Source organism: Cyprinus carpio, chromosome B11, assembly GCF_018340385.1.
Source record: "Cyprinus carpio isolate SPL01 chromosome B11, ASM1834038v1, whole genome shotgun sequence".
In the NCBI taxonomy this organism is placed as follows: domain Eukaryota; kingdom Metazoa; phylum Chordata; class Actinopteri; order Cypriniformes; family Cyprinidae; genus Cyprinus; species Cyprinus carpio.
In genome coordinates this window covers 21854940-21967397 of record NC_056607.1, presented here as the reverse complement: position 1 = coordinate 21967397, position 112458 = coordinate 21854940, and the positions used below count along the sequence as shown (strand labels likewise).

General features: G+C 35.5%; 10 protein-coding genes across 15 annotated transcripts; 5 read left to right on the top strand and 5 right to left on the bottom strand.

Annotated features, from left to right (window-relative positions):
- Positions 1–5250: 5250 nt before the first annotated feature.
- LOC109102470 (plasmalemma vesicle-associated protein-like) lies at positions 5251–9513 on the bottom strand. The gene is made up of 5 exons (XM_019115811.2): positions 8978–9513; positions 7686–7770; positions 6953–7611; positions 6755–6773; positions 5251–5772 (listed from the first exon to the last, which is right to left on the bottom strand). Exons 1-3 carry the CDS (start codon positions 9365–9367, stop codon positions 6962–6964), a joined length of 1125 nt encoding a protein of 374 aa, XP_018971356.2. The 5' UTR covers positions 9368–9513; the 3' UTR covers positions 5251–5772; positions 6755–6773; positions 6953–6961.
- Positions 9514–12335: 2822 nt separating this feature from the next.
- On the bottom strand, positions 12336–18374 carry babam1 (BRISC and BRCA1 A complex member 1). The gene is made up of 9 exons (XM_019115810.2): positions 18221–18374; positions 17059–17453; positions 16900–16958; positions 15632–15752; positions 14469–14547; positions 14336–14360; positions 14117–14246; positions 12928–13014; positions 12336–12839 (listed from the first exon to the last, which is right to left on the bottom strand). Exons 1-9 carry the CDS (start codon positions 18225–18227, stop codon positions 12639–12641), a joined length of 1104 nt encoding a protein of 367 aa, XP_018971355.1. The 5' UTR covers positions 18228–18374; the 3' UTR covers positions 12336–12638.
- Positions 18375–19377: 1003 nt separating this feature from the next.
- LOC109102467 (Usher syndrome type-1C protein-binding protein 1-like) lies at positions 19378–33160 on the top strand. Of its 2 annotated transcripts, none has more exons than XM_042734592.1 (14): positions 19378–19549; positions 21934–22055; positions 22134–22222; positions 23292–23458; positions 23549–23758; positions 24520–24740; positions 26112–26252; positions 26472–26539; positions 26633–26723; positions 28882–29110; positions 30215–30373; positions 30895–30992; positions 31071–31193; positions 32391–33160. In XM_042734592.1, the coding sequence occupies exons 1-14, from the start codon at positions 19544–19546 to the stop codon at positions 32554–32556; spliced, it is 1890 nt and encodes a 629-aa protein (XP_042590526.1). In that variant the 5' UTR covers positions 19378–19543; the 3' UTR covers positions 32557–33160. The 2 variants fall into 2 exon arrangements, with proteins under 2 accessions (XP_042590526.1, XP_042590527.1); XM_042734593.1 differs by having other exon boundaries at positions 19379–19549; positions 21937–22055.
- Positions 33161–40767: 7607 nt separating this feature from the next.
- Positions 40768–52571, top strand: LOC109054768 (nuclear receptor subfamily 2 group F member 6-like). 4 transcript variants are annotated; one of them, XM_042734589.1, is made up of 6 exons: positions 40768–41034; positions 42482–42615; positions 42695–43045; positions 46089–46210; positions 47615–48190; positions 51334–52571. In XM_042734589.1, exons 3-6 carry the CDS (start codon positions 42777–42779, stop codon positions 51606–51608), a joined length of 1242 nt encoding a protein of 413 aa, XP_042590523.1. In that variant the 5' UTR covers positions 40768–41034; positions 42482–42615; positions 42695–42776; the 3' UTR covers positions 51609–52571. The 4 variants fall into 4 exon arrangements, with proteins under 4 accessions (XP_042590523.1, XP_042590522.1, XP_042590525.1 ...); XM_042734588.1 differs by lacking the exon at positions 42482–42615 and having other exon boundaries at positions 40769–41034; XM_042734591.1 differs by lacking the exon at positions 42482–42615 and having other exon boundaries at positions 40770–41034; positions 46089–46183; positions 47618–48190.
- A 1410-nt stretch (positions 52572–53981) lies between these two features.
- LOC109054769 (tax1-binding protein 3-like) lies at positions 53982–57908 on the top strand. The gene is made up of 4 exons (XM_019072001.2): positions 53982–54160; positions 54951–55070; positions 55171–55248; positions 57097–57908. Exons 1-4 carry the CDS (start codon positions 54122–54124, stop codon positions 57235–57237), a joined length of 378 nt encoding a protein of 125 aa, XP_018927546.1. The 5' UTR covers positions 53982–54121; the 3' UTR covers positions 57238–57908.
- Positions 57909–60124: 2216 nt separating this feature from the next.
- LOC109054777 (excitatory amino acid transporter 1-like) lies at positions 60125–73889 on the top strand. Of its 2 annotated transcripts, none has more exons than XM_042734587.1 (10): positions 60125–60576; positions 64857–65114; positions 65224–65361; positions 66664–66871; positions 66956–66998; positions 67493–67806; positions 68940–69173; positions 70393–70587; positions 70713–70847; positions 73135–73889. In XM_042734587.1, exons 2-10 carry the CDS (start codon positions 64898–64900, stop codon positions 73331–73333), a joined length of 1683 nt encoding a protein of 560 aa, XP_042590521.1. In that variant the 5' UTR covers positions 60125–60576; positions 64857–64897; the 3' UTR covers positions 73334–73889. The 2 variants fall into 2 exon arrangements, with proteins under 2 accessions (XP_042590521.1, XP_042590520.1); XM_042734586.1 differs by lacking the exon at positions 60125–60576 and adding an exon at positions 61033–61181.
- Positions 73890–77026: 3137 nt separating this feature from the next.
- Positions 77027–80753, bottom strand: LOC109054778 (C-C motif chemokine 21b-like). The gene is made up of 5 exons (XM_019072007.2): positions 79288–80753; positions 78807–78936; positions 78343–78490; positions 78221–78253; positions 77027–77414 (listed from the first exon to the last, which is right to left on the bottom strand). The coding sequence occupies exons 1-5, from the start codon at positions 79346–79348 to the stop codon at positions 77406–77408; spliced, it is 381 nt and encodes a 126-aa protein (XP_018927552.1). The 5' UTR covers positions 79349–80753; the 3' UTR covers positions 77027–77405.
- A 3308-nt stretch (positions 80754–84061) lies between these two features.
- Positions 84062–87757, bottom strand: LOC109054770 (DNA polymerase epsilon subunit 4-like). The gene is made up of 4 exons (XM_019072002.2): positions 87367–87757; positions 85078–85162; positions 84944–84985; positions 84062–84323 (listed from the first exon to the last, which is right to left on the bottom strand). The coding sequence occupies exons 1-4, from the start codon at positions 87607–87609 to the stop codon at positions 84310–84312; spliced, it is 384 nt and encodes a 127-aa protein (XP_018927547.1). The 5' UTR covers positions 87610–87757; the 3' UTR covers positions 84062–84309.
- A 2604-nt stretch (positions 87758–90361) lies between these two features.
- LOC109054779 (serine/threonine-protein kinase NIM1-like) lies at positions 90362–96376 on the top strand. The gene is made up of 4 exons (XM_042733454.1): positions 90362–90370; positions 91337–91652; positions 92840–93108; positions 94589–96376. The coding sequence occupies exons 1-4, from the start codon at positions 90362–90364 to the stop codon at positions 95339–95341; spliced, it is 1347 nt and encodes a 448-aa protein (XP_042589388.1). The 3' UTR covers positions 95342–96376.
- A 9246-nt stretch (positions 96377–105622) lies between these two features.
- Positions 105623–107298, bottom strand: ccl25b (chemokine (C-C motif) ligand 25b). The gene is made up of 4 exons (XM_019072003.2): positions 107075–107298; positions 106871–106960; positions 106234–106348; positions 105623–106083 (listed from the first exon to the last, which is right to left on the bottom strand). The coding sequence occupies exons 2-4, from the start codon at positions 106953–106955 to the stop codon at positions 105981–105983; spliced, it is 303 nt and encodes a 100-aa protein (XP_018927548.1). The 5' UTR covers positions 106956–106960; positions 107075–107298; the 3' UTR covers positions 105623–105980.
- Between the last annotated feature and the right edge of the window lie 5160 nt (positions 107299–112458).

Below are 112458 nucleotides of genomic sequence, written 5' to 3'. Positions count from 1 at the left end.
GTCTCAATCAGTTATTTAGAATGGTGCAGACCTAAAAATGTAAGACTGCCTTTCCTACAAAGCACACAGTTAATATTAAATATAATCAGTTGTTAAATACTGAGAGAATCTGAATCTGTGAAACCTCCACGTGTGTTGTGATGTATATAATATTTTTTAAACATTAATTGTGTGGCAGTGATTGTTCGAACCAGTTTTAATGTCCTTTTAACTGTTTTTGTTTTCTAAATATATTTTTTTTTAGGTTGATCAGTCTGTTTTGAATAAATAAATAGTCATAAAAATCAACTCCTGTTTTCTTTTTTTTTAATCATTAAACCTGTATTTAAAGTTAAAACAAAATAAAGTTAAAATGAAGAAATATTTTAGATTTATAGCTCAAATCTAACCAAATATGCTGATCTCCTATTATATATATATATATGTATATACACACACACACACAAACACACTTACACACACTTTTGGATGAATGTCATTATGAATATACAGGAATACCCTGTACAATATGTTAATAGCCAACTAATTGTTACTAATAACATCTAAATGTAAAATATTTAAATTATTAAACATGCACTCTGATGATACAGTACATACTACTATATTTAAAGATTCTGTTTTTGGGTGTGGTGTGTTTAATATAAAGAGGAATTAAAAGACAGAAAAGTTGTCGATGCTGAATGTGTTCTGTACCGAGATTGGTAAATAATTTTCTTTATGCAATCTCTATTAAATTTATAACACCATTCTGAAAGAATCTATGTGTTCTAAGGCAGTTCCTTTTGAACATTTTGGCCTCTCACTCAACCACATAAGGCAAAGCAAAGGCCAGTGAGATTTATGGGAGCTTTTTATCCCCACTAATCAGCAGAAACAACAGCACAATAGTGTCATGAATGAGAGGAAGTCAGAAGGTACAGCGTGCTGCGCACAGCTCCTGGCACCCTGATGCCGTCAAACGGGTGAAGATCAGATCGCCGCCAGTGGCTTTGAGCTCAATGCGGCCAGAACAAATAAGAAATCCTACGACCAAGGCTAGTGTGAAGTCATTTTTTGCAAAACAGCCATTGTAGGCAAGATAAGAGGGTTTAACATCTGCCTCCTCTTCCCCTTCCTTATTCCCCTGTAACCACCATCTCTCCACCTGACCGAGGTTAGGTTTCTTCAGGTCGTTTCTTGAACGGGGCTTCTGCGTGGGAACCATGGTGGGTGAGTATGATCCAGTTTATATATATACTGTATATATGTGCTGGTGGTTGTGTGATTCCATCTGCGAGCTTTCTTTGCAGTGTTTTTCTGGGACCTGTGTGTTTCTGTCCTTTTTCTTGGGTGCAGATGGATGCAGCAACCAGGCACTCAACTTGCAGTGTTTACCTCACTCGTCGATGTTGTATCCTGCTGGTATGATAGCCCTGATTCTGGCTTCATGCTTCCTGGATCATGTGGCCAGGTCACAGGCTTCTGCGGGAGCCTTTTTGATCATCAGGCCCCCGGCACGACACTGCAAAACTTCCTGGATGTCCGGGCTGGGCTTATGCTTTCAGGCTGCCCTGTCTGGTACACCGTATCTAGGTCGCCCTGAGGGGCATCCTGGTCACCAGGATATCCCATCTTGCTGAGGCATCAAGCGGGAAGTATAGGTGGCATTTGCGAGAACCTTCTTGTGTAATACTGTCTCAGGCAGTGCTCCCCTTGCCTCAGAGGGTTGTATTTGAGCTTGCCTCTTCCGTTTGGCTCAGTACTTCCAGGCATTTGTGAACAGATGCTTGGGAAGCTCTTAAATACATGCTTGGTAAGTGCACATGCTAAGTGCACTTTGTGCACTTTTTGAAATCCACATGGTGGTAAGTGTGCACGCTGAGCACTTTGCGCACTTTCTAAAATCCACATAGTGTTAAGTGTGCATGCTAGACTTTTCTGAAATCCTGTATGGTAAGGGTTATGTGTTAGTAGCCTTGTTCCCTTTCTCTGAGTTGGTTTAGACTCCGGTACCTTGGGTTCCACTCAGCCAGTGTGACACACTTTTGAAGCATCGCTTCCCGCACCATTGATGGTTATTGTGAGCATGGTGCTTCCTTTGGAGCGCTCGAGTTCTCTCTCCTTCTGAGGAGTTGGATACCTCGCTCCGTGACTGTTCTCGTGGTAGTATTAGCAGTGATCCCCTTTATCAAAGGGTTGCTTATGAGCATGCTACTCCTTTTTTGAATTCGGAGTTCTCCTCTCACGTGAGAGTTCTCTGTTTTCCCAGAGCACCTGGAACTGGCAGCATCAGGCGAACTAGGCCCTTCCTCCGCCTCCCTGATGTGCTGAATTTTTGGCTAGCTTGCAGTACACTTACCCTTCTGATTTCTAATGATCATGCTGTAGGTCGAGCCCCCCTCTCGGCTGACAGCTGGGTGTTATGCTCCCTCAGCTGGGTAACTTACTGCTAGCCGTGTCAGCAACGTTTCGTTTGTGGGATGCACTATTTACATCTATGGGCTGCTCTTTCAGAGTTCCACAAGGGCCCCCTAGAATGGTTTTTAAATCCATGTTATGGTAAGTGTGCACGTGAAGGCTTTGTGCACTTTCTAAAATCCACACTGTGGTAAGTTTGCATGCTAGTTCTTTGCATTCTTTTCTAAAATCCTGTTATGGTAAGGGTTACACGCAGTAGCTTCGTTCCCTTTCTTGAGTTGGTTACAGCCTTGGGCACCTTGGGCACAACTCCAGTTGACAAATCAGTCATCTTCTGGATACCTATTATTAACAGGGTGTTGCTACCAGGGTTCTGTTGAGACAGTTCCCTCAGCAAGCTCATGCAGAGCAAGTGGTAGCCCCTGTGTGACAGGCCAAGACTTAGTATGATGCTAGGCTCTTGGTCATATCCCCTTGAAGGAATCTATTCCTGATTACAAGCCTTGAGCTCTACGCCGGGCCCAGGAGTTCTGGCCCTAACAGGTAAGTTTTGGGCTATGTAGCCTAGACCTTTGACCGTAGGAGATAATGTCACTGACAGCCGTCTATACGTCCCATAGCTATGGTAGAGTTGGTACTTAGTGCTCGCCATGGTTCTGGCATGCACTCCCTTCAGCATGGTGGCATGGGTATACCGTTCCCCATAGCGACCCCTAGAGGACGCAGTTCGAAGTTCCCTTGAAAGGGAACGTCTCAGGTTACTTATGTAACCTTATGTAACTTGTGTGACCTCTAGGTTTCTTGCCATGCTTCGGACACAAGCTTCAGGTGAAGAAGTGGATGACTTGTTCTCCCGGCACCTATTTATACTAAAGTCGCAACAGTAGTGATGTCATGAGCTGTCGCCGGCCAACATGTTGTTGGTGTTTTTGTATGTATGCTTCAGACACGGGTCACGATGAGGCGTTTCCCCATAGCGACCCCTAGAGGACACAGTGTCTTGTTCCCTACTCAGGGAACCATGGTTAAATAAATAACCTGAGACGTTTTATTGTTTTTGTCTTGTCATGCCGGGACACACGTCATCACAGTATGGTGAGGGGTGTAACATTTCCATCACACGCTTGAGGAATTCGTCCAATCAGAGCACACCTTGCTTTTCAGACCGATGAGCTTTGTAAAAAACGACGCATTTCAAAAGGTGGGGCATAGAGGGGAAACAATAATGTATAGTATGTGGAAAATAATGTGTATTTTGAACCTTAAACCGCATAAACACATTTCATTACACCAAATACACAAATAATGTTCTTTTTAGCAACATCATACGACCCCTTTAATTTAAGGTACATTTAGAACATAAAAATGTGTGATTAAGTTGCAATTAATCACGAGTTAACTCATGACAATTATGCGATTAAATATTTTAATTAATTGACAGCCCTAAAAAAAAAATATATATATATATATACACACACACACACACACACACACACACACACACACACACACACACACACACACACACACACACACACACGTACGTATATAATGTTGATTTCCAGTTTTTCACACTTACAACAGAGGGACTTATACACAGTTATTGCAAAAGGTGTAAAGATTTTAAACAGAGCTTCTAGAGGGCAGTACTGAAAAAAGATAACAGATTTACCTGATAGAATGTTTAAAATCTTTACAAAAAAATGTAGTTGAAAAATCTAAAAACCTGACTTGATCAATCCAAACAGTCAACAGAAGAGCGCACTGTAACCAGAAAAATCAGTCATTTTTTTATTGCATATAGTAGGCAGAGTTTCAAATCTCGGCTTCCCCAAAAACAATTAAATTTCCTCCCAATGGCTGTTTTGCAACGGATGACTTCACACTAGCCTTGGCAGGAGGATTTCTTATTTGTTCTGGCCGCATTGAGCTCAAAGCCGCTGGCGGCGATCTGATGCAGCTGAGCATTCTCTGTGTTCAACTGTACCGCTGTTGAGGAAGGAGGTGTTCAGAAATGGTCCCCACGGCCCTTTGTTCTCCTGTCAATCTGACATTCATTTAAATATTAATGTGTGCTTGCTGAACTCTTCACCCGTTTGACGGCATCAGGGTGCCAGGAGCTGTGCGCAGCACGCTGTACCTCCTGCCTTCCTCTCATTCATGACACTATTGTGCTGTTGTTTCTGCTGATTAGTGGGGTTAAAAAGCTCCCATAAATCTCACTGGCCTTTGCTCTGCTTTATGAGGTTGAGTGAGAGGCCAAAATGTTCAGAAGGAACTGCCTTAGAACACATAGATTCTTTCAGAATGGTGTTATAAATTTAATAGAGATTGCATAAAGAAAATTATTTACCAATCTCGGTACAGAACACATTCAGCATCAACAAATTTTCTGTCTTTTGTTAATTCCTCTTTATATTAAACACACCACACCCAAAAACTGAATCTTTAAATATAGTAGTATGTACTGTATCATCAGAGTGCATGTTTAATAATTTAAATATTTTACATTTTGTTGTTATTAGTAACAATTAGTTGGCTATTAACATATTGTACAGGGTATTCCTGTATATTCATAATGACATTCATCCAAAAGTGTGTGTGTGTGTGTGTGTAAGGAATAACTGACTCCGGGCCGTTGAATTATTAGAAAAATAATGCACACCCGAGGTGATGATGTGGCCACGATGCGAAGCGCATTATTTTTCTAATAACAACGGCCCAATTATATATATATATAATATGAGATCAACATATTTGGTTAGTGAGCTAGAAATCGTAAAAAAATCCTTCATTTTAACTTTTGTTTTAACTTTAAATACAGGTTTAATAAAAAAGAAAAGAAAACAGGAGTTGATTTTTATGACTATTTATTTATTCAAATCAGACTGATCAACATATTAAAAAGAACAAAATATTTAGAAAACAAAAACAGTAAAAAGGACATTAAAACTGGTTCGAACAATCACTGCAGCACAATTAATGTTTAAAGAATATTATATACATCACAACACACGTGGAGGTTTCACAGAATCAGATTCTCTCAGTATTTAACAGCTGATTATATTTAATATTAACTGTGTGCTTTGTAGGAAAGGCAGTCTTACATTTTTAGGTCTGCACCACTCTAAATAACTGATTGAGACCTCAGAAGTAGGCTACATCATGTCACGCAAGCTCACAGCCCATGATGCTTAAATACAACTATACAAAGAACTAAACATTAGAGTGCACGTACATTTACAGGATCCACAGTGACAACATTATTTACAAAAGAGATCACAGACTCAAAATCAGGAAACTCCCGCGCACAAGACACTTAGAAACTCAGAGTCTGGCCTTGAGATTCAGATCATTCCCTTCTCCACACTCAGCCTGCGGAAAAGAGTGAAAACAATAAAAAAGACATTCTGGATCACTCTGATACTCCTGATATGGGTAATTAAGACAAGTCCTCCAAACAAAGGATAAGGTCTTCAAAATTGGCTACCGTCGAGGTTTTTTAAAATTACATTTGCGTCATGTTTAATATTTTGTGTGACTTGTAATCTAGCACTTTTCACAAAGTATTGTATGTTTTGTTTCAGATGTTATCAATGATCAATCTCATGTCCATCTGTTCTAGGCAAATTTAAAAAAAAAAAATAATAATTTTGTGAGAATGTTGTTCCAAACTAAATTGAGGGAGTGAAGTATACATACAGTGGTCAGTTGCCAGAAATAATTTTGCCATTTATCATCACATGCACTCAATTGTACCGGAGGCAGTACCTTTCCAAACTAATATTTTACACTTTAGGTAATAATATGCGCCCTTAGGGTACAACACTTTAGGGGAAAATAAGGTACAAAGGTGTACCACCATAGTGACAGCTTTTGCTTCTGGAGGGCCACCTTCCAGCACTAATTAAACACACCTGCACCTGCTAAACGAGCTCTTCAGAATTTCTAGAAACTTCCCGGCAGGTGTGTTACAGCTAAAATTTGCAGGAAGGTGGCCCTTCAGAATCAGGACTGGACGTAACATTCCGATGCAAAATTAAAGTGACAATAACGTTTGTCTTTGTGATGGACCAATCTGTGGAAGTCAATGGGGTCCATCACCTGCTTGTTGAACCATATTTTTCAAAATGTCTTCTTGCACGTTAACAGAATAAAGAAATTTGCATAGGTTCGGAACAAATGAGGGTGAGCGAATGATGACAAATGTCTTTAGGATTAGTAGATATCTCCAGACAGATTGGTGATAAACTCTGCGGGACACAGGAGCAGAATTGGACACCCCTGGTGTAGCATGTAACAAATGAAGAGTAATGCCAAGTGAATACTGACTTTCAAATGAATAAAGACCACTTACCTTTAGTGATTATGGGTTCCTACCAGGTGTGGCCATACCAGGGGGTTAGACACCAGCAGGTTTGGACACAAACAGTGAAGATTGATTTGAGTTCATTACGATACACTCTACAGCTTTCAAACATGCAATTAGGCTAAAAATGGCCACCATGGAAGATTTTTACAGATGTGTAAAGCGTCATCATTTATCAACTCCCACCTGTTGTGTTTAACCATTTCGCAGACGGGCTTCTAGTTGGTCTTTGTCGTTTCTCAGTCTGCTTTTCTCCTCGAGAAGCTGCTTCAGCTCATTGTCATACTTCTGTTGGGCATCCTGCAGTTTTTTGTTGCTCTCCGCAGCCTCTTTCTCCCGGTCCGCTTTGCACTTGTCCAGTTCTGAAGTCAGTCCCGCGTTCTGAACTTCCAACCGGCTGCTCTGTTTCTGAATGCTGGCGACCTTCGCTCCCACGTTGTCCAGGTAGCTCTGGAACTTGTCCTCCACCTGTCGAGAGAGGCTGGAGCAGTTGGAGCGAATCCTTCCCATCTGCTCTTCCTGTTTCGGGCAGGTGAGGTGAAACGTGACCGAGTTGGTGAAGAAGTTGTCGATTTTGGTCAGAAAGGCACTTGTGACCGTCTGGATGCCTTTGAGGGACTCTGCAAAGTCTTCTTTGCATTTCTTGGTGTACACTTCAAACTGGGATTTCAAGTTCGTGTTTTCTTGACTCAGTTGTATCACCTGGCTGTGATATTCATTTTTATCCTTCACTGCATTGTCCAAGTCCATTTTAAGATACTGAACCCTTTGGCTGAAGTTACTCTTAAGGATTTCATATAGACCTTTCTGCTGTTCCAGAAGATTATTTAGAGATTTTATTTCACCTGAGAAGAGAAAAGAGAGCCATGTCAACAGGACAGTCTCTTTGTGAAATTGGTGATTCATTGATTGCACTCACTATTCTGATTGTTGTTGATTGGAGGACATGGGGGTGAAGGAAATCGAGTGCTTGGAACCTTTGGTTTACTGGCCTCACAAAGAGCCTGTAAAACAGCCAGTCAAAATCAAGCTTGTAATTATTGGTAGGGTTTCAAGATTAATCACTTTATAATATCAAGACAAAAATGAAACTTTAGTCCACTTTCGCACACTCTCATGTCATTGCACACCTGTAAGACTTACTTTCTGCTGTCAAACCATAGATATTTTAAAAAATGTCTCCAGTTTTTCATTTATCCATACAATGAATATTTTGAGCCCCATTGACCAAAACAATGGCAACATCCTTCAAAGTATCTTTTTGTTTGTTCCACAGAAGAAAGTCAGTCATACAGGTTTGGAACGATGACACACTGCTGTTTAAATGTTTGGGATCAATAAGATTTTGAATGTTGTTGTTGTTTTTTTAATGAAGTATCTTATGCTCATCAAGGCTGTATTTATTTGATAAAAAATACAGAAATATTATGAAATATTATTGCAATTTCTAATATTGGTTTCCTATTTTAATATACTTTAAAATAGAATTTATTTCTGTGACAAAGTGCTGAATTTATCAGCCAACACTCCAGTCTTCAGTGTCACATGATCCTCCAGAAATCATTCTGATATGAAAACTGTGTGCTGAAACTGTTGTGCTGCTTAATATTTTTTTTGTAATGTGATACTTCTTTTTTTGATACTTTGATGAATAAAACATTTAAAAGAACAGCATTTATTCAAAAAAGAAATCTTTTTTTTAACAGTATGTCTTTACTGACACTTTTTTTTTATAACATCCTTGCTGAATAAATGTATTAATTTCTTTAAAAAAAAGAAGAAAAATTTACTGACCACAAATTTTTTTTTTTATATTGTAACACAAAAACTCTATTTTGAATAAACACTATTCTTTTTAACTTTTTATTTATCAAAGAATCCTGAAAAACGTATCACAGGTCCCAAAAGAATGAACCGTTTCCAACTATTATTAATTATAAATCAGCATATTAGAATGATTACAGTGAAGACACTGAAGACTGGAGTAATGATGCTGAAAAATCACCTTTGATCACAGGAATATATTATATTTTATAAGTAAATTAAAATAGAAAACTGTTATTTTAAACTGCAAAATTCAACTTTTTTTCTGTATTTTTGTTCAAATAAATGCAGCCTGGATGAGCACAAGAATCTTATTTAAAAAAAAAAAAAAAATGTACTGATCCCCAAACTTTTGAACGGCACTGTACAAGCAAATAAAAGACTTACAAGTGACTTCTGCAAGTTACTGCTCTTGATCGTTGTTAAGTTCAAGTCATTTTTCAGCTTTGCTATCTCTTTATCCGCCGCTTCCTTCTCTCCAGTCTTTGCTTTGAGGGCACCAGTGAGGTCAGCTTTGTCTTTTCTGAGTTGGGTGTTGTCTGTAGAGAGCTTGTTGAAGGCCAGCTCCAGATCTTCCACTCTCTTCTCCTCGGCCGTCTTCTCTGGCTGGCCGTACACAAGGAAGAGCACCAAACTGGCGATGATGAGGGACTGGATCAGAGACGAGAAGAAGAAGACGATTCTCATGTAGTAGCCGCAGCCTTTCCCCTTCTTCGCCTTGTGGATCTTTTTGGTCTCCAGTCCCAGAGTGGCCCGGGAGTAGCTGCTGTTATGCATGTCTGAGCTCCAGTTGTGGGAATGAGACAGACCTTAGGACGGTTGTGATACTAAAGGTTTGTTATGAAAGACAATGGTCAGAGGTTACACTTGTGGGTGGTGACATGTAAACACTTCTGCCAGGACTCGGGGCGGGAGCTGTGTTTATAAGACACACTTCCAATGCCGTGACTCTTTCCGGACCCTCCCCAGTAAAGCTCCAGAGGTTAACGGTACATCACGCTGAACCTGCGGAGATCTCCAGAGACAGCCAGTGCTCCTCCTTCCCTCATAAATCACACCAAATACTGTCAGGGAATGCATACCACCGTCAAACATCTCGATTGGCCTTATTTCATGATCTCATTGAGAGATTTGTCAGTGGCTGTTCTTGGCATCCATACTGGTAGGTATTTAATGAACTTAATATCAGCTGTCCTTTTGGAATCAGCCACTTTGGCCAAGAAAAACAATGTTCCTGCAAAGGACAAAAGCTGGTTTTTCCATCTCTTCCTGGATCAGACCAGATACAATAACACATCTGCTCAAAACAACCCACCTGAAACCGTTTCCTGCAGAGCCGCATCGGTGGAGTCGGAGGGACAACAATAGTGACCCGAGGAATGAATAACAAACTCTCCCAGAAGTCCAGGAGGCGGCAGCACGTTTGATCCCGGGCTGGCGATGACGCTCGCAGCTGACAGTTGTGTCTGGGAGAGTGTGAAGAGGGGACGTAAAGTAAGTCAGGGGTCTTCCTGCAGGCCACTGTCTCCTTGCCAATCCATTCTCAGCGGAAAGTCATTTACAGAGGGTTTTTGAAACTAACTGAAAGCTCTCACAAAATTCCCTTACGGAACGCAAATGAGATTTAAGACAACAACAGGAAGCTGATTCTGCAAAAGACAGCCGAACACGAGACTAATGAGCTGTGGTTATTATAGGGCATCTAGTCATTACTCCAAGAATTTTTAGATCTCTCAAATATTCAAGGGACAGTTGCCCCGAAAATGAAAACTGCCATCATTTTTTCACCCTCAAGTTGTTCCAAACCTGTGCAAGTTTCTTTCTTCTGCTGAACACGAAAGAAGATATTTTACAGATTGTTTTTAACCAAACAGTTGCTGGTTCCCATTGACTTCCATGGTGTTTTCCCCCAATACTATCAGCTGTCTGGGTACCATCATTCTTGAAAATATTTTCTTTTGTGTTCAGCAGAAGAAAGAAACTCTTAGAGGTTTGGAACGACTTGAGGGTGAGTAAATGATGACAGTATTTTAATTTCCCTTTGAGCTTCATTTTAAAGATCATTTCAAGCATAATTGTATTATTTACTCACTGTCATCATGTCAGTTGTCTCTGGAAAGCAAAAGTTGAGCATCACAGCCAAACATTAAATCACACACACACACACACACACACACACACACACACACACACACACACACACACACACACACACACACACACACACACACACACACACACACACAAACAAACTACATTACATTACATTTACATTTGGTCATTTAGCAGACACTTTTATCCAAAGCGACTTACAAATGAGAACAATGGAAGCAATCAAAAACAACAAAAGAGCAATGATATATAAGTGCTATAACAAGTCTCAGTTAGCCTAAACACAGTATACGTAGAAAGGGCTTTTAAATAATATAATAAATAAAAAGAAAACAGATAGAATAGAAAAAGAATAGAGCAAGCTAGTGTTAGAGGTATTTTTTTATAATTGTATAATAAATGAAAAGAAAATAGATAGAATACAAAAAGATTAAAAAGGTAGTTACATTTTTTTTTTTTTTGTTAAATAGAATTAGAATAGTGAGTGAAAAAGTTAGAGGGTCAAATAAAGATGGAAGAGATGTGTATGATATATATTTGTTATTTATGGTTCCAAGAATGTTTAACATTCACGGAGACTTTCCATTTCACAGAATGTTTTTTAGATTATTCAAATGTTAGTCACACTAAGAAATTATTATTATTATTATTTTAAGAACTGTGCACATTGGGGATACTTTAGGGAACCAAAAACTTTACTTATATTTAACCACATAAAAAAAAAAAAAAAAAAAAAAAAAATAACAAAAACCAAATATTTTTAAAAGGCCATTCCGAATAATATATATTAACACAATAAATAATAAAAAAAAAAAAAAATCATAAAGCTCTTCCGACTATTATCTGTGAACCTTTGTGCTGCTGAACAGCAGGATACAGGATAACCGAATTATACGAGCTTGTGTGTTCATGGAATCAAAACAAAGCAAATTCTTCTTTAAAAAACAAACAATTCCAGTTAATAATCCCAAAAGTAAATCAAATCCCCAATGTAATCAACGTTATTCACAATGAAGACTAATGACTGTTTTTGTTGTTGTTCAGTTGTACTCCTGCGACCTCTTGTGGACACAATTGCATTGCTGCTTTAATTTTCCCATTAAGCATTTTGTTTTGCATATTTAATTTAAAAGTAAACAGTATCTTTAATGGATATGTCACATATTCTTCACCACAACAACAACAAAATTCCCCTAGTTCTAAATGCTTGTCATTGGCATGTACACATTATTATCATCAGTATAATGTGCTTTTTTTTAAACCCTTTCTCCAAATGTAAAATTCACTGGCACTCTCCAGTACTTTATTAACTGGATGGACATTTAGTTCAGTATATAACAATGCAGTGTAGCATACGTCCACACAAAATCTGGTGGAATAACCTGAAATATCATGTGATTTGGTGGAATATAGTAACCAATAATATCATAGATTGCTTTTCACCATCCAGTCAAATTATGATGGACGGCATCAAGCCCTGCCCATTAATAGTTTCAACTCTTCCTTCTATAGTTTCATCTTCCTGTTTAAATACCTTTTTTAACATGGTTGTCTTCTAAAACAATCTGGCCACAGCTACACACTTACTATACCATAATATTTTTTGGTTTGTATGTAGAAAATGAGTCCCACAGAGCCTTTACATTTCATTTATTTGACAGGAACGAGCAAACAGTAAGCAAACTGCAAACAGCAGTCAATGGATCTCTATGGCCATTATTCACATGTAAATCTCCACCAGACGTTCGAGAGGTGTATCATGACGCTGTTAGCTGACATTCTCAAGAACTAACTGGTTTGTCTTGAGCTAGACACTGAAGTTTTCTAGAAGTAATAAAAGAGGCATTTCCAGTCCAGAAAGAGCGGACAAGGCCGTATCTACTCCTTCATTTTGGAGTGGATCAGTCTGTGGTTATGCATCCAGGAGATGTGAGTCTCACACCGTGGCTTCGTTCTCCGGCGCGTCCTCGTCCTCCAGCAGACTGTAGGACGCGTGGCTCTGGAAGGGTCTCTGCAGCGGGTGGCACAGCAGTTTGGCCATGCAGTTGTGCAGCTCAATAGCAGGACCACACAGTGACACCTCGAAGCGATAACACATCCCCTTAGAGTCCAGCTCACTGAAGGAGGCGTACACGTCCTGACAACACACACACACACACACACATTCAGTATCCTCTTTATAAAACTGAAACGTATGACTCAAGGGAATCATAGGACGCTCAAACCTTCCAGCTGGTGTCTTCTGTTTGTTCTTCAGTGCCGTTATGAAGATAAACAACATCAAAGAAGAAATAGGGAGACTGCAGCATTTTCTGAAAAAAAGAAAAGAAAGAATATTAGGAACATGCTGGGTTACTCATTTAATGAAGATACTGCTATTTTAAGTATCACTGAGATACTTTACTATCTAAGATTTTATTTTTTATATTTTATGATTATATGTTCCTTTTAGTTTAAATTTTACTTTTTAGTTTAAGTTTAATTTTGTGGTTTTTTGTATCTATTTGGTTTTTATAAAAAAATTTTTAGTCATTTTAGTACATCAAATTATACTTGAAAATGGGAAATGCCTTGGAAACTAGCTGATATAAAATAAGTTTCATTTTTTTGTATTTTATTTATTTTATTCTATTTAATTTTATTAATTTTATTTTCAGTTAACATTTATTTTATTTCAAGCAATAAGCATATATATATATAGAAGATTATATATATATAATTTTAGTTTTAGTTAACTTTTATTACCCTGTTACAGACTAAATTTCTAAAGGATTAATTTTCTTTAAAGCTGAATGAATTTTTGTGTTCATGATTTCATTTGGCTTTGAAAAACATTATACTGTTATAAATAAAAACTGTCTAAATTCAGTGACTTCCTAAATTTACTTCCTAAACCATAAATTAAATATTAATTAACTTGAATATAAGTGAGTAAACATCTTAATATTTATTTCAAAAAACATTTTTTTTTTTTTTTTTTTTTTTTTTACAAATTACACAAATTATTAATTTATAAATATCTTTATTTTATTTATTTATTTTTTGTGAAGGAGAATCTTACACCCTGAAACTGGCTTAAAAGACAATCATGAAGGTTTTGAGGGGTCCTCTTTCACTTCATGTTTTGTTTTATTTTCTGTTATTTCTGCATATTTTTGCACATTGTTGGCTGCACCACATTGATTTGATGGACAAAAGGTAAGGTCACATTTACTGTTGTTCTGCAAACTTTCATAGATACAATTCAGTAATTTCAACAGGAATCCAAGGAAAGGGTAATTTTGCATGAACGACTTCCCACATATTTTGAAATCACTGAAAGTATAAAGTTGCAATCATTCACATAAGCCAAAAAAAAAAAAGTGTTGTTGTCATAGACCCATAATTGTGTAGTCACGTGTTAAACAAGCTCACTTTGGCAGCATCAGAGGGGTTGAACTGAAGCATGCCAGCATGCCGGCTGAAGATGAGAAGAGTCCGGACTACGAAAGGAGGCGGGATGGTCTGAATGTTCTCCATTTGAGGAAGTTCAATTTTCTGCATACTACAAGAGAAGGAAATCATACAACTGAATGGAGGAACTGTGATTTATAGCAGTCCAATTATCAAACACAGAAGACAAAATCTGCTCACATGACATTGAGGAGATCTTCCAGATCTACAGATAAAAGTTAAGGAAATGATCAGAGTGATGATGATCCCTTTATCAATGTTTATCTGACTCCACAAGCACATAAAATGAGGCTAACTCTGTAGATAAGGATACTGAAGGACTCGCAGACGTTGGTCTCCAGGTCGTACAGACAGCTGCACAGCTCTCGCGGGTCAGACGTGAATCCTGATAACTGCGTAAAAGAGATTCAAAGTAAACATGAATGTCACGCAGTGTAACAATCAAAACCACTGAGTCCTAGATATGTTATTATGTATGTAATAAATGACAGAAAACGGTGTCCTCAATAAAGAAAATTAAAATTAATTAAAAAATGTGCCAGGTTCTTAAAATATACTCTTCATATTCATGTTGGTTTCATGTGGTTTTGAAATACATTTATACATTTTCAACAGACTGTTAAATTGAAATAAAAGATAAATATTAAATGGAAAAAAAAAGTTAAGTTTTAAAAACTAATGAATATCAGAAATGTTGCCTAGGTATATAAATGAAATAAAGTTTAAGTGCTAAAATGACAATCTAAAACTGAAATAAAAATAAAAAGAAATATTAACAACAAAACAAAAGCGCATGACAAAATTACTAAAACTTTAACAAAATTCAATTGAAAAATGCATATATAAAAATTAAAGATAATTTAAAATACAGGTAAATATTGTAATAGTATATAGAAATATTAAGTACATGCAAGCGTCTTAATTACTGAAGTTTTAAAATACATTTTTCAGGGTAAACATGATAATTATTGCTGTTTTGGGGAAGTTGCACCACATGACATTTTACAACCTGATCTAACCGTGCCTCATAAAAATGATCGGATATTTTAAAAGACTTTGAGTGTCCTCATGTTTTGCAAATATTCGTAAGCAATGAACGATGTTATTGTTATCGTTCATTAAACTGAACCTAAAATTATTCATAAGTTTGTTTTCAGTACTTGAAATAATGCTGAAATATATGAAAACTATATATAAATAAAACATGAACATCAAAAACATTGCCTTGGCATCTAACTGAAATAAGTTAAAGTATTAAAATTTTTCAAAATGAATTAATCTATCCATGAACACAAACATGAGAAAAGCACATAAAATTAATAAACAAACTGAATTATAAAATATAAATTTAAAAGCAAATGTAAAAAATAAAAAAAATTTATGAAAATGAATAATTTGGAATAGTTCTGATCCTTGACCCATTTGTCAGCTCGTCAAAGACAGAGTAATTAAATGATAGTGAGACTGTCCACTCACCCACATGGCGTCATCATTCACCACCACCAGAGCAAACTCATGCCTTTTGTCAATCTTGTGCTTGGTTCTCACAAACATCTCGATCATCTTCTGTGAAATATTCAAGGCGTTCGTCTTGGATCTGAAAATGCAAATCATTTACAAAAAATGTATTCAAAATGCCTTTTCCTTTATTTTCTAAAAGAACATGACTAACCAAGGAAAACAATTTACTGCAACAACAGTATAATACTAAAATAACCCAGGGGTGTGCGATATTGACAAAAAATATCATCTCGATATTTTCTGGGATTTTATCGATAAAGATAATTAGATGATATTTTGCTGAGTGTGTTATTGTGCTGGTAGCTTATGGACTGCAGTGGACAGCTGACTCATAAAGTTTTTGATATTCTTCATGATCTGTGGAGTGGTCAGTTCACACTGAGAGAAATGAATCTTTTCCAATAAGTTTTAACTGATTTTTCCTTTTATAGTAGGGATTTTGATCTTTATAAAGCATTTTTTTCTTCTAAAAGTGTCCATTATCTTTTAAATATATTAATATTTGAAATTATTTAAATAATAAAACATACTGCGAATGCGATATTAAATCCCCCAGTAGGTGGCAGGGAGTCACAATTAATAAGTGATTCAATTCGATTGAACTGAATCATTTAAACAGTTGATTCATTCAGGAACGAAACACGTCAAGTTGCTCAAAGACGCAAAACAGTGCTGTGGTTGTGTTAGGAATTATTATTTTTTTTGTTGTCGAAATGGTGCAAAAACAGTAAATATGGTGTCTTAAACGTAAATCTCTTAATGAACTTCTTGTTTATTAAACTGCTGTAAAAAATCAATATCACATTTGTAATCATTTTTGGAGAAAAAACTGCACTCTTCGTGTGAAATTGATTAACTAGGCTATTTGAAGTGGTATAAATATATATATTTTCTGCCCAGATGTCTTGAATTTGTGATCATTCTAAATATGCAGTATATATATACACTTTTCATATTTTCTATACGCATTTAATAACTGTATATGAAAATAATAATAATACCGGGTGTAACCATCAAATAAAAGTATATATTTTTTAAGTTTTAAAATAATAATAATAATAGTTTTCAAGATAAAATTATTATTGTTTTCTGTGAAACATTTAAGGTTTTCATTTTGGATCTGAAAATGCAAATCATTTACAATACATTTATATGAAAGAAATTTTGTCTTTGCTGATTGAATACAATAAACCAACCGTTTAATTTAAAACCTGTAAAATTACCCATTAAATGACTCCAGTTTCTGTAGAGACATCTCCTCAGAAAGGTCCAAACAGATGATCTGTTTAAAAAAAAAAAAAGACATTGCAAGATAATTTCACTGAGGGAAGTGTTTTCAGATGCAAATATCCTGAAGAAGGTCTGATTATTTACAGCTGTACCACTTTCTCGGGGCAGTTGACTCGTGGTGCCCGCAGGTGTAACTCTGCTGATGGGGGGATCGGGGTGCCGATGGCCTGCTGAGGGGGTTTGGGTCTTTCCTTCAGCGTGGGAGCCATCGCAGGCAGGCTGGCGGTGGAGTTTCCTGTGGCAGTAACAGCGGCAGAAGTCGTCGGAGGGCTGTCGGAGCTAGCCGCCTCTCCCTCTCCCTCCACACGGCTGCCCACGGCCGGCTGCGGCGGGGACGCCAGGCTGTTGTTCAGGCTGCCGGTGCTGCTGCGCCGGTCCTCCGCACCCTCCGGATTGGACCGGGTCCTGGGTCTCAGCTCCACCATCCGCTCCTCTCCATCTGCCTGACCGGGTTCAGGCGTCTCCATTACAACCTGTCTGTCAGCATCTGAACGCCACATAAATCACACCAATAATGAAGAATAACACTAGCAACCAAACACACAGTAAATACAGTACATGCTTTGTACTGAAGGAAGGAGGAAATTCAACATTCTTGAATTATTTCAATAAAAACACTCGCAAGCAGCAACAAAAATTACAAAAAAGGTCTTATTTTTTAAAAAATCTAAACGTAAATGTGTGGCATAAATAGCACAGGTATATTATTTGTAGCAATAACAAACAATACATTGTATGGGTCAAAATGATATTTTTTTTTAATGCCAAAAATCATTAGGATATTAAGTAAAGATCATGTTCCATTTTGTAAATATATCAAAACTTAATTTTTTATTATTGCTAAAAACGTCATTTGGACAACTTTAGAGGCGATTTTCTCAATATGTGAATTTTTATTTTTATTATTTTTTTTATTTTTTTTTTGCATCCCCAGATTTTCGAATAATTGAATAATTTCAGCTAAATATTCTCCTATCCTTACAAACCATACATCAGTGGAAAGCTTATTTATTCCGTTTCAGATGATGTATAAATCTCTACGTGAGAAAACTGACCCTTTTGATTGGTTTTGTGGTCCATGGTCACAAATTAGCTGTTAAAAATGCGTTTTTATGTTAAAAGTATTCGTTTGTATGAAGCAAAGACAGTACATTAACAGTCGTGATTTCTCAAGAACGTGTAATACTTGTACTGACAGCGCAGGTAGAATAGCGCTGTATAAAAACAGGGAAATAACGTATAACAGTAACTTACCAAACATGCAACAGATGAAAATATGAGTTTATGTAATGATGTATTGTTTTCACAATATTATTCTCCAGCACTTCCTCGGTCGCTTCTGTGTCGGAATTTTTCAGAGTCAAGTACTGGAGAGTGTTTCTGATCGAGAGCGCCTCTAGCGGACTGGAGAGTTACTGCGGCTTCAGCGCTGTGGACGACGAACAGGTCAGCAACAACAAAACAAAAACTAAATTCAATAGAAAACAAGTCAGGGAATCTGATAATTATATATTATATATTATCCTCAAGGGTCCATCGAATCTGGTTTCATCAACAAATCATACTGTAAAAAAAAAATAATTGCATAATTGCATTAATGATGCGTTCCCTTACTATATATGGAGAAAAATGTTAAAGATCTAACCATAGATTTCATGCTTTACAATAAATACTGTTAAACAGTAATGTGGAAGTGAAACTGAACAAGTAATTTGTCATCATAAAAAGTGAAAAACCATATCCCACAATTTTTTTGTGACACTTCACAATTGCACATTTGTTTAAATAATTGTGTTAATAGTTGCTATATATATATATATATATATATATATATATATATATATATATATATATATATATATATATATATATAGCATAGTTGTTTCCACAATGTATCTTCTGCATATATGTATCTTTCTCTTTATCACCTGTGCTATTAAGTTGGATATATGTTTAATAAATATATTTGTAAATTGCAGTTTGAAATGTAAAATTAACAGGGTGTTTTGTAAATATGCACATTTTTGCTATACTTATGGAATTATTCTGGCAAACACAGCTGCTATTTATTTTGTAAAAACATGTAATTTAATTTCACATTTAAATTAAAGTTTTTAATAAATAAACACAATTTAAATAATAATCCCTGAAGTGTGCGGGTTGTATCTAGAAGAACTGTTTCATTTCTACACAGCTTCTACAAAGCAGAGACTAAATCATTTTGATACAGCATATTTCAGTCTTTATAAAGAATATTTTCTAAAGCCGCGTCCCCAAGATAGAAGCACTGCAGCAATGATCATTAAAATTAGAGGATTTATAAATAATTTATTTTATTTATCAAACAATCTCTTACAAAGATGGAGAGTCTGAAATAATCCAAACAGGAAAAGATCTGAGAAGACAGTGGGTGGAGAGATGTGTTTAGCAGCGAGCAGGTTTAGCAGTGAAGTGGAGAAGAGCAGTGCTTGATCCGGATCTCCACACAAACTCTCTGACAGCGCTCTGGATCACACCGGAACGCTCTTTCAGTCATCTGCTGAGGAGGACAGAACCAGAACCGAGGTCAGGCCAGTGATGGAGGTGAGTTTCTGGAACAGTGATGCAATTTATGCCGAATCTGAAGCAGAAAAAATCACATGAAGCTTTGTTTTAAACACAGACTTTGTAGTGCAAACCAATTCAATTAATTGCTTTTGTAAAAAAGGTATTTTCAGCAAAAATCACGGGGAGTTCTAGTCACTTGTTTGTCATTTGTAACCGTGCTGAGAATTTATAATAGTTCACCATTTTCTAACCAACCTCAATTCTTGGGAGATCTACAGTAAGCCAGGTTCTTAAAACAGTGTAGTTAAATTATATTTCTGGCTGAATACTGAGAAGAACACAATTGAGAGTTGCTTTTCTCACATTGAGCGACATCATGCAGCAGCAGGAAGTGCAGTTACAGGATGTGCCTGTTTCCTCCTGTTCCTCCCCTCAGAACAAAAGGGTGATGTAGAAAACAACAACACCCATGTTTTTTTATACGGTATCTTCATGAGCTGATGCATAAGGAGAGAAAATGTGATTTTTTTTTTTTTTTTACATTATACAACAATAGATATATTGTTCAAAATGAAGACAAAATATGATTTAGATTCTTTTTTAGTTGTTATTGGAACATGCTCAATGCTAACTCTTCTTCATTTCTAATAAAACCACTGTGACATTTAAATTGTCATTGCAAAAAATTAATTTAGGTTGGAGAAAGCACTAGCAGTATTTGTTTGTACATGCCACTTGAGGGCTTTTCACACTGTGCTTAACCCCAGGTTATTTTGGTTCTAAACTACACTTTTAACCCTAGGTATTAGTGCATTTCACACGGATAATTTAGAAGGACCCCCTCATAATTATAACAGCGATTTAGCACATGCTTTACTTTTAGATGCTATTGGAACTTCCATTTTTATTTGTCTGTATTATGTTTTTTTTTTTCTGGACTCTATTAGTTAAATAGTTAAATTAAATAGTAATCAGAAAGCGTGTCTAATAAATTGTAATCATGAAATTATTACTATTGCTATTATTATTACTTTGAATAGTACATTGTACTGTACAATAATGTTGTCGTAAGGACCATTGAGTTTCTGTATGATGATAGTTGTTCTCAAATGAAGTAAAGTGACTCTTAGAACAGCTCTAAAGATGAAGTTGATGTATTGATGTACATTTGCGCTTTAATATTCACAGACATATAGCGATTTCATTAAGTGCACAGCACAACTTTTGATTTATTTGTCTAAGATTTACCAAACTCCGTGAAATTTCGCGTTATATAGTAAATTCCACTTTTATGACTGGATTCCACAACTCCATCTGCATTTTGCCCATTGTGGAAATCCTGAAATTATTTAGTGGCCTCTCCAGCTATGGGTTGTGCTTCTAGGGGGGAAGTGCCAAACAGTGACGGGGAAGAAATTTGAAATGAAGAAGAGTTTTATTCTCACCTTTATAGTCCATCGAGAAGTCAATTAAGGAAAAAACTTTATAATAGGAGGATGCACAATGCCTGGAGCCATTAGGCTAAACTGTAAACAGCTGGCATGCTGCGTTCATCCAATCAGCGTTGCCAACTAATTTTCAGGGAAAGTTGCTAATGGCAGGACAATTTGTTGCTAAAAGTTGCTAAATTTTGTTGAAATGATGTGATTACATCATGTAATCACAACCCAAAACTGCATCGAATCAGAAAACTCAAATTTCAGCAAATGAATATAAATTTGATTTGAAATGTTCATTTAGATTAAAATATAAAGAATGTCATTTATTTTTAAATACAACATTTTATTATTGAACATTTAGCCTACACATTTTTGAACAATTGCATTTTATGTATTTTCTTATTAACTGGTAAAACTTCACATTCTGAACATTTATATTTTTAAGCAGTGTATTAGTAGTTCATTAATATGCTACAGAAGTCTGTAAAATAGGGCACAGTGTACTGTGTTAATATGAAGGAATTTTCAATACTGTTTTTTCACAGTTTCTTTTTTTTTTTAACCTGAATTTAAAATTACATTATATTTAGTTTTTTCAGGTTACAGTTTAATGGATAATGCTCTGGCAGAAAATTGCCAGTACTTTTTCTATTTTTCTACATATTTTTTAACTGATCAACAAGTGCAGGAATGTACTAATAACAAGGTGTTATCATAAATAAACGATTATTAGTAAGCAATTGCAACTAGCAGCTTAATTCACATGATATGTTTATTGCTAGACACCTTTGATTTTCTCTTTCTGTGAAATTTAGAGGGAAAATGTGTGCCTTTTGATCATTTGGGTCACAGCTGCTAAAAGAATATATATATATACTGTACACTGTAGAGAGTCATCCCAGCCTTACTAAAGTCTAATCTAAAGTAAAGACTGGTTTTGCACATTTTCCTGCAATATTTCACATAAGTGACATGTTCCAGCAGAGATCGGACAGTCTGGTGTCGGCGGACTCTGAACTGGCGCAGTGTGAGACGGAGGTTAACACTTTACTGAAGATCATTTCTGACCTCAACAGGAAGATGGACTCCCTACAAATACCACGGTAATCCTGGCTTCAAACATTTGCAAACTATATATATATATTGCTCTACAGTAAGTGGAAAGGTCTGTGTTTTGACAGAGAAAGTCCAGTCGGGGTCAGTGGGTGCTCGATGGTGGGCGCTGCATCAGTGATGTCCAAGACCAAGAACGTCTGCAGGGACTCAGAAGGCATGCTGTGTTTATACAAAGTCTCATCGTCAGTCACAGTAAATGCTGTGTCAGAATGAAAACCCTCCAATTAACTCCCCAATTTTCCCTGCCAGGATTTTGTTTCCAAATGCAAAGCTACTTATTAAACTTAATTTATTTTTATTTTTTTTCTGGGCACATTATAATGTTTCCTACACATGCTAGTAATGTTTTTCTAAATTAAGACTCCTGAGAAATTTTATGAATTTTTTAGTTGGTAGGAAAAATGATACTAAAAACCAAAAACTTAGGTAATCCACGAGTTTTCATAATGTGTTCCTATCTGCTCAGAAATGTGTGCAAACAACTAAAAAGTTATTTTTATGATGATGATGATGGTAATACTAAAATATTGCTAATCTTTTTTATTTATTTTTTTTATTTTACATAATAATTAATATTAATCTTAATTAGTGGTGTTTCTCCACATCTTCTTTGTTTTTTTATTTTTTATTAATATGAATATGGATGAAGTAAAATAAAAATAAAAATACTAGCAAAACAATAATACTAAAAAAACCAAACCATAGTAAGTAATTTATGAGTTGCTTTCATAATGGAGTGCAAACATCTAAAAATATGGATTATGAAAGAATAAATGGATATGAAGAATAAATATGGATGTTGGAAGGAAAAATAACACTAAAAATGTAAAATATATTGTTTTTCTTCATAACGGAGTGCATTCAAACATCTAAAAAGTTCTTTAGGAATAACATATTTATTATTATTAAGTAACTTTAAATACATTTTTAAAATGTATTTGTATTTAATAATAATAATCGTCATTTAAAAAAAAATTCTATAGAATAAACTCAAGAATGATAATAATTAGATTTTATTAATTAAATAATAAATCAAAAATCAGGAATTTGGCTCATAAGTAAAAATAATTATAATATTAATGCTTATTAATAAAATGACTAATAAAATAAAGTTACAATAATAAAGTTAGTATTTTGTCACATATTCCCTACTTCATTATTTTGTGTTGAATAATTGTATTTGAATAATTTGATAAATAAATCATTGTGTTTTTTTTTCGCAGGGGGCAGCAGTGAGCTGTGGAACGAGCTGCAGAAGGTTCTCTCTGCTCTTGAGACGTCTAGTGGTCAGGGGAGGAAAATGCTCTTCAGGCTGCAAACTCAAAATGCTGAGACAATCCAGGCAAAGCATCTCTCTACAGCCCGGGAGAGCTGGGTTCGGGCCACACAGGTGCTCATGTAGCCCCCTCTGTAGGGTACTGTATGTGCTGTACACAATCTGTACTTCCTCCATGCAGCTCTGATATGTGATCTGCCCCAGGTGCTGGAGGAGATGGAGAGGGAGTTGGGGATCTCGTACCCCTCTGCTCTGCCCCCTGATGAGAGACGTCAGTATCAGCGGGAAGTTCTCTCACTCTACAAACACAATCAAGACCTCAACAACTTCTTGAAGAGCCGTCAGGAAGAGCTTATGGGTGCTGAAAGAACTCTGATGGATCTTGAGGACGAGAAAAAGTGGCTACAGGAAAAGGTTGATGGGGACATTCTTAATCAGTCATTAATACAGAAAATTTTTATGTTGTCCTTCATAAAACTCAATAAGACAAGAATGAATGGTGCCATAAATAGAAAAATATATGGAAATATGTTATAAGAAAATTATATTAAAATGTTTATACAGTTTTATTTTTTATTACACTAAAATAAAATAAAAACATACAGAGTTTTCTTCATAATGGAGTATAAACAAGTAATTATAATATACAGGTGAATGTCAATAAATAAGAATGCAGTGGAAAAGTTCATTTATTTCAGTAATTCAACCCAAATTGTGAAACTTGTGTATTTAATACATTCATTGCACACAGACTGAAGTAGTTTATGTCTTTGGTTCTTTTAATTGTGATGATTTTGGCTCACATTATGGTTCTCTTGGTTGGTTGTGCATCTTTTTCATCCACACTTTTTCCTTCCACTCAACTTTCTGTTAACATGCTTGGATACAGCACTCTGTGAACAGCCAGCTGTTTTGGCAATGAATGTTTGTGGCTTACCCTCCTTGTGAAGGGTGTCAGTGATTGTCTTCTGAACAACTGTCAGATCAGCAGTCTTGTGTAGCCTAGTGAACCAAACTGAGAGACCATTTTGAAGGCTAAGGAAACCTTTGCAGGTGTTTGAGTTGATTAGCTGATTGGCATGTCACCATATTCTAATTTGTTGAGACAGTGAATTGGTGTAATAAAGTTAGTATTTTGCACAATAACTTGTGCTTCTGAACTCATCTTTTGGCAGATGGTGGACCTGAAGAGGAAATGGCTGTATGGAGTGAGTCGTTCTCCTTCTGTCAGTCCTTCATTGTCCTCCAGTCGAACTTCAAGCCCTTGCTTTTCCTCTCCTCCATATCCTGGATCCCCGCTGCTGTCCCGCAAACTACCCAGCTCCAGGCCGGACTCCCCTTCGTCTCCCTGCACCGTTGATTCAGTGCTGCAGACTGAGATCGAAAAGCTGCAGAGGTGAGATATTATTAGTTTTATTCCTCTATATTGACCTCGGATTATGGTCTACATCCAAAGACAACAACACCAAACCCGCCCTTAAATACTGAGCTGTGGTTCTCATGCAGGGGACACAGGTTTGAGTCTGTCTAGATAAGGTGTTCTCATTGGCTATACAGTTGCTAGGGCGTTCTGGTTGGCTTGAAGTCTTGGTAGCTTCAGAAGCTGTTAAAATTAACAGAATATCTTCTTCCAAATATCCCTGAAACTGATTCAAATATAGAATCTTATGAATAGACGACTGAGAGCAAGTTAATGTGCCTCAACTGTACCATTTCAGTGCATTTTTATCACTCAGACAAGTATGTTGTATGCATTTGTTTTGATTGAGCGAGATAAGCTTCATTTCTATTTTCAATATTATTAGTTCTTCAGACATTCTTCTTTTAGTACAATAAGTATCAGCTGTATGTGAAGTGACAATGGTTATGACCCTTAAAAATGGGTAAAATTAAACCGTTTGGTCACATTGGGATCCCTATATCTCTGGGACTGAACAATATAGGGCCTTAAAATGAAAAAAAAAAAAAAAAAAAAATGATTAAGAGCCAGATCCTAAAAGCATATTAATATATCTTTAATACTGGCACACAAACTGTGGAAAAATAATATGTATAGCAATCGGAAAGGTATGTTCAATGCAGTTGTTTGGTAAACAAGTCTAGTTTTTCAGACATTCCTCTTAAAAAAAAAAAAAAAAAAAAAAAAAAATCAGCTGTATGCAAAGTGACCCAAATTTGGTTTTTGACCACTATAAATGTTTACAATATAACAGTTTACTCCAGGAACCACATTGAAATCCCCATATCTCTGGAAATGAACCATAAGGGCTCTAAAATTAAGATATTAGAAGAAGAATGGTTAAGAACTAAAATCTAAAAGTGCATTAAGATATCTTTAACATTTTCTTGAATTACATGCATGTAAACTTCATGTAATGATCAAAAATGATTTTTCCCATTTGTGAATGGTCATTATTATCATATAATGCAACAAAGATTGCCAAAGTCAAGATATTTTACTAATAGACCTACCAGTCTCGGTGTATACTGTGTAATATAATATTGTTGCCTTCTTTCTAAAGTCATTTTTACCCTCATTGCTTGGCTTCAAATCTTATTTTGTGGATTATTCAGAAAGTATACATCCATAAAATGTAATATTTTGACTTTCATCACTATTTATATTCATTAACTGTGAACTAAATCAAAAATTTGAGCCAGGGAGGTTTGTAAAATTTGGTTGTTGTTTGACCGAACCCTTAACCCTAATTGTTGAATAATGTTTGAATGCTGGATCTCTTCTGACAGGTGTGTTTTCTCTGAGCAGGTGTCTGGAGCGTCTGAAAGCTAGGAATGAGCGTCTAAATGCCGCACTGCTCAGAAGGAAAGGAGAATCGGAGCAGCTGAGCATGAGTCTTAGCCGACAGGAGGCAGACAGCTCGGCTCTACACATGGCTCTGACATACTGGTGTGTGCTGCTGTCTTCACCTCTGTTTCACACCACATGAGCGTAAAATCAGCGCTGATCCCGGACCAGCACTTAGTCACTTGTATATATCACAGTTGTTTCTAAAACTGATCCTGAAAGTGTTTTCTTGATTCTTTTTGACATTGTTAACCTTGACCTTTGGCCTTGAGGAGCGTGCATGTGTGAGTGGTATGCTGATAATGGCTCTTTGATTGACAGTGAGGAGTGTGAGGAGGCTTACGGTGACCTGCTGTCCCTGTCTGAAGCCAGAAAACAACAGAACGCAGGTGCTGCACACTCTTTGAATTACAGCTCACGTGGCACATAAACACATTAAAGTAAAACCACGCACATATAACTGAAGCGTTTTTATCTTACAGAAACATTTAGCACACCCCAGCCTGAGAACTTGGACAAAGGCGAGTCATCCTCCAGTCCACCAGAGGGCACTGCTGAGACCAAACCAAACAGGTTGTTGTTTTATATGCAATCTCTTTAGGTGTGGTAACATTTACTGTTGCTCATTTCAGTGGACTATTTCTGCATTCTTTCTTAATACGGCTCAGGTGTTCCCGATAACAGCATTAAATGCACCTACAAACCAACAGTTACACAGGAGTTACACAGATTACTTTGTTTTAGGGTTGTCAGGTGAATAAAACAATGAATCACATTCTCTACATTACCACGAATCATTCTGAACCTGCTGTGAATTGTTCCTATAAATATATTTACTTTTCCAGTTGTGCGTTCTGAATAATAACGAAATGAATTTCTTACTAACCTGCAGCAGTCCTCATGTTTTCATTAAGACTCATTTTTCATAAATGAATTTGACAGATAAGTAGGATTTGCTTGTGTGTGTTGCTCTTATTTCAGGCTTTTAAAAATAGATCAAATGAATGCAGTACCTGCCTTAAAGAAATTCAATGATGTTAATCATATTTAATTGTAAACAGTAATGCATTAATGGGGTACTACTGTGCATATTAACTGAGAATGAGAATGTTTGCATAATCATGTGAATTAAAATATAATCAATGAAAATACGAAGTGATTAAAACATTTCATACCAATAAGCAAAGATTTGTTCTAATATTATTCATCAGAATATCTCATCTCCTGTCCCTGAAAATGTCTGGATTTTTAATTCTTTTTGCAGACATGCATTTTAAGTGTCGTTTAATCAACTAGGTGGCTACAGAACATTGAAAATATACGTAGCGAGCTATTAGTACTATTTGAAAATGGATGGGTGTCACAAAACTCCATTGGAATCAGTGCAGGGAAGGATTTCACCAGAAGGACTTGCAGTCGTGAATACATTTTTCGATGTAAATTTTGATTCAGGTTCAGGTTTGGTGAACACTCACATACTAATTCGCAGCACTGACTAAAAGCAAGCCTACTGGTTCACCATTGACCTCGGCAAGACATTTGTAATGTAGCAACAAGACAAAACACTGGTTTTGGTCTGAGGGTTTACCACATGTTATGATGTTAATATTATAAAATGATATATAACCACACACTCACTTGCAAAACGTGCTTCTGACCTGCACCTCGGATGGTGTGAGTGTGCTATTATTTTAATATGATCCATGTAAAGAAGGCTGTTTGAAAAACAGTTATTTGGGCAGCAGTTATTTAGGGTTTGCTTGCTTGCTAGCCGACATAATAGCTTTGGATGCTTATTTTGCCATCATTATTCTGTATTTCATTCATCGTAATTTTTCACATCTGTTACTGCTTCCTTTCGCCTGTGAAATTTTGTCAAGCAACAGTTTATGTGATGCAATTTTAGTCTCAGTTTCAAATAGCGCATTTGATGTATATTTAAGATAACTTGTTTGTCATGTTTACATGAAGTCCACAAGACTGTTAGGTGTCCTATTTGACATTTTAGGTTTCAGAAAGTTGCTGTATTATGTCACCAAAGTACTCTGAGAAAGATCTCATAAGCTTAGGTAGCATTTGGGATAGGGCCTAAGTCAGACAGAGATAGTTCAGATAGACTGGTCTGCTTGCTATCTTTCCCATATACAGTAGCATGCAATAGTGCATTAAAATTATAGGTTGTGTTGTGTGCCAATTTCATACTTCTGCTATGCACTAAGTATGTTGAGAGTGTATGAGTAAGTACATGCTTGTGAGTTGGAATAGTACTGTATATAAGTACTGGGACACTAAATTATCATAATTTTTTTTACTTTGATATGACAGTGGCCTTTGTTACATTACTGTTTGCATGAGTAAGTGTTACCATCTAGCTATATTTTTTTAAACATAAAATTCATAGGCTTTTTTATCCTTGACTTTAAGCTTAATTTAAAAGTTTAACCATTTTATAATCCCTCTGTTTCTTTAGTGCATTACATGTATTAATATCTTATCTGCTGCACACCAGCTAGTTTCAATGGAAACCGCTATGCAGCTTAAATCTGAGTGCAATTATCTCAACAAAGCTTTTCTGTCCTAATTAGATTAATTACACTGTCTTAACATGCAATTACCTTCCCAAACCAATTCAATCAATCCACTTATTTTGGTCTGATTATGAAACAGACGTCATCTTAGATCTGAAAAGCCTCTCTCATTCTTTCTCTCTCCCTTTTTCCATAAACTGCAGCTTGTCGGAAAAGGAGTTTGAGGACAAGTCTGGTGTACTTCTGCAAAGGATCTCCAGGCTAAAGCAGGACAGGGCCGCTGTGTGTATCCCGCAGCGGGGCAAAGCAGGAGAGGGCAAGATCAGTCCAGACACTGGCACGCTCGCAGGGGTCAGAGGTCGTGCCAGTTCACTTTCCAAAAACACCAAAGAAGAGAAAGCGGCTCTGATGTATGAGCTTGTTACAGTCAGGGTGAGCCATAATGAAAAGTTTACCCCTATTTTATATTTTCAGAACCAGTTTTAACCCTTGAATGTCAGTTTAAAAAAGTTACACAGAGGTCCTAAAATCTCCATACCAAAAAAATTGTCGTAAAATATTGTATATTCATTTTTTTTCTGTTTTCAGTGACATCTCTTTCCCAATATCAGTCCTGATCATACAACTACTAAAAATGCATTCATTTCCAGGATTTTTACCCTTTAAATGTCAGTTTGTTTACATAATGATTTTATATCAGTAAGCCTTAAGTGATATATCAATGCACAAAATCCAAAAGTCCAAAAATACGACCTAATGTTGTCTCAATCATGTTTATACACTGCATCCGAAACTTTCGTCCGTAAAAAAAAAATTCAGACCAGGTTTGATTTTTTTTTTTTTTTTTCATAGCAAGCATTTTGATTCAGTGTGCAAGGACCTTTAGTATGAAATAAATGTATTTTAAATATTTTATGGCATAGGTTTTTTTTTCTAGGGTAGCAAAAACATTAATTATGATGCATTATTAGGCTACTTTTGTGCAGTGTCAGATTTAAGAAAAAACATTCACACACACACACACACACACACTCCTTATAAACATGCAAAACACACTCTGATATCGATACCAATACACCCACACCATTATAATTACATAATTTCAATGCAGTTGCCTGTTTAGCAGAAGCAGTTAACAGCAAAAATGATGTCTGTACAACAGAATCAAAGCCTATTAACAAAGAATGCATGAATGTATGCTTAAATATTAAATATTACAGTATTAATGGGTTTCAAAGGGGAAATTTTGTCCTTTAGGTACAAAAAAATACACCCAGGATCATGTGTAAAAGAGATGTATGAAAGAAAATGAAATATTAAAATTCCAATAAAAAAAATATATTTTTTTACACAATTTGTGCTGTTTGTGTTAACACAGCCAAAATGAAAAACAAAAATGAAAATTACAAAAATGTCCCTAAGGACGGTCAAATGATGCACTCATATATGTTATGAATGTGAAGCAATGCAGTTTTATCATGTTTACTTTACAGTTGAAATGTACAGTTTCTAATAACATGATTTAATTTTGTGCAGGAGGACATGTCAGAGATGCGTGGGAATCTGCGGCTCCTGGAGAAAGAGAGGCGGTGTTTGGACCTGGCGCTGATGGTCCAGAGTGCCCAGGATTCTGCTGGTGCTCTGATCCTGGACAGTCTGCGGGATGAGCTGGGGGAGAGGAGAGCCACTCAACAGGTGCTTTGAAATGTGTCGCCTAGTGTGTCAAAAGTTGATACATTTTAAAAACGATACAGTACCTGCTGATATGCGTCTGCTTTTAAGTGTTCCCTTGTGTGAAGCGCATCAATGGTTTCTATTTACAACAGGGTTGAGCACTGTAGCCAATCATAGACATGTTTGTGGAGTGCATGAACCCAATGACCAATCAGAGGTGTTTAAGTCAGAATCCATTGAGTTTGTTCAGCATGCGTGCTCACGAATTGTTTCACTATAACCAACAAAGTATAAACATGATATAAGAGACTGATTATGCATTATAAATGGGAGTTTTCACTCAGTCAATAAGCTCCTGCTGTGGCTAAACCGATTTGATTATAATGGGAGCGTTCTTTGATCCCATTGGTTTGGAAATGTACTTTTATGTTTGCATGATGGTCAACAGAAAGTTGTGAGTTACAATGTGTCGAAATACCAAATTTTTTTTTTTTTACATTTTCGGAAACACTGAAAAGTGATGCACCTTGTCTCGGTTGTAGAGAATTGCTGAAAATTTGGCAAAACTAGAAGGTGGTGGGGGAATTCCTGGTCCTCGGAATCACTCTATCCTAAGAGAACTACAAGCAGCACTGCAAAGGTAGGAAAAGACACCTACAGACATCAGAAACTCATGCAAAAGACTCATTACTTGTGGATGTTCTACTTCCTGTTGCAGGGAACAGTCACTGAAGATGAGAGTGGCAGCTTTACGTGAGTCTCTGGACTCGGCGCTCACAGACAGCACTACACAGAGAAGGATCAACAGAGAGGAGACTGCGCGTCTCTCCCGCTACTACATGTAATCCAAAACCACATCACAACACTATCATTTGCATAAGAAGTAGAGTACATACAGTCACATGACTGTCATAGTAACAGCTTGTATAGTCTCATGATAAACAATTCTGACAAATATGAAACGGACGCTAGCTGGCAAGAGCTGTCAAGTCAAGTCACCTTTGTACAAAAGAAGATTGTGTCAAAGAAGCTTCACAGAGATAAATAGGAAATAGCAGAATCAATTATGGAAATACAGTTGTATAGACAGTTCTGTGTAGACAGCAGCTCTAAACCATGTTGAAAAAAACCATATGCTAGTTAGGTATGTTTTGAAGCATTGTAGCTGGTTTGAGCTAGTTTAAGCTGGTCCATAGTTGGTCACTAACTGGTTTAAGCTGGTCCTGTATTTTCATTGTGATCATGACTTCTGCTTCTCTCAATTTATTAAGCATAATCATTTTGTTGAATTTGGCATTTGCATTATCTTGCATTTGTAACAAGCCTCTGTAATCGTGTGTGGTTGCCAGATTTCAATAGTTTAAATCCCCCATCAATCATTACACTACCTGCAGTTGTATACTCAGTCTTTTTAACCTGGCAACCACACACATGCACTCTCTCTGCACTATGGAAAAATCGCTGATGAGCTGAAAACACTGGTCAATCATTTAGCAATCTCTATTGAGAAATTCTGCTCAAATTAAAGTGTAAAACAGCCATGTCTGTTTTCTTTTACACAGTTGTTTGCACTGTTGGCTTCGACTAAATCTGTGTGCAAGCTATGCGAGTTGATGTTCTCTCGATTTGTGCTTATGTGATTATATTTTTGTGCGAAATAATCATGATTAACCATTTTCCCTTTATTATGCAGCCTTAATTAAAGCTGTGCAGGTAAACCCCACTCACCTGGCCTCAAGAGGCGCACAGCTCACTCTAGTGGCTGTGGTCTTTAGTGTCCTTGTTAGTGAGCCTGATTACCATGTCAGTCAAAGCTGATTTGACTCTTATTTGGAACTGTGCAAAAACACCAATTTATATTGGTGCCGTGACCCGGATGGGAGCGAGGTCTTTAGCATCCTTGTTAGTGCGTCCAACTCCCTGCTCAGACTTGTATAAGACTAATGACAATAGTAACAAAAAGTTAGCTTTATTTATGTACACTTATATGTCAATAACCCATGTATGCTAAAATAATCACAATCATTTTTTCCAACAGTAAAGTTTCAAGCACCTACAGAAGTTCCCGAAAGAAGCACCAGGAGCAGCTGTGGCAACTGGAGAAGCAAATCGCAGTCATGAGTGAACGTCATGCTAAAGAAGAGGCCGAGCTAAGTAATACACTAGAAGCTATGGAGTGGAAGAGAGAGGAGACAATACTCTAGACAGTGCGGTCCTTCTTAGTATCATTTTATTGACAAACTTTTCTGAAGGCTAATGATGAACATTGATTTTGAGTGAGAGGCTGGGTTTAGAAACACTGAGCATATAGATCATTGACCTACAAAAATAAAATTGCAACTAAAATTGAAGCACCAGGATGCACATTTTGGCAATAAGGTAACTGGTTTGCTCCTGTTGGTGTAGATGCAGCATCACACAAAAGTTTTGTTACCTACCTGACTGTAAAATATGGAATACTCTTCAAAGGCATATTTTTCAGCCATGTGAAAAAGTTTAAATGAACCTTTATTAGCTGTTTTGACAGTTTGCGGCAATGTACATCATGTAAGTAGACAAGTAGCCGAGTGCAAAGACTGCAAGTATAGCTATTGGGAAAGGTCAGCTATTCTAGGCCTTGATATTGCTAGTATATCTCTATATCATCATGTCAGTGTACATCATTTTACAAATAATTGCTTGTAACTATTATTCTTTTCTATCTGTGTATATATGTGAAAAATTGCATGCAAATTTTGTTAATCATTTTAAACTTATGTTTTTTTACATAATGAATAAAACAGTTACAGTTTTGATGTAGATTAAAAACTACTGTGACCTGGTGGTTTGCTGTATGAAAGCAACAACAACAACAACAACAACAGGTGCATGTGCATTAGAAAAACATTATATCAGTTTTGTCCATCTAACACAATTTGCTATTGCATTGATAGATATCGCTATACAAACACTGTAATGGTTATTATAGTTAAAGTGCCCCTATTATGCCATTTTTATAGTTCCTAATATTGTTTGTGAGTCTCCTATAATAGGTTTACATGCATGTATGCAAAGTCAAAGACGCTTTCATATTATCTGATTTCCAACGATTCTCAAATGATTTGTTCAAAGCATTTCAAAGTTTTAGCCTCTCTAAACCCCTGCTTTCTGTGAGCCTACTGTGCTCTGATTGGTCATCGCCCATTCTGTTGTGATTGGTCTACTTTGTACAACGTGTCAGAAACGATTCGCCCATTGTTCCATATTTCGAACCTCGATAGAAAATCTATTATTTATCATATTTACAGGTTGTGATTCAGTGGAGTCAGCTGGTCTTTCAAGGAAAAGCGTTTTGTGAATCCTGCATTGAACTCCCAGAGATTAGAGAAGCAGTCACCCGTAAAATAATCGGAATGCAAAAAAAAAAAAATCGGACTGCTGCATTTTGTTTTAAAGATGTCATCTGTACACAAAACTTTCCATTTAACTGAACACTGAACTAAAACTTGAACTAAAATTAGCACGAAATCAGAAAATATAAAAATGAAAATGTGATTGAGATATGAACAAATTATTATAGTAGCTCAATGATACTAAAAAACACTGCGTCTTAACTCTGACCTCCTTTTGTCCATTCCCTCTTCATGATCAAAGCAGCTGCATAATCATTTTCATTTAAAAGCATTTTTTCCTTGTGAGTCTCAGGAAAACAGAGATCACAGAAAATAGGTCAGTGTGTGCCAGAGGTGGTGTGTTTTTCCCAGAGCAGATCACTCTTCCTCACCGTCGCTCTCACAGTGGAAACGGGGGGGAAGGGAGGGACACACAATAAAGAGAGAGGTCAGACTCACACGTTTGTCTTCTCTTTCACTGATCCACGTCTTTCAGTGCCACCCGGGTCAGCTGACTGCAGCTGTGGCTAAGGTTGAGTGTCACACCCCCGGGGATAAAGGATTTGCTCTCTGTTGCAGGAGCTGCTGAATAAAAGGGGTCACGGGGTCACGATAAACACAGACTCTGTCCTGAACACGCCTGCTGGGGAAGATCCGAGTTTCAGTGATCGTTTAGATAAAGATAATGATTACGTCTCCTATATCCTCGACAAACTGCTGAAGTGATGTGAAAACGTCATGCTGAATGATGAGATAATCTTTCCTGTTTCTCCATAAGCATAAAAAAAAATACCCTCAATTTTGTGGTGATCACACTCACATTTTTCACCTGGGAGACAAAAACAAAAAGTTTTGTAGACTTACACTGAAGGAAGGACCTGAGGTACAGGTCAGCATCTTGGTATGGTACTAATATGTAGCATTTAGATGCTAAGATATACACTTTAGGTATATTTATGTACCTTTAAGGTATTAATATGCCCCCTTTATTGGTAAAAAAGGTACAAAGGTGTACCTTTTTCAAAGGTACCACCCCAGTGACAGCTTTAGTACACACATTTCTACACCTGGAAAAAGTGTAAATGAAATATATATATATATATATATATATATATATATATATATATATATATATATATATATATATATATATATATATATATTAGGGCTGTCAGTTTAACGTGTTAACAATTAATCAGTAATGAAAAAATTTCACTGTTACAATTTGTAATGTCTACCTGATACTTTCTCATTTAACACAAAAATAGCTTTAAATAATCTTTTGCGGCTAATTAATTTTGCAATGAATTAGATTAAATAATTGACACATCATGTAATTAATTTAATAAAAAATTGTAATCGACTGACAGCCCTAATATATATATATATAGGCTTTGCCTCATCATGCAAAGAAATATATAGTCTTCATGCAAGAAATATATTGATACATAATTTTTTCCCTACTCACTTAAGACATAACTGTTTGTAAATGCTCGCCAAGACAGGAATTGCGCACTGTTTAGATGCAATGTTATTCATAAGTAACTCACAGAACTAATCGACTAATTCCCTCATTCAAATACAATAATCTGTGAAATGGAAAGTGAAGGCAAACGTCACAGAAGAGCCCAGCAGCATCTGTGTGGTGTAAAGTGTTTTAAGAGCTTTGGGATGCTCCGATCCCTGGGAAAAAACTCACAAAAACAGGAGCTGTCAATCACAGCTGGGGAATGGGTTATTAGGCCCCACCCCTGCCTTGAAAGCACACACGCACACACAGCAGGCTCTGACCCGCAGGGTTAAGGTCAGCTCATTTACCCCAAACATCATGTCACATTTAAATACCCCTGAACAGCGTGAGTGGATTGTAGCTGGTCGATGCTCTTTTTCTCACAGAAGTCAATGCTCTCTTTTTCCTCTCGACTCGTACTCTGTTTCTGTTTTCCTCCCTTTCTTCGCTCTTAACCTCTCACACTCCACACTTAGTGGTATTACATGCTGCTATTCAGATAAAAAAGACGTTTGACCCTGATCAGATGACTGAACGTGGTTTTCTGTTCTCTCTTTCATTTCGCTTGTCCAACAGACTATTAAAGGATGGAAAAATGAGTGGAAACATGCACTTACTCTCATATCGTTTCAAACCCTGTATGACTTTCATTCTTTAATGGAGCTCAAATAGAGACATTTAGCAAAAAAAGTCCAAACCGATCAGTACACAAAAGTCTATTGGCTCATTCTAGGAAACCCTTTCATGTCCATTGACGATAATCATATTGTATATAACAATCTTCTTAAGAAATAGCATATTAAGAGAAAACATAGACCTACCCCCGTTTTTTTCCCAGTTTGCTTGAAATTTGCTTTATGTGTCTTAAATTAGTTTTTGCAATGCTGCTTTTTGAATTGATAAGTCTTTTGAGTTCAAAATAATGAAAGTCAACATTATCTAAAAAAATTTAATTAAATTATTTTGTACATTAAATGTATTTCTACAATCTTAATGCTTTAGAAAAAAAGCCTAATTTTAAATTTCATTTTATTTCACGAGAAAATATTTTATTTAGTTTATGCCAACTATGTTACTAATTAGACACTTCTAAAAATTTTAAATTGGTTTAATATAAAAAAATAAATAATAAAAAAACACATTACGGTAACTGTCCTCTTAATTTTTTCTATATTTGATCTCCAATGACCCATTGTCAAGGTGTTTATTAATTGCTCGTTGGGTACATTGTTATGGTTTGCAATTATTTTTATGATTTTAATTCAAATGAATATTAAAATGTGAAGAGTATAGCATTTATAGCATATAACAAGTAACATATAACATTTATAACATCAAGAATATAACATTTGGTTGGCCAAAGAAGGCCTACCTTTGTAATTATGAGCCAAAAATTGTGAATATCAAAATACCAAAATGGTGTGATTAAACTTGGTAACTAGCAAATATGTTACACTGAAATCAATAGCTGTTTTATTGAGAAAACATTTAGTTTTTACGATTAATTTTGTTTTTACGATTAATCACGATTAATGGAATCCAAAAAAATAAAATTGTTTACATAATATATGTATGTGTGCTGTGTATATTTATTATGTATATATAAATACACACACTTGCATGCATATATTTAAAAAAATAGGTTATGTTTATATATTAAATATATTTATGTATAATATAAATTATATGAATATAAATATAGATATGTAAATAGTTTCAAAATATGTACTGAATGTGTGTATTTATATAAACATAATAAATATAGACAGAACACACATACATTATGTAAACAAAAACTTTTATTTTGGATGCGATTAATTGTGATTAATCATTTGACATCCTAAAGTGAAATGTACCCTATTACACAATGACTCTCATACTGAGCTTGCTTTTTGGATCTTGACAGTGAATTAACCCTTCAAATAATATATTGCTAGACTAAAAAAAACACATGCAGCCTCACCTGACCCCGAATCACTGCGGCCCACACAAACACTGACCTCACGTAAAAGCCTAACTTTTTTTTCCAGTTCGAGACAGATTAAGAGAGGAAGAATCTTAGAGGTGGAAGCAGGCAGCAGGGTTTGCACTGAAGGGAGCAGATTTGTAATCCCTTTAAGATGTCTTCATTGAGCGTATTAGAGCCCACACGATCACCCCAGTTGACCCCTTTTCTTTCCCTCTTTTGCTCTCCATTCCCTGTTTTCTCTGTCCAGGCTGCAGAACGGTAGTTTTGTACTTTTAGTGTGAGGTATTATTAACTTTTGCTAATCTGACAGCTGCATTTTCAATATTGCAAGAAAATAAGGGAATTGGTTTCTATTTATATACATTTAGTCCATCCAGGTGACAAATTTAACAAATAAAGTTTGTTCAAACTAAGCAGTAGTTGTTATGAAGTGTAAGCTATACCGTAAAAAAATGAAAAGCAACCTTCTGCCAGTATATCTATTAATTTTACATGCATTTCCATTTAAAAACAACACAATGAAGAGTGAAATTGAAAATACAGGTTAAACACCTGTAACAAATCAATAAGGAAATTCATTTATATTAATACAGCACATTATGCCCTATTTTTATACATTTTTAATTAATTAGTTAATTAATTTTTACAGTATAGTAGTAAAAAACTGCAGGAAAGTAGAGGAAAAAGGGACAATTTTTAAATAAGTTGGATTTTATTTTAATAATAAAATATTTTTTTAAATGTGGTTTTATTTTAAAATATTAATTGTATATGCTTTTATTAGCAAGCTATTAGCTAAATTATTCCCCCTTTGTTTAGAGGAACCAGGGTTATTATAGTTAACTAAAACTGAAACTAAAATGAAAACCATTAAAAAAATGCTGTTTGAAATATAAAATATATATTTTTAGGTGAAATAAAATAAAAAAAAACTTTTTTATTTCAGCTAGTTGCCAAGGCACAGTTTCTCATTTTAATTTAGTTTAATGTGATATGCTAAAATAAAATAACTAAAACTTAAATGAAAATTAATAAAACTATGTAGACACAAAAATGAAGACATAAAAATGACAACAAAATGAGTAAAACTTGAAAAACTTCTAATGGAAATATAAAAACGATAATAAAATAACTCTGAGAAGAACACTTGACTGAATGTTTAGTTAGGTGTGAGACATCTTTAAAAACCTGGAAATCAATACTGAGGTCAGCTCATTTGAATAACAATTGCTCAAGTGTGACTTTCCCACCAAATGAAGGCGGTTTGCTGTGTTTTTCTCAGTGGCCCAGCAGATGTTCGCTGCGGCGTGCTGGTCAGTGTCTGACGCTCCGTCTCTCTGTTAAGGTCAAAGGTCCCACGACTTCGAGAGACAGACCTCTCGCATGGGTCAGAGAGCAATAGAGGCTAGAGAGAGTTCAGTGCATGCTGCTCGGGCAAATGCTTTTGCACCTACGAAATGGTTAAAGTTTAAACCCGCTTTCAACATTCCTCAACACCTGAACAAGAGCTCAGGCCGTCTGGGCTACTAATGTCGTAAGGCCACAGTACTGGCGAAACTAAGCCTTTTCCTGAAAAATCAGATCTGAATAAACCCTTTGTAATCTCACATGCTATAATACGGATGATAAAAGCAAAGAATTGAGGGCAGAATAGAATTTAAAGATTGAATTGAAAATAAAAGGGCTGGAATTGCGACTGCATGATCCAGAGACTGTACTAGAAAAATCGTCTATGATAATTTGAGATTGACTTTTATTTGTAGGAAAGAGAGACTGTAGAGATACTAAGGGATCAGAATCCAGGAAGGGCTGCATTCCAGATCAAAGACCAACAGTTCAACCCCAGAAACCTGGAAACACACACAGAGAGTGAAAACAAACAGAGAGCACAGGACAAACGGCTCAAAATCTCTGCCATCTGGTTTTGGTATAGGATGCAAATCAGTAAAGCAGTGAGATATTTTTATAAAACATATGGTTGAAAAGAATAACATGACTTGAAAAAAAATATACAAAGAATCACTGTAAACCCTAATGCTCAAAAGAATTCATTGGTTTGAGTATATATAGGGAAAGCCTAAATTTATAGCCAAAATATAATTCATTGTAATAAAAAAGCTATCAAACATAATTGTTGCAATACTTGTTTTTAAGAGTAAATGAAAGTTACAGAAAGAAAAAAAAAGTATTTTTGAATCTTTTTTAAATTGTATTTTAATTTGTCCTTGCTCAAAATAATCCATTGGTTTGAGTCAAGCAAACTCGAATTAAAGATTATTTAAAATGAACATTTATGAGTATTTAGAATTTTCTTTTCCTTTGAGTTCATAAAACTGACTTAAACAAAGTAATTTTAATTGTCTTATTTTTTGAGTTTAATGAACTTGTGTTTTTAACTAAATTTAACTGAAACTGGGCTGGGATTTCTATTTTCAAGCAAGCTCTGCTATGGCACTCAAAATAATAATCTATTATATAATGTTTTGTGTGTGTGTATGTGCAAAATTAATGTTATTTCAAGTTATAGGAGCAATTCACATGTGTGTACAAAATAAATAAAATCTTAATTTTACTTATGTAAATGATGACCTTTTTGAGTTTTGCCAACTTATTTTAGTTTACAGATTTGTGTAAAAGAGAATGTATCTTACAGAAGCCTTTAAGAGTGTCGAAGGTAAAGAAAAGGAATTAAAAATGTACAGTTTATAATGCATGTGTCAAGTTCTTCGAAATGTATTAATCACACCACTTTTAACAAACTTTGATAACAAAAATTATAGAATGCATTAAGTTAATTTTCTTTACACCTTTGAATGTGAGGGTAATCATTATGTCAAAGAAGTTTAACCTTTTTTTGTATGTTAAACATATTCAAATTATAAAAATTTGGGGGGTTGTACCATCTGACATTTTACCACCTGAACCGGTTTGCTGGTTTCAGATGAGTTTCCGTCCACAGACCAACTAAGACCAGCTTTGCTTGCTTTAAGATGTCTTTTTCAGCAGAGTTAAAGCCAAAGCAATCATGAGAAGACAAAAAGATTTCCACAGAGAGTGATCTAAAGAATTAACAAAGCAGCACAAAGCTCTTCAGTACAGCACATTTACACCAGCTCAGCACAAAACGATCTGCATAAAACAATGACTTCTTTCAGAATATTACAAGATGATTGATGAAACAGGATGAAACACTCGTGTTTTTTTTTAAGCTTGTGTTTGGTGAGGGACTTTCTTCAGTTCTAAAGCTGCCATATTCTTTGATTTTAATCATGCTGACACATCTTCTAAGGTTTAGATCGCCACTAAGGAGGTCTTCTCCGTCCTCAGAGGCATGTTAAGTGTACCGATGGTCATCCCTGGAGGGGTTAACCGTGTGTGTGTGTGGTAACACATTCCTGGTTGTTTGTGTAGAGTGGCTACAGCCCACTCACTGCTCTTTGACTCTATTACCCTTATAAGGCAGGCGGCACCATGGCAACCAAAGGGCTTGAATAGCAGTGTCAAATCCCTGAACACACAGACACACGCTCGCTCGCCCTCCACTACTTAGAGAGAGAGAGAGAGAGAGAGAGAGAGAGAGAGAGACAGAGAGAGAGAGAGAGAGAGAGACAGAGACAGAGAGAGAGAGAACAGAGCGAGGCTTGTTGGCCAGTCACCACAGACGCTCGGGTCAGCTGTCTCTCCTGACCGTTGGATCTCATGATTTACTGATGAATGGAGAAAAGCAGGGCACGGGAAGCAGCGGACGGCTAAAAGAGCTTAGGGTCGGTTCCTGGGAATGCTGAGGCCCCGGAGACCATACTGCTGGACCAACCAGCACTGACGAAACAAGGTACGGAAGGACTCTCTCTCTCTCTTGTATTTGCACAGAGTGTACTGAGACTCAACCAAAAGGTGCTTACTTATCTGCTTAGTTGCAAGATTGTGTTGTTTAACCAAGTGAAAGAGCAAGGAACTTTCTTGAACTTTCCTCCTTGAGGAGCAGGGTGGGGGCTGAGCTCTGTTTATCATTAGCCAGGTTGCTGTCTGCATGTTTGGCATTGGGGTTTTCTGCTGTTTGGAAGCAGCTCTTTATTGGAAGTTTACCTCTAGTGTGACAATTATAAAAAAGTTCAAATATATATGGATTTTAATCCTTTAAATGTACCTTTAAAACCCTTTAAATGCAATGTCAGATTAAAAAAAAAATCCATTCTTGATATGGATACCGATATAACCACACAATTATAATTACATAACTTAACATTAACATTTATAATAATGTTAATATATGTTAAACATGTATTAACATACAGTATAACAATTTCAATTGGCCTTTTTCAGCTTAAGCAGAAAACAGGAAAAACATGGGTATTTGCATTATAGGTCAAACCTCAGAAAATGGTGCTGTCAGGTGGAAAGTATTCAACATTTAAAAAAATGTAAAAATAGTAAAAATGTTGCTAACACAATGAAAGAATGCATGATTTTATAGCTAAATGGCACTGGGGTTAAACATAACTGTTTTAATGGAGACATTTTTGTCCTTGAGGTCCTGAGTGTAACTTTTTTTGTACCTAGTGTAAAATAGATTTATAAGGGTGAAATATTCAAATTCCAGTAAAAATACACATTTTGGGGAAATTTTAAGCTATTTGCATTAACAACAACAACAACAAAAATGTCTCTGAGGATACACAAGGGTTAAAGGAAGCAGTTTTTTTTAGTATTATTTGACGTTTAGATAACCTCAGAAGATCATTTTATTGCTCAGGAGTTTTACTTTCATGGATCAGGGGACTCTTTCTACTAAAATTACACAAATGAGACCATAGTAGATATACAATATACAATTCTTGGTAGAATTCGATGAGAAAATGTTTGACTTCACATGTTTGACTAGAAACTAGAGAAGACACTTATGAGATTAGAGGGGAGTTCTGAGAAGCAGGAGGCTTAACTTAGGCTCCATTTGCTCTTCTTTTAATCTCATTGCTATCCAGGAGAAACAATCGAGATACTAAGTGATCTCATTTCTAACCAAAACATGAAGCAGTAAATACGAAACGCACTGGCAGGTTGAGTCAAACGTACCTAAGTGACCTGTAATACCCTCAACACGACCGCATGCTTCTCAGTACTGAAGGAACCGGTTTAACTTGTTGGTTACTAGAGGGCACGTAGAGTAGGTTTTCCTAGTGTAATGTCACAGTGGCTGTGAGCTGTGCAGCATGTGTATGAGCTTGTCTTTTTCCTGAAGTCTGGGTGCGTTTATGTGTAATTTATTGTTTCCTGTGAAGAGGGCGAGGTGAGCTGTCCAACTCTGAACTGCTCAGTGAATCAAAGGGATCTTGAGATCTTCAGAGGGTTTTGTGGTTTGGGGATGCTAAGAAAAGCAACAGGGATTGTGATATGACAAAAACATGTCAGCCTGGTAAGCCTCGGAGGTCTTCAGAGTGCTGTTGAATGTGTTTCTCCTCCGAGTCTGACTTGGTCGGGCTTACTGTCTGCAGCTTGAAGGGATTCGCTCCGGGGCAGCTCTGAATTCCCGACGTGGGAAGGTTTCTCAAGCAGTTCCTGCTGGTGAACACAGAGATGGCCATGGTGAGCGGGGGATGGGCCAACCCCAACGGCGGCGCTAATGGACTCGGTGAGAAAGGTTACCTGCGGGGGGAGGAGGAGAGCAGCTCGCCCCGGGCGGGGAACAGCGACGCAGAAGGTGGTGAGGAGGACAAGGCCTGTGTTGTGGACTGCGTGGTCTGTGGGGACAAATCCAGCGGCAAGCACTATGGTGTTTTCACCTGTGAAGGGTGCAAGAGTTTCTTTAAGAGGAGCATCAGACGGAACCTCAACTACACCTGCAGGTGAGACACACACATATTATCCATCACACTGTCTTACAACATATGTTTTCCACTTGGAGTCCCACAAGGATCAGTTCTTGCACCGCTCTTGTTAAGACTGTATATGCTCCCACTAAGTCAAGTAATGAGAAAGAACCAAATTGCCCATCACAGCTATGCAGATGACATCCAGATTTACTCATTGACTCCCTCTGCCAGTGCACTGATGAAATAAACAGTTGGATGAGCCAAAACTTTCTTGACTCTAGGGGTCTGATAACTATAAATCAAGTCAGGAATCTTGGTGTGATTCTGGAGACAGACCTTAGTTTCAGTAGTCATGTCAAAGCAGTAACTAAATCAACATACTATCATCTCAAAACCATTGCAAGAATTAGATGTTTTGTTTCCAGTCAAGACTTGGAGAAACTTGTTCATGCCTTTATCACCAGCAGGGTGGACTATTGTAATGGTCTCCTCGTCGGCCTTCCCAAAAAGACCATTAGACAGGTGCAGCTCATCCAGAACGCTGCTGCCAGGATTCTGACTAGAACCAGAAAATCTGAGCATATCACACCAGTCCTCAGGTCCTTACACTGGCTTCCAGTTACATTTAGGATTGATTTTAAAGTAATTTTACTCATTTATAAATCACTCAATGACCTAGGACCAAAATACATTGCAGCTATGCTCACTGAATATAAACCTAACAGACCACTCAGATCATTAGGATCGAGTCATTTGGAAATACCAAGGGTTCACACAAAACAAGGGGAATGTGCTTTTAGCTATTATGCCACCCACAGTTAGAATCAGCTTCCAGAAGAGATCAGATGTGCTAAAACATTAGCCACATTTAAATCCAGACTCAAAACTCACATGTTTAGCTGTGCATTTAGTGAATAAGCACTGCGCTACGTCCGAACTGATTACACTGTATTTTATGTATAATCTTTTTCTATTCTTAACTGTTTTAATTAATTTTAAATCTATTTTAGTTTATTTTAAAAGTTTTTAATTTCCTTATTTTATTATTGTGATTTTTTTAAATGATTATTTTAATTCATTTTACGTAAAGCACTTAGAATTACCATTGTGTATGAAATGTGCTATATAAATAAACTTGCCTTACATTCAATTATTATTATTTTTTTTTACTTAAATGCAAAATTTGATTACCACAAACTGCAAAATAGTCCGTTTTCTAGATTTGCGACTGCTCAGGCCCAACAGCCAATCACACGCCGTGTTTCCAGATGCAGCTTGGAAAATGAATTTGCCTGAACTTTCTGTGAACTCTGTTAACCCCTTACTGACATTTAAATTACAGTGTATGTAAGTGAACATTTACATACTCGTGAATCAGAGCCTGTAATAAAGGGAGATGAATAAATCATAGTAATCATGCTATAATAAATGCTTGAGGCTGACTTTTTTTTTCTCAAGGAGCATGTGGCACGATGAAAAAAAAATAGTTTTTTAAAGGTTTTTTTTTCACTCTCACACATCCACATTCAATGATTCGCGATATGCACAAGGAAGTCCCGATCTGAATCAAATTATTCACAAACCCACTCCAAACTTCCCTTTTCAGATCTGTACTTCAGAGCGCGGATTGCAAATCATTCAATTAGGGAAATAATTCGCAAAGCCGATCCGAAGTTCAGATATAAATCAAATGATTCGCGAACCGGCTCCAAAGATCGGAATCAGATGATTCATGATTCAAGTTCCGCGATCCGATTGGAGTGCTTCGAAACAGTGAATCATTTTGCGATGCAATCATGGTTTAACTACAGTAACTCGGAGTTTCGAAAAGCTCGATTTCACCCATCACTATACATATAATTTACATTAAAATCGGTTAGTTAATTTAAAATAGTTTGGCCACTGCAATTCAGTTCGTGACAGTTCAATATCAATTAGATTATTATTTTGAAATGCTTTACCATTTCTGGCTGCTTTTTCAAACAGGTGAGGGAGATTAAAATTCTTAACCATCTCTACAACATATTACAATATAAACATAATGAAGTGAACACTGCCATGGTTTTTATTTTTATTTATAATTTTTTTGTCGCCAAATTTTAGAACAAATTTTGGCACACGTGCTCCTAAAGACATTTGACATTTTGCACACATAGTTGCAAATGCAAGTGGGGCACCGTCAAGCCCTGCTATAATTTTAATCAGGTAACATTACTACTAATGTTAAGATTTAGCCTTTTTTTTTTTTTTTTTTTTTTTTTTTTTTGCAAGTAAAGAGGAATTTCTTTCATATTGCATCAAAACATTTTTAGTTGAACACAGTTGTATTGTCCAGGTACAACTTGACAAACAACTTGCATTGCAAGCTGTTTAGTAGTAGGCTACTCATACTGACAGCAACAGAAGCAACCTTCAGTCTGTCATTTTCTGGAGTAACAGGAACTGTTGGCAATGTGACACCTTAATAAATGTGTCATCTAAATAAACAGCAGCAAGATACATCACAATATACTGAAGCTGAAAGTCTACAGAGCAGTGACTTGGTGACCACCAGCAAATTAATAAATTAATCAGTTTTTTTTCTTAACTAGCTGTGACCGCAACAGGACATTTTGAGGGTCATTGTTTGGATTTGTACTGTGGGCATCTGGTCATCATATTATGTCAAAACCATTTCTTTGTTAAGCATATTTGATTGAGTTAGTAAGGTTTAATGATGGCTTGACTTATTTATAAGATTTTCTGGGAGCAGACAGAATTACAAAAATATCCGCAGTGGGTGGATGCTACGTTTTCATTTCCCGATCCGAAAGAAAACCCAGCCATTACAGCTGAATGTGTACACGGCTGTCGAAACACAGTTGTGCATGTTCTTTGTATAACTGGCCTCTTACAGCAGATTTAACATTAGCCTTGCTGAATGAGTGAACAGAACCGTGTCCTTTGTGTTTGTGCCAAGGTTACATGACTGATAATTTACCTGAGAATCACTGGAGAGCTCTTCACACACGACAGCCCAGAAAGGATGGAGATTCTTCTTAAATATTAAATGATCTCATGTAAACTGTCTTCCCAGGTCAAACAGAGAGTGTCAGATTGATCAGCACCACCGTAACCAGTGTCAGTACTGCCGTCTGAAGAAGTGTTTCCGGGTCGGTATGAGGAAAGAAGGTCAGCAAACCAGTGATTTATATATATGTAATAAATATTTTACTATATTCATGAGTCATTCTAGTCATTTCACATCAGAAAAGTGTAAAAACAACGTGCTTTCTCAGTAAAAGAACTACTGGTTTCAGTTGATCTGTTCTATCAGTGTAACTTATCTGCTAGTTGCTGAGCTTAATTATTAAACGCCATTTTGATATTACAAAGAAAAATATGTTTGTCAACTGTAATGTACAAGCTGTGTGGGTTGACATGTAACATATTTGACATATCTCATTAACGTTTTTATTTATTATTTTGAACTGAAGACTCATCAGTTCAAAAACTGGACATTCTAAAAACTTTAGATAATTTCTGAAGAAATTATCATTAATTCTCATTAATGGACATGCAACAATGCACTCTAAATTATACACTACCAGTCCAAAGTTTTTGAACAGTAAGATGTTTAAGGTTTTTTTAATAAGAATCCTCCTCTGCTCACCAAGCCAATTATGAAATGTTTTAACTATTTAAAATAACTGCTTTCTGTTTGAAAATATTTTGAAATGTAATTTATTCCTGTGATCGAAGCTAAATTTTCAGCATCATTACTCTAGTCTTCAGTGTCACAAGATCCTTAAATCATTCTAATATGCTGCTGATTTGCTGTTCAATAAACATTTATTATTATTATCATCATCAATATTTAAATCAGTTTAGTAAAAAAAAAAAAAACAGGATTTTTTTTATAAAAAATGTATCAAAAGATCAGTATAATTTCATTATAATTTTTTTGGGGAAAAATAAATTATAGAAATTAATACTTTTATTTAGCAAAGATGCTTTAAATTGAACAAAAGTGATGATAAAGACATTTAAAATGTTACAAAAGATTTGTATTTCAGATAAATGCTGTTTTTTTTTTTTTTTTTTTTTTACTTTCCATTCATCAAAGAAACCTGAAAAAAATTTTACTCGGCTGTTTTCAACATAATAATAATAATAATAATAATAATAATAATAATAATAGTTTTTTGATCAGCAAATCAGAATATTAGAATGATTTCTGAAAGATCACGTGACTGAAGTAAAAAATCAGCTTTGAAATCACAGGAATAAATTACATTTTAGAATATATTTGAATAGAAAACTGTTATTTAAATAGTAAAAGTTTTTAAAAATTTTACTCTTTTTGCTGTACATTGGATCAAATAAATGCAATTTTGGTGAGCAGAAGACACTTACTGTAACTTTTATAAATCTTACTGTTTGACTGGTAGTGTATAATGAGCCATATACTGTAAATATTCACAGTCTATTTATTTATATTTCTGATGTTGTCCCAAACAAACAATTTCCCACATAACTTTATAGCTAGTTTCATGTTACGGTTTGTATATTTTTATATTGATGTTTCCTTTCTCTCTGTTGGTTTTTTCTTGTATTTTCCAGCAGTCCAGCGTGGTCGAATCCCTCCCTCCCATGCAGGCATCAGTCCAGCCTCCATGGTTGGTGCAGGTGGTGATGTTGGAGGAGGTCACGGCATGGGTGCTGAATTCTTCAACGGTCAGCCGGTGTCTGAACTCATCTCTCAGCTGCTGAGAGCAGAGCCGTACCCCAACAGCCGCTATGGAGCCCAGTGCGGCCAGCAGCTCCCAGGAGGCAACAGCTCCGTCATGGGCATCGACAATATATGTGAGCTGGCGGCCCGGCTGCTCTTCAGTACCATCGAATGGGTGCGGAATATTCCCTACTTTCCTGAGCTGCCCGTGTCGGAGCAGGTGGCCCTTCTGAGGCTCAGCTGGAGTGAACTGTTCATCTTGAATGCAGCTCAGTCGGCTCTGCCACTGCATACGGCCCCTCTGCTGGCAGCTGCCGGCTTTCATTCCTCCCCCATGCCGGCTGACCGCGTCGTGTCCTTCATGGACCAGGTGCGGGTCTTCCAGGACCAGGTGGACAAGCTGACACGACTGCAGGTGGATTCGGCCGAATACAGCTGTCTGAAAGCCATCGCTCTGTTCTCACCAGGTGAGTGATGAACCCAAGTTACAACGGGTATTTTCCTCTAAACCACTAGATGGCACAAAAACGTGGCTTAGCACTTTCCAAAACATTCGCTTTTCAAGATGCACGTGCATATTTGGCTGATAATTGATGGTTTAAAAAGTTTTTAAAAAAACTAAAGATATGTAAAGGTATGGTATTTGGGGTAAAAAAAAAAGTGCCCCTACTGTTGGGGCTAAAGGCACGGTAATTAACATGATAATTAATAGAAGAATGACTTTTCCATTTGTTGACATGACATGGTTAATATTACATATGTGACCCTGGAGCACAAAACCAGTCTTAAGTCGCTGGGGTATATTTGTAGCAATAGCCAAAAATACATTGTATGTGTCAAAATTATTGATTTTTGTTTTATGCCAAAAATCATTAGGATATTAAGTAAAGATCATGTTCCATGAAGATATTTTGTACATTTCCTACTGTAAATATGTCAAAACTAAATTTTTAGTAATATGCATTGCTAAGAACTTCATTTGGACAACTTTAAAAGCGATTTTCTCAATATTTAGATTTTTTTTGCACCCTCAGATTCCAGATTTTTAAATAGTTGTATCTCAGTCCTATCCTAACAAACCATACATCAATGGAAAGCTTATTTAGTCAGCCATAATTTGTTGTTACTACTGTAAACCTATTTTAAATTATTATGGGATCTCCTTCAATAATTTCAGAATCTTTACTTCTTAAAAATTTTGTTTCTGTATTTTAAAATGTACATTTGTTTTATATTAACATATTTAATGACAGTATATTTATCGAACAAAATTTCTTTTATTTTTCAAATAAACAGAAAATAGTACAAATGTTGCTTAAGTGATTGTTAGATTCTAAGACATTATTAAAAAACATTATTTTAGCTGAAGTTTTTGTATCAATACTGTGTGCCTTTTACCCTGTGTGAAATGTAGAAGGCCCCCCTTGCCACCTCACAAAATAATAATACTGCAATTATTTTCACACAACATCTGTTGCTCCATTAATGTTAAAAACAAATGCTCCATTAATGTTCAATACAAACGTATGTATTTTTTCTGCATTTTTCTTAAGGTGTGCCTTTAGCCTTATTGTGCCCTATATTCCAAAGCACTGCCTTTATATTAATATTTTAACCAGTAATGCATGACTATTATATTGTTTATACTTGCTTCTTGCTTAGAATCTGCATTTGAGGAATGTTTTGCTATTACTTTAAGTCATTAAATGTACCATTTTTGCCTGCTGGATGGAACACAATCCCTAAAACTTATATTGAAAGAGGGACCATAGCCATATCAATTATTTATCATAGAAACTTGGACTTTTAGGGTAACACATTTTGACTTGAAACAATGAGGAACCACATCGAAACCATCCAAAACATCCTAGAAATTGCATAGTAGCTTATTAAAAACCACTAAGAACATTCTAACCACATAGCAAAGGAGTGAAACCATCTTTAAATGCACATAAACAGAAAACGTTTGCATAGCAACATGCTTAACCTCCCAGAACACGTTAGTAAAGGCAAGGCAAAATGCTAATAACTCTCATAACACATTATTAAACACATAGCAATAGTATCAAGCTAAAACCACTCAGAACTCATTAGTAAAAGCATAGCAACGTTAAAACCACTCAGAACATGTTAGTAAAGGCATAGCAACAAGCTAAATCCAGAATGCTTAGTTGCAGTGGGATTTGCACACCCACTCTTTTTAAAATGTAAAATTCTAGTTAGTTGGAATATTAGTCTAATGACAATATATGACAGTATAACAATATATAACAATATATATATATAACAATATATATATATATATATATATATATATATATATATATATATATATATATATATATATATATATATATATATACAGTACAGGTCAAAAGTTTGGAAACATTACTATTTTTAATGTTTTTGAAAGAAGTCTCTTCTGCTCATCAAGCCTGCATTTATTTGATCAAAAATACAGAAAAAACAGTAATATTGTGAAATATTATTACAACCTAAAATAATAGTTTTCTATTTGAATATACTTTAAAAAAATAATTTATTCCTGTGATGCAAAGCTGAATTTTCAGCATCACTACTCCAGCCTTCAGTGTCACATGTAACATCCAGTCTATCACATGATCATTTAGAAATCATTCTAATATTCTGATTTATTATGAGTGTTGGAAACAGTTCTGCTGTCTAATATATTTGATGAATAAAAGGTTAAAAAGAACTGCATTTACTCAAAATAAAAAAAAAAAATCTAATAATATATATTCTAATAATATATTTTCTTTACTATCACTTTTTATCAATTTAACACATCCTTGCTGAATAAAAGTATTGATTTTATTTAAAAAAAAGAAAGAAAAAAAAATTACTGACCCCAAATTACTGACCAGTAGTGTATATTGTTATTACAAAATATTTATATTTTAAAAACATAGCTTCTTTTTCCTTTTTTTTTTTTTACTTTTTATTAATCAAAGTATCCTAAAAAAGTATCACATGTTCTGAAAAAATATTAAGCAGCAGAACTGTTTCCAACTTTGATAATGAATCATCATATTAGAATGATTTCTAAAGGATCATGTGACAGAAATAAATGATAGTTTAAAGTATAATAAATTTAAAAACAATTATTTTAAATTGTAATAATATATCACAATATTACATTTTTTTTTCTGTATTTTTGATCAAATAAATGCAGGCTTGATGAGCAGAAGAAACTTCTTTTAAAAACATTAAAAATAGTAATGTTTCCAAACTTTTGACCTTTTGATATATATATATTTGTTGGGGGGCATTTTTGCCTTTAATTTGATAGGACAGTGTAGAGAGGACAGGAAGAGAAGTGGGAGCGAGAGAAGGGGACGGGATCTGGAAAGGTCAAACTTGGGATGTCCGAAGTACAAGGGCACTGTATGTCGGTGCACTGCCCACAGGGCTATTGGCACCAACTACTGACCATTTTTAATTCTCTCTTTCTAATTCTCTATGTTGTTCACAGCTCTCTTTGAAGCTTGTCTTTTTCAAAGAGAAAATAACAGTGGCAAATATCCATCGCATTTGCCGTTTGGATTTCCCTTGCAGCTGTGTTGTAAACTCTTTGTCCTGTTTCCTGCAGACGCGTGTGGGCTGTCAGATCCGGCGCACATCGAGAGCCTGCAGGAGAAAGCACAGGTGGCCCTGACCGAGTACGAGCGCATGCAGTATCCAGGTCAGCCGCAGCGCTTCGGCCGACTCCTGCTGCGGCTGCCCGCCCTGAGAGCCGTTCCCGCCAACCTCATCTCCCAACTTTTCTTCATGCGCCTGGTTGGCAAGACGCCCATTGAGACGCTTATCCGGGACATGCAGCTCTCCGGAAGCTCCATCAGCTGGCCCTACGTGCCTGGACAGTAGATGAACAATCAGAGACTTGTTCCCGTGTCCCATCTCAGGCTGCGTCCATGATTCCACAGTAACCGTGTGGCATGTGGACAGATGTTGTGTTTCGGGTTTTGTTGATTGTGTATATACTGTATGTCTAGAAGAGGTTGACACGTATGTTCCTATGCAGTTTCAATGAGCCATCCAGCACCGGGATACCTCCTGTTTCAACAAATTCTGTCGAGAACATTAGACGAGAAGCAGAGGACTGATTATGAAGAAGTCAGCTGATATGTGACACAGATCCAAAGCTTTAAAGAAGTGTATAATTCCTTCTTATTTCAGAGCATAGTGAACTATTTTAAAGCTAGTGAAGAATCTTTATAACAGACTGCAATGGTTGGGTTATATACTTGAAAAATCAATGGTGAACAATGAATGGCTATGTTTAGAATGGAATACTTGCATACTGCACACTACTGCTTTAAATTGAATATTATGTGAAACAGTATCAAATATGCAATATTACATACCCCAAACCGTACTATGCTACATTTTGATCTCATTATATTGCATGTTTATCGTGTAAATATGGTACACTACATTATGGGATGCAGTATTCTGTGCAGTGTGCTTTGGTTGTTTTCGGAATACTTCCAGGTATTACACACTATGCATGGTATACATACTATATACCAAAAACATTAAGAGTAGTATGATAGTGTGCTATTCTGAACTTAGACCATGCCTTCGATTGTCCTGTTTAAACCGCTCTGGTGAATTTTTCAATGGGGTGGAGAAATGGTATCAACTTTTTCAATGCCGACTGTGGGAAATATCAAGTATTTTTGCATATTAAAAATAAAAACGGATGATAAACATGCAGTGTTAGTCAAATAAATAAACTGCAAACAAGAAAAAGGACTTTTTTCGTCTGAAGTTTATGACTATTGTATTTCGAAGATTAATAAAACTGGCATCTGTCAAATAAAAAAAGGCATCTATGCATTTTTTACTAATTTATAGTGGTTACAAATCCTTTTTTTTTTTTTATAATATTATATTATATACACTGTTTTGGCAGACAAAAGGTGTTCAAATATTAATCATTAAAAAGAAACCTGCTTTTTAATGTGATGATAAAAAAAAATAGACTATACACTATACACAAAAAACTAAACATTTTAGCCTTTACATTAAATATAATCTTCATTATGATTACAGGATGGCTACACCACCTTGAATGTTTTACTTTCAATCAATCAATCAATGCAAATGATTATATCACTTCACTTCATGATTATATCACCCACCTACAAAATCATTCTGCATGCTGTGCACTGGAAAAAAAAAGGTATAGAATAGTGATGGGCATTTCGGCTCTTTTTCGTGAGCCGGCTCGTTTGACTCAGCTCACTGAAAACAGCCGACTCTTTTGGCTCACAAACGGCTCTTTAAAAAACAATAATGTTTTGATTATGATAGGTGTGAAAACAATTCTAATTAAATTATTAAATGAAATCAAACTCACAATGTCTCACAATTTCTTTAAAAATGCATTGATTTGTTATGAAAAAAGAATACTATTAAACATTTGCATTTAAATTACAACTTTTTAATGTATAGAAACAACAGCATTACAAAACAAATACAATCTGAATCTTTTTGGCATGTTATATAACCAGCATGAACTATCTCACTAGTTACGTTTTGTATGGTGTGTGTGTGATGGCTCGGCCCCTCCCTCATGCCATATAATTGGTTGACACCTCGTGTATGATTGACAGGAACAGAATGTGAGGCTGATCAGACAGTCGAAACGAATATGTGCGCCTTTAGGCCTATATAATAATTTTTTTGTTCTTTGAATTAGTCAATTATTTTAAATAAAATAAAATGCATCCATTATTTCATTATAACATAATGATTTAATTTCTATAGGCTATATTTTTTTTTTTAAATAGAGTCGGCTCTTCAGATATGCGAGCCAGCTCCCGTCGTTCACCTACAAGTGCGGCTCTCATTCGCGAACGACCCATCACTAGTATAGAAACTATTTTCAGTATGAAGTTTCAAAATTAATAAAGTAACATGAAAACAAAGTACAAGCACTGAGATATTTTGTAAAATATATTTGTAATATATACTCCAAAATATTTTTATTTACAACTTCGAAAAAAAAAATTGCCTTACAAAAAAAAAAATATTTTGACTGTCACGTAATTCTGATCAAAATGCGTCATCTGCTGGTGAATCAGTGCTTGTTTAAATGACAGTGAAATCACTGTTTTACCCGTAAATACGCCCATAAATAAGACACATAAACTTTTACCCATGTTCAAATCCGATTTAGTAAATTAATGAATAGGATGCATAAACGCGAGAAGTGTAATGTAGTCTCGAGGGCAGGGTGTGTAGCGCAGCCCAGCCCCAACATGACACACAGCCAAAGAGGAGGAGCCGAACAGCCTCACTCGAATTATCACCAGTGAAAATCACTGAATTAAACACCCGACGGGGAATAAAAGTGTCATAACAAGCAGAAAATGTCGTTCATCCCCGGCCAGCCTGTCTCAGCTGTTGTGGTAAGTTTGCGTTCCGCGTGAGAAAGTTTTAGCTTGGAAAGCTTCTCTAGCCTCGGTCCTTCAGCCGTGTGTGCGGTTCTTCAGTGTTTCTCAACAAAAGTGAGTCATTTGATATCGTTTGACTGGGAAAGCGGTTCATTTCAAATGTTTATTAATAATACTATTATTCTCGACAATAATCTGCGACATGGCTGGATAGTTTGGTGAATTTTATTTAAGTTTAAGCTAACAGCTGATGTAATGGAAAGGGTTAGCATGCTAGGCTAACATTAGCCAGCAGGGGCGGACAAAGTGAACAATAGTTAATTAATTATTTATAATTAAATGTATTTGTTTATTTATTTAGATTGTTGGAAATGATTACAGGGCTCAATATAACAAAACCGAGCGTTTTACTTATAAACTAGAGTGTTAATTTGGCTTCCCTAAACTGAAATACAATGCTTATTAGTCATTTTTGGGATCCAATTAATATTAACTGATGAATTTAATTGGGTTTTTTTTTTTTTTTTTATTACTATTATATTTAATCTGTTCTGATGTCACTCAGGTGTGAGGTAAGTGGGCGTGGTTTATGTTCTTGTTCAGGTAGTGCTGCCATATATGGTCATAAACAGCTGCGCCATAGGATGTGTCTTAAATCCTACTTAGCCGCCTACCTAGATAGCACCTAGTGTGCATTATTCTCAAAAATGCTGACTGTGAATATAGATAACTACTTTTTCAGACATATACTTATTATGCCTGCCTTGTAAGTCATCTGTCTTGTGGTTTCCTCTCTGTATTTCAGCAACGGATTGAGATTCACAAACTGTGGGATGGTGATAATTTAATATTAGGATTCAGCATTGGAGGGGGAATCGACCAAGATCCAAGCCAGAATCCGTTTTCTGAAGACAAGGCAGACAAGGTGAAAAATCATGTTTAGTGAATTGAATTCTGTTTAGAGTTAGGCATTTTTCCTCCTCTGTCATTTAGAAGTGACTCCTCTAACTTCATTAATGTCACAGGGAATCTATGTCACACGCGTATCTAAAGGTGGACCTGCAGAGGTGGCTGGTCTGCGGCTGGGAGACAAAATCATGCAGGTGAGAGATCCAAACTTCTCGATCATATTATAAGACATTCTCACAGTGATGAAGATTTTTGTCCAGGTCACAAAACTAAACCATTCCTGATTTTACTAAATGGATCTCCACTAGAGGGCGCTGTGGCATCATTATTTTTATTTTAATTGTTTTGTGACACTTAAAGCAGTGGTTCCCCAAAAAAGAGAAAATATCTGTCAATTACTTATCATTTAACTTTTACATGTTGTTTTAAATTGTACGTCTTCGTTTTTTTTTTTTTTATTTGAACGTGAATGAGGATTGAGGCTGTCAAGCAAGCATCAAAATAAAACAAAACTAACTTTATTGAGTGAACTAATAAAAATGTGGCTGTAGTTCAAGCTAAGGTTGTCAGGTTCCTTCAAAAAACATTATTTGTAGTGCACCTCCCATCCAATAATCGCAAAGAGATTCGTGCCGTGTTGCATCTGATAAGAAACAAAGTCTCGGTGATCAAATTGTCAATTTTATCATAAAATTCAAACAGTAAATGCAGTTTTGACATTCTTAAATGTGACGTGACATCGCTTTAGCCACTTCAGTTCAAGTGGCAGCACCATTTTGGAGAAAATCCACTGAACATAAACAGCGTATGCTATTCTGTGTCAGCTGCGCCACACGGATCCATTTCTCCATTCAGATCAAAGTTTAAACAATGTGTCTGTGTGGTGCAGCTGACACAGAATAGCATACGCTGTTTATGTTCAGTGGATTTACCCCAAAACCTGCTTACAGCGAACTCTGTAACTTTTTGTTTTAAAACAGTGTTTTAAAATGAAAACGATCTTTGTCTATACTGACGTTTCAGAAAAGATCTGTTCACACTACATGACCGAAAACGCATGTTACGTGATCATTTATGCACTCTGCTACTGAAGACAATTTATAAGATGTATACTACGTTTTTATTTAAAACTCACTTTAAACCACCAGCGAGTGTTTTGGCCATATAATGTTTCTGAAATAGTTATTTGTAGCTTTTTATATCTTTTGCACCTGCTTAGCATTCCTCATGTAAACACCCTGTATTGCTATGAAAATAGGCAGAATCTCATGAAAATCTCTTAAAATATTATATACTGTCGTAATTGTGTGTTTATTAGCTTTGTTTCATCTGTAGAAATGTTTTTTTTTTTCTGGGTTGAACTTGGAAGTGTTATGGATATTTGTCATCGAAGACAAGGGTTATGAACTTGTAATATAAATGTGACATGAGCAGCGAAAGAGCAGAGAAAATGCAGGCAGACGGCACTGGAAGCAGCTAATGCTCATCAGGTTGCCTAAATCAGCGGAAAGTTTATAGAAATGATGATTCTGTCTAAGCTATGCATTTTAAAATAAAAACGTAGCCTAAAAGATGTGGAAAAGATCAAACATCTGGCTGCATTTCACCAAATGCTTGCCTGTCTCCTAAAAAAAACAACAAAAAAACAAAGGATGAAATGCTGACTGATTTAAAAATATCACTTAAGTATGCATCTCACATACAGAGATGAGTCTTTAAGTCTGTAAAAATGCCCTCAAACTGAAAAAAATAAAACTAACTTTTTTTATGTAATGTAATTTCATTAAAACCGATGTCTTATAATTGGTATTGAAAAAAGTATTTTTCAGGAATCGGTATCACTATTAAAGTTTTTTTTTTTTTTGAATTATACCCAGCCCTACAAGCTTGTGATATGAATTACTAATCAGATAGCTAGCTAATTGCATGCAAAGAGCTTATTAGCCTGTGCCATCTCGTGTTTCATGACTGAATGTATTTGGCATAATATGTTAAAAAATATATATAAAATGTAGTTTTTGTGCGCTCAATGTGAATTTCAGGTGAATGGCTGGGACATGACAATGGTGACACATGATCAGGCACGAAAAAAACTCACCAAGAAGAATGAAGATGTGGTCAGGCTTCTTGTCACTAGAAGATCACTGGAGGACGCAGTCAGACAGTCCATGATGCAACACTAATGCAGATCTGAATTGAATGTCCTTATTGGTTCATCACATGTTCAGAGCATGTTTTAACTAATAAAATACAAACAGCCTCCCTCAGCCAAAGAGTGAACCCAAGAAACCTTTACACTCAGTATGGACTTGTTAAAGATGATTTTGACGTATTGAACTCTAACTGAATCAGTGTATGTGCGAATGAGTGCATTCCATATATTGCTACAATACTTTCAATTTAGCTACACTTTATGCCAAATACTACACTATCTTTACCACATATACTCTTGAATGTATCACAGAGTCTGTGAACTCCTTATCATTTCATTCATAGATCTCAAGGGCTACAGTGAATTGTGTTCACCTCATTTTTTGTTAACATGTACACATACCAATCAAGTGATGTGGGAAACAGCCAGCATACAGTTGGACTTTAATGACCACTAATTTTGCTAGTTTGGGAGACCTTTTTCAATTTTTTTACCCTTCATCTTATAACTTCGTTTTTGTATTTAATTAACACAATGTTATCCTATCAAAATTAGCCACAATTGAGAACACTGCAGTTTTGTATTCAGTGATACCTTTTCATATTTTTCCTGTTTTGAAAATGTTTTTGATACTGATTTTTTTTTCGGGGGTTTGATTGTATGAGGATATATTTCATGTAAGCGAATAAAGGAATCTTCTTGCACATGCTTTGTGTGTTTTAATGATCTGAATGGAGTGTTTGCTGTCTCGGCTCTGATGTCTAATGAGTCTCTTTTGTCAGGCTGTAAATGTCTGTGTCTTCACATTAAGCTTGAAGATGGTGACATTTCAGAGCAACAAATCTATTTCCTGACCTTTTGCTGTTTGTCCAGGCAGTTTTGTACTTCAGGCTACTTTCATCTCTTTAATGTTCGCCGGCAAAGGTGAGCATACAACCAGGTAGCTCATAATGCAACTCACAAAGTGCTGTAAAAGTGAGGCTGCCGATAATTACAGGGCAACACGTCTTCAAACACTCATTCCATATTCTAGGGCCCTCGTGAGAGCGTGATATTAATGCATATTAGACAAGATTCATCATATAAATAACAATAAAACAGAATTAGTTCAGAAAAAAAGGTAGAACAGCCATCACAGGGGCAATATCTTTTTATAAGGTATACCAATATGCATCATTTAGGTACAATATGTTCTCTTCAGGTATTAATATGTACCTTTAAGACACTATTATGCAATTTTAGGGGTAAAAGAAGTACAAAAGAGTACTTTTGATAAGGTACCACCCCAGTGACAGCTTTTGCCCTTTATTCTGAGACTGTTCAGTATTCATTTGTAAACAAATAGTCTGCTAATGATTTCAAATATGCATCAAGATTTTATGTAACCACCTGCATACAGAAAATTAAATGTTTTTAATCAACAAATACTTCAGTGAACAAAGACTGATAATTAAAAGGTTATGCAAGATATTAGAAAATTATAGATGAATAAAATATAATGTTCCGATCAACTCAGCTGCATTTAATCTGTCCTACAATAAGAATGAAAACACCATTTTGGACACAAAAATAAAAGACATCCATCTGCCAAACAGGTCAGGGGAAAGAAATAATGCAGATAGTTTTGTAATAGAAGAAAAATATTTATATTAGAACTTTTTTTACTTTGAAACTGTAGTACTTTTCAAATATTAGAAGGAAACGTGATATTTAAATAATTTAATGAAGTCTCATTAAGGCTGTGTTTATTTGATCAAAAATAGCCTACAGTAAAAAAGTAATATTGTGAAATATACAATTGAATATATTTTAAAATGTAATTTATTCCTGCTAACTACTGTAACAAAATAATTTGTCACTGCTTAGCTTATTTGTACACTTTACAAATCTTTTATCTGTGTCTAATGTGTTTCATGCCTGTTTCTCTGCAGCTGAATGTGTAATTACAGTAGCTAAATGGAGAACATGTATGCAACATACCACCCACACTCTGGCAGGCCCTTTGTGTTACCATAGTGATGCAATCTGCTGCTGTCACCTTTCACAAATGCAAAATGCGCAGTTTTATGTTAAAGCCATGTTTACGGTCCTTACACTCGCTGAAGAATCGATGCACACACATTTGTCATAAAAGCAGTGCTGCATTCTCTATAAAGACATCGTTTTTCTATCATGTAAAATTGAGTATTTGATATGGCCACACTTCTGTTTTTGCCATATCAGGTCATAATAGAATAACAGAGAGCTTGATACATGTAGATTTTATTACTATGCATGTGTTGTCTCATCATTGTCTTAGCAAAAACATGTTTTGCAACAAGTCGCCACGTTCTTACAACGTCTTTTTTTCTTTTCTAAGTTGTATAAATCAAAACATTCTTAACTACTGTTTATTGAACGTTCGATAAACGTTCTAATAATGTTGAGATAAAACATTCTTAGAACAACATTCTTGGAACGTCCTCATGACGTTATTTGTACTTGACCGTTCTAAAAACGTTTTCATAACCATTAAATAACGTAATCACGATAATAAAACTGGACCTTTAAATGTTCTTAGAATATTAAAAATAGGCTAAACGTCTAATAATGTTAGCCTATATTCTGGATGAAAATAACATTAACAGAACGTTCTGAGACACGTTCTTGTAACCTTTAAATAAAGTTACAATCACAACAAGAAAACTGGGCATTTCATCATTTTATAAATGCAAACGTACAATATATAATATTAAACGAAATATGGCAGAATCCTTGGGGAAAGTTGCAAGGAAAAGAGCGAGATGAGTTTATACAGACCTAAGACACTTGTGGTGAGTGGGTAGATCGGAGCAGAAGGTCACACACACACACACACACACACACACACACACACAGATCTGAAGGCAGGACCTCAACAAGTGCGAGCAATCACGTTGTCATAGTAATGAAATACGCTTAATATTTTTCTCTTGCCAATGTAGTAGCCTACTACAATGCAACTTTGCATTTTCACCTTAAATACATAGGCCTACTTATTTATCATTTAATGCAGATCATATTTCACATGTAATATCTTCAGGCGCTATTAAATGACATTAGATGAATCCAGCTCAGCAGGTGTTATCTGCATACGCTCAGTATTAAACGCCTCCCCCAATGAGACTTTATTAACGTGTCGATTCTTTTCTCTGTCGGGCAGTAGGTCGTTGTTACTTGTCTTACTGGAAAGATCCTTAACCTCTTCTTCCCACGCAAAAATCACTTTCTCCGCCGTTTTCTTAATCCGTTGTGAGCACAGAATATAGTGTATCTGCTGCACGCTACTTTATCAGAACGCTCACGAGCCACGAGAGAAGAGAAGAGATACAAGACGAGCTGCTGCTACATGGTAAGTCGTGCTCTATTGTTTTAAAATGCAAAGTGTATTAATACACCCTTATTTAAATTCTAATCTAATATTTCACTGAGCTAGCTCTTTTGATGAGGCATAAAACTGTCAAAATTATTTCTTTCGTTCTTTTAGTTTGTTTGTCTCGCTATAATGTGCATTCAAAATCAATGCTGTGCCTAAAAAACCCTGTAGTCAGAAAACAACTTGTTATCTTAACAAGCCTCTGTTTTCAATTGAGTGTGTGAGGTTCTGGTTCAAGTGCGGATCTTTTGGTTCACTGTTGGAGAGTGGAAAGATTATGGTGCTGGTCAGCTTTGTAGTGCTCACCTGGGGTGTTTGTTGATGTGTGTATTTATGCTGATTTAAGATCAGTGGTCAGACCAGCAAGCACGGATCAATGGAGGGGAAACTGGCCCTAGATCAGGTCAAAAGGTGTGTTGTGTACCTCTGCTGTTACTCTCAGTATGGGTTCACACGGAGGGTGAGAGAAGGTCAGGCCGTATAAAAAACTGTTTCATGTGTGTTTGGCACGAGTTGAGCTTTACCTGTGACCACTTTAGACCAGTCTCCAGCATCAACCCACTGCAGAGCAACCATGAGTGGTGAGTGAACCCATATTGAGGTTTTATACTGTAGATTAGTAAGGAAACTCTATGATAGCTGGATGATAAATCATTTAGATACTCAAATTTAATGTGTCTTTTTCTTATGTTTTCTTGATGGAGTGTATTATTTTTTTTTATGTTTTCTGACATTAGACAAACAGTAATTGGTGTCAGCGGTCTGTATGATGGTTGATTATTTTGTCAGCCAATCCATAATTTCAGGGTAATTTTCTAGAGACACAAGGGTTGGACATTTAAAGCAATAATGCACCCAAATTGTATTTTATTTCTTGGAACAAAAACTGTGATATTTTGCAGAATTACATGGCTTCAGATGTTTTGGAATATAGTGCACAAGTCATATAGTTAGATCACTTTTATAGTGCTTTTTTGTCATTTTTTTGGAGTTTGACAGCCATAATATTCATTCACTTCCATTGTATGGAAATAAGCATGCTGGACATTCTGATAAACATACTGTGTTCCACTGAAAAAATAAAAATAAATAAATTGTATATATATATATATATATATATATATATATATATATATATATATATATATGGATTTGGAATGACATAAAGGTAATGGAATACAATGATGGAATATTAATTTTGTAAACAGATTTTTTTAACTGTTTTCTTTTATGAGTAATTTTGCATACCTTTGCTAAATTTTGACAGAAATGCTTTAAAAGTTTTTCCTTTTCTGAAGTATGCAAAGCTGTTTCTGCCTCAGAGGAATAAATAAAAAGGTGATTGCGAGAAGTTTAAAATAACAAATACTTAGAGAAATATAGCCACAACTATGAGAAATAAATTCACAATTTCAAATAATAAAGAGTCCTTTACGAGAAATAATGTAATATAAAGTAACATTGTGAGACATAAAGTTGAAATTATGTCGTAAAAAGTATTGAAAGATATAAAGTCACAATTACAAAGTCATACTGGCAAAATGTGAAGTCACTTTGTGCAATATAAAGTTGAAAATATCGAAAAAAGTCATAATTGCAAGATATAAAGTCACAATTTCAGTCATAACTGCAAAATTTAAAGTCTTCTGAGATATAAAATTGAAATTATGAAATTATAAGATATAAATTCACATTGTGAAGTTGAAATTATGTGGAGAAAATTAATTGCAAGATATAAAGACGCTAATTCAAGGTCATAATTGCAAAAGGTAAAGTCACATTGGGACATATGAAGTAGAAATTATGTGGATTAAATATTGCAAGGTACAAAGTCAATGTACAAAGTCAATTTCAAAGCAAAATGTAAAGTCACTGTGCAATGTAAAATGGAAAATTTGTGAAAGTCATAATTGCAAGATATAAAGTCACATCGTGAGATATAAAGTTAAATTGTGCTGAGAAAACGAAATTGCAAGATATAAAGATGCAATTTCAAGGTTGAAGGTTAATTGTGATATTTAAACACGCATTAAGAAATATAACGATGATATTATGTAAAAGTCATAATTGTGAGATATAAAATAACATTTATATATAATGTCACATTGCGAGATATGTCACTTTAAAATTAAGCAAGAAAGTCATGATAGTGAAACAGAAGGTCTGCGAGATATAGTCACAATGTGATATATAATGTAACAGTTTCAAGGTTATAATTCCAAGATATAAAATCTCGTTAGATATGAAGTCAAAATGACCTGTTTATTCATTTAGTTTTTGATATATTAATCAATCCTTGTTGAAAAACAATGACAATTATACTGTCAAAATGTGCTTCCATACTAAAAGCACAAAGTGTATACAGATTTGACTGACTGCTGTAAGCCACAGTTAGTTTACTAAACATAAACCAGCTCTGCTAAACCCTTCAGTATCAGTTGCATTGGTTGAGCCACTGCTTCAGCCCTCACCGGCGAATTCTTTGGCTGTTTTTTCATTATCCAACTCAGCCTCTATGCAGATCCTAACCCATGTGTGCTCAAGTCAGCTGGTTCTTCACACTCACAGCTGACTCCAGAACAGCCCTCAGCTTACACACCTTCACTTCCATCCTGGTGTGCATCTGAAACAGAATATACAATGACCGTCTCAGTGGAGACACTGTGTGTACTGCTTATCTGGAAGTCACGTGATATTTGTCTGTTGTCTTCCGGGTAAGCACCTCAATATGACATTTATTTTGCATAAACAGTTTTCATAATCAATTAGAGCATGTCATTACTGTAGCCTCTCATCAATGGCAATCAGCACGTCATTAAAGTTGGTGCTTAACTGCAAGAGTAGGTGGTGAATTGTGATGGGTAGTTCTCTCATAAAAAGAAAATTGTCATCATTTATTTAAGTTGCTCCAAACCTGGACGAGTTTCTTTCTGCTGTTTTGAAGAATTTTGGTTAGCAAACAGCTGCTGGTCCCCTTTGACGTCCATAGTATGGAATTCAGTGGGGTTCGTCAAATGGTTGGTTACCTATATTCTTAAAATTATGTATTTGTGGAAATGTGTGTTCCAAAAATGGTGTTTAATGAAAGGTATATCATCCATGCCCTCTACAGGAGCAGTACTGTATTCTCTAAAGTGTGCTTATTTCAGGAGGGGCAACAGCATTTGTACAATAATGTTGATTACCACAATAAATAAATAAATAAATAATATATATATATATATATATATATATATATATATATATATATATATATATATAAACATTTTGAAATTTTCTTTAAATATTCAAAGGATATAACAGCTTTAGTATAAGCCTAATCACTAGCATTTGATTACAGTAAAAAATTAATTTACAGTTTTCTTTTCTTTAAAAGAAAGTGAACATCTCAGTGAGGCAGCCAATGCAGCTAATTCCTAAGATTTCAAATGCTCAGTGTTTTTGAAGTATATAGACATAAGATTTAAACAATGTGCATATTAATTTATTGGTCAGAATATTGAAATTTGTTATTATCTATGATTTAAAAAGCAGAGACAATGTTTATAGTATATTATTATAGTACAATGCAAATAGTATATTGTACTATTACTGTTATTATAATAATGAATAAATATTGTGATGTTTATTGACCCTAACTGGTTTTAATACAATTAACAAAAATCACACCATAAATGGTAACCACGGGAAATAGCAAACAGATCAAAACAGTATTATATTATAACAAAATTATGACTTTACAAAAGTAAAATTAAATATAAATAAAATAAATATGAGAACATGATAAAACTAATATTTGTAAATATTACTTTAATAATATTATTAAATATTAATATTAAATGTGAAATATTTCATAAAAATGATTGTATTTAATATTTTATTTTTTATAAACTGGGACATCTGGTAAGCTTACCATAGGCCTAACCTTTTTTTGTGACATAATCAGCATGTTTTGTGACTGTGTGTGATGCACTAGGTTTAAAAGTGCTTAACATCTACACAAGTCTATGCTTTGTTGTATGGAAAAGAGCAACTTACATTCTTCAAAATGTTCACTTTTCATTCCCTGCAATGATCGATTCGTATTTTGCCATTTAATCACATTATAATGTAGAGAAGAATGCACAATGTGTGAATGTTACATCTCAATTTTAGCTGATACTATTTAAGAGAGGGTGAATTTGAAGTCACAAAAGAATGAATTTTATCGTTTTATCGTGAATTATAACGTTCTTTCTGACTTCCCTCGGCCACAGTTTCCCATGAAACCCTCTTGGACCATGTATTAGAGCTGATTATGAACGAGAAGCCTCCAAACAGCACTAGTCTGTTTCTGAGTGAAGACTCTGAGAAGCCACAGCGCTCTGAGGAAGGCCTCCACCGTCTGTGCCGAGTGTTACAGAAGCAGATGTCAGGAAGTCGACGGAAGATGAGCTGCATCACACGAGACAGCGTCAAGACCTTCCTGCGGAGGAACACCTTTGTGATCTTCACGGTGGCCGCTGTGGCTTTAGGTAAAGGGTTAAATCAACAGGCAAAACAGCAGGATTGTTGGGCTTGTTTTTTTGTTGATAGTGGCACTGTTTAGTAGGGAAGTATGATGTTTCTCATCTCTGCACATAGGGGTGGTGTTGGGTTTCGCGCTGAGGCCTCATAACCTGTCCATGAGGGAGGTGAAGTATTTCTCTTTCCCTGGGGAGCTGCTGATGAGGATGCTTCAAATGCTCGTTCTACCGCTCATCGTCTCCAGCCTTGTCACAGGTACACCAGAAAAACACTTGAATCTCTATAGAGCATTAGCTAACAATTTAAATTCCTTTACATTAGTTAATGCATTAGGTAGCATGAGCTAACACTCAAAAAGGACAATTTTGTCATCATTTACTCACCCCCAAAATCTGTATGCATTTCTTTCTTTTGTTGAACAAAAAAGAAGATAGCGACTGCATTCCATAGTTTTCCCCCCATACTATGAAGGTCATTGGCTACCAGCAATGGTTACTACATTCTTCAAAATTTCTTCTTTTGCGTTCAGTAGAATATATTAATCATTGTTATGCATTCCTGTAGTTTTATTTTTTATGTGATTTTACTATATAATTCAGTTCTGTTAACCTTTCAGTAAAATGTAAATATATAAATATATATGAAGAGTGTATTGCAAAAACAGATAACTCAAAAAGCATGTTTTTTTATTTTGTCATGTTTTTATTTTGTAAGTATTTTTCTAGTTATTTTTACTTAATCAAAGTAACCCAACTGCAGTTTGATTAAACTTTCTATTCATCAATGAATCCTAAAACTATATAACACTTTACACCAGGAGTGTAGGTTTGATTTAGGCATTGGAGGGGACATAATGGCAGACAACAGATATTTAATTGTTTGATCAAAATTACTGCTAGGGACAGTTTACTAGTGGCTGGATATTAGTTGGGACATGTCATAGCGTCTCTACTAAATTCTACACCCTTGGAAATCAGAACAAGTGATGGACTTTGACTTTGGAAACTATAGTTCTACTCCAAAAACAGAAAAAAAAACACAAAACAAAAACATGGATACAACTTACATTTCGCAAACTGAATGATTCGCGATCAATGATGTGAGTCCTGATCTGTAATAATGGTTCATGAATCATTTATTCAAATCGGGACTTCGGCATATTAGAATGATTTCTGAAAGATCATGCAACACTGAAACTGGAGTAATGATGCTGAAAATTCAGCTTTACATCAGGAATAAATAAATGTTAAAATATATTAAAATAGAAAACAGTTATAATTTGTAATAATATTTTGCAATATTACCGTTTTGTACGTATTTTTGATAAAATACATTTCAGAAGAGAAATCTTTTAAAAAAAAATCTTATTGCTCCCAAACTTTTAAATGGTAATGTATGTAATATCTATAAAAAAACAGTATATGTAAAAATTAACACTGACCAATTTTCAGTCTGTTAAACTATTTAATCAAAAAGCAGTGAAGGATGGTGATTTATAGTGTGACACAGAAATGTTCAACAACAGATCTTTTGTCTCTTGCTGTTGCATTCCTTCAGGAATCTCCTCTTTAGACAGCAAGGCCTCCGGGAAGATGGGAATCCGGGCCATCGTCTACTACATGGTGACCACGTTTATAGCGGTTTTCATCGGTATTGTAATGGTGATTATTATCAGGCCGGGTAAAGGCAGCAGGGACAGTCCAGTGGCCTCTAGTGGCAGCATTGAGCCTGTGCAGGCCGCTGATGCTTTTCTGGACCTGATAAGGTGGGGGGAAAGTTTAGTTCGACTGATGCATGCTTGTTGTTTTTTAGATGCTATGGGATCTCATTTTTCTCATTCTTCTTACAGAAACATGTTTCCACCAAATTTAGTTGAGGCCTGCTTTAAACAGGTTTGTGAATTCTCTCCGAATGCATCTCTGAAGATAATGTGCTATAATTTGGATAATATTGGTAGGGCTGCTTGATATAAAATTGATATCACAATCAGTGTTGAGTGTGATGCATTACTAATGCATGAAATACTGTAATTTAAGTACCTTTCCCTTCAAAAAGAATTAATTTAATACTGCGTAGACCAATAGAACAATTCTGTTTAACATCAAAATGTATAATCTAATGTTAAAATGTATGTTTTTAATGTAACCTTTTCTCTTTAAATACATTTCAAGAATAATTAATGCAATTTAATATTATATATTTGAAAGAATTAAAAGTGCAGTTTATCATTATATTGTTCAGCTGGTCGAGGTTGATATGGGATTTAGAAAATAATTAGTAATAAGCAATGCAATACTTTTCATATCGCAATATATATTGCAGAAAATCAATAAAAACATTATTTTTTCCCAATATCATGCATGCTAATCACCCATTTTTCTTGCAGTACAAAACACTTTACAAGAAAACCCTGTTGACCAAAAATGTCACCATCGTGGTCAATGCGACAGACAGCTTCAACTCTACAGACCTCAGCCAAGCGTCCAACTTCAGCACAGTCCTGCAGACCATCCAGGAGACAGTGGAAGAGGTGGTGCCTATCTCCGGTTCCTCCAATGGGGTGAATGCCTTGGGGTTGGTGGTCTTCTCCATGTGCTTTGGATTAGTGATTGGAAACATGAAACAGCAGGGCCAGGCTCTCCGGGACTTCTTTGACTGCCTGAATGAAGCCATAATGCGCTTGGTGGCCATCATTATCTGGTAAGTGTGTGATTATGATGTTCTGATAACCTTCCTGCTGAATCGTTAACAGTAAGGCAGTCATTTTATTAGAGAATGACGTGATGCTTGCTTTTTGTCCTGTCAAGATACATTAAAAAAGCAACTGACTGTAATGCAACTCTTCGGTAATCATGTTTTTAATTTTTGTAGTTCAGTTTATTTAAAATTTTTTGGGGGAACAAAAAGTAAAACTGCCATTGAGATACTTGATGTATAATAATGATTAAGATGTGTACATTCTTATATATTCAAGGTGTAAGGAACTTTTCTTAAAATTATATAAAAGGGATACTCTTCTATTCTTGGATACTCATAGTTGTGTTGAAAGCATAATAAGAAACTATCTTATAATAATGGATTATTATGTCACATTAATAAGAAACTTTCTTATAATAACACATTAATATGTCATGATATTATACAATTCTGACTCCGTATCATGTAATAATGAGAACATTACTCATAATTACTAATAATGTCTTAACATCTCATAATGATAAGAAACTGTCTTAGTGTTAATATACATTGTTTCTTATTACGTCATCATTGTTAACTTAACATTATGACATCATAGCTGATAATTATGAGTAAGTTTATACAGTTTTATACTTATACAAACTAACTCATTATTATGAAAGTTTCTTATTATAATGGAATTATGTGATTGTTTTCCCTAAATGCTATGACATGTTAAATATAGTTTGATAGGAAGTGCAATTTTTATGAGAAAGGTTCTCAATATTATAATATAGCCTACTATATTTTTTATTATTATGATGACGAATGTTCTTAAAATCATAATTATTTATATTTTTATAGTTAAAATATGAGTATATTTCTAAATATTATTATTTTCTAAATATTATGGCAAATTATTTTGGATTCATGAAAAAGTTTCTGATTATTATGATATCATTATGAGGACTTATGTCAATATTAAAATAAAAATTGCACATATCGCATATTACAAATATCATGCAGTAAAATGTAAAGTTCATTAAATCAAAGGCTCTATTTATCCACGTGTGTAATAAATTATTATTTATTTAAATATAATTGATTAAAATGTACTATTTATGAAATAAATGCTGTAAAATGTCTCTTCTGAGCAGGTATGCACCGGTGGGAATCCTCTTCCTGATCGCAGGGAAGATCGTTGAGATGAAAGATCTTGCTCAGGTGGGCGGACAGTTGGGGATGTACACGGTTTCTGTCATTGTCGGACTCCTCATCCATGGCCTGTTCGTTCTGCCGCTGCTCTTCTTTGTGGTGACCAAGAAGAACCCTTTCACCTTCATCGCTGGGCTGCTGCAGGCTCTGATCACAGCTCTAGGCACCTCATCCAGGTATAAACACATTATAGACATCTTACAGCAACAATACTTTGTTCTTGGTGATATACATTAAAGACCCCATGAAATGGTTTTACGAAATTGTTGTGTGAATATATATATTTCCTATTGAAACAGTAAAAAGTACTGCACATATGAAAGGGCATCCTGTAGCTTTGAATTAACATTGATTGAAGCCCAGTAAAACCAAAAAATCAAGCCATTTGATGAATAAATTCTAGCTTCTTCCTTCACAGCCAGTTGATGATTGGACAAGGGAAAAAAGTGTATCTGTAAATAAAATTTGTTATAGCTATTGTTGGGCAGATGCATGTAGTGTTTATAGTTTCTAGAATTAGATAGCATTTTATTAGAAAAATATTTCTGAGATGAACCATATTTTTAATAATTTATAATAATACAGTTTGATTATATATACATACAGTAAATATTTTTTTATATGGTATGATATCAATAAAATTATATTCTCTCGATTTTAAATGTGTATATTATCTGCTAAAAGTTTATTTAGTCATATTTTAACAGAGTTATTATAGTAAACTAAAATTTAAAACATTTTTGAAATAAAATCAATGTTAATTAAAAAAAAAAAATGTAAGCTTATTTTATTTTAGCTTGTTTCCGAGGCAAGATTTCTTATTTTCATTTAGTTGATCTTGATGTGCTAAAGTAACTAAAACTGAAACTGATTAATATATATATATATATATATATATATATATATATATATATAGACATTTTAGAACAACAAAAACTGATGAAAATTAAACAAAATGACTAAAACTATAACTAAAATTAATAAGGAATCAGAAAATATAAAATATAATAAAATAAAATAAAAAAATATAATACAATGTAAAAATATAATGTTACCAAAAACTATAATAGCATCTCGGTGATACTAAAATAACACTTGACTAGCATATAAATGACCTCAAAGCTAAAAATTAACAAAATATTTGGCATATGATCTGAATAACTAGTACTGAATATCATTATTAATTTCCCCCATTTGCCTCTGTATAGTCTGCTTGTCATTTAGAAGACTTTTAAGAAGACACAGTGAAATGAATAGATTTTCATTCGGTTGCAGCATTTAGCTATTTATACTTAACCATCCAAAAATGTGAAGTATAACAATTTTTTGATGTGCCCAAAAGCACAATGATGATTACATCTTAGTAATTCAATTCTCCTGAATAAATTCCCTCAGCTCTGCCACCCTGCCCATCACTTTCCGTTGTCTTGAAGAAAACAACCATGTGGACAAACGAGTGACACGGTTTGTGCTGCCAGTTGGAGCCACAATTAATATGGATGGCACTGCTCTGTACGAGGCAGTGGCGGCAATTTTTATAGCCCAGGTCAATGACATGGACCTGAACTTTGGGCAGATCCTCACCATCAGGTTAGTGTTGGCCAGCACAAGTACTGAAGGAGTCTTTATCTCTTCTCATCTCCTTATTGCGAACAATATCTCCTGTAGGCTATTTTCCATTAAACTCCAAATAAAAAGCCCTCATGTTCCTGCAGCATTACGGCGACCGCCGCTAGCATCGGAGCAGCAGGCATCCCTCAGGCTGGGCTGGTTACCATGGTGATAGTATTGACATCGGTGGGACTGCCCACAGAGGACATTACACTGATCATCGCCGTGGACTGGTTCCTGTGAGTCTCTCTCAAATGTCACGCTGAAGCTTGCGGCTCCAGTAGAGAGCACTCTCTCAAAGGTTATTGATACATAATGCAGACTGCTAATCTGAAGGAGTGCTGACACATTCGGCTTTCATACTGCTGAACACTGAATTCAATATGTTAAACGTTTCTCTTCAGTGACTTGTGTGCAGAAAGTTTCTTTACTTAAAAGATTACTAATGATGTTTGCTAATGTAAGCATTACAATTACTGATGCTTATTTAAAGGGATAGTTCACCCAAAAATGAAAAGTCTGTCATTAATGACTCACCCTCATGTCGTTCCAAACCTGTAAGACCTTCGTTCATCTTCGGAACACAAATTAAGATATTTTTGATGAAATCCAAGAGCTCTCTGACCCTCCATAGAGAGCAACACAACTGACACGCTCAAGACCCAGAAAGGTAGTACGGATAATTTTAATGATGTCTTTACTATCTTTCTGGGCCTCGAACGTGGCAGTTGCATTGCTGTCTATGGAGGCTCAGAAAGCTCTTGGATTTCATCAAAAATATCTTAATTTGTGTTCCAGATGACATGAATAATATGAAGGTGAGTGAATTGCTGAAATAAGCCTTTAAAGGGGTCTTATTTTGCCCTTTAGCAAAGGCTTGATACTAGAATAGGTTTTCATGCTTGATTGTTCCAAAAGCACTTTAATTTTAACATATTTTACATTATTGCAGTGCCTCTCTTCCCTGTCTCTTCACAGTTTAGTTCTTGTTTTGATAAAACCCCTCCTTCCAAAATAGGAAATGTGCTCTGATTGGTTAGCTGGCCTAGTGTGTTGTGACTGGCAAACTGTTTATAGCGTGTTCTGGAAATGTCACGCCCCCAACCATAACTGCGAGTTTCTTCTGCTCAGCGCTTTTAACAATACAGACTGTGTCAAAGCAGCTTTACAGTATCAAATAAGAAAATAGTGTGTCAATAATGCGAAAGGACAACAGTGAACACTCAATTTTCAGTTAAACACACACCAGCAACTGTATAGCAACACCTTTGCAACCACCCTAGAAACCACCTAGGGACCACCGTGGCAATCACCCAACAACACACCAGCAACTGCATACAGTAGCAGCACCTTAGCAACCACCCTAGAAACCACCTAGGGAATACCTTGGCAATTACACCAAACACAGCAACTGCTTAGAAACACCTTGGCAACCACACTAGAAACCACTTGGGGACCACTTTGGCAATGACTCTTATCCTAACCCTAACCTAACCCAACACAAAAGCAACTTCATAGCAACACCTTGGCAACCACCCTAGAAGCCACCTAGGGAATGCCTTGGAAACCACCCACATTACTCTAGCAACAGGTTAAAAGCCCCTTTTACATCATAGCACCTGTACAGTAACACCTTGACAACCCATCCAAATACCCAAGCAAGATGACAAACAATCCATAACACCTTAGCATCTGCATAGCAACACATTGGAAACCACCTATAACACCCTAGAAACACCATAGCAACATGCTAAAATACCCAGCACACCTTAACACATGGAAAAACAATATCCAAGCAACACCTGCCAAAACCTTGGGCAACCACCCACAACACACCAGCAACTGCATAGCAACACCTTAGCAACCACCAGGGGACCACCTTGGCAATCACCCACAACACACCAGCAACTGATTAGCAACAGCTTGGAAACCACCCATATCATCCTAGCAACTGCATAACAGCATGTTAAAAACCACTCAGTACACCATAGCACCTGCATAGTAACACCTTGGCAACCGTTCCAACACTCTAGCAACATGAGAGGAACCATTTAGAACACCTTAGCATCTGCATAGCAACACTCTAGCAACACCTTGGAAACACCCTAGAAACTATGTAGCATGCTAAATCACCCAGCACACATTAAAACCTGCAAAAACAATATCCTAGCAACCACCTGCCAACACCTTGGCAACCCTAGCAACTGCATAGCAACGAACAAACAAACAAACAAAAAAATACTCTGAACACTTTAGCCCCTACAAAGTAACACGCTAGAATCTGCATAACAACAAGCTATAAACCACCCATAACACCTCAATCAGAACACATTAGTGTATGCATAGTAACACCCTGGCAACCACCCACAACACCCTAGCAACATGCTAAAAACATTCTAAACACCCTAGCAACACATTGGCAACCCGCTGCAACACTCCGGCATTGCGTTGGTGAGCTTTTCATGTTAAAGCACCACTCACACCTGAAGAAAATGGATTTAACGTAGATGTTTTTGTGTGGTTCAGGGATCGACTCAGGACCACCACCAATGTGCTGGGAGATTCATTCGGCGCTGGGATCATTGAGCATCTGTCACGACAGGAACTCCAGAACCAGGATGTGGAAATCAGCAACTTTGTGATCGAGGAGAATGAAAAGCCGTACCAGCTGATCTGTCAGGAGAACGACTCTCTCAAACATCGCAACAGTGAATCCACCATGTAATTATCCTCAAATCATTATAGTTCACACCAACGGACTGTTAAAAAATTCCACTTCTGTCCACTATAGAAAAGTGAAGCCAAAATATCCCAGTTTCGACTGTTGTCAAAGTGTGAAAATTAAGTAATTTGGGCCAGAGTGTGCGCAGTAGTGATTCAGTTGGAGCCCGCGCAAGTAGTGATCAAGAGGTGGAGCTGCGGTATCAAAATCCCACCCAAGCTCACAAAGACCCAATCACAAGCCCACAATCATGACACCACATGCCATTTTTATAGCATCAAACTAAAACAAACTGTTACAGAATTTCGTTGTTTGTAAACAGTGATGACGTTTTTTTCTGGGCGGAGACTATCTGGTGGTAGAAAATGACAGTTTCCTAGTAGCAGTCTATGGAAGCCATGGAATAAAAGAATTAAAAAAAGATATTTCAAAATTCTGACTTATTCTCAATATTCCGAGATTATATCTCAAAATTCTGATAAGAAGTCATGAGTTTATATCCCACAGTTCTGGCTTTTTTCTATTCTATTGAGGAGTTAAATCCAGTTCTAAAGATATAAACTTGCATTTGCGAAAAAAAAAATGCAGAATTGTGAGAAATAGGTAAATGTTAAGTAAAATGTTATAGGTTTAAATAGTACTTCATGCTGTAGCTGTAGGGCTAATACAATATGTCCCCTATGAACTGCATATGTGAATATTATTTAGACCTGTTGTTAAAATCAAATTTAGGGTAATCACACCAGGTTTTATCCATAGTCTGTCCATTTAAACATTAGTTACTTTAGTGTTTGACAACGGTATTCTATAAAAATGATTTGCATTCCAATTCTGACATCCAAAGGCACAACAACAAATTTTTTTCTATTATTCGATGGATTTTACCCATTTTCCTCCACTTGTTATGAGTGTTTTTCTGCAACCACAATGCACGCACAGCTCCAGTTGACATAACTGTGAAATCTACTCCACACTGGTCTATATCAGCATGATAAGAACTACCTAAACTGATGGAAACCATCTCTGGGAAAAATTAATTTTAAGTGTAATTTGATTTTTAAGTTTGGCTTTCGTCCCATTTGTCTACCTGGAGAGGGTGTAGTTTATGACCTACCCTGTATACTGCAGCCAGCCACCAGATGGCGATCAAAATGTTTTGGCTTTACTTTTTGGAACATGCGACAAATGTTTCACAACAAATTTGTATGTATTTTATGGAGGTGTCTAATTCGTATGACCTCACTTGTGTTTTCTGTGAGGGGTAGGTTTAGGGGCGGGGATAGCGGTGGTCATTTGTATGAATTCCTACAAATTTGCCACCTCATAAAATAAGTAAGATTTTTCACAAAACGTACAAATTCATACGAACAAGCTCATATGAATTCATATGAATTAGCCACCTTGTAAAATATGTATTTGCTGTGAGATCGGGTTGGATTTGTGGTTTTATCCACCAGTATTTTTATTTACTTTGAGACAAATCACATCCAAGGCACAGTAGCACCCAATTAAAACAACACTATGCTAGTTTTATAGTGCTGATTTGAGACTGTTAAAAACATCAAGATCTTTGTAAACTGTTTAAAGTATAAATATGGTTTTAGAGTCGGCTGATGTCGTTAAACCTGCATTATTACTTAATGCTGTATTACCTCATACACACAATGCCAAACTCATAGATGATACATGTAGAGATAAAGGGAACATTTTTGAGTTACTTTGATGTTCTTATTGTGGTTTCGTTATCTAGGTTGATGATGTTAATTTTGTAGATGTTTATATGATATTGAATGATACTGTAATCATTTATTTATATTACGTAAAGGTTTTTTGATGAATTTAGCTTTTGCCTTACTGTTTCATGATGGACTGTGAAGTACATACGTATAATTCCTCCCTTAAAGGGACAGTTCATCCAAAAATGAAAATTCTGTCATCATTTAATCACCCTCCACTTGTTCCAAGCCTGAATGAGTTTCTGTCTTCTGTTGAACACAAAAGAAGATAATCTGATTCTGAAGAATGTTTTTAATCAGAAGTCAGTGCTAGCCATTGACTTCCATGGTATGAAAAAAAATACTATGGAACTCAATGGTTACCGTCAATTGTTTGGTAAATGATGACAAAATTGTAATTTTTGGGTGAACTGTCCCTTTAAGAATGGCTTTTATTAAAGGGATACTCCACCCCAAAATTAAAATTTTCACAAAAATAACGACTTTATTCAACAATTCCTTTGTCAACAGTCTCCTTTGTGTCTCTCCATATCACCGTATGCTGCGTATGCTCTTCTGTATCATCCGAGCCACAAGGATGCGCTGTTTCTATGCGGATGAAACAGAAGAGCATATGCAGCATACTGTGATATGGAGAGAGACAGAGGAGACTGCTGACAAAGGAATTGTTGAATAAAGTCATTATTTTTGTTTTCTTTGCTTACAAAAAGTGTTCCCGTCACATCATATAACCCAGATTGCATGTCTGATGGCAGATGGAGTATTCTGATGACGACTTTCATACCTTTCATGGACCTTGACACTGTTATTTACTTTGCAGTCTATGGGACAGTCACAGGCCTCACAGTTTTGGCCTTCACAGTTTTTCATCCAAAATATCTTAAATTGTGTTTAAGACGAACAAAGCTTTTATGGGTTTGGAACGACATGGGGGTAAGTGATTAATGACAAAATTTTCATTTTGGGGTGGATTATCCCTTTAACATTATTTCTTTGGATTAATTCTTGATAGCACACATCAGCAGGATGTAAAGTTTTGGTGAAGAGTGGTTTATGAAGAATAAGATTTTTGTTTTGTGGTGGAATATGACTGATTATTCTAGCGTGTTCTAGTTCTCCAGCCAGATTGTGTTGTGCTTTGCTGGTTGTTTTAAGTACTTTTTAAGATCTGTTTTCCAGTTTTATAAATATCCTCAGATTGTGCTGCCCGTATTGCACCTGTGTGTTTGTATGCAATACTTGAATCTACAGTCTCCAAAGGTCCCATATCAGTATTAGGATAATGGATTTACTTCACAATCCTCTCTCTTAAGTTTGGATTCACAGTATATACTTTTAGTAGAGATTGCTTTTAAATGCAGACTATGTGAAAATGGTGTAATGTTGTTTAATATTTCTTATTTATGAGTATTTATATGGTACCATTTTGTACTGAACTGTTGTACTTATTGTTTAGGAGTTTGCCTTTTTGTGTTAATGGTCTAGTGTGGGCATCTATTTGACTTTAATTATTTGGTAATTTTATTTCTGGAAGGTGTTAAGATGAATAAATGTCTCAGGAATAAAATTACTCAGTTTACAATGTTCTCTTGTTGAAAAACCACATCACACTGTTGCCGAACAACAGCATATCAACAAAACAGCATCCTCTAGTGGTGTGTACTGTGTAATGGATTATAGGAAAAATAATAGCGATTTATTAATTACAGAAAAATATTTTGAATATTGCACATGTACATTGTCAGTAAATAATGTTGTGTTGTGCAGTGATTTTTACTATATTTTGCACTGATGCAGAGATGCTGGAAACTTATTATTTATAGAATTATCATCATAATATAATTATTTTTGAAACACAAGTCTAATCTAATATCTCAATATTTGAATATGCTAATGTTGTCAAAGAAAACCCCTGGGGGAAAGTTACTAGTCTGTTTTAATACAAACAAAACCATACTCACTATTTTCATTTATTTTTATATATAAAAATTAGTTGTGTTTTAACATACACAAGATAATCTGTAATTGCACTATAAATTGATCGAGAACAGTGATACCATCTTATTGGACTCTATAGAAGAGCTTGTATAAGTTATAGAGACTATACATAGCTGCAGAGATTATAAACAACCTTTAACAAGTCTCAGAGAAGAATACTTTGGCATATAGATTAACAGTCATTTGAGAGGGCATCTAAATATCACAATATATCTGGATAACATACTGTTTGGTAGTGAATGCTATGAGTCTACATGTATTTTCTTATGAGAACATATAAGAAAACAGTGACACACACGAGAAGGCTGGAGTTTCATGAATCACCTGTTCTCCTTCAACATTCACTTGGTCTAAAAGGAAAGAAAACAACTGTGATTATTTCAGGCTATTCACAAAGATTACAAAGACATGTAAGTATAACATAACACAAGTAGACTAGCATCTAGATTTTAAAATTTGGTTCAAAGCAGAAAAGGGAAAATGTGAAAAAAAGGGACAGTGGTACAGAAAAATAATTAATCTCATGAAGCTTTACGAATTGTGTTAATGAATCAGAAACTGGTATGATATAAAACTGTTAACTATAAGTTCTTAATTATTAATAGCCTATGGAACACCATATGTTCGAGGTGTATTGCAAAATACAGCATATAAAATATATAGAAATCTAAGATGATTGAAATTGAAATTGACATTTTTTATTTTAACCATATCGGATAATATTGGAAATATATTGGGGCTTGAGTAGTCTTGAATTTTATATTGGACATTACATATATAGGCCAAGCCATATATTGATCAGAAATATTTATATATATCCTTGCATTCCTATTTCTAACTCGTCATGGGATTGGATGGTTGAAATTTCTGTTTCCATGGTAACAGCGACTTCACTGATTGGATGATGTCTCGTCAGGATTATAGTAGTGTAGTTCTTCACTGGGAACTTACCAAATTAAACAATTTTGTTAAATGTTAAGTTAAAATCATATTGATTGTGCCTGTATACAGAATCATATAACATTCCTTAACCTCTGAGCTTACGGTAGGTCTGTCGGGTTGATATTGCTATATATCAGTTTATCGAAGGAAAAAAAAAAGAATGGGATTTTTACTTCCAGAACTGTTGCACTGAAATGGCATCCTGCTGATTTACCTTGTTCATCTTTTGGGAGTTAACAACAGCGACCTGTCAATAAAGAGAAAATGACACTTCAAGACACTCCATTTTTGGACACAGATGGTGCTGTTACTTCCTTAAATCCACGCAGATCTTACCTCCGACATGACGGGCAGATTCATATGCGGATGTAGCCACATGGTCCTGTGGGCTTTGGCTCCCAGCCTCTGGTTCAGTTTCCGTAGTAACCTCTTCACCTTCTTGTCCCTTGGATCAGCGCACTTCACCACCTTTTTGGTGTACAATCTGTCATGATTGAAACAAGTGAGAACATGAGCGCCAAGATCTCGAGAGCTCCCTCCAAAACCTCTCTCTTTACATACAGCAAATCCCAAATCTCTTCATCTGCTACGCTTCAAGTCAGCGCAGGCCAAATTGGCTTCGGTAAAGAAACAGTTTGGGCATTGTCCACTCAGCCTGAGTGCATTCTTTTTCTATACTTGCCTGACAATTACCGCTCTCAGTAATAAAAATCTGACCTGCTTAGACAGCAATGCCTGTGAGCTTTAATAGGGAATATTTTCCATGTCTGTGATTGCTCCAGGATGCCTGGAATACTTGCATGATGGCTCTTATGCTGCAATCCGGTCCCTCCGTCTGCATCTCATACCTCAGGACGTCTTTGGTCCGGACTTTGTCGTAAGAGTACTGCATGCAGCACTGAACATCTCGCTGCATTTGCACACCCTTCCCTGGCATAGACAGAAATCACAAACCAGCAGCAGAATTCAACACCGAATAACACCTGGAACCCATCTTTAAGTATGGTAAACTGTGCGCATCAACTGGCTTTCTCAACAGTTTGCAGAGGAAATCATGTGTCGTAATCAAATTTGGACTCCTTTTTGGAGCTTCCTGTGCCTCCCATCATGCTTTAACACACCTCATATCTTCAGACATGCGTGAAAACTCCCTCCAGCATCCGAAGCTCCTGAACCGGTCTGGCTATCACAGCATTACGCTTCTCTCCCTCCCACCCAGATCTGGTCCCAACCGCCCCGTTCCAACATCGCAATCAGATGTGAGAGAGAGTTTCACCTTACCTTCCAGGCAGCCGAAGAGGACGGCCGAGAGGAAGAGGATGGAGACAGTCTGCAGGAACATGATGGAACCTCAGAGGGATTTTTTCCTCCGTGCTGCCTGCTGTCCTCTTGTGCTGTTTTTATTTCTCTCCTCTCTCCCTCCCTTCCCCTATTTTTTCTCTCACGCGGTAACACACCCACAATCTCCCTCGCTCCCCCTCTCGTGTGCTGTTTTCACAGTCGTAGCATCTCCCCTCACTGTTGAGAAATGCACAACTCTCTTCAATTAACACGTTGAGCTGTGTGAGCACTGGTGAGACGCGTATCATACTCACTAAAATTTCGAGCCCATTGTCCATGTTTGCTTGAGAATTTACAACTGCAAAGCTCTTAATAATTAAGAAATACAAACCGAATTCTTCCGATATTTGAAGAAATTAGATTAAAAACAGCAGTCCACAATGATATATGGGTCTGACGTCGAATGCTGAAGAGAAGGAAACACTTTACTTTGAAATGCCCAACTTTTTGAAAACTTCTGATTTATTGCAGTCAAAAATTTTGGAGCAGGATGAAAGACAGTCCTGATGTCTGACTTGCAGGGAGGAGTGTGAGAAAACATTTGAACGAACAAAACATCAGGATTCAATATGGATACTCATGTGCAGACATTTAGAGCCCGTCCTCATGTCGAGTTCTTGAGTTTTGGAACTTTATGGTTTTGGCATACCTGGGATCATTAGATCGAAAATATGCCATCTGCGTGTCCAAGATGGGTGTATAAGGTGTGCAAGAATTCAGCTGCGAAAACATACCCAGACCTTGACCTCACTCGCATCCATGGGCCAGTTGTCTTGCCTGATTTTTCGTTGGCAATTAAGGTATCACACCGAAGAAAACATGCCAGCTGCTGCTCAAAGAAACCTCTGATCATTTTGTGAACCAAGGACAAGTTTTTTGCATTTACTTAAGTACTCCAAGTGGGAAAAAAATTGAGGACTGAGAGGTGGCAAGTTTGAACCATTGCCCATGAGCCAGAAAGCTAACTCCAGTGTTTGTCCACATGCGCAGTCCTTGTCAGATAATGGGTTTGTTAACTGAAAACACCTGCATTATCCTAGGTTATTGATTCGTAATATTCAGATTCTGTAAATTCAGAATATATCAAACTTATGGAAGCCGTTTTAATTATGCTACTTAATTAATGCAACTTATAACGGAAATAAGTGTTGTGATGTTGCATAACTTTGTCAAAACAATGCCACAACAAATGCAAAATGTTATCAATGCTAAAGACAGTCCAACAAATTAGAGTGTGCAACTTTTTTTGGACAGGCAGTGTAAAGTCAACTCTAGCACACCCCAAAGACCTTCATAGGGGTTAACATCAGGACTCTGTGGTGAGCAGTATTTCATAGTCTGAGCCTGATGAATCTTTGTTTTGCATGGATATGTACATAGGTATGTCTTCCAGCATGGTTGTTTAAGAAATGAAAAGCTACACACTGCATTAGATAGGATTAAAAGAATTGTTGCAAAATACTAGAAACATAATAATCACGGCAAATAATAATGCAATTCTAAAATATGAAAGTGCCCCTATTATGTTTTTTTTTAAATGACCTTTAATGTAGTGTATAACAAAGCTCTAAGTGAATGAAAACATCCTGCAAAGTTTTAAACATGAAAGTACACCGTGTATAAAGGTCTCTCAAAAGAAAGAGTCGACTCTGAGTCATTGAAACGAGCCATTTTTAAAACGAATCCCAAGCCATTTCATGTTGACGTAAACATGACACATTGGCATATTCCCCGCCCACTTTTGGTCTTTTCGCGTTAAGGCCCATTCACACCAAGAACGATAACTATAAAGATAACTATAAAGATAACAGTATTATTATTATCGTCTGTTTATTCTAAGCACAGGCGAGTCTGCCGCTTTAAATTCTCGAGATCATTATAGCAGGATGGATTCTGATTGGCTGTCAATGTTTTGTCGCTCATCAGCTGAAAAAAAAAAAAAAATTCTGAAAGTGATTTTAACAATATTGTTTCTCTGTGACTTTATCATTATAGTTGTGGTGTGATGTTTGCTATTCTTAAATATTGAGAACAATTTATAGAACCATATCTTTATCGTTATCTTTATAGTTATCGTTTTTGGTGTGAACGGGCCTTTAGTCTGAATGAAAACGCAAATTCATTCTTTGCCATGAGGTGATGCTTTTGGAGCTGTAAAAATAGTAGTTTCCCCGGTAACACTGTGCAAAGCAGCACTGTGCTCACAAACGCTGCTTTATCAGGCATTACAGGCATGGTGACATGAAAATGAGACCAATCGGACCAATCACCGCAGATTAGCATCACCAAAGGAGGAGTTTGGAAAAATGAATCATGGAGCGAATCGTTTGGGAGTCGTTGAGCAATTAAGGTAAAAAATAAATGCACATTATAAGACAATGACCTTGCATGTACAGTATGTCAACCTGTTGTTGGGGACTCCCAAAACCAAAATATGAACCTTTCATTACTCATAATAGGGGCGCTTTAAGAATTTGCTAATTTATATCCAGAATGTGACTTTCTTTTTTGCCAAAGCAGTGTCATTTTATGTATATTCTAAAAGTGGTCTTTACTTAAGCTAAACTCGCCCACAATGCAGAGACGTGGCTATGAAGTTGTTCTAAATGCTTTAGCAGGTTTCAATGTGAATACTAAGTTGTTCTGGCTCTAATCAAAAGAGCCAAAAAGGCATTCTGGTCTGCTTTTATGGATTACCAACTACACACAAATGAATCCCCTTTTCTCAAAAGCCTTACAATTTGCGGTGTTAATGTAGAACAAACAATGAAGAACATGCAATGTGAATATTTAATACTTCAGGTTAAGGGGTTTATTCAAATTTGTAACCCTTAATGTGAGCAGTAGCGATACTGCTGAACACTAATTAACTTTTAGCTCTCCATAGAACAAAGATCTCGAAGTTTGCAGCTGATGAGTTCAGTCCCTCTGCAGTACAGCATCCTTCTGTTAACTTATCATTGAAGCACAGTACAAAAGACCACACATCCACACGAAAACTATGCAAAGAATTCTCAGCATGTATACTAGAGTTCTTCATCACGGTCTTAAAATTCTCATGTAATGACTCGCATACTTGCTCGTCTTCATCTAAAATTAATTAACTTTATGTCCTGGATCAAGACAGAAAGCCAACTAAACTAACATAAAATATTGGTTTTCAATTTTTTGGCAATGTTTTTATTTCTGCTGGATCGACAGCATCTCTCTCACTGCGAGACCACCAGAACTATCCATTCAAGGCAGACTGTTTTCCCCTGGGGACATGCTTTAGTTAAATCTCAGGAAAGACACAGGCTATGCTGCGATGATCGTGCGCACTCTGCTCAGTTCCTCATGACCTGGTGATTCATAAAAATCGTTGGAATGTAAAATCTTGTCTTTAAGCTCCATGCCTGAAGACAAAGTCCTAGATATTTAAAGGGCAAACAATGATACCCATCTCATCCTGGATATTGAGGTAGACTGGCAGTCTGATTATGGAATAGCCTCAGACGGCGCACTCCGTATAGTCCTTTCACTGACTGTTTGATGCATGTTGAACACAAACCTGCAAAGCACTTGCTAAAATCACAAGCTTCAGTCAGATTTCATTCTACACAACTACCATTTACTGTACATATGGTGGCTATGGACTTTTATTCTTACTGGTTTGACCAGAGTCTACAAGACAGTAGGGTGTCCTGTTTGTCATTTTAGGTTTCAAAAGTGTGCCAAACTGACACAAAAGTAGACAGTTCTTGAAATGAATAGTTTTTGCAGTAAGGAAAGGCCTTTCAAATAAGAACTAATCATAGTTTGTCAGGTTAGTGCCATCAAATATATTGTGGTTTATTTCCTGACTGTTAAATAATCGTTAATAATTTATTTTTAGATGGACGTACATTTTCAACAATTCTACATGCATTTCACTTTTCTACAATTATTAACAGAGAAGCCATAATTTAAATGTTTCCATTTCCAATCATTATAAAATGATCAACCAGATTAATGGCATGTAAAAACAAAAACTGTCGTTGGTTCCTCACATGATCTTTTCCAGTTAAGCCCGAGACACACTGCATGATTTCAGCAATCCTATAAGATCACTGCATATCAAACTGTGTGACATGGATCTTATAAACTTGGGTACGACTTGCATGTAGACTACAAAGATGACACCTAGTAGGCTAGACTCGTAGGCTATGATGCACATTTCTATAGAAGAATAAAACGTCATCAGCATGCGCTAGTGTTAAACAAAAAGAGCATAACGAATCACACTTTAGCAGTGAAAAAAGTGGAAGTGGCCAAAGAGAAAGGGATAAGACCTTGAGGTAAGCAGTTTTATGTTTTAGCCATGTAGCATTTTATTGGCCTGTCAGTAGACGTAGGTCGTAGCAGCACTGTACGAAGATCACGCTGAATTTCTGACACTCTCAGAAAATGATCACAGACTATCTTTGTTTGCAAGACCAATCTAATCTTTGAACCTCTCTCACTGTACGACATATGACCACTGATTAGGACCCACGATCACAGAAATCATCTGGGACAGCCGAAAATCATGCAGCGTGTCTCTGACTATATAATAATAAATATAGTAAATTATTCATAATTCAGAATAATCTGCAGACCAGATTTACTGCTAATAATCAAAAGTTTGAAACACTTAAAGAAGCACAAATTCACACATATCAGTTTAGCCCTCTTGCACAATGAACACACAACACTCTTTAGAAAAAGATAAAAGAACTTCACTTTATTCAAACATTCAACATTGTTGTAAGAAGTTTAGTGAAAAATACAATTGGCACTTTACAACCTTGACAACTGTACAATTTTATCAAACTACTCAAGCATTATCAACATCACAATGAAAAATGACCTGTTCCAGTGATCTTTCCTCTCTTTTGAGTTCTCAAATCTGAAATGAAACTTCAGAACTTGTTGATAGTCTTTACATTCAAATTTTTGCACCAGTCAGTCCAGGGTACCTACACAAGAGTGACACAGAAAGCAAACAGCTGAATTTAAAGATATAACCTTTCTTTACACATGGATGAGTTGCTTCATTCTACCAAAGTTTGGTTCTATTCCCCTTCACAGGTCATATGTCACATTGTAATTTTGGGTCTAGACTGTGGCAAGTTTGCATCATCAGCCCAAGTAACTCTAGTTTTAACTGTTTACCATTGTTACTATTGATTTAAGACAAGAACCTTCAGCAATTACGAAAAGATTGCATTCATACTGTGAACCATTATATGAACTGTACCCAGACCACTTTTGCGAGTAGATTCAATGCAGGTTACTTCTGGCCTTTTACAAAAACCAAGTGAACCAAACTCTCGACAACAAAGCAGAATATCTTTATTGAAACAGCCATGTTATTACTAACTGCCTTCATTTCTAAATTCCTAGAATCAAAGGTCTTCGTGGTCACATATAATCTGACTCCATGGCAGAATATTGTTTTGTTTTAGGCTTACAGTTCTTGGAAAGTGAGGTTTGAAGGGAGGAAAGAAATATAGGCAATCAGAATGATCCATAAAACACTCTCCCACTCCTTTAGACCATTTCCAGCAGGAAATAACGTTAAATATGACTCCCTTACCTTCCAAAAACGCAAACTCATCTATTGCTTCAATAGCATTGTCTGCCAAAAGAGAAAAAGCACCAGTTATTACAGCATCAATGTTTTAGTTAAAATTCTATTCAAACCATTTTAGAATTTACCGTATAACTTACCCAAGTCTTTGCGTTGAAGGGTTTTTCTCTTTCCCTGTTGTGCATAAACAAGAGCGTCCTTGGCGATCATTTCAACAAAAAGCTCCTGCGGGCAGAAGAAGAATTAGTACCATTTTGTTAACCAAGATGTATTCTTCTTGAATGTTCCAAGTGTATAGGTGGGGCCACCCATAAATTTTGTCCTTGGCCCCATCAAAGTTTATATATCAATAAATCTGCCCTAGTTGGAACTGGAATTCAGAATATCCAGACAGACAAGCACTGTATCCATGAACGTGACAAGCCTAGACGCTCGTATTAAAATGTTTTAACAAATCTCCTCCTTCTCTCTCATATTATACATAATATTTGTGTCATAGGAGCAGTCAAAATTTTTCTGGCACTGTGAGAACTTAATCTGAATTTTAAATGCTGAGGCAATTACAGACAATTGCCTGTTAATGAGCATGTCATTGGTGTCAGTGATTGGTTATTAATATTTAGTCATATTACATTTGTTCATGGAATGTTGTTTAAATGTGACCTGAGACTGTCTTACAAGGAAATACATTTTACAACCAGAAACAAACCAGACAAACAAATCCACAGATAGATAGATGATAGATAGATAGATAGACAGTGGCAGACAGAACTAAAACCCAAATGACAATTTTACCTTGCTTGATCTCGTACATCCATTTTTATGCCCTAAAAGCATTTCTGTAATTTATTATGTATTGCTATTGCAAATTTTGCTGGTTTGTCATCAAGATCATGTAATTTAGCTGGCTAACATACAAATGGTTTTGTTGAAATTGCAAAAAGTTACGAACTGTCACCTTTTCTCTTTTAATTTGTTGTCCTGTTTCTCTATCAAATATTTTAGTAATCATCATAAATGACCATTTTGAAATCGGTCATTGCGTTACCAAGGAAATGGTTCTTTAAAATATTTTGGCGGTCTCCTCCCCCTTAGCGTGTCATCACAAAATGCATTACGGTCTTTTAAAATCAAACTTTTTATAATCTTGACATAAAACATATCATTGGAAAGGTCTGAGTATAAGGATTCCATATTTTGTGATAGACATTATATTGACAGAGAAATCTAGACATTAAAAATTAAAAAAACTAAGTGGAGTTTTAATGGCCTGGTGGCTGTTTGTGGTATAATGCCCTAAATAAAATCTCACAGAAACCTCATTTTTCATATCAACTTCAAAGTTGGAACATAACTGATTTAGACACAAGGCATTACTTTTTTTTTCTTTTTTAGCAATTTTAGAGTAAAACCTGTTATGTAAAATACTTATTTTATATTAAATATGATAAAAATTGTACAGTCATTTTTCTTTACAGTAAATTTCAACTTCTATAGCTTTTTGATATTTAAATTTTTTGAAACAATTCCACTTCCTATTTTTAAAAATGGGGGGTGACAATTAAGGGGTTAATTAAAAAAAAAGTACAAACAATCAGTAATGTAGAAGTATTTATAAATTCACAGAGTAATATTTTGCCTGTTCACTTTCAACAAAAAATGTCCTGATAATCACCCCACGTCATTCAAGATGTTCATGTTTTTCTTTCTTCAGTTGCGGTTAAAAAAAAAAAAGTATATAATTATTATTTTTTTTTTTAGAAAATGGCAGATTATTTCACTATATTAGACCCTTATTCCTGGGCTGGGATCGCGTAGAGCCCTTTGAAGCTGCACAGAAACTTCAATTTGGACCTTCAACCCATTGGCCGCCATTGAAGCCCACAAGAGAAAAATCCTGGAATAGTTTCCTCAAAAATCTTAATTTCTTTGCGACTGAAGACAGACAGACATGAACATCTTTGATGAAGAGAAAAAGGCATTGGTGAGTAAATTATCAGGAAATATTTATTCTGGAAGTTATCCTTTAATTTCCAGCTTTTGATTCTTTTCCTTTTTGTAAATAAGCTAAATATAATTTATAAATATATAAATATAAATAATATAAATATAATATAGAAAAGTGGCAAAATTACAACAAATATAAACAAAACTATTTAATGAAAATATATCATTTATAGAAAATATTAAAAATACAAATAATAAACTGATGCAAGTTATCTGACATATAAAGAGTCAGGCAGAAGAGAGACAGAGAGACAGAGAGAGAGAGAGAGAGAGAGAGAGAGAGAGAGAGAGAGAGAGAGAAATTGACCTGACAGATAGATATATAAAGACAGGCATCACCGAAATAAGACGGAATAGACATGATAGACAGCAGGGAGGGGAGAGCGATGACTCCAGCACGTGTTTGTGTGTGTGTATCTCACCGTGGCTTTAGCTATGATGAACACAGACTCTTGACTGGCCAGACTCACATCCGGATCGGCTTTCATCAGAGATTTGATGCGCGACAGAGGTAGCTTGGCGAGACGGTGCTGCTGCGCGGCCGCGATGGGCCCAGCCTGCCCGGTCCCTGCGTCCTCCTCCGGCTCGGCGCCTCGGGGCTCGTCCTCAGCTCCGCCGCGGTCCAACTCAGACTCCGCGGGAGCTGCAGACTCAGTCGCCGCCATTGACGCTCTCAAAAGAACGCGTTCCAAACCGAAAGCGGAGCGTTTGATGTTCTCCCGCCAAATCTGACTGTAAACACAAGCTAGAGGCGGACGGCGGAACTGACGTCACAGCGCCGCGTCATGTTCGTGGGTCACCAACTCATTCCATTCTGTAAAGGCCTGGTAAAGTTCATTAAACAGCGCCGTTGACAAATTAAACGTTTCAAGGAAGGTTGATTTTTAACTGATTACAGATGACATGTTTCCTCAGTTCAGAGAAACTGGTTAGTGATAACAACACAGGAAGTACATTATGTAAAAACTCCACTACATCCAATAATAGGCTACTTTTTTTTTTTTATTATTATATATATTAAGGTATCAAATAAATAGGCTACTTAAGATGGGGGGTGGAGTAAAAGTTGTAATGCTTAAGGTCTGTTTTAAATCTAAAACCATTCCGTACCACACCAAAAATCGCATGCCTCATTATACCCCAGAATTCATTTTCATTGCTTTGTCATCACATAGTATTATGGTACTATTGAATACTGTGGTATTCTTTGAATAATTAGTTTTTGATGTAAATGGTAGCTATTCAGTTTGGTAAATGGGAAATAGGTCCCATTTACCAAACACTTTAAACACACTTTTACCAAATCACACACTTTTTTATTCCAGTGAAGTTTTCTTTTGTAGGTTTATTTATTTATTGTATAGTAAATGCATGAAGTGGTAAAAATGACCCATGTTGAAATTAATGTTTTTTTTTTTTTAAAAAAACAACAACAACAACTGACTTCCATAGTATGAAAAAATAAATAAATAAATTGGGACCACAAACTGTTTGGTTACTGCACCTTCTTTTGTGCTCAGCAGAAAGAAATTCCTACAGTTTTGGAACAACGTGAGGGTGATTAAATCATGAGAGAATTTTTATTCTAAGGTGAATTACTCCTTTAATGTACACACAAGTTTTAATATATCAAACATGTTTATTTCTCCCCTTTCTTTCCTTCAGTTTGACCTGCTATATGCATTCTTGGGGCAGTGATACACATTTTTCCACCATCGTATGTCCAAGAAATATGAAAATGACATTGAGAACAAGTTTTTGAAGAATTCAAGGGTTAGCAAAAAGACGTATATATGTGAGCTGTCACAAAATGGGAACCTGCCATTATACTTTTTTTTTCAGATTATTATGGGCTTTTCAGCTAATTTTTAAACAGTAAAACAACAGTAAAATAATTTTATGAAACTACAAAATTATAAAAGAAGTAAATACAGAAAAACATAGTTTTGGCCAACAGAAATTGTAATTAGTAAAGTGTAATTCAACATATAATACACATACAGTATGACCTCAATTAAAATGTGACAGCCTGCCCCAACCTGACTTCTGTGAAGAATATTTTGTCCTCACAACACAGTTTAATCATCTAGTTTAAATATTAGTTTAAAACAGTTTTGAACTTGATGTTTAAAACCACTGCTAGAAAATAGCCATTACATGTGTAACTAAACAGATCTTCCCTTTATCACATGCCGTGTTGTTACCCTCAAAATAGTATTCTTTTGCGCAGCTTCATTGGGGTGTGTTACAATGGATATTATTACATCCATCTAATTGGATTGAGCGCTGGTGATCGCTGGAGGATTGAAGACTGCAGAGTGAGAGGTTGTCGTGTTCTCTACGTCCATTCATACAGACACCGGCATGAAGGATCCACAGCTACCAGGTAAAGTATATCTTTCATGGAATAGAGTATAAGGGAGAATTCTGACATTGTTTTGAAATGCACCATCTTGTAGGGCTATGTTTTATTAGACCTGTGTTTTTTTGTGCAGTAGTTATGTGTCAAGATGCATAGATTGAATAACATATCAAAAGAGAATTCTAAATATATTTTTATTACAAGACAAATGAATTGAACCTCTATTAACTGCATATTAATGACAGTATGCATAAGATGCCGTCATTTTTTCTTTGATCTTGAATGGTATGTTTTAAATGTTTAATTGTTAATTTCAACACTTAATGCTTGCTCTTAAACACCGTTGTTTGTTAAATATGAAGGGTTTCACAGTACAGATGTGTGTCCAATAGATACATTAAGGAAATTTTGTCATTTTCTAGTTTAAATGATATCTAGGACACTTGTTTGGATTTTTTGTCAATACTGTGCAAAACATTGTATCAAAAGTAATTCATGAAAACGGTGTCATTAAGCAAAGTCCTATGCATTCCCAACTATTTGTTTTTTTTCTTGCAGCATTGATGTTTCTGATATTGTAAGTAGTTCAATGGATATCCTGTGTATTTTTAGAAGTGTGTCGAGTCTGCAACCTGTGATGCATGGTCTTAAAAAGGCTCCTAATCCACCCTTCTTAAAGACTTTCCTGTTCAGACTTACAAGCTTGATCTTGCCTCTAGTGCAGACATACTGGCCATCTGAATTTAAATAGAAAGGACACGCAGTCTGGATTAGGATTATACAAGAACATCTCTGCGACGAATGTGATATTCCTAAAGGGTATTCACCATGTCATTTCTTAATATGCTGGTGTCATGCAAGTCTTACATTTAGGGGTAGTCCTTTAATGAAAAGAATATGTGAAATTTACGGTAAAACAGTGGCAGCTGTGGTTGCAAGAACTTCATTGTAAAAAAATAAAGTAGCAACAAAATCCATGCCAGCGTTAAACAGATGCAATTTTTTCCCAACTAGTTATACACAGTTGTCCAAACAAATAATTTAATATTTCTGAAATGTTAAGGGTCTGTAAGTTACCAGCATGCATTGCAGCATGAATAAATTATGCGGTTATAGGATTAATGTTATACTTCATTTAAAACTTTGCTGTTATTTTGTCATTATAGTTAGTTATTTGTTGTAAGAGCTCATTTTTGGCATTTGTTGATTGTTACTGTTTTTGTTACTGTTCCTTAACAATGAAAGATATAGTTCATTTGAAACTAACACTATATATAAAGCTGTCGAAACAATGCATTGATTTACTGTTACTTCATGAAAATTTGCTGAACAAGAAATCTGTTGCTGTCTTGATGAATTTGTTGGCTTAATGAGGCATTGTGCATTTACTGAACAAACAAATTCAAACTGATAGTGTTACTCAGTACAATTATTAAGACAGTAGTTGAGAGAACTTAAAAACCTGAACGCATCTAGTTGAATTAGATTTTTAACTAATTAATTTAAAAAAAAAAAAATGTATTTATATAGTGACTTGATTTTGGTAAAAAAAAAAAAAAAAGGTACACTGAATTTTTTTTTATTCATCCAATTAAAAAAATGTAGGGTACATCACATCTATATTTTTTAACTTGAGCCAATGAAAAATAAATAACATTTTTTTTTTTCAGTGTAGCATTCAAATTAACTAGCTTTATTCAAGTAAACAAATGTTTTAATAGAATCAACTTAAATTCAAGATTCAAGATATTTATTTGTCACATACACGATTATATAGAGAATATATAACCAGCAGTGAAATGTGAGTACTTGCAATACATTATCTTATTAAAAAATTATAAAATAAAAATTCATTTTTATGGGTTAAATAAAAATAATTGCTCCTAAAGATAACATGTAATCTTTGATTTAAAGGCAGATTTAATTAATTTAATTTCTAAATTAAAATTGCAGTTTTGTAAAGAAATGAATATGCCGTAACTGTTTGTATTTAAAATAACCCTAACTTTTTCATTTTCAGATATTTTCAGTCTTCTTTTTTATTTGTCTCATCCGGTACCAAAACACTGAATGTCTGGGCGAAGCGACATGGGAAAAAAGGAAAGAATGAGCCAGCGGCCCAATCTGGCCAGAAGGAAGCAGAAACACCTAAGGCTCCAGCACTGACGCCTGAACAACGAGCGAAGCAGACGGCCTTCGAGAGGATCCTGTATGACATGTCACACAATGACCAAGTCATCAGTGACATAATGCTGGGCCGCAGGATTGCTTTCTACGATCTCAGAGGAGAAATAGGGACTGGAAATTTCTCCCAGGTCAAACTGGGCGTTCATGCTTTGACTAAAGGTGAGACAGTCAAAGTGAGACATTATACTTTTTTTATTTTTTTTTTTATTTTAAGCGTACATTAGAAAAAAATCGAAATTGTGTCTGAATGTAAAAACCAGAGTATATTGGCAAATAATACTGATATCTGTATTTTGAATCTCTAATGTTAAGAGCATTTAAAATGTCCAAATGAAATACTTTATTGGGCCACTGCATGTGTAAATCAGATACTTATTTAATAAAACAGTGATTTTTTTATCTATTTTGTAAAACATAAAATAGTGTTTGTTTGAACTAGATATTTTAAAGTTGGAATGAAATTAAAATTCCAACCTGATCTCATGAGAAATTGTAACTACATCATTTGCTCACCAGTGGATGCACTGCAGTGAATGGGTGCCGTCAGAATGAGAGTCCAAACGGCTGGAGAGAGGACTCATATTTTAGATGGATTTGTTTCTTACAAACACAGTTTTTTGCTTCACAAGACATTAACTGATGGACTGGAGTGATGTGGATTATTGTGATGTTTTTATCAGCCGTTTGGACTCTCATTCTGACGGCACCCATTCACTGCAGAGCATCCATTGGTGAGCAAGTGATGTAGTGCTATATTTCTCTAAAACTGTTTTGATAAAGAAACAAACTCATCCACATATTGGATGGCCTGAGAGTGAGTAAATGTTCAGCAAATGTTCAGATTTGAATCCAGTCAACAACTAATGCTTAGAACTAAGTCCCTGTTTTACATTTCGTCTTTTTCTAGAATCACTCACTAGTACACTCAGATGTATTTCACAATATGAAAGAAATAAAGATCTGTCGATACTTCATCAGGACTTTACGCTCTCTGGGTTTCTGTGATCTGTCAGTGTGCAGCTCCTGACAGCAGGCGGCTCAGTTGAACTGTGTCTGTAGACGTCAGTGACCACGAGTTGATCCGTTCATGTAATCCATCAGATTTACAGCACCCCCTCTGTGAATCGCGCTGATATTTTTAGTGGGTTGGTTGAGAGGCCCTTTGAAAGCAGCACAGCAGGGAGGCCTCTCTAGCATTCTGCCACATATTTTTTAAAGACCTTAACTAAGATTTTAAGATAAAAAGCCACTAGAATATTTCACTTGATCCCCTGCTACTGTACGTTTGAATAACTTGGATTTCCCCAAATATAATTCACTGTGATTTCCCTCTCTCTGTCTCACAGAGCGTGTTGCAGTAAAGATCCTCAATAAGGCGCGTCTCGACAAGAAGTCGCAGAATCTGTTTGCCTCAGAGATCATCTGCATGGAAAAACTCTCCCATCCGAACATTGTGCGTCTGTATGAGGTGCTTGAGACCAGTAAGCATTTGTACCTCGCAATGGAGTATGGCAGCGGAGGAGACCTGTTCTCACGCATCACCAGCAGGGGGCGCCTGACAGACCTGGAGAGCAAGCTCATCTTCGCCCAGATCATCTCAGCCATCAAATACATGGTGAGAGCAGCAAGGCCTTGTCCTCACCCAACCTGACAACTAAAGCTTCTGAAGACAAGCATTGCTCTCTGTATCGCTCACACTTAAAATTAGGAATTTGAACAAATCCCTCAAAATCTGTTTTAAAACTACGTTACTCCTCCTGCCCATGTGCTACGAATGCAAATTATACCAGTGATTTGTTGAGAATAGGTGCTCTGTTACTTTTCTAAGCAATTGGACTTCTGCATTTTAATTAAATGAGTTGAAAAATCTTACATAAACACAGATTATGAGACATAACGCTTGGTCATTTGTTTAATTCAGTTAGATTATTTTGGTGAAATTATTTTTACCAATATTTCTGTTCAGTGGTAGATTATCATGTGTCTAGTTTTGTCAACTGAAAAGTGTTACTGTATTTTTATTGATTATAACTGAAATTATACACTTAGGGTTTAGATTTTTATTTTTCAGATAGATTTTTTTTCCAAATTATTTTAATACTTTAGCATTTAATATATCAGAAGTGTCATTAAAGACATTTATAATGTTACAAAAGATTGCTATTTATCAAATACTGAAAAAATGATTTCTGAAGGATTTTGTGAAACTGAAGACTGGAGTAATGATGCTGAAAATTCAGTTTTGATCACAGGAATAAATTACATTTGACAATATATTCAAATAGAAAACAGCAATTTTTAATGGTAATAATATTTTTTTTTAAATTCTGTTTTTACTGTATTTTTATTCAAAGAAATGCAACCTTGCAGAGCAGAAGTGACTTTTTTTTCAAAAACATAAAAAAAAATAAAAAAAAACAGACCCTAAACTTTTGACCGATAGTAAAGGTCAAGAATTATATTTTAATTAAGAACATGTTCAAGCAAAACAATTAGTGTTTTTATAATAATAGTTCATTAAATTCTGTAATGGATGCACTTTTTTTTTGATTGACAGATCAAAACCCTGTATGATAAATATAGTTATTAATTAAGACTGATCAGCAAAATTCATTGAATTAAATTTACGATTTTTGTCAGTGGTCAGTGTAAAGTTCACAGTTTTCCATTTTATATATATTTTTGACCCTGGAGCACAAAACCAGTCTTAAGTCGCTGGGGTATATTTGTAGCAATAACCAACAATACATTGTATGGGTCAAAATGATCGATATTTCTTTTATGCTGAAAATCATTAGGATATTAAGTAAAGATCATGTTCCATGAAAATATTTTGTAAAATTCCAACCATAAATATATAAAAACTTCATTTTTGATTAGTAATATGCATTGCTAAGGACTTTAATTGGACAACATTAAAGGCAGTTTTCTCAATATTGACCCTCAGATTCCAGATTTTCAAATAAAAAAAAAAAAATAAAAAAAAGCTTATTTATTTATATATATATATATATATATATATATATATATATATATAATTTTACAAGATATGATTAAGACTAACAGATCTTTATATTTCATTGTTTGTTTTTCAGCATGAAAACAACATCATCCATCGAGACCTGAAAGCAGAAAATATTTTTTACACCACGTGCTACTGCATCAAAGTGGGTGACTTTGGTTTCAGTGTTGTCAGTGAGCCGACCGAAACTCTGAACACGTTTTGCGGCTCCCCGCCGTATGCGGCCCCTGAGCTGTTCAGAGACAAAAGCTACGTGGGCCGTTATGTGGACATCTGGGCGCTGGGCGTCCTACTCTACTTTATGGTGACCGCCACCATGCCTTTCTTCGCTGACAACTTAGGCCGACTGAAACGCTGCATCCTGCAGGGGGCGTACAGCATCCCGCCCTACGTCCCTGAGCCCTGCCAACTGGCCATCAAAGGCATGCTGAGACCCGTACCTGTGGACCGGACCACTGTGTCACAGCTGATGGTATGCTCCTGGCTGAGGGGCATCGAATACCCCAAACCCTATCCTGCTTTTAACGCGTCGCCCAATTACCTGGCTGACCCTGCGAAGAGTCTGTGTGTGGAGGAACAGGAAGTGAAGTTGGCCCTGAGCGAGCTGGGCATCAGTGGCACGCACCTGCAGAATAACACCTGCACCGACTGTCGCAGCCCAATAACAGGAATTTATCGTATCCTGCTGCACCGCATCCAGAAGAGGAGAACCGTGGAAGCGGTAGGATATTCTGCCCTGTACCCGGAGGATTTTGGTACCAAGAAATACTGGGCCAACAATGCAACTGCTAAGCACAATCCTTCTGCAGTGTGTAACGTCTTATGAAGACTTCCTTTTAATGGTTCATGGGTGGATAGTGTGTGTGTGATGCCATGCTTCAGGAAGTAATGAATTTACATGTATGAAATTGTACAAATCCCAGCATCCCAGAATCAATCCCAAGATCAGTCTTTTACATTTAATCATATTTTTGTAATATACCAAATTAAAAGGTTTCCTTTATTTGGTGCTTTTCTGCTGCTGAATCTAGTACTGTATGTGATTTAATGACAGACTTCTACCCGACAGTCAAAGCGGCATTATGTCACGAAAGTGTGGACTCAGAGGAAGACCGTGAGGGTTTAGGGTGCCATGTGGGACAGGGCCTATAGCCTGATTCACAAAACGAATGACACTTACGAGTCGGTTCCTTTTAACGAATTTAAATACAGTGCATCAAGTATAGCCCGATTCCCGAAATGACCCTTACAAGACAGTTCTTTTTAACGAATCAGAAACATACAGTGCTTCAAGTGTAGCCCGATTCCCAAAACGATTGACTCTTACGAGTCGCTTCTTTTTGAAGTACCTAAATACAGTGCATTAACTGTAGACTGATTCCAATAACGAATGACTCAAGCCGGTTATTTTTAGTGAATCAAAAAACAGTGCAACAAGTGTAGCCCAATTTCCGAAATCTTTTAACAAATCACAAACATACTGTGGGAGAATTTCAGCTTGATTCTCAAAACAAAAGAACTGGTTCTTTTTAGTTCATCAGTAACATAAAGTGCAACAATATAATAGTGTGACAGCTTAAAATGAAATGAATGGCTCTTATGAGCCAATTTTTTTTTTTAAGGAATAGCTCAAAAAATGGGACAGAATCATTATAACTCAAAAAAAAAAAAAAAAAATCAAATTAATCAGAATAAATCAGTTGCATTGCATAGTTTTTATTGTGTTTTACAAAATCTGCAGGGTCGAGTGGGGACCAAAGGTCTGAGACCATTTCTGATAATGCTTATGAAATGTTTATTTTGTATGTCACTTTGTTTTATTTTTGCTTTCAACACCAATAAACTCACTTTCACAAAGGTCTCCGACTTTTAGACCCCATTGAAATATGTTGATACAGCTGCTTTTCATTCAACAGCCTGTATATTAACCTATATATACAAATCAAAACATTTTATATAAGCAGCACAAATTGCATGCACATTTGGATTTATCACACATGTTATGTAATTCTAATCCGTAAGTGGTCATTTACTGTTGCCAAGTTGAATACGGAGATGTGGCCAGTACTTTACGGTTAGGAAAACATTTGATAGTTGATTGTTGTATCACTGAATGGTTGAATGTTTGAGATGTTGTTTGTTTGATATAGTCTGAGCCACAGCTTTTGGTTGAGTGTAGTACCTGTAAATATTTGCAATAAACTGGTTACTGGCTGTTCTGGCCTTGTGTAACAAAGTTCACGTGTATTTTTACAAAAGCCTGACAGATTTAATGCTTATTTAATGGACTCCACCGCCATCTGTTTCTATTAAAATAGCTGAATTGCTACTCAGCAATCATTTGCTGATCTCAGGCAGGTTTACATTGAATGTATGACGTAAAGGATTAAACGCTAATCCAAACTAGCATGGTGCTTTAAACTTGTGGTATCAGCGATTACTTCGTATTCTATAGAATCAATCATCTTTATTTTCCCTGATAAGGGATAACAAGCCATGGCACATTCATATCAGGAATGGAGGAGATCTGCCAAGACGCTGTTTTTACAAGCATAATAGTCTTTTGTAGTTACACACATATGCCTTTGACTTTCTAAATCAGATTTCGAGATACATTTCATGTTACTAAACCTTATGTTACTCAATGTCATGACATATAGATGTGAAATTGTTACTATACCACTGCGTCATTTGCAGCATGATGTTTAATTATCAATTTACAGTCATGCTTTGCATGTGATTTATTGTTAAATGATCGCATGTTAATATTAACAGCTTTTTGTTTGAGACAAATATATTATACATTTCATATAACCTTATGTCACACAAATTTCAGATGCTACATGAAAATACATTGTATTATATTTTTCTATATAGAATATGAGGAAATGTTACAGAAAAAAAAAAAACTGAAGGGGCTTAATCCAATACATATATTGTTTCATTTTATTTTGCCATGAAATGTAACGTGGATTTTCGAAGATTCTAAGCTTCAATAAAAGTATATATACAGTACATCGCCTGTGTACATCTCTATCATAAAAATAGATGTGCTTCAGAATCCCTGCTGTGGTTAAAAAAGAAGCATCTCGTTGAGCTACATCTGATCAAAAAATATATCACAGAGTCGTTTATTTTCTTACGAAATCCAATGCATTATGTCCTGTGATGAATTGGGAAAGCAAACAAAACAAACAGTAAATAAGTACCCTGGTGATTAATCAGACTATCCAGTAATCCAAATAACCAATTAAAGGAGTTTATTCTGAACTGGATCCTCCGAATTGCTCATTTTGGATGAGATATCCAGTTCAAACAAGTGTAGGACTGGATTAACTGTACTTTAAGCCAACCAATATATTGACCCAGTCAACCACGAAAATACAGACTTACTGTTCCTGGTTATTGCTAAGCATGTAAAGATTAGACTCTCTTATCATAAACTCTCATATAGCAGCCTATCTTCACAGCAACAGGACCCTTGTGTAAACATCCTTTCAAATCCGTCTTAGACGTGCAAAGCATGCCAGAGATTTACTGTCCTTGGAACGAACAGTTTCTTTTCCTGTCTTTGTGAATTCATTTGGCCTCAATTTCACAACACTTGTACACTTCCTGCACACTACTAGTTTGTGCTTGCAGCGTTCATGGTTTCTAGAAAGTGATTGGCAGTTTGCTGGCTGATAGAGATTTTGCGGTCCTCTTCTTGGCCGCTCATTCCAGACTTGTTCACACATGCTTTGGCACCAAAATGCAATCAATGACTAGTGAAGATCACAAAAGATCGCTGATGTGCTTTGATATCAGATGCTAACTGCCACCTACCATATATTTCACAATATATACAGGCAATTCATCTTTTGTTTTCCATTTAGATGCACCCTTAAAAAGCATTTGCCTTTTCAGTGTGCAACCTTTTTATATGTAAGGGACAAGATCTTTATGGTGTGAAACTGCCTTTCTAATCATAGGACACCTTAGATTTAAAATAAGAACTAAAAATAATATTATTTTTGTTGTGCTCACTTTCAAACACAATGCAGTTCCACCACTTCACTGACAGAGAGTGCTTTCTCTAAAATCTGAATATATATAAAATAATAATATTTATTAACTTGGGCCTCATACTGTATTATTTATTTATTTATTTCTGATAATAAAGAAAATGAAAAAGTCATCCCCTTTCAACTGTTTTGCTTACCAAAGCATTAAACCCATAGTATTAGCCTTCTTATCATAATATATATTTGTGTCCCTGGAGCACAAAACCAGTCTTAAATCATACTAAAGGGTATATTTGTAGCAATGGCCAGAAATATATTGTATAGGTCAAAATTATCCATTGTTCTTTTATGCCAAAACTCATTAGGATATTAAGTAAAGATCATGTTCCATGAAGATATTTTGTAAATTTCTACTGTAAATATATCAAAACTTCATTTTTGATTAGTAATATTCATTGCTAAGAACTTCATTTGGACAACTTTAAAGGAGATTTTCTCAATATTTAGATTTTTTTGCACCCTCAGATATTCAAATAATTGTATGCAAATATAGTCCTATTCTAACAAAACTGACACTTAAGACTGGTTTTGGTCACATTTATTATTCCTCTTTTCATAACATACTTTCTTTTAGCATGTTATGTTCACAATCTGTTAATCACATATTCCAATGCATGTACACTTGTAGTGTACTTCATATTTTAAAAATAATTATTACTTGCAGATAGTATAATATTAATTCAATAAAAGGCCACTTGTACTTAAAATCAGTAAATTATCATGTTTCTTAAGTACATTTTTAAAAAGTGCACTTTGTAGTAATGTCAAAAGAAAAGTTTTGCTTTAAACATTTTCAATCATTAGGCCTAGGTTTTAGTAATCTTTCACCATGCTTACACTTATTTTGATATCTTGAACATACTAAAACGCAAATCATTTGAACTGTAGTAAGTTTTCAACATTACATTTAAAGTCAGTGCATTCGAACTGTTCTAAATCGCAGTTTCATCATTACAAATGTGCAATTCGTAAATGCTTGTCAGTGTATTCGGCAGTACACTTCAAAGTAATTATGACTCTGCATATGAAGACTTATGTACGTGGTTCAAAAAGCACTCTTTAAGTTTAAGTAAATGCATTTCATATCAATTTAAACACATTTAATTGCAAATAACATAATTAAGTGTCCAAAAACATTACATTTAGTTCACATGCAAGTATATTCTTTTATTTCCATAATAAGTGCTCTTTTTAGAGGATACTAAAGTGTATTTCTTTTGCACAAGGTTAAAGTCTTACTCTTCGCTTAGATTGAACAATCTCAGCACATTGCTTTTTGCACTTCTGGGTGGATGCTAAGCATTTCATCGTCTCTGTACAATTAAAATAAAGTTGATTTCCGATCACTGTTGCTGCTTTGACTTGGACTGTGGATTGTTCCGAATAGAATTCTGTGGTTTCCTAATACATACTGTATCTCAGAACACTCATCTCACTCAGTAAGATGTTCAGTCAAAGTTCAGTTTATAAATCAGAGATTGTTTATCGTAACTATAGTGTGTCCTCTGGATGACCTAGTCTCTCTCCAAAGTTGGTGTTTTAGAAATGAATTCACATATCAGACTTAAAAAAGTGAAATGTTACAGTAAGTTTGAGTGATCACAGGTCATTTTGTTATTGGAATTGCAGACAGGCCAAAAGCATGTGAAATAGTCCATGTTACAGACTGACGCTATTAAATATTCATTTCCAAGCACTTGTAACATTTCTCATGGCTACTGGCCAAAAGAACCCACTTTACTGTCTTAGTCATGAATGATACAAATGACAAGTTTGGATTTGTTGGTGGAACTAGCACAACGCTGATAACATATTCTCCTGAAAATGCACATCCGCCCTGAATATGAGTGTGAGAAAGGTAACGCTACATTGCAACGTTTGCAGTTTAGTGACAATAGCCACTTAGTCACAGAATCATGTCAGAATCATAACACCCTCAGGCTTTGTTTATTTATGCTACAATGGCTGATATGAAAGTTGTCTTCAGTTTTATACCGACACCTTTTGGTGTGGATGGAGATGCAAAAGGTTCCAAGGGCTGTCAAGCAATAAAAATGTTTATCTTATTAATTGCATGATGTGCTGATTAATTAATATAAATTAATTACTCCCAAATGATCTCCCAAAAGATTTTGCTGTGTTTGATGAAAAAAAACCATTAAAAAGGCATTACATAAAGTAGCTTTAGAAGGAAATATTTTGAGCAAACATTGAATAAATGGGTATTAATGTTTTTTTTTTTTTTTTAAAGAATGTTGATATATTTTTAAAAATGAAATGATACTATCAATATAACACAAAAAACGGCAGGTGGTGGAAAGTCGCTGTGTTAATGAGCCAAACAGTCGATTCCTTGAAGAACTGCATGCAGTGTAAGAGCATCTCGTGATAAAATTAACATCTTTAAATCCATAATTTTACATTTCTCCTTTGTTTTTACATGGATTATATCATTTGCAATGCTTCTTAGGATTTTAGTCCTTATTTAATGTTTTGTACCTTTTTGTCCAACACTTTTTTTTGGGTTATGGAAAAATACATCCATAACAAACACCGCAAAAGTGTATAAAAACAGGATCATTTCAGAGTTAATTCTAAAAAAAAAAAAAAAAAAAAAAAAAAAAAAACACAACAACAAAAATCCATTATTAAAATTCTGTAATTATTACTCATTATTTTCCATTATATGTACGTTCCAACACTTCATGACTTACCTTTTGTCCATGGGGACACAACAAAAGAAGTGTAGCTGAATATTGACCCGACTCTTTTCCTTAAAAACACTGACCACAGGCTTTCAGTATAAAATATTAGAAAATAAAATCTATTTTCTATCAAACAAAAGCTTATGGTGACAAGGTACTCTGAAGTGCCAGAAAAAACCCCCATTAAAGTTCCATAACAAGTTCATGCAACTATTTTACACTATAGTCCCCTAAAGCAGCTGTGTGCGAGAAACAGATCAAAATGTACTGCCAGTCTGTGTACAGAGTGCAATTACGCCATCTGAGGCTAATTTCAAAGATTATAAAATATATCTTTTATCCTAAGGCAAAATCAGCAGTTTTGGACGGCTGAGTGTGACATGCTCACTGATTAATTGCCTTTCTGATGAATTTTAGCCATTGATGTAGTTGTACATTGTATGGGGCATCTAATGATGAACCAAGCATGATAATTAATTACATGTGTGTATGAAAGATCAAAAATAAAAAAAATACTCAGATAACAAATCAAGAGTGAAGCCGACGGAAACTCGTAAAAATAAAATTGTAATTGTGGGATCATTTTTTCGCCTGCCTGTTGTTCCAAACCTTATTTCTTTCTCTTGTAAAGATACTGATGAAGAAAATCAGTGTTTATGTATATTTATAATGATGGAGGACCAATGTTGTTTGGACCGTAATGTTTTTTCTTTTGTGTTCCACAGAAGAAAATGAAGTCATTCAGGTTTAGAACAATAGCACTATTTATCATTCTCTTTGTGTTACGACTGTACTATCAAAATTACAGTCCATGGCCACTTCTGCACCCACACACTGTCAAAACACTTTGACTTTGTCTTGTTTCCTTTCTTCTTATCATTTCCAGGCAAAATCAACTTTATTGCCAACATTAACACAGAAGGGATTTGCGTAACTAAAAACTTAAAATAGTTTAAATAAGGAGGGAAAAGTATGCCTTTGCTTTTAGAAAATATATCTTTTTATTTGAAGACTTGGAATATATATTTATAGTTTTTTGACCCTTTTCCGAAACTTGAAAGCCTACAAGTCAGTGTGTGTTTTTGTAGTATGGGAAAGTGCAGCATTAAAGGGATAGTTCACCCAAAAAATGAAAATTCTGTTATTAATTACTGAGCCACATGTTGTTTCAAACCCGTAAGAGCTTTGTTCATCCAAGAATACTTTTTGTGCACAAAGAAAACAAAAATAACAACTTTATTTAACAATTCTACATTTCTGGGCCTGGGAATGTTTCAGTTACATTGCTATCTATGGAGGGTCAGAGAGCTCTCGGATTTCATCAAAAATATCTTAATTTGTGTTCCAAAGATGAACGAAGGTCTTACAGGTTTGGAACGACGTGAGGGTGAGTATTTAATGACAGAATTTTCATTTTTGGGTGAATTAACCCTAACCCTTCTCTGTTTCCTACAGAAGAAAGTCTAATGGATTTAAAGTACTGTAAATATAGACAAGAATTAGTGTGAACTGAATATTTTAAGACACTTATAGTGATAACATGTCAATTGCAATTAAATGAAAATATATTAAATCTAAATCCAATGGAATTAGCTGAATTTTAGACTGTTTTTGACCCACTTTAGCAGGACTTAAGAAGTATCCTTTTTTATGTAATTTCACAGTTACTTCTGTTGGCTTTGAAAAATACTGCAACATAATACTGAAAACTGTATGTCATGTACAGTGGTGTGAAAAAGTTTTTGCTCCCTTCCTGTTTTTAAATTTTTTTTGCATATTTGTCACACTTGAATGATTCAGATCATCAAACAAATTTTAATATTACACAAAGATAACCAGAGTAAATACAAAATGCAGCTTTTAAATAATGATTTCATTTACTAAGGGAAAAAAGCACTCCAAACCCACCTGGCCGTACGTGAAAAATTAATTGCCCCCTAAACCTAATAACTGGTTGTGCCACCCTTTGCAGCTACAACTGCAATCAAGCGTTTCTGATAACTGGCGATGAGTCTTTCACATCGCTGTGGAAGAATTTTGGCCCACTCTTCTTTGCAGAATTGTTTTAATTCATCCACATTGGAGGGTTTTCGAGCATAAATGGACTGTTTAAGGTCATACCACAGTATCTCAATCGGATTTAAGTCCGGACTTTGACTTGGTCACTCCAAAACCTTAATTTAGTTTTTCTTGAGCCATTCAGAGGTGGACTTGCTGGTGTGTTTGGGATCATTGTCCTGCTGCAGAACCCAGGTGCGCTTGAGCTTGAGGTCACAAACTGATGGCCGGACATTCTCCTTCAGGGTTTTCTGATAGAGTGCAGAATTCATGCTTCCATCAGTTATGACAAGACGCAGCCCCAGACCATCACACTACCACCACCATGTTTGACTGCTGGTATGATGTTCTTTTTATGAAATCCAGTGTTGGTTTTACACCAGATGTAATGGGACACACACCTTCCAAAAAGTTCAACTTTTGTCTCATCAGTCCACAGAATATTTGCCACAAAAGTCTTGGGAATAATCAAAATATTTTTTAGAAAATGTGAGACGAGCCTTTGTGTTATTTTTGGTCAGTAGTGGCTTTCGTCTTGGAACTCTCCCATGGAGCCGTTTTTGCCCGGTCTCTTTCTTATTGTTGAATCATGAACACTGACCTTAACTGAGGCAAGTGAGGCCTGCAGTTCTTCAGATGTTGTTCTGGGTTCTTTTATGACCTCCCTGATGAGTCATCGTTGTGCTCTTGGAGTAATTTAAAGGCTGGCCACTACTGGCAAGGTTCACCACTGTACCAAGTTTTCTCCATTTGTGGATAATGGCTCTGACCATGGTTCGCTGGAGTCCCAAAGCTTTAGAAATGGCTTTATAACCCTTTCCAGACTGATACATGTCAACTATTTTGTTTCTTATCTGTTCTTGAATTTCTTTAGATCGGGGATGATGTGTTGCTTTTTAAGCATGCTTCACTTTGTCAGACAGGTTCTGTTTAAGTGATTTCTTGATTCAACAGGTCTGGCAGTTATCAGTCCTGGGTGTGGATAGTAAAGTTTATCTCCACTTTCTAAAAAATGTGGTTAATTATAGCTCTTTCATGATTTAACTGGAAGGGGCAATTCATTTATCACATAGGGCCAAGTAGGTTATTGTAGCTTTTTTCCATTAATAAAAGAAATCATCATTTAAAACTGCATTTTGTATTAACTTATCTTTGTGTAATATTAAAATTTGTTTGATTATTTTAATCCTTTAAGTGTGACAAATATGCAGAACAATTCAAAAACAGAAAGGTGGCAAAAACCTTGTCACAGCACTGTATTTAAACATATTTGCAATTACACATTTGTAATGATCTGAAATGAAGTTGCAATTTAGTACATTTAAAATATATTAACCTTAATTGTAATTTCGAAAAACACAGTTATATACTACATGTCTTGCTATATCACTATATACTTGTATATCAGTAAAACATTACAATTTAAAATGTAGCCCTATTATATTATTTGCAAGTAATTAAATATTCTTTTAAAGATTTGAAGTACACTACAAGTGCATACTGAGCACAGTTAAGTGTACTTATTATTCACAAGGGCTTAATTTTTTCATGATTTCTTCTTTTAAAGACCAAATGATTTTAGATGACTTGTATTGTCTCGTCACGTGTGGAATTGGAGTTTAATAGTATCCTAAAACAAAGGTGAAATTCCTAAGTGAAATGCATTGTTTTAACAAATAAGGCTTTCGCCCGCACATCAAGATTAAATGGATGTGACGACAGGTTTAGACCTAGAGTATTTGAATCGCAGCTATTTGGCATGAAATGGAGAAACTCGACTCAGTAATTCATTTCACCCCAGCAAGTTTAGGCATCACTTGTCACACCTCACACTGATACTTTGGCATTTGAAAGATACAGAGATAAGAATCCTCTAAATCAATCACAAAGGGCTTAAGCAAGAACAAACGCATGCTCTGTGGCACTGAACCTACAGGGCAAATTATTTTTCTCAAGAAGGCTGAGGTAATGAAAGGCAAGTTGTTTCTCTCATTAAGCAATTAATATCTCATTTATAGGCTCAGTTAAGCATTATTATTTTTATTTAATTTGTATTAATTATGAATTGATTTATTAAATGATATTACGTACTAGAATAGCAGTTCAGATGGGCTTAACACATGCACAAAAGAAAATGACATGACAATTTAAATGCATGACTGCAACACTTTATTATAAAAAATGCATTGAATGTATACTGCCTTTTTACCCACTCAATCACACACACACACACACACACACACACACACACACACATAGACACAGACACAAACACTTACATATAGGCTATGCAGTTCACAGGTTATATTTGACTAAAACATAAAAAAAAAATATATATATATATATATATACATAAAGTGTAAAATATTCATTATGAAGCTTGGAGACAAAGAGAGCAAACATTCACAGTTCGTACATTCATATTGTTCTAATACAATGAACAGAAGCAGACCATACAATACAGTTCATTATGAACCTCTGCATGAAGATAGTAATTCATAAGTGTAGAAAATATGAATCAGCAGGATTGATAGTGGTAGAAACTACATACTGTTACTTGGTGATATAAACATATTTCACATTAAAATACAGTTTGGTCTGCGCTGGCATGGTCAGAGCTGCCTCTGAAACCCGTACACTACATTTTGCCAGTGTTTTTCTCACTCTTTTTCAGTATCATTTGTTTTACCCATGCTAATCTTGGATCAATACAGATCTCCTTTGAATTCTTCAGCTTCAAGCTGTGTGGAAAACAGAAAAAGAAAATTAGAAAAAGACATAAATCTACAGCCATGACTGTTTAATTGCTGGATGAGACGATCAAGCGTTGCTGGTGCAATGACTTCTAGCTTTGAAAGCGATTGTGTTGATGTGTTTTATGTCTTACTCACACAACAGCGGGAATGTTACATCCTCCATCGTTTTCCTGCACTCTGAAACTCATGATATGATTCCTGATGCCCTTCTTTACACTCGCATACTTCAAACAGCAATTTTCATAGGTACCTGGGATTAAATCACAATTATATTTAGTCATTTGATCTATCTATCCTGAAAACGTGGTATGGAAATTAAGTTAATCAAGAATTTTGTAAGTAGAAAGACTAAAGTAGTATTTTCATATTAAATCTAATAATCAAATCTTTTTTGCTTACTATAAAAAGTGGTAACCTGCACTTATTTCATATTTTTTTTAACCCATAGAAATTAGTTTTGATTGTACAAATAAGTGTATTTGGGGTGAAACATTGATTTAAAAAATATTTTTGGCTTGAATAAAACAAGTTAATTTAGATGCTTATAATTTTTTACAGTGTATTTATCTATGCATATGCTTCTTCATATATTATTTTTACTTAAATCCTTGCATTTAATAACAAAAAGATAAGCTGAAATGTTTTAAAAATGATCTAAAATCAAAAATGTACATTTTTAAAAAATGTGCAAAATTAAAATGGTATATTTAAAGAAATTATATATTTAATATCACATTATTAAGTCATCTCACTTAATTAATCGAATTCTTACCTTGTGCCACACTGGGATACATGCAAGCCAGCAGCAAGAGAAGAAACAGGACTTGAAACTTCATGATTGAATGCTGTGTTTCCATGTAAGCTGCAAGAAAAGACAAGGAATTGTTTAATGCAATTTTCATTGTATTATGTGCATCCACTAACCAAAAACATAAAGTGCTGAATAATGGCTGTAGATTGCATGTCTCATCTGTACCTCAGAGATTCTCCAAAGAATGAAGTTTTTCTTCACGGCTGAAGCTGCTCTTATCTCCTCCTCCGTTTCGCTTGTTTCGCTTTTTATAGCCACAAAACCTGAGACACGCCCCCGTCACATTTTGCCTAGATTTTACATTCTGGTACATTAGAAGATGTTAATGTGAAAGTGGATCCCATCAATTGACTTTATTGTTTTGACAAATTGCAGTTGACTTAAGAGTTCCCGTACGATAAACGTAAATAGAATGCCTGAAGTGATATCTCTAATATCTCAAATGACAAACCTCTATATTTGGTCAGCAGTGAGATGTTTCAGCATGGGGGAAGGAACCACTTAGAGACTGGGTTTTCTTTTTACAGCCCCCAATTCTCACCCCTGCTTAGTATTGCACAATACATAATCTTTGCCAAATCCATTCCCCCCCTAAACATCTGCTTTAGGACTTTTCATTGCCTGTGTGCCAATACAAACATGAAATGCAATATTGTGCAAGAAGATTCCGCTAAATTGATCACACTTTTGAAAATGTCCAGCGCTACATGTGTGTGTTTATGGCACTGAATCTTTTTCCTCACTCATGGAGGTCTCAACTCTGATGACTGTTTACTGTCTCTGCCTTGACCTGAATCTGACCTAAACTGCAGCATTTTGTCTGCATCTTTCAGGAGAGATGTAAATGGTCTTTGCTTTTGTAACAGCTAGTGATCTTCTGCAGGTCTTTGCCTGTAAGACTGACAACAATTCGTGGTGCGCCAACAGCGCAGTTCTGCTGCATACAGGGGAATTCCAATTTTTAACACACAGCATTTAACCAGAAGAATCTCATCTTTTGGTGTTTTTCACTTCGATGTTTTCAGGCTGTCGTATGACCTTTAGACCTGGAATTCTGCAGAAAGTGCAGTGTTACATATGAAGTTTTATTTCTTGACCAAGTTTTGACACTTAAGGGCATAAAGCAAGGGTCAGATTTCACTACTAGCAAAGAGAACATCACGTTCGCTTTCAAAGAACGTTAGAAGCCACTTCAGTCTCTTTGGGGACCAACATTTTATGTTTCCCAGCAAAACTGATGGCTGGAATGTTAAAAAGTCCCATATGTAGAACTGTTGTCTTGATTGATTTAGTACATTTTTTTTTTAAACTTTCCTTTTTTGTTGTTTTTTTTTCATAAAAAAAGTTCTCCCAATGTTTTCTAGAATTCTGCAGAAGTACAGCTATGATCAAACTACACTGTAAAAAAGAGATAGGCCTATGCATATTTTATTTCTTTGTGACATGCCATCAGTCAATTTATAATGAAGTCATATTTCTAAGTCGTTATGTTGCAGATGGTCTTGATTTCATCTGTTTCTAATCTTCTGAGGACTACAGTACAATTTATGTGACAATATATATATGTGACATCTTACTCCACTCTCCTAAATAACTGTGAGCATCCCATATTCTTTTAGCATTGCTTCGAGCTGAGTAATGCAGAGGCTTTACATTTCATAAATTAATGCATTTAAAGGCACAGTCATTCTTCATTTTCTATTTTCTTGGCAAACTCTTCAAAAATCAAATGAAATACAAGTGTGAAATGTATAAAAATGATTAAATGTGCAAGACACTACACAATCTTTTAATTATTATTAAATAACAAGAATCATATAAACCAAGATCATCAATATCAAAGTAAGCATACACACACTTATAGTTATAATATTAATCAAGAACAAATAATTTCACAAAATGTAATGAAATTCAAGACTGAAAACAAGCTGTTTTTACAAAATTACAAAATTTCAAATTAAGTTTTACAAACACATCAAACTTCCACTCTGATCAGGAATCGAATCATTGTGAAATTCTGATTTAATTTCGAAATAATTTAACACATGCAATTGACAATTAAACACATGCATTTTTGGATACACAGTATTTATTTAATTTTACTTTTTAATTTATCTATTTTTATTAAAGAACGTGAGTCATATAAATCAAGGACATCAGTATCAAAGTATCAAAGTTAAAGTTCAGGATATAATATTCATCAACTGCAACAAAAATAATTAACATATAATTCATACATACATACATACATGTACATAACAGCATTTCTAGTGAAAAATATTTTCTAGGTTACAAGAAATGTATAAATAAAATTCACAGACATTTTCAGTGTCACTTTGGGTAATATCAACAGCAGACAGAGGACACTAAAATACCTCTCTACAAAACCTCATGTAAGTTGTTTCTGGCTCATATATGCAAAATGGGTTTTCATAAACCTTAACCTCAAGAACCGAACATGAAAAGATTCTATTTTTATCGAAGCAATCTGTGGGAATCTGGACACACTCAAGCAGAGGCGTTCTATCTAGAGCATTTTCAATGGTGGGGACATGCTGGGGCACTGCCTCAAAATGGGGTGGCCACCACAGACAAAAATAATAACTATGAAAATCTATGGTACACTATTAAAAATGGTTCATCTGCAAATGTAAGCTTAAATGTTTACATGTTCATTTAATCAAATTTTGTAAGAGACTTTTATTTTTCTTTAGATTGTTTTACTCAAAAGAGAATATAAGAAAATATAACTTGATTAATTTGTGTTTCCTGCTAGCTAAATTTCACAAACATAAACAAAAATCTGATTCTAAACCTCTCTTTTCTTTATTCAAAATGGATCTAGACGAGTACATGGAAACTACATAAAACTAATAATCCTAAAGTGAAAACTGCATCTCCATATTCATCCTGTGTCCTGGTGTTACATTTATTACAGTTTTTTTTTTGTTAACTTGGCAACACATCGATTACGAAAGTTAGGTTTATATTTCAAACAAACAAACAAAACAACAACAACAAAACATGGTTACTATAATTAACTTTGCTACACTAACCATAGTTTAACAGTTTGTAGCATAACTGTGCTTATACAAAAAAGAAAACATGGTTACACTTTTACTAGTAAAACCACAATTAGTTTTCTTAAGGGATTTGTATTTATGTAGGCTATACTTTCTTTCTTTTTTGTTTTTACAATTACAATTAGTGAAACCGCTCCGAAGTTCCTATCCAAATGATATGATTCACGATGCTCCGAAGTTCCGATCTGGGGTGCGTTTCCCAAAACCATAGTTGCAAACTAAGTTAGCAACTTTGTTGGTTGCAATGCAATTTCCCATTGCCAACCAACTAAGTTGCTAACAGGTTAGCAACTATGGTTTTGGGAAACGCACCCCTGAATAAAATGATTTTTGTACCCATTTTGAAGTAGACGGCTGCATACAATACCCAAGACATGTCACTCGTATAGTTTTGAATGGGGAAAAATGCAACACTCAATATGGCTGCTCTATTGAAAGAAGCCCCGCCTTCTGAGTAAAAGAGCCAATTCCTAATTTGTAAAGTCAGCACATCACTGCAGCTGCCGTTAGAAGTCCCGGTTGCTATAGAAACAAGGAAAAAGCAAGGACTTGACAACCCTGCATCCAACTAGGAGCTGCAAGGGTCAGATTTGTCTGGGTCAAGAGTTGGGAGAGATGACTGACAAGATCATGCTGGAGGATTTGCTGCTCAACAGATCCTGAGCTCATTGATAATTATCTTATCTTGTAAGATGTGCTTGCATTACACAGAGTGGGAGATTGCAAAATCAAAAGTGAAAGTAAACAGCGAGTGCTCATTCAAAAGCGATTGAAATACCCTGCATAGTGGCCCCCTGATGCGTGAAAATCATATACAGTAGAATGCTTAAAGGAGTGGGCGGAGCGGGACACACACATTGTAGGAGCGCTCAGGAATTCAGTGGGAGCAGGATTAAGAAAACTGTCCCGCGCAGGGCTCTACTCCAAAGTCCCGATCTGAATCAAATGATTGTGCCATTATTACAAATGTGATGATTTTTTTTTACAAAAGCTCAATAAATAAGAAGTTGATTAAGAGACTTACATTTTAGACACCATATTGCCTGTTTTTGCTCTATTTCGCCATAAAAAATAATTCCAAACACAGCCACAGCACTGTTTTGTGTCTCTGAGCAACATGATGGTATTCCCTTACCAAAATAATCAACTTTCATTCCTGAATGAATCAACTGTTTAAATGAGTGGGTTCAATCGCAAAGACTCACTTATTAACAGTGTTTTGCTGCAACCTATTGGCAGTTTTAAATGTTTACATTTTGACCCCCCCCCCATTTTTCATGTTTTAAATCATTGAATCATTTTAAATGCATTACTGTCCTGCATTATACAGTGTGTAAATACATCTAAATGCTACTTCAGATGCAGCTTCTGTGTTACTTTCATTTGCTTGGTAACAGCCCAAATGTTAAAACCAAATCGTTTTAAACCTATGGTTGGTATAAATTGTACTTTTAAGTAGTCTGATGTTGATGTTGTTTGTTTATGTATCTGAGGATATTGTTTAAATGTCTCTTGTTGTTGTGTATATGTTTGGTGATCATATTTGTAATTATGTGCTGATAATATGCTGCCATTTTGGCCAGGTCTCTCTTGAAAAAGAGGTTTTAAATCTCAATGAGATCATCTGGTTAAATAAAGGTTAAATAAAAAAATAAAAAATAAAATAAAATAAAATGACTTATTATTCTAATTCACTGATTAAATGTAAGAGTTTGACTCAAAAGATAACGGACACTTTTAGAAAAAAAGGCTTTACAAAGGTAAAAATTACCATAAAATGTAAAAATCAGTTTAAAGTTATTGGAAAAGATTAATTTCTATCAGTGTGAATAAAAAAAATAAAAATAATATTCATGTTTAATCATTTTAGATCCGTGATTTTACAGATGGCTACCAGGATAATTAAAACTGAGTTTATTAAATTCATAAACATAAACAAACTATACAGTATCTTCTCTATTTCCAGTTTGTAGTGTGGATCACTCATTGCACCATTTAATCTGATTCTCATGCTTATGAATCTGTTATCTTGAAAAACAATTTATGCAATATTTTAAACCTTTAAAGGGATACTCCACCCCAAAATGAAAATTTTGTCATTAATCACTTACCCTCATGTCGTTCCAAACCTGTAAAAGCTTTGCTCGTCTACGGAACACAATTTAAGATATTTTGGATGAAAACCGGGAGGCCTGTGACTGTCCCATAGACTGCCAAGTAAATAACAGTGTCAAGGTCCAGAAAAATAATAAAAAAAAGCTTTGTCAGAATACTCCATCTGCCATCAGATATTCAACCGTAACGTTATGAAGTGACGAGAATACTTCTTGTAAGCGAAGAACATAAGACTTTATTCAACAATTCCTTTGTCAACAGTTTCTTTTGTGTCTCTCCATATCACCGTATGCTGTGTATGCTCTTCTGTATCATCCGCGCCACAAGGATGCGCTGTTTCTACGTGTATTT

Bases quoted from the DNA above. Each gene is read 5' to 3' on its own strand.
- LOC109102470 (XM_019115811.2), bottom strand. From the start codon at position 9,367: ATGCATAACAGCAGCTACTCCCGGGCCACTCTGGGACTGGAGACCAAA. The intron at 7,771-8,977 runs GTAAGTCTTTTA...GCTGTTTTACAG, and splicing joins GTAACTTGCAGAAGTCACTT to GCTCTTTGTGAGGCCAGTAA. The intron at 7,612-7,685 runs GTGAGTGCAATC...TTCTCTTCTCAG, and splicing joins AATCAACAACAATCAGAATA to GTGAAATAAAATCTCTAAAT.
- babam1 (XM_019115810.2), bottom strand. The intron at 14,548-15,631 runs GTGAGTGGACAG...TCTTTTACGCAG, and splicing joins TGAATGATGACGCCATGTGG to TTATCAGGATTCACGTCTGA. The intron at 14,361-14,468 runs GTATCCTTATCT...TTTTATCTGTAG, and splicing joins CAACGTCTGCGAGTCCTTCA to ATCTGGAAGATCTCCTCAAT.
- LOC109102467 (XM_042734592.1), top strand. The intron at 26,540-26,632 runs GTGCTGCACACT...TTTATCTTACAG, and splicing joins CAGAAAACAACAGAACGCAG to AAACATTTAGCACACCCCAG. The intron at 30,993-31,070 runs GTAGGAAAAGAC...TTCCTGTTGCAG, and splicing joins CTACAAGCAGCACTGCAAAG to GGAACAGTCACTGAAGATGA.
- LOC109054768 (XM_042734589.1), top strand. From the start codon at position 42,777: ATGGCCATGGTGAGCGGGGGATGGGCCAACCCCAACGGCGGCGCTAAT. The intron at 43,046-46,088 runs GTGAGACACACA...CTGTCTTCCCAG, and splicing joins AACCTCAACTACACCTGCAG to GTCAAACAGAGAGTGTCAGA. The intron at 46,211-47,614 runs GTAATAAATATT...TGTATTTTCCAG, and splicing joins AACCAGTGATTTATATATAT to CAGTCCAGCGTGGTCGAATC.
- LOC109054769 (XM_019072001.2), top strand. From the start codon at position 54,122: ATGTCGTTCATCCCCGGCCAGCCTGTCTCAGCTGTTGTG. The intron at 55,071-55,170 runs GTGAAAAATCAT...TTAATGTCACAG, and splicing joins CTGAAGACAAGGCAGACAAG to GGAATCTATGTCACACGCGT. The intron at 55,249-57,096 runs GTGAGAGATCCA...TGTGAATTTCAG, and splicing joins TGGGAGACAAAATCATGCAG to GTGAATGGCTGGGACATGAC.
- LOC109054777 (XM_042734586.1), top strand. The intron at 69,174-70,392 runs GTATAAACACAT...AAATTCCCTCAG, and splicing joins GCTCTAGGCACCTCATCCAG to CTCTGCCACCCTGCCCATCA. The intron at 70,588-70,712 runs GTTAGTGTTGGC...ATGTTCCTGCAG, and splicing joins GGGCAGATCCTCACCATCAG to CATTACGGCGACCGCCGCTA.
- LOC109054778 (XM_019072007.2), bottom strand. From the start codon at position 79,348: ATGTTCCTGCAGACTGTCTCCATCCTCTTCCTCTCGGCCGTCCTCTTC. The intron at 78,937-79,287 runs GTAAGGTGAAAC...TGTCTATGCCAG, and splicing joins CCTCTTCGGCTGCCTGGAAG to GGAAGGGTGTGCAAATGCAG. The intron at 78,491-78,806 runs GCAAGTATTCCA...CAATCATGACAG, and splicing joins TGCAGCATAAGAGCCATCAT to ATTGTACACCAAAAAGGTGG.
- LOC109054770 (XM_019072002.2), bottom strand. From the start codon at position 87,609: ATGGCGGCGACTGAGTCTGCAGCTCCCGCGGAGTCTGAGTTGGACCGC. The intron at 85,163-87,366 runs GTGAGATACACA...TTCTGCCCGCAG, and splicing joins TCATCATAGCTAAAGCCACG to GAGCTTTTTGTTGAAATGAT. The intron at 84,986-85,077 runs GTAAGTTATACG...CTCTTTTGGCAG, and splicing joins CCTTCAACGCAAAGACTTGG to ACAATGCTATTGAAGCAATA.
- LOC109054779 (XM_042733454.1), top strand. The intron at 91,653-92,839 runs GTGAGACAGTCA...TCTGTCTCACAG, and splicing joins CGTTCATGCTTTGACTAAAG to AGCGTGTTGCAGTAAAGATC. The intron at 93,109-94,588 runs GTGAGAGCAGCA...TTTGTTTTTCAG, and splicing joins TCTCAGCCATCAAATACATG to CATGAAAACAACATCATCCA.
- ccl25b (XM_019072003.2), bottom strand. From the start codon at position 106,955: ATGGAAACACAGCATTCAATCATGAAGTTTCAAGTCCTGTTTCTTCTC. The intron at 106,349-106,870 runs GTAAGAATTCGA...ATTTAATCCCAG, and splicing joins GTATCCCAGTGTGGCACAAG to GTACCTATGAAAATTGCTGT. The intron at 106,084-106,233 runs GTGAGTAAGACA...TTTTCCACACAG, and splicing joins TGTAACATTCCCGCTGTTGT to CTTGAAGCTGAAGAATTCAA.